This window comes from Canis lupus, chromosome 25 (assembly GCF_011100685.1).
Source record: "Canis lupus familiaris isolate Mischka breed German Shepherd chromosome 25, alternate assembly UU_Cfam_GSD_1.0, whole genome shotgun sequence".
NCBI classification, from domain to species: Eukaryota; Metazoa; Chordata; class Mammalia; order Carnivora; family Canidae; genus Canis; species Canis lupus.
The window spans coordinates 18,099,160-18,221,055 of record NC_049246.1 but is presented as its reverse complement, the minus strand read 5'-3'; the positions used below and the strand labels follow the sequence as shown (position 1 = coordinate 18,221,055).

The 121,896-nt window shown below is 35.2% G+C and overlaps 1 protein-coding gene across 4 annotated transcripts; it reads left to right on the top strand.

Annotated features, from left to right (window-relative positions):
- Window positions 1-21,199: 21,199 nt before the first annotated feature.
- ZMYM2 (zinc finger MYM-type containing 2) lies at window positions 21,200-110,459 on the top strand. 4 transcript variants are annotated; one of them, XM_038573524.1, is made up of 24 exons: window positions 21,200-21,701; window positions 21,963-22,056; window positions 27,473-27,758; window positions 29,725-29,890; window positions 30,678-30,890; window positions 41,688-41,759; window positions 45,600-45,750; window positions 46,231-46,346; window positions 49,196-49,312; window positions 51,465-51,615; window positions 53,977-54,149; window positions 61,148-61,313; window positions 61,870-61,904; window positions 69,085-69,214; window positions 69,950-70,065; window positions 70,997-71,168; window positions 72,857-72,982; window positions 73,791-73,885; window positions 75,124-75,292; window positions 75,536-75,687; window positions 93,027-93,141; window positions 94,025-94,276; window positions 94,549-94,669; window positions 96,004-96,196. In XM_038573524.1, exons 1-24 carry the CDS (start codon window positions 21,210-21,212, stop codon window positions 96,194-96,196), a joined length of 3,873 nt encoding a protein of 1,290 aa, XP_038429452.1. In that variant the 5' UTR covers window positions 21,200-21,209. The 4 variants fall into 4 exon arrangements, with proteins under 4 accessions (XP_038429452.1, XP_038429451.1, XP_038429449.1 ...); XM_038573523.1 differs by lacking the exon at window positions 96,004-96,196 and adding an exon at window positions 107,467-110,459 and having other exon boundaries at window positions 21,200-22,056; XM_038573521.1 differs by having other exon boundaries at window positions 21,200-22,056.
- The last annotated feature ends 11,437 nt before the right edge of the window (window positions 110,460-121,896 follow it).

The following is a 121,896-nucleotide window of genomic DNA, read 5'->3' as shown; positions in this document are numbered from 1 at the left end:
AAGCTGTATACAGGCAGCCTAATGTGGGACTCAATCCTGGAACTCCAGGATTACGCCCTGAACTGAAGGCAGACACTCAACCTCTGAGCCACCCAGGCGTCCCTAAAAGGTACTTTTCATCCTATTCCCTATTCCAGTCTACAGCTAGATTAATTTTTCATAAAGCCCAGTCTGATCACATCACTCATTTTGTAAAAAGTTGAGAGATTCTTGTTGGCATGTGAAACAAAATAGGAACTAAGCTTAGAAACCTTTAAAAAGAAATAAGTTAGGAAATGTGCCATATATATATGATTTTTGGTAGGTTCTCAGTGTTCATTTTGAAGAGATAATCACGGGGATCCCTGGGTGGCGCAGTGGTTTAGCGCCTGCCTTTGGCCCAGGGCGCGATCCTGGAGACCCGGGATCGAATCCCACGTCAGGCTCCCGGTGCATGGAGCCTGCTTCTCCCTCTGCCTGTGTCTCTGCCTCTCTCTCTCTCTCTCTCTGTGACTATCATAAATAAATAAAAATTAAAAAAATTAAAAAAAAAAAATGAAGAGATAATCACGTAAAAGAATGAGTATAAGCAATGAAGCATAACAGGTGATACACAGACATAAGTAGTTCTATGTCTGAAAGGACAGTTCTTAATATTTTGGTTATAAAAATAAAACACACCCTTAAGATCTTCAAGTACTAAGAAAAATGTAACATAGAAAATCCCATTTTATATGAGATGTTTATGTTTTTAAGTGTATTCTTATAATTTTTCTCTATCATAGTAATATTTTGTATGTATACTATTAATAATTGGCATTTTCTTTTTTTTTTTTTTTAATTGGCATTTTCTACACAGGACTGACAATCTTGTAATTCTTTCCCTATCCTGTTGGAAAAGTCTTCAGTTGATTAACTTTTGAATTCTAGTGGTTGATGATTAGAATAGTTCATAAGTCTCAGTTCTTTGTTGGAGGGGTAAAGTGGTATAATGAAAGGTATGGGGACTTAAGGCACAGATGGTGGTTTTGCACCTCACAGCTATAATGTAGAAAAGCTACCTGCTTACACAAAACCGTTTACTCATCTGCAAATTGGTATAATAATAATATATTTAAGAGGTCTGTTATAAGGTACATTTTAAAGTAGTTGTGATGGAGACTCCTGGGTGGCTCAGTGGTTGAGTGTCTGCCGTTGGCTCAGGGCATGATCCTGGGGTCTGGGATCGAGTTCCGCACTGGGCTCCTTGCAGGGAGCCTGCTTCTCCCTCTGCCTGTGTCTCTGCCTCTCTATGTTTCTCATGAATAAATAAATAAAATTAAAAAAAAAAATAAAGTAGTTGTGATGAGTAATGGTACTAAGGATATCTCTATTAAATGGTAGTTATCATTTTATTAGATATGTGATAAAATTCAGAGACAAAAAAGTAGAACTCAAGTCATGAAGGGGTTGAAAAAAAGGGATAAACTGAAATAAGGCTGCGTGCCTTAGCTTCAGAATTTTACATATTTACTAGATAGTTTTTAAAATTACGTTGAATTGTAAATGATGGGTAGGATTATCTATTTACTTCCTGTAATTTGTCTACCAAAGAAAACACAGGTTTTCTTTGGAATACTCCATGTTTTCTTTGCATTCCTTTCATTTTATGACCAATCAGTGAATGTAAGAATGTACCTCTGGGAGAGAATGCTGGTAAAAATTGTCATGCATTTCAGGGCGCCTGGGTGGCTCATTCAGTTAAACCTCTGCCTTTGGTTCAGGTTGTGGTCTCTTAGGTCCTGGGGACCAGGGATCAAGCCCCATGTCCCGCTCCCTGCTGAGTGGAGAGTCTGCTTCTTCCCTCTGCCTCTGCAACTCCTCTTGCTTGTGCTCTCATGCACTCTGTTTCAAACGAATAAATAAAAAATCTTAAAAAAAAAAAAAGAAATTGTCATTAGTTTTGAGTCTTAAAAAACAGAAAATAGATTTTTTTCTTTAGTAATAATCTGTATTGGAGAAATAGATTCTTAGTACCTGAAGCTTTTTTTTTTTTTTAAGATTTTATTTATTCACGAGAGACAGAGAGCGAGAGAGAGGAAGAGACACAGGCAGAGGGGAAACAGGCTCCATGCAGGGAGCCCAATCGGGACTCAGTCCTGGGGCTCCAGATCAGGCCCTGGACTGAAGGTGGCACTAAGCCACCCGGGCTGCCCGCTGAAGCCTTTTTGAATCTGTGATCTCATTTGCTTACTGATGCAAATATTTTTGTTTGATTAAGTTAGAAGGCTGTTAATTATGGAACTTTTGAACTCCTGTAAACAAAGTATATTCTTTTTAAAGCTTGTTACTTCATCATGTTAAAAACACTGGGAAAATTTGTTTTCAGAGACAGTCATATTACTGGATCCTAGATTTAGAATGCCAAGTGTTTTAAGAATAAATGTTTCCACATTAATATATGTCATTGAAGTTGTTGTATTGTAGATTTTAAACTATATATGGAGAAGGAAGTGTGGGTTTATTTAGCTTCTTTGGTTAAGGGTTAAAAAGAGATCATGCAGCGGTGCTTGGGACTCAATTGGTTAAGTATCTGCCTTTGGCTCAAGTCATGATCCTGGATCTGCTCAGCTGGGAGTCTGCTCCTTCTTCTTCTACTCATGCTTTCTCACTGTTTTTCAAATAAAAATCTTTTTAAAAAAGGGGTAGAGCATGATGACCTTTTATTGGGGTCTAAGATTAAGCCATGTTACTAATTACGTAGATTGAATATGGAAGTAATAAAAAGTCATGACCAAAGACACAGGGCAGAGATTTTTATTGTTCATCTTTTGAGGACATTATTTTAACTTTCTGTTTTATAATGGGTACACTGAAACTCAAGGGTGAGATGATTATTCTTTGGAACACAGGAAGGGAGGGAAAGATAGAGCTAGAATTCAGTTGTGGTGGGGTGCGCCTCAGTGGCTCAGCGTTTGGGTGTCTGCCTTTGGCTCAGGGTATGATCCTGGAGTCCCAGGATCAAGTCCCACATTGTGCTCCCTGCATGGAGCCTGCTTCTCCCACTGCCTATGTCTCTGCTTCTCTGTCTCTCCTCTTTTTGTGTCTCTCATGAATAAATAAAATCTTAAAAAAAAAAAAAAAGAATTCATTTGTGGGGAGATAATTGGGGAGAGTAGTAAAAACCAAAGAAGAACCCAGAGAAGTTGTTACCTCTTTTCATTAGAGAAAAATATTCATTCAATAAATTATTAGCCAGGAATTATGTTAACTATAGAGGATACAGTGATAGATAATAAAAACATAGGTCTTTGCCCTCATGGAACATACAGCCTAATGGGGGTATAAGATTACAAGTAAGCAGAATTTCAAACTGGGTAACTGCATCTGCGGAAACGTGATGATGAGAGTATAATAAGGGAGAACTTCAGACCAGAAATGGGTTAATGAAGTGTTTAATAGGGAAGGTCTTGAGAGAGTGACTTTTTCTTTTAAAGTTTATATGTAAATTCCAGTTAACATACAGTGTAATATTAGTTTCAGTTGTATAGTTCAGTTATTCAGCCTTCCATACATCACCCAGTGCTCATCACAGTAAGTGCACTCCTTAATCCCCATTACCTATCATTATTATTTTAAAAGATCATTTATTTATTTATTTATTATTATTTATTTATTTATTCATTCATTCATTCATTCATTTTTAAAGATTTTATTTTATTTTATTTATTTATTTTTTAAAGATTTTATTTATTCATGAGAGACACAGAGAGAGGCAGAGACACACAGTCAGAGGGAGAAGCAGGCTCCACACAAGGAGCCTGATGTGGGACTTGATCCCGAGACTCTAGGATCACACCCTGGGCCAAAGGCAGGCGTCAGACCGCTGAGCCACCCAGGGATCCCCTTATTTTTATTTATTTGATAGAGCAAGCACAAGTAGGGGCAGAGGGAGAGGGAGAAGCAGGCTCCTTATGGAGCAGGGAGCCTGATGCTGAACTGATCCCAGGACCCTTGCATCATGAGCTGAGCTGAAGGCAGATGCTTAACCAACTGAGCCACCCAGGCGCCCTGGTTTTGTTTCTTAAGTTCCACGTGGGTTGAAATCATATGGTATTTGTCTTTCTTTGACTTATTTCACTTAGCATGGTACTCTTTAGCTCCATCCATGTTGCATATGGCAAGATTTCATTCTCTTTTATGGCTGGGTAATACTCCATATATGTATACATATATATGTGTGTATATAAATGTATATACCACATCTTCTTTATCCATTTGTCAATCAGTGGTCACTTGGGCTTTTTTCATAATTTGGCTATTGTAGATAATGTTATTATAAACATTGGGATGCATGTATGCTTTTGAATTAGTGTTTTTATATTTTTTGGGTATTTACCTAGTAGTGTAATTGCTGGTTTTATTTGTTTTAGGGAGAGCGTGTTTGAGTACATGCAAGCAGAGGGAGGAGCAAAGGGAGAGAGGGGGAGATAATCTCTAGGAGACACAGAGCTTGACTTGATCCCACAACCCTGAGATCCTGACCGGAGCTGAAACCAAGACTCAGATGCTTAACCGATTCAGCCACCCAGGCACCCCAGGGTAGTTCCATTTTTAACTTTTTGAGGAACCTTCACACTTTTCCAGAGTGGCTACATCACTTTGCATTCCCACCAACACTGCAAGAGGGTTCCCCCTTCTCCACATCCTTACTAACTCCTGTTGTTTCTTGTGTTATTGATAGCCGTTCTGTCAGGTGTAAGGTGATAATCTCATTATAGTTTTGATTTGTATTTTCCTAATGATAAGTGGTGGGAGCATTTTTACATGTCTTTTGGCTATCTATGTGTCTTTAAATGTCTTTGATGTCTTCTGCCCATTTTTAATTGGATTGTTCATTTTTGGGGTGCTGAGTTTTATAAGTTTTTACTGTATTATGGATACTAACCTTTTATCAAATATGTCATTTGCAAATATCTTCTCCCATTCCAGAGGTTGCCTTTTAGTTTTGTTGGTTATTTCCTTTGCTGTGCAGATTTTTTAAAAAATATTTTATTTATTTATTCATGAGAGACACAGAGAGAGAGAGGCAGAGACACAGGCAGAGGGAGAAGCAGGCTCCATGCAGGGAGCCTGACATGGGACTCGATCCCGGATCTCCAGGATCAGGCCCTGGGCTGAAGGTGGCGCTAAACGGCTGAGCCACCAGGGCTGCTCTGTGCAGCAGGTTTTTATTTTGATATAGTCCCAGTAGTTAATTAATTTTATTTTTAAGTAAGCTGTAAGCCCAACGTGGGGCTTGAACTCATGACCCTGAGATCAAGAGTTCTGTTCTCTACCAACTGAGTCAGCCAGGTGCCCCTCAGTAGTTTATTTTTGATCTTACTTCCCTTGCCTCAGGAGACGAGGGAGTGACATTTATATTGAGACTGGAAAGAAGTTCAGAAGAGATTGTTTCAGAGGAAGATTGTGTACAAAGGACCTCTTGGGACAAGGAGGGTCTTGGACCCTTCCATGAACTAAAAGGCTTAGTTTAGCAGAAGCCTAAGAGCAAAGTGGGAATGAATAGTGCTGAAATTGAGCCTTGCATGTTGGTAGTGATCAAATCAGGCAGGAATCTTACAGGTTAGGGGGATAATCTTAGGTTTTCTCTTAAGTACACTGCAAAACCATTTAAAAAGTGATTGGTGTAGTCTCATTTAATTTTCGAAAGGATCTTTGGGTATTCTGGGGAATAGGGTAGGTAATGTCAGTAATCCAACAGAAAAATGATGGTGAATTTTTAGGGCTAGAGAAATATCAGAAGAGATGGATCAAAGTGGGCAGTTTCAATATTTTTTTTAAAGATTTTATTCATTTATTTATTTATTTATTTATTTATTTATTTATTATTTATTTATTTTATTTTATTTATTCATGAGAGAGAGAGAGAGAGAGGCAGAGACACAGGCAGAGGGAGAAGCAGGCTCCATGCAGGGAGCCCGATGCGGGACTTGAACCCGGGACTCCAGGATCATGCCCTGGGCCAGGATCATGCCCTGGGCCAAAGGAAGGCTCTAAAATGCTGAGCCACCCAGGGATCCCTCAATATTTATTTTAGAAGTAGGATAGGACTTGGGGATGACATGGCTGTTAGTAAGAAAGAAGAAATTAAGAATTACCTGCAGATTTCTGGTATGAGTAGCTAGATATATAACTTCCCTAAATGGCAGACTGGAGAATGTGTGGCTATAAGAGTGGAAGAGCAAGTTGAAAGTACTAGATGTATGAAGTTGGCAGTTTAGGGCTTTGAAACATCTTGATTGAGATAAATAAAGGAGACTAGAGTATTGGTAATTTTTAAAATCAGGGGAATGGATGAGATCCCCAATGAAAGTTAAAATCATCTGAAAGTACCTGGCAGTTAAAATGTGGTCCAATGGGAAAGAAATTATCCATATGCCTAGAAATTCTATGCCCTAGAGATAACCTGAATGAGTTAATTGATTTATTCTTTATTAGATCAAAGGGATTTTTGCCCTTGAGTGGATTTTTAGTATATTAATGAAATGATTTTTATCAGTTTCTAAAGCTTGAGTAGCATCATTTCAGTATCTGATAAAGATATGTTAAAAACTTTTGTGGTTAGATTGTAAGCATTGTGAGGACGTTGTCTGTTAAGCCATCAGCCATTGGTCTCCTGGCCCTGTCCTTCACTTCCCTGGAGATTCGTAGTAGTACTATCAATTTAGTGCTTATTACTTCAGATTCTTTTCTGTGCACAAACTAACAGAGAATTATATAGTAATTTCACATGTGCATTTTAAAATCATGTATACTATACATATCTTTCTGCAACTTGCTGCTTTTTTTTTTTACTTAGTGATATGCCTTAGATATCTTTGAGTTAGTACATAAAGATCTACCTCTTTTTTGACTGTTGTGTGATTATTTCATGTGATAGATTTAATATAGTTTAGACATTTTATTGATGGACATTTAGCCTTTTTGCAATGTTATAATGCTGCACAGAATATGTAGTAGTTTCTCTGGGTTTATACGTGTTTTTGCTAGGGGAAATTCTGAGAATAGGCATGAGAATAAGACTTGCTGAGTCAGAATATACACATATATGTTCTGATAGATAACTGTCAAATTGTCTTCTACTGAACCCGCTGTACTGAGTGAATTTCCACTAGTTTCTCCACATTCTTGGGTATTATCAAATAGTTAAGTTTTTGTCTCTTTATTTATATTTTTTAATAAAGACTTTATTTTAGAGAGAGAAAGAGTATGTTTATGGGGTGGGGGGGTGGCAGAAGGGGCCAGAGGAAGGGGAAAGAATCCCAAGCATATTCCCTGCTGAACACGGAGCCTGACTTGGGCTCCATCTCACAACCCCAAGATCATGACCTGAACCAAATCAAGATTCAGATGCCTAATCAATTGAGCCACCCAGGCGACCCTACATGATCTTACAGTAGGAAACATAAGCAAAGTTTCAGAATACAAAATCAATGTGAAAAATCAGTGGCATTTCTACATGCTAACAATGAATAATCCAAAAAGGAAATTGAGAAAACAGTCCCACTTACAATAACATCAAAAATAATAAAATAGATAGAAATAAATTTCACCAAGGAAGTTGAAAGACTTCTATTATGAAAAGTATGAAACGTTGCTGAAAGAAAATTAAAGACACAAATAAGTGGAAAGATATCCCATGTTCATGGATTGGAAGATTAACATTAAGATGAGAATACTACAACTGAAGCAGTCTACAGATTTAATGCAATCTCCATCAGAACCCAAATGGTTTTGCAGAGTATCATCCTAAAGTCCACATGGATCTCAAGGGACATTAATCTTGTGAAGGAAGAACAAAACTAGAGGGGTCTCATACTACATGATTTCAAAACTTACTATAAAGCTACAGTATATTAAAACAACTTGGTACAGACAATAAGGCAAATATATAGACCAATGACATAGAAGAGAGAGCTCAGAAAACAATCTCCAGATATTTGGTCTAATGACTAGACAAGGATGTCAAGACCATTTGATGATAAAGGACAGTTATTTAAAAAAAAACAAACAAACAAACCACAGAACCGTTACCTTACACTGTATATAAAAATTATCTCACAATGGATCAAATACCTATATTTAAAGAAGTAATACTATAGAACTCTTAAAACAGAGGAAGAGCTTCATGACTTTGGATTTGCCAATGATTGCCTAGATATAAGACATTAAAAACACAGGCAGTAAAAGAAAAACTAGATAAAGTGGGCTTCATCAAAATTAAAACTGTGCTGCAAGAAAAAGTACAACCAAGAATACTCTACCCAGCAAAATTTTCCATCAGGATTGAAGGAGATAAAGAATTTTCCAAACAAAAATTGGAGTTCATCATCACTAGTTTGACCTTAAGGAAATGATAAAGAGACTTTTCAAGCAAAAACAAAAGGATACTAATTATAACAGGAGAACATGAAAGTATAAAATTCACTGATAAAGCTGAAAAAAAAAAAAAAACTTTTGTGCAAAAAACACTAGAGAATAAAAGCACAACTCAGAATGGGAGAAAATATTTGCAAATCACATCTGAGAAGGGATTTATATCCAGGAAATATTAAGAATTCATACAAGTTGATTTTGGTTCAGGTCCTCATCTCATGGTTGTGAGACTGAGCCCCAGGTCAGGCTTCACACCCAGCACAGAGCTGGCTAATTTTTCTTCAGATGTTAGGTAGAACAATTCCTCAAATGTTAAGTAGAACATTTCTTCAAATGTTAGGTAAGATTCTCTTTCTCCTCCTATCTCTTGCCCCACCCCTCCCTTAAGAAAACAAAATTGTCAAAAAATTTTGTTTTTTCCATCTGCAGAAATGATTTTACTTTTTCCTTTTCCTATTAGGATGCTTTTTATTTCTTGCCTAATTGGTCTGGCCAGAACTTTCCATACTGTTTTGAATTAAAATAGTGAAAATAGGTATTTGTTCATTGTTCTAATCTTAGAGGAAAAGCATTCCATCTTTTACCATTGAGTGTGATACTAGCCATGTTTTTTTCCATCTATGGCCTTTATCATGCTGCAGAAGTTTCCTTCACTACCTAGTTTATTATTTTTGTCAAGGAAGCAGGTTGTATTTTATCCAAAAGCTTTTTTGCCTCAGTTGAGATGATCATGTGTTTCCCCCCCTTCTGACTATTAATATGGTATATTATTTTGATTATTTTTTTAAAAAGATTTTACTTATTCATAAGAGACAGAAAGAGAGGCAGAGACACAGGCAGAGGGAGGAGAAGCAGACTCAATGGAAGTAGCCCCTAGTGGGACCTGATCCTGGGAATCTGGGATCACGCTCTGAGCCAAAGGCAGACCTTCAACTGCTGAGCCACCCAGGCATCCCTTATTTTGATTTTCTTAAGTTAACCAACTGCATTTTGGGATAAATCCCACATAGTTTTGATATATAATCTTTTTAATATGCTCCTGGTTTTGATTTGCTACTGTTTTAGTTCAGGATTTTTATATCTATATTCATAAGTAGTGTTGGCCTGTAGTTTTCTTGTATTGTCTTTGTCTGGATTTGCATTAGAGTAATGTGGGCCTCATAGAATGAATTTGGAAGTGTTCTTCAGTGTTTTGGGGATCACTTTGAGAAAGATCAATGTTAATTTTTCTTCAAATGTTAGGTAGAAGTTATCAGTGAAGCCATCTGTTCCTGGGCATTTCTTTTTTGGGAGATTTTTGATGGCTGATTTAATCTTCTTGTTTGTTGTATTTCTATTTAGATTTTATTTTATTTATTTTATGCAATCTCTACATCTGATTTGGGGCTCGAACTGACAACCTCAAGACCAAGAGTTACATGCTGTACTGACTAAGCCTGCCAGCCACCCCTAGATTTTATATTTCTTCTTGAGTCAGTTTTGGTAGTTTGTGTATATCCAGGAATTTGTCCATTTAACTTGATTATTGGATTTGTTGGCATACAGTTGTTCATTGTGCTCTCATAATTCTCTTTCTATAAAATCAGTAGTGCTGCCCTGTTTTCATTTCTGATTTTAACAATTTGAGATTTTCTTTTGCTTCTTAGTTAATCTAGCTAAAGATTTGTTTTTTCAAAGAATTGCCTTTTCATTTTGTTGGTTCCTCTGTGCACTAATCTTTATTTCATTCTTTCTGGTAGGCTTGGGTTTAGATTACTTTTCTTTCTCTGATTTCTTAAGGTATAAAGTTTATTGATTTCAGATAGTCTTAAATGTAAGTATTAAATAGCTGTAAGTTTCCTGCTGAGCACGGCTGTTACTGCATCCCATGTCTTAATATGTTGTGTTTGTGTTTTCTTTGGTCTCAAATTGTTTTTTCATATCCCTTGTGATTTCTTCTTTGACCCATTGGTTGTTGAAATGTGTTGTTTAATTTCTAACTATTTCTGGTTTTACATTTTTGCTTCTATTATTTTTCTCTAATTGTGACAGTTTTACTTCATATATTTTGGGCACACTTTTGTTAGTTGTGTGTATGTATACATATTTATATCTTCTTGGTGGGTTGAATCTTTTATCAGTATACAGTGGCTTCCTTTGTCTTTTATAGCCTTTTTTGACTTAATGTTTATTATGTCTAATATTAGTATATCTACTCCATTCTCTTCTCATCACTATTTACATGGTGTGTCTTTTCATCTGCTTTCAGTCTCTTTGTGTCTTTGTATCCAAAGTGAATCTCTTTTACACAGCAGATACATAGATCATGAGTTTTTTTAATCTAACCTGCCTTTGTCCTTTAATATAAATTTACATTTAAGATAATTATGAATAAGAAAGGATTCACCTCATCTTGCTCTTTGTTTTTTGTATGTCTTGTATGTCCATCCACTCAACTGTCGTTTCTTTACTGCCTTCCTTTGTGTTTATTTTAGTGTACCATTTTGATATCCTTTGCAGTATAGTTTATTTTTATTTATTTATTTTAAAGATTTTATTTATTTATTCATAAGAGACACACAGAGAGAGGGGCAGAAATATAGGCAGAGGGAGAAGCAGCTTCCTCATAGGGAGTCTGATGTGGGACTTGATCCAAGGACCTCAGGATCACGCCCTGAGCTGAAGGCAGGTGCTTAACCACTGAGCCACCCTGGCTTCCCTACAGTATAGTTTAAAATGTTTTTTCCAGTGGTTACCTTGAGGATTAAAATGACCATCTTAAATTTACAACTTATTGCACATGATACCAACTTAGTTTCAGCGGCATGCATTCTCCTGTTATATATCTATGTCATCTTCCTTATTTTTCTCAGATTTTTATATGTGTATTTATTAACATATACTGATAATTGTTTTTATCTATTTGTCTTGTAAGTCATAGGAAAAAAGTAATTGTAAACTAAAAGAACAGTAATACTGGCTTTCTGTTGATTTATATAGGTAATTTCACTTATGTTCTTTTTTTCTTATGGCTTCAATTTACTTTGTAGTGTGTTTTTATTATTGCCTCAAAGCATTTCATGCAGGTATGAACTCCCTCTGCTTTTGTTGACCTAGAAATGTCTTAATTTCTCCTTATTTTTGGAGGCATTTTTTTGCTGGATATAGAATTGTTATTTGACATTTTTTGCTGTTGATCACTTTAAATGTCATCCCACTAACTTCTGGCTTCCATGGTTTCTAATTAGAAATAAGCTGATAATCTAAATATATTGTTGAGCATTCATTGTACATGATGAATTACTTTTCTTTCAAATTTCTCTATCTTTGGTGGCCATTATGTGTCTTGTGATATGGAGTTGGTTGAACTTGTTGGATGTGTATATTTGGGAAGCATTTTGGCCATTGCTTCTTCGAATGTTTATTCCTGTCCCTTTCTTCTCTTTATGATACATATATGTTGGTATACTTGATAATGTTTTGTAGATCCCCGAGGCTCTTCATTTTTCTTCCCTTTTTTCCCTGCTCATCAGATTGGATAATTTTAATTATTCTGTCTTTAGTTTACTGATTCTTCTGCTGGTCCAAATCTGTTGTTGATCTTCTGTAGTAAAGTTTTCATTTGGTACTGTATTTTTCATCTCCAGAATTTTGTTTACTTTTTAATAATTTGTATCTTGTATCTTGATATTTTAATTTTGATTATGTATTGTTTTCTGATTTCCTTTAGTTTTTTTTTTTTTTAAAGATTTTATCTATTTATTCATGAGAGACCTGGAAAGCCAGAGATGTAGGCAGAGGGAGAAGCAGGCTCCCTGTGGGGAGGCCTGATGTGGAACTCAATCCCAGGACCCCAGGATCATGCCCTGAGCCAAAAGCAGATGCTCAACCACTGAGCCACCCAGGCGTCCCTGATTTCCTTTAGTTCTGTCAGAGCTTCCCATTAGCTCACTGAGCATATATAAGATAGTCGATTTAATGTCTTGACTAGTTATTCCAATATATGGGATTTCTCAGGGATGGTTTCTGTCAAATTCTTTTATTTCTGTGAATAGGACCTACTTTTCTTTTTCTTTGTATGTTTTGAAGTTCTGTTTCATTATTCCTATGGTGAACTAGTGACCTGACAAAAATTTCCTTAAATGTCTGAGTTAAGAAAAAGAAAAGAAAAGAAAAAGAAAGGGTCATGTCTCATTGAATCTGATAGATGCTGCTGGGAAAGCTGTTGCTGTCCAGAGGGCTGAAACCAAGAGAAGCATCTGCTTAAAACCGTCTCAGACACAGTTCCAAAGTTTTTAGAAGTTCTTCACTGCCAATCCTCTGACCAGCCAGACTTTCCAGATATGCAGGAATGCTATCCCCATATCCTAGTTGGGGTGAGGAATGGGGGATGATTGCAAGGTCATGCATTCTGATCACTTATGAATGATCAGCAACTTCTTCCTGAAGCACTCCTCTGGTTATGAGTGGGGGCTCCAGGGGTCTAAAGTAGTTGGTTCCCATCACTCTGTCTAGCTCAGTGGTTACTTGCGTGTAGGGACCCATACCTAGAACTTCCAACTCGGCTATCTTGTCTTGATTTATTTTTCATGTTATTCTTAAAAGGACCAATTGCCTTGTTCTTCTGAAAATTTTGTGCTGGTCAGGATACTTTTTGCCTTATGAGAAGTGAATCTTAACTACAAGTTTAACTTCATTTGTAATCGAGTCCTTGAAAGACTTTATGAGGTATTCAGAGTTTTACCCTTTTGAGAACTTCTAAGCCAGTCATAGTGAATCCATGCTTTTCTGTTTTCCCTCTTCCTCTTTTTTTTTTTTTTTTTAAATTTTATTTATTTATCCATGAGAGACCGAAAGAGAGAGGTAGAGACACAGGCAGAGGGAGAAGCAGGCTCTATGCAGGGAGCCCAATGTGGGACTCGATCCTGGGTCTCTAGGATCAAGCCCTGGACTGAAGGTGGCGCCAAACCACTGAGCCACCTGGGCTTCCCTGTTTTCCCTCTTCTAACATATCTGATGCTGTTGAATTCTCCCGTGTTCTCCTTGCCTTTGTAGGTTTGTCTTTTTTTCTTAATCTCTATATTTACTCGGTTTTTGGATGGAAGCAAAGTTTTATATCTGTCTCCAGTTGGTCATCCAATTAATTTTTTTTTAGAGATTTATTTATTTATTTTGGAGGTGGGGGGAGAGAGTGAATGAGAGGGGGAAAGGGCAGAAGGAGAGCAGCGGACTTCCCACTGAGTGCAGAGCCCAACCCATAGCTTGATCTCCTGACTGACCCTGAGATCATAACCTGAGCCAAAATCAAGAGTTAGGAGCTCAACCAACTGAGCCACCCAGATACCTCTCCATCCAGTTAATGTAATCTACCTATAAATTTTTATCCAGTGCTTGATTAAATTTTCTCACTGTGGTAGTTTTTCAGGTAAAATTTTTGGGTCTTTGGGGTAAAGACCTAATTAGCATATAATGATAATTTTCCTTTCAAATTTTTTTTTAAAGATGTATTTTTTTTATTTGAGAGAGAGAGAATATGCACAAGTGGGAGGAGCAGAGGGAGATAGGGAGAGAGAATCTCAAGCAAACTCCCCGCTGAGCATGGAGATGAGTGTGGGGCTCAATCTCATGACCCTGAGATCATGACTTGAGAGTTGAACCAAAATCAAGAGTCGGACACTTAACCACTTAACTGACTGTGCCACCCAGGCTCCTCACCATTTAAATTTTTATACCTCCTTTTCTTTTTCATGGAATTGCATTGGTGGTACTTCCAGAACATTGCTATATGGTAATAATAAAGAATATCCTTATCTTATTCTTGACTTTAATAACATAATATTTTAATATTTCACATTAAGTTTGGTGCTATTTTTTGATGGGTATTTTATATATGTATTTGTAAATCCATTTATTCCTTTAAGATTTATTTATTTATTTATTTATTTATTTATTTATTTATTTATACACAGAGTGTGTGTATACATTCATCTGTGTAAGCAGGGGAAGGGGCAGGGGGAAAGAAAGAATCTCAAGCATATACTCTGTGTTGAGCGTGGATTTTGACACGTGTCTCAATCTCACGACCCTGAGATCATGACCTAAGTTGAAATTAAGAGTTGGGCGCTTAACCGACTAAGCCACCCAGGTGCCCTTACTCCTCTTTTTTTTTTTTTTTTTTTTTTAATTTTTTTATTTATTTATGATAGTCACACAGAGAGAGAGAGAGAGAGAGAGGCAGAGACACAGGCAGAGGGAGAAGCAGGCTCCATGCACCGGGAGCCTGACGTGGGATTCGATCCTGGGTCTCCAGGATCGCGCCCTGGGCCAAAGGCAGGCGCCAAACCGCTGCGCCACCCAGGGATCCCCCTTACTCCTCTTTGATTAGGAATTTTTATTCTTAAAATTTAAAATTTGTCACATTGACTCAGAACTATTAAAAGTATCCATGATCACATATTGAGTAGTAACCTGTGCTATAGAGAAGAATACAACTTAGCTTTCTTTTGAACATTTACGTTACCTAGAAAGCTCTTAGATAGGCTTATCAGTGAGAAAATGAAAACCGTTCTTCTTGAATCTCTTTGAAGTGTTTTCTTTGTGATTTTCTCTCAATGTTCTTCACCTTTTTTCAGCGAGTACTGATACTTTTATTGGTAGGGATGTCAACACATTTTAACTACCACATTTTCTTTGTTTTTTTTTTTTTTTTTCCATGAGAACATTAAGTATTGTATTAATTGAGTCTTGTTGAATCAAAATAAAGACCAAATAATACTGTAAAACATTCATAATTTATGATGACCATCTTAGTCATAATTTATGATGACCATCACAGAATTTCCAAAGACAGCAAACATTTATTTCTCATAGTTCTGGAGGCTGGGAAGTCTAAGATCAGGGCTCTGGCAGATTTGGTGTGGGATAGTTTACCGGTTCATAGATGGGAGTGCTGTCTTCTTATTGTGTCCTCATATGGTAGAAGGGGGAAGGGAGTTCTCTGCGGTGTTTTATAAAAAGGGCATTAATCATTCATGAGGGCTCCACCTTTGTGACTTAATCACCTCACAAAGGCCCTACCTCCTAATACTATCTTAACATACAAATTTGAGGGGACGCAAACATTCAATTCAGTTAGTGACATATCAATGGAATACCAATATTAGAAATTTACTGAAATCTTGGGGCTTAAGCAAAAATTGCCTGATAATCATTCAGAAGTTAACAGTTTGCTAATTGATTTTCACATCTGGTTATCTTCTTGAATTCTAAGAGAAACCCTGAGAACTATTTTTATACCATTTTCTTTAGGGAAAATTGAAGCTCAGAGAAGTAAAGGAATTTTCTCCATGTAAAATAGCTAATTAGAATGGACTTGATGCAGAAAAGTGGTTAAATGGAATAGATTTTATATATATAATGTAGAAGTGGTCAACTTTTAATCACTTGAAAGGAGTTAATTGAGTGTTTGGTGGTTGAAACATATTCTCAGTGAGATACAGAAGTGGCTAAATTTATTTGCAGTCTAGGATTTGAAAACAGTTCTAGCTCAGTAGTTATTCTGTTTGAGATATGGATTAATGCAGAGAACGAACTTTGGTAAAGAAAGTCCTATTCCTTGCTTCACTGTTTTCTTCTGAGAAGAATGAATTGGTGCCTAGCAGTCTGCTTTCTGAGGGTATTGTGAAGTCAGTTCTAGCTTTTCTGTCTTAGAAATTGTTGTCTTCTGTTTTAGGTATGCTAAAACTATAGAAAGGATCTAGAGAATTCATGCATTAAAAGCCTATGCAAATCATAACATTTGTATATTTCTGCTTCCCTTATTCCTCTGAAAATTTATTAACCTTGATGAGGATACTTTCTGCCTTGTGGACATGAATGCTAACTTCAAGTTCAACTTGATTTCTTCCTTTTAATACTTGTGTAGTTTGAATATTGATTTGGGTTATTCTATTGAATTTTTTATTAAGTAAGAGCTGTGCTATATTATTTTATTGTTCAGTATTTAATTACATATTACCTAGCAATATGAATATTCAAATTCTAATATCCAACTTAGTGGCTGTCATTGTGGACAGCTTAGCTTTGAAGATTATTAATATATATTTTTAACATAAGCTCTAGACCCCATCAGTGTGTGGGCCTTGAACTCAGGACCCTGAGATAAAGAGTTGCATGCTTTACTGATTGAGCCAGCCAGGCACTTCTTGTTTTTAAAACTGTGTAGAGAAGGCAATAGTGATTTCCTTCATGGATTTGCTTTAATGTTTAACTCACATGAATTTTCGACTCCTAAGAAGCATCAAATAAATGTTAAATATTACTGGTTATATGCATTTGTATTTTTTAAGACAAATTTAATTGATTTAGTTATGAAAATTTTGAACTAATAGTATTCAGCGTATTTCAACTTTTAATACTTTCTGTAGTGGTAATGTTAAAAAATTTTTTTATGTTTACTTAAAATTATGTGAAGGCCTTATAGGAGGGTTTTCTGTAGTATATGTTACTGATTTACCATGAAGAAATCTTACTTAGTGAGAAGCTCTTTCAGAGTAATAGTAGATGTGTATTTTTTATTTTACTTTTTTTAATGATTTACTTATTTGAAAAAGAGGGAGAGAGAGAGCACTCATGAGCAGGTGAAAGGGCAAAGGGAGAGAGATAGGGAGAGATGCAGACACCCTGCTGAGAACGGACCCTGATTGGAAGTTCCATCCCACAATCCTGAGATCATGGCCTGAGCAGAAATCAAAAAGCTGGGTGCTAACCAACTGAGCCACCCAGTGCCTCTGGTGTATATATTTTAAGTTTTGTTTTTTAAGATTTTATTTATTCATGAGAGACACAGAGAGAGAGGCAGAGACATAGGCAGAGGGAGCAGGAGGCTCCCTGCTTAAGGGAGCCTAATGTGTGGGACTTGATCCCAGGATCTTGGGATCACGATCCAAGCCAAAAGGCACACACTCAACCACTGAGCCACCCAGGTGCCCCTCTATATTTTAAGTTTTTAAAATATTTAAAATGTCTCAGAGTATGGAATGCTAATGTGTAGGTCTTTGAGTAAAGCAAATAGTCACCACTTAAAGTTTTAAATAGAATTATCTATCCATTTTCTTTATTTTTTTTTATTTTTTTTTAATTTATGATAGTCACACACAGAGAGAGAGAGAGGCAGAGACATAGGCAGAGGGAGAATCAGGCTCCATGCACCGGGAGCCTGACGTGGGACTCGATCCCGGGTCTCCAGGATCGCGCCCTGGGCCAAAGGCAGGCGCCAAACCACTGCGCCACCCAGGGATCCCTCCATTTCCTTTAAAGCAGATATAAATGTATATTCTGCCATTTTCCAGTATTAACATGTCTTCCATACTGACACAGACACAGCTCTTGCTCTGAGAGTAATGACTTGAGACTGGTTTTCAGTTATGGTCTAGCCAGTGTTTTCATAATATGGTCGGTATACTCCTATATAATGTCTGAAAAGTGCTTATTCTGTATCACTTTGGTTTCTGGAGATTGATAATCCCTTTAATGCTTTATCAACTTTATATTGTCTTCTGCTACTGACTCCTCATTTTCCCATTGTTCTTTCAGGTGCCTAGCTGCCTGAAAATTTTTTTAGATTAATGTTGAATTTAATGTGCAATTTGTTGATCACCTCTCCTACTCAGACTCTCTGCCCCTCCTCGTAAACAGTGTCTATCAGTATAATGGGAAACTTTCAGAGTTTTTTTTTTTTTAATTTTCCGTGATTTTACATAAAAATATATGTATTGAGGAAAAGCGTAGTGTGTGTATTGTGTATGTATGGGTTTTGGGAAAATGCATAACATTCTGGTAATAATGCCCTGTGTTCTGTGACTTTTCCAGTCAACGGTAATCTTAACTGATCTTTTCATGTTAGTAAGATCTACTTTTTAAAAATCTCTAATCTGTCCATTTTTTTCCATCTCCTGTCATCACCTTTGTTTCAAGTACCATCATCTCTCACTTGGATCAGTGGCCATCTAGTTGGTTTCTTTCCTTCTAGTCATGCCTTCTTTTATAATCCATTTCCCAAATAGCAGCCCAAGCGATGTATCAAAAATGTAAGTGACATGTAACCTTTTGGTGAAAACACTACAATTTTTCCTGTTACAGTAACATCCAGACTTGCATTTAGAATTTATGATTGTTGGGTAGCCCCCGTGACTTAGCGGTTTAGCACTGCCTTCAGCCCAGGGCGTGATCCTGGAGACCCGGGAGTGAGTCCCACGTCAGGCTCCCTGCTTGTGAAGCAGGAGCCTGCTTCTCCCTCTGCCTGTGTCTCTGCCTCTCTCTCTCTCTGTGTCTCTAATAAATAAGTAAAATCTTAGGAAAAAAAAAAGAATTTATGATTGCTAGTTTCAGGGAGGCTTACTTGTTTTTTTTTTCCTTTCTCTCTTCAGGTGTCCAAATCAGTGTCTTATACATACTAGGTTAGGTGATTCTTAAATCTTTGTTAAATGCAGTTAATCAATTAGCTTGTTGGCTTTGGTGGGTTGTTCTGTGCATGTTTTTATATCTCCTACAGTTCTTCCCTACCTACCTGGTTTAGCCACATCGGTCTTTATTCTTTTGTTTGGATTCACCAACTATTCCCTCTGGCTTTGCAGGATCTGAAATTCCCTTCCTACAATTTTCCCACAGTTGTATCTTTCTTGTCATTCCAGATTTCTGTGTAAATGTGACCTGCTCAAAGAGGTCTTCTCTGATCATTCTATTACCACTTTGTTTTTAAAACTTTAAATTTTGCTTTAAAAACAAGTAAATTATATTTAGAAATCAAAACACAACAAAATATACAATTTCTCCATCCCTGTCACCTGTCTGCCAAAGTGGTATTTATGTATCTTAGTATCTTCTTCATTGTCCCAGATGCTCCTTACAGCAAAATAAGCAAATGGCAATATATATGAAGTAGTAAATGTTCTTAAACAGCCTTTTTTTTTTTTTTTTAATTTTTAAATGGGGCTAAGTGGCTTTATTAGAGAAAAGGGATTATATGGGATTTAAGAGTTGGCCTTGGGGCTCTTAGACCAGTGTTTAAGACTTGTACAACCACTGTTTCCTCACCTTCTCAGATAACTTTGTGAAAATTAGGCTACCACGTATAAACCACTTCAAATTCCCATCCACTTTATCCACAAAGTAACCTACAATCTATAACGACCCTCCCACCTCCACCCCTCTATTTTTTTTTCCTTTCTTTCATATTTTCCCTACTTATTCTCTGAAATTCTCTGATTCATGTTCAGGATTAGTTCTACTACCACCTGTGTCCATGACCTCATCCTCTCCATCTGCTCAAGAACTTACTTTCTTTTCTGGCTCTTGACTATCAATCAAGTCTCTGCTGTCTCTTTGGCTTCAACATGGCCCTACATATATATTAGGTGCTCAGAAATTACTGGTTATAGCAAGTAATGAAGAGTTTGGAGTATTGGATTATAAAGACTCAGATATGCGTTCTAGCTATGTGACTTGGGCAGGTTAGTTAGCATCTCTAAGCCTTAATTTCTTATTCATTAAAATGAGACAAAAATGACAAAAATTATATCAATGGTTGTTTTGAAAATGTAACTAAGAGGCCCAGCGGTTGAGCGTCTGCCTTTGGCTCAATGTGATCCTGGATTCCCAAGATCGAGTCCCACATTGGGCTCCTTGCATGGAGCCTGCTTCTCCTTCCTCTGTCTTTGTCTCTGCCACTCTTTCTATATCTCTCATAAATAAATAAAATCTTAAAAAAAAATGTAACTAAGAAGTGGATTGTATAAATTTCTTGTGGTCATTGTAACAAATGACCATAATTTGGTGGCTTAAAACAACAAATTTTTTGTCTCATAATCCTGGAGGTCAAAAGTCAGAAATTAGTGTCATTGGGCTCAAATCAAGGTGTCAGCAGGGTGAGGCTTCCTCTGGAGGCCTTAGGAAAGAATCCATTCCTTTTTGTTTCTACATTCTGGTCCAATATTCCTTGGGTGCATCACTTCAGTCTCTAATCTGACCTGCCTCAAAGGTCACATTACTTTCTCTTATGCCTATAATCTCCTTCCACTTCCCATTGTAAACTTGTGCATTAGGGCTAATCTGTTTTTAAATTCTCAGTCTTAATCATATCTGCAAAGACCCTTTTCTCATATAAAATAACATTTACAGGTTCTAGGGATTAGGATCTGATATCTTTGGGAGCCATTCTTCAGCCTGATACATGTATATAAAGCACACAGCATAGTGCCTGGCAAATAAAGATTTAAGCTTTCAGGATAGGGTCAAGAAAGATTTCAGATTCTCAGAAGGATTTAATTATATGGTTACAGGGGAGCCAGGGAATATGAGAACAAAGGATGAAAAAGGATGAGGTAGGTGAAATTAGGGATTAAATTGTATCACTTTATTTAATACAGTGGATAAATGGGATAAAAGTATAGTGAAGGGATTTTTGTTGTCGTATTTTGGTTATTTTCTTGTTAAATACATATCAAAGGATTTATCTGTGTTTTCAGTGTTAAAGTTTATAGCTTAAGTAGTATGGTAGAAAGGAGGGGTTGGAGGTGGAAATAATGCACTGCATATCATTGCTGAAAATTGGTTAATTGCGTTTCTTTTTATAGTCAAGAGGTTCACATGTAAACTATATGAAATGATTAGTGAATGAGAGTATAGAATGGATACCAAATTTTCCCTTTATTAGATAAGAATTATTGTCATTTAGAATAAAAAATGTACTTAAGAAATTCAGTTAGAAGAGCAAAAGATTATACTGACATTTGTTTTATTTTTCTTTTTTCCATTTTCTTCACAGGTTTTTTGGCATGGACACAGGTTCAGTGGGAGGATTAGAACTGACTGAGCAAACTCCTGTTTTATTAGGGAGTACGGCCATGGCAACTAGTCTCACCAATGTAGGAAATTCATTTAGTGGTCCACCCAATTCTTTAGTTGCTAGATCTAATAAGTTTCAAAACTCATCAGTGGAAGATGATGATGATGTTGTTTTTATTGAACCTGTACAACCTCCCCCACCTTCTGCACCAGTGGTAGCTGATCAAAGAACCATAACATTTACATCATCCAAAAATGAAGAACTACAAGGAAATGATTCCAAAATTCTTCCTTCCTCAAAAGAGTTGGCTTCTCAGAAGGGAAGTGTAAGTGAGACAATTGTCATTGATGATGAAGAGGACATGGAAACAAATCAAGGTCAAGAGAAAAATTCCTCCAATTTTATTGAACGGAGACCACCTGAGACTAAAAACAGAACCAATGATGTGGATTTCTCCACTTCCAGTTTTTCAAGAAGTAAGGTAAATGCAGGAATGGGTAATAGTGGTATCACCACAGAACCAGACTCTGAAATTCAGATTGCTAATGTTACAACCTTAGAAACAGGTGTAAGCTCTGTGAATGATGGCCAATTAGAAAATACTGACGGGCGAGATATGAACTTAATGATTACACATGTAACATCACTGCAGAATACCAACTTGGGAGATGTCTCTAACGGACTGCAGTCAAGTAATTTTGGTGTTAATATACAAACATACACCCCATCTTTGACTTCACAGACCAAGACTGGAGTAGGACCTTTTAATCCTGGTAGAATCAATGTGGCAGGAGACGTTTTTCAGAATGGAGAATCTGCAACTCATCATAATCCTGGTAAGTAGTAAGTGATGTACCCCATGTAAACTTGCCTGATACTTTTTTCATTGTATTAATTGTTACTACCTTGGTCAGTTTATTCATGTAAGAGAAATTAATTCCATTGACTTTTAAGTTTGAAATTTTGGCGGGACGCCTGGGTGGCTCAGTGGTTTAGCACCCGCCTTCAGCCCAGGGCATGATCCTGGAGTCCTGGGATTGAGTCCCATGTCAGGCTCCCTGTATGGAGCTAGCTTCTCCCTCTGCCTATGTCTCTGCCTCTCTCTCTGTGTCTCTCATGAATAAATAAATAAAATCTTAAAAAAAAAAAAGTTTGAAATTTTGGCTAATGAGATGTAAAACCATGTATTATGTCTCTGCAGATTATTAGAAAACTAATCGCAGTAATTTTTGTTTAAAGAATTGGAATAAACTTTACATTCAGTACTACTGGTGTCTAACAGTTTGGCATCTTATTTGTCACAGGCTTAGTTTTTGCTGATATGTTTTTAGTATTTAGTAGTAATGTGTAAATTGTGAAAAAAGATAAATAGCACAGTTAAGGAGCAATACAGTATTGTATAATAGGTGCATTAGATATGTTTTTACTTTATTTGTGCTAATTTTGATGGCTTATCTGATTTTAATTTTTTTGTAATAACATTTTATTAGTTTTTAATATTTGAATGTTGGTAAATTTCTGGACTATTTAAAACTTTTTTCTTCAGGCAGCTTTGCTCTGTGAACACATTAAAAAAGAAAGTTATAACAACTCAAGGTTTTTGATGACCATGTCTGTGTATGTCCCTTTCACCTCTGCCCCTCAACCTTTGTCTTTCTCTCTCTCTATATATCCTTCTCTCTCTGTTTCTCTCTCATTTTTTCATTATTTTAGGCTCATTAGCAATTTTATCAGCCTAGAAGTTGTGGAAAATAATAAGGAATGACTAGATTTTAAGTAGTGTAGAATGCTGTAAAATGCTAGTCATTTTTCCTTTTTTCTTATTTTTTTGATTATGAGAGTAAGGTTTTTTGAAGAATGTTTGGAAAATCTGTAATTAAAAATGAGGGAAAGAAATTCCTGGATAGTATTATAAACAGAAGATTACAATTGTCAGTGCTTTTTGAGTGACTGTCAGTCAGTCTTTTTCCATTATATTTTAACTTGATTGAAATACAACTCTGAATAATTTTGCTGTTTGTTTCCCATTTAACATTACATTGTATTTTCTCATACCATTAACATTTTATACACAAAAATTTAATGGCTACACAGTGGATGAGGATATACCATTCTCATATTTGGTGTTCATACTGTTTCCCATATTTTGCTGTTATAGGTTTATGATGAACATCTTTGTTGAAACTCTTCATTATTTCTTTAGAGTATATTCCTAGTAGTGAAGTTACTAGGCCAAAGGATATCATTGTCCCTATCCTTCCAAAGATTTTTTTGTTGAAAAAATTTATCTGGTTTATAGTGATTTTGAAAGAAATAGGTTCCTGATTATTTAATTTGGGAAATTTCTCCTGCCTTCCTTCCAAGACCCTTTCCCTTATGTGTATAACTTATATGTGTAGATAGGTCTAGGTTGGGGAGGATGTATCTACTGAGTTTGTATGAGCATTTTAAAGGTTTAGAAATTATATTGTTGTACTGCCTTCCAGAAACGTCTTACCAGTTTATACTACCAGCTGTATATATGTTGTAACCTTCTGGTTCATGTAAAAGTTTAAGAAATATGATAATGAAAAAAAAAAAAGGAAATATGATAATGCTCAAATCAATTTCAAAATAGCCATTTTGTCTTTATTGTAATTATAAATATATTAAAAACATAAGAATATGAAGATGAAAATAGTCTCACTATTGAGAGTAGTACATTTAATTCTAACCTGAGGGACGCCTGGGTGGCTCAGCAGTTGAGCACCTGCCTTTGGCCCAGGGCGTGATCCTGGGGTCCCAGGATCGAGTCCCACGTCGGGCTCCTGCATGGAGCCTGCCTCTTTCTGCCTGTGTCTCTGTGCGCTCTCTCTGTCTCTCCTTGTCTCTCATAAAAAAAAGAAAAAAAAAAATCTAACCTGAGATCATGGTTTAGGTATAGTTTTGTAAACTTTTCTCCAACCACCCCTTTAAATACCTAAGAGTAAGTCTTGAATTTTTTGACCATATGAAGTCTGTACGTTTGATTTTATTCTCTTTTTACCCTGATTCCAGTTTTTACTATTTAAATAACTCTTAAGAATATTCTTATGTGTGTATCTTAGGATCTTATTTCTTTAGAAATATTGCTGAGTCAAAGGAGTATATCATTGTAAGAATTGTGTTGCTGGGGATACTTGGCTGACTCAGTTGGTGGAGCATGTGACTCTTGATCTTGGGGTTGTGGGTTCGAGCCCATGGGTATAGAGATTATTTTTTAAAAATTTAAAAATAAAAAAACGAATTGTGTTTATTCAAACTGTCATACAAGGGAATGTATATTATCAGAAAAACTCAATAGAAACACCATTTGCTCTTTTGTTTTTGAATTAACTCTTGTTTTTATTTGCTGTTTTTATTTGTAATAGGGAGTTATAAAATCTTGGCTGTTTATACTGGCTCTCAGACTAATTGTGACTTGGGCAAATTAAACTGTTATTCCTTGATATCCTTTGTATAAAATAGAGGATTTAGACAAAACTTCTCTTCCTAAAAGTATTTTGATGTTGGAGGGTGTGAAAATTTGAAAGTGGGAGAAATATAAGAGCTGAAAAATAGATAAAGGGAGACATCATATTATTTATAAAGGGTCTAAAACTAAATTGGAAATAAAGCATGCCATTTTTTCAAAATCAAGTTACTAGATGCCCTTAAGTTTAAGTAGTTTCTTTAAGTATGTATTCAGATGATAAACCTTTAAAATAGAAAATCCTAAGGACCCAGTATTTGTTTAACAAGAAACTATTTCTTCTAGCATATGTTCAAATATAATTTTTGATTGGAGGCCCTTCATAATGTGAAATTTTCAGTTAGTGACTATAGTTGACTTTTAAGCATTGCATGGCTTAGAGGTGCCAGCTACTTACCCCTGCTTACCATGCACTTGAAAATCCATGTATAACTTTTGACTCCCCCAAAACTTAACTACTAGTAGCCTGCTGTTTTTTTGTTTTGTTTTACTAGTAGCCTACTGTTGACTGGAAGCCTTAATAATAAAGTCAACATATATATAATATGTACACATATCATATATTTGTATATAGCCATACATGTGTATATACACACATATCTATCTATCTATACATATATATGTATATATATACATGTATAATTATCTATCTATCTATATACATAGATTTTACTTACTTATTCACGAGAGACACAGAGAGAGAGGCAGAGACACAGGCAGAGGGAGAAGCAGGCTCCATGCAGGGAGCCCGATGTGGGACTTGATCCTGGGATCCCGGGATCACGCCCTGAGCCAAAGACAGACACTGTACCGCTGAGCCACCCAGGCATCCCTCAACATATATTTTGTATGACATGTATTATATGCTGAATTCTTACTGTAAAGTAAGTTGGAGGAAAGAAATGTTATTATGAAAATCATAAGGAAAAGAAAATACCTTTATAATACTGTACTATGAAAAAAATCTGCATATAAGTAGACTCGTGTAGTTCAAACCCATGTTGTTCAAAGGTCAATTGTATTTTCTTTGTATTTATTAGTATTTTTACTTATTTATTAAAACTGGTCCATTACCTTGATGATAGCAGAATAACAAGATTCCAGAATGCACTCAATTTACTCTATTTATAAAGTACAGTTTTTGTGGGGAGGGATATGGTGGAGCAAGGTAAAATTTCAGTAGCAGTGTTAATGTAGCCCCTGGAAATCATTAGGTTGATAGACTGAGTTGGTGCCAGGAAATCACTCTCCTCAAGATTTTGATAGTATAGAAGTTTTCCTGAGCTTCAGATATATTTGTACTTCCCGTGGAAGGAAAAAAAAATGTTTTTCCTATAAAGGGCAACTTTTTATGTATGAAAGCTCAAAATTTGGAAGAACTTAGAAAGGAAATAAATTACTAGAGACAGTAGTAGATACTAGAAATGGTGGTCTGTAAAATTTCAGAAGGGAAAAAGGTTTTGGTATTGGTAGTGTAGTGAGATGTTTATGCAGTAGTAACTAGTGAAGAAGCTGAAGATTTCCTGCAGTATACCTAAAAAGCTTACTATTAAAGAGAGAAAAGATAAATTACTTTGCAATCTAATGTTACTGTTACACATATCTTTCAATTCTGTGCTATGATGAAACTGTTTGCAGTGAGAGAATAATATGTTAGATTGGTCACTATATGGTGGGTTATCATTTCTGTGCTACACTCATATTTGTTTGAAATTATGTGGTCTAGAGGCCATGGAATTAAACATGGAAAAGTTGTATTTAAAAAGATGTTTTGGGGCAGCCCTGGTGGCTCAGTGTTTTGGCGCTGCCTTCAGCCCAGGGAGTGATCCTGGAGACCCGGGATCGAGTCCCACGTCAGGCTCCCTGCATAGAGCCTGTTTCTCCCTCTGCCTGTGTCTCTGCCTCTTTCTCTCTCTTCTCTCTCTCTTGCTCTGTGCCTCTCATGAATAAATAAATAAAATCTTTAAAAAAAAAAAAAAAGATGTTTTGAAGGGTGCCTGGTTGGCTCAGACGGTTAAGTATGGAACTCTTGATCTCAGCTAAGGCCTGATCTCTGGGTTGTGAATTCAAGCACCATGTTGGGCTCCACACTTAAAATATTTTGAATATAACCTTATATAAACTTTATCAGACCTGTACTATATTTGTCAAAGGTTCTAACTGGTCAAGATTTTATTATGTTGATGTAAGTTTTCCTTACTTAATATTTCAGTTTAATAAATAATGCCTAATATCTTTTAGTGCTTCCTCTGTTCTAGTCACTCTGATTCATTGCATGTATTTATTGCATATATTCTCTTTAATGTTACCATTTGTATGAAGTTGTTACAATTTCCAGTTTAGAAAAGAGTTAGGCACAGTTTATTTATTTATTTAAAGATTTTATTTATTCATGAGAGACACAGAGAGAAAGGCAGAGACATAGAGAGAAAAGCAGGCTCCATGCAGGAAGCCTGATGTGGGACTCCATCCTGGGACTCCAGGATCATGCCCTAGGCCAAAGGCAGATGCTCAACCACCGAGCCACCCAGGCGTCCCAGGCACAGAGTTTAAATTACTTTTGATTCTAGTAGGTGGAGTCTAAATGTCAACCAGGCATTCTTAGGCCAAAACCTTGGTTTATACCTCTCTACTGTACTATTGCCTTATTAATGTCTAAAATGTGTACTAGTACTAGATGGGAGGTTAAAACTGTTTGATAGCATTTTCAGTGTGTATAAATACCTGTTTCATTACTTTTCCTTGTGCATTTTGTTTTTAAGATTCCTGGATTTCCCAGTCAGCTTCATTTCCTCGTAATCAGAAACAACCAGGGGTGGATTCTTTATCACCAGTGGCCTCACTTCCTAAACAAATTTTCCAGCCTTCTGCACAGCAACAACCCACTAAACCAGTTAAAGTCACTTGTGCAAACTGCAAAAAACCTTTACAGAAGGGACAGACAGCTTATCAACGAAAAGGATCAGCTCACCTCTTTTGTTCTACCACCTGCCTTTCCTCCTTCTCTCACAAGCCTGCTCCAAAGAAACTTTGTGTTATGTGTAAAAAGTAAGGTTTTCTTTTCTTTTCTTTTTTTTTAATTGAAGTATAGTTGACACATGGTATTACATTAGTTTCAGGTGTACAACAGAGTGGTCCAACAAGTCTGTAGGTTATGCTTTGCTCATCACAAATGTAGGTAAGGTTTACCTTTCAACATCATTCCATATGATTGAATATTGGTGGTATATAATTTTAGGGAAATCATGAGTCTAAGAGGTGAATTATGGTGTTTGAAAAATTAGTAAGCTAGTTGTTTAAATCTTAAAGCCAAACTCAAATGTGTAATGGCTTTGGAGGCTTTTCTACCACACCAGGTGGCTTATGGTAAAAGACTTCCTATTGGGCAGACTTTGGGGTTTGTTTATTTCTTTATTTATAAAAGATTTATTGATTTATTTGAGAGAGAGAAAGACAGCACGTGAGCATGCGGGGTAGAGGGGGTTGTGCAGAGGGAGAGGGAGAGAGAGAGCATCCTAAGCAGACTTCATGCTGAGTGTGGAGCTGGATTTGAGGCTCATGCCATGAGACCATGACCCTAGCCAAAGTCAAGAGTCAGATACCCAAATGACTGAGCCAGCCAGGTGCTCTGAGGTTGATTTAAGGCCCTTGTAATTTTGTCTGTAATCTCCATTGGACTCCTTGACATTTGTCAAAATGCATACAGCTTATTCACATTACTAATTATTAGAATTTAATTTTGGCAAGATAATATTGTTTTGCAGTTTATTATAACTAGTACTATATAAAAATAGGTCAGATTTTGCACTATCTTCATTTTAAGATCATTTTAAATTGGCATGTCTTTAGATTTTATTTATTTATTTTTAAAGATTTTATTTATTTATTTGACAGAGGGAGCAAGCAAGTACAAGCAGGGGGAGTGGCAGAGAGAGAGGGAGAAGCTGTCCCTCTGCTGAACAGGGAGCAGATTCTGGCTCTATCCCAGGATCCTGGGGTCATGACCTGAGTCTAAGGCAGATGCTTAACCAACTGAGCCATCTAGGTGCTCCTGCTCACGGTTTTAAGACTCAGGTACCAGTTTTTTGATAGCCTTGGAGAGAGACAGTTCTCTCTTCTGCCAATTTTTAGGTCTGGCTTCCACTAGTTAAAAATAAATGGAATATTGGAGCATCTGGGTAGCTTAGTCCGTTAAACATCCAACTCAGTTTCAGCTTTGGTCTTGGTCTCAGGGTTGTGAGTTCAAGCCCTGCACTTAGATCCGTGCTGAGCCTGGAGCCTACCATATTTTGGAGCAGCCTATGTTTGTGACGATATTTTTTAGATCTTAGAACTTTGAAAAAGCCTTAGTGTTCTGTATAAATTGAATTCAAATATTGGAACAATCATACAGTTTTTAGATTGCTTTATAGTAGTAGCCTTTTGCATACTGTAACATAGGACCTCAAAATTCAGAATTTTATTAAAGGGAATTGTCACATGTCATCAGTATTGTTTTTTTGATTGCTAATTGCATTTGGAGAGCTGTGTAGAATGGTAGGTAGGGTTGTTTTGGGTTATGGATATGGAGGTGTACTTAAGTTCAGTTATCTTCTCTAGAATATCTGTCATCTCTGTGACCTAGATCTTTCAGACTTTCTACTTATGCATGGGAAAGGAATTGACTAGGTATTACAAATTCATACCTCAGGGGATTAGACCTGGACATTAAACTCCTTGTAAGTAATAACTTTTTAAAAAAGTGTTTCCAATATCTTGAAGCCTTGTTAAGGAGTTTGAAGATAAATTGAGTACTGGCAAAGATTTAATAGTATAAAATACTTTTGTTTTTTAATCTTTTGTATTAAAATTTTATTGCCAAGAGGTTTTAAATAGTAAAAGTGATTTCATGGATCTAAATGGTATTTGATTCACATGGTTCAATTTATAGAAATTAGAAATGTTAGTTATTACTCTTATATTTGATTTTTTTAAAAATAGAATTTTGCTTTAAGTTGTCTTGCTTATTTTTCAGAGATATAACTACAATGAAAGGAACCATTGTTGCTCAAGTGGATTCAAGTGAATCCTTCCAGGAATTCTGTAGTACATCTTGTTTGTCTCTCTATGAGGACAAACAGAATCCTACTAAAGGAGCTCTAAATAAATCAAGATGTACAATTTGTGGTAAACTAACAGAGGTTTGTATTTTTGTGCCTTCTCTCTTTAGTTCTAAATAATGGAAATATTCTTAACATTATTTAATAGTTAGGATAAACTGATCAGTATGTATTTCCTTAAAACAGATGATATATAAAATTTATCTTATAATAATATCCCATTATGTAATCCCATTCTCACATGGGGAGCATGATTTAGGAAATACTAAAATTTAATATTAGTTGACTTTTTCTTGAGGTTTGGAACATGTAGAGAGAGCCAAAACCATAGTGTTTAAACACATAGGCTGATTACCAAAAGACAACAGACTAGAATGCTTAAGAAGGAGAATAAGTGGAGAGACTATTTTTTGATAACTTCACATTACTGATGTATTAACATTTCTGTATTTGTTTGAAGAAAAACCTGTGTACTCTACATATCATTTGAATTTTTTATAATATTGGTTCTCTCCTCCCTTTCTAGAGCAATGTACTTAATTTTAGTTCCTTTTGGATTGGTCTAAAGATTTTTCAATCTGTTTTAGAATTTTATATTAACAATATCCAACCTGAGTTGTTTCCTATCATTTTTAGATAACTCTAGAGAAGTTTGTAATAATTCACTAGTGGTTCCCCCTCTGCCATACATGTATTTCTTGTGTGTATAAAAATAGTTCAAAGAAAATGAAAGCTATTTTCTTTCTCTTTGCCTAAATAAGCCTTCCACAGAAAAATCATTGAGTTGTTTTCTTTCTGTTGGAGCACCTTGTTATTTAGCTACGTGTGATACTCATTGGTCTTTAAAATTTTGTTTGCTTGTTTTTAGATTCGCCATGAAGTTAGCTTTAAAAATATGACTCATAAGCTGTGCAGTGACCACTGCTTTAATAGATACAGAATGGCTAATGGTTTAATAATGAATTGCTGTGAGCAGTGTGGAGAGTACCTGCCGAGCAAAGGTGCTGGAAACAATGTCCTGGTGATCGATGGTCAGCAGAAAAGATTTTGCTGTCAAAGTTGTGTCAGTGAATACAAACAGGTAATTCATGATCTAATCAGAATTGGCCATTCTTTTGAATATTTTTAAGTTGCCGTAATAGTTTTACTTTAGCAGTATTTATTAACTAGGTTTATTCTGGAATCTCATTTAATTCCATTATTTTCTTCAACTCTTAGAGTTGACCTAACCCAAATGAATACTGATGTATGTAGATTTTCAGACATTGTGATTTTACATATAATGGTAAATGCTGGCAGAATGATTCCTCTTTTGAAATATTGTTTATGGGTAAAGGAGAAGAGTTCCAAGTACAATTTTAAAGTTTAGCTTAGGAATGATTATCTTACTTATATTTCAATGTTAAGGTCTTTTGATTTAGTTTGTTTTTGAATATATACATGTGGTTCAAAAGTGAAGTGTACATAAAAACATACATTCAGAGAAAAGTAGCTCCTATTTCTTCTTTTGATTTCTTCTCATCTTTTTTTTTTTTTTTTCTTCTCATCTTTTATAGGCATTAGCTTTTCAGTTCTTAATATTTTATGTGTTCTGTTCCTTATGAAAAATTAAGAAAATATGTAATTGCTTCTTAGTTTCTCTTTTGTCTGTAGAAAAGAGCATACTGTATGTACTATGCTGCATCTTCCGTTTTTCACTTCATAGTATATCTTGGAAATCATTGTCTATCAAGGACTTTTCTCTTTTTTTTAATGGCTGCTCAAGTTAAATTTTCAGGAAATTTGTGAGTTATTAAAAAACTATTAATATCTAGTAGAGTCTAATATCTGTTAATGTTTAAAAGAGTCTAATATCTTGGAAATCATTATCAGTGATATATGGACTTTCCTCCTTTTTTATGACTGCCCAAGTTAAATTTTTAGGAAATTTGTACGTTATTAAAAACACACTTTAAAAAATAATAGATAGATAAATTTTTATTAGTCTGCTGGGGCTGCCATAACAAAATACCAGACTAGAGGGCTCAAATAACAAATTTATATTCTCATAGTTCTGGAGGCTACAAGTCTAAGATCCCGGTACCTTTCTGGATTGGATTCTTGTGAGGCTGCTCTTTTAGCCTTGTAGATAGCCTTGCTTCTTGTAGTGTCCTCACATGGTCTTTCCTCTTTGCAAAAGGGTGGTTGGTGAGGGGAGGGGAGGAGAAGGGAATATCTGATCTCTTCCTTTTATAAGGATGGATATTAGTCCTGTCTGATTAGGACTTACTAACCTTAACTGCCTTCGTATAGGCTCAATTCCAAATATAATCTCATTAGGAGTAGGGCTTCAACATAGGAATTTTGGGGGAACAAACTTCAGACCTTAACATTATTGGAAACAAAATAAATACTCAAAACCTATTACTTCCGGGGATCCCTGGGTGGCTCAGTGGTTTAGTGCCTGCCTTTGGCCCAGGGCGCGATCCTGGAGTCCTGGGATCGAGTCCCACGTCGGACTCCTGGCAAGGAGCCTGCTTCTCCCTCCTCCTGTGTCTCTCCCTCTCTCTCTCTCTCTTTCTATGTCTCTCATAAATAATAATAAAAAAACAAACAAAAAAACCCCAAACCTATTACTTCCTAATCATTTTATTGTATTTTAATATTATCTGTTTGATGATTAGGTTGCATTTATTATCTTCTGATATATGGAAAGTTTGGTTAAGAATGCTGGCTTTAGTAAGTTGGTGTGGGTTAAAATCCTGGCCCCACCAATCATCCATCTGTGTCCTGAGCAAATTATTTAACCTCTTTCATGCCTTGCCTTGTTTACCCTGTGTAAAGTTGTAGAAATAGCAATCCTTGTCTCATAGTGTTATTTAAAAAAATGAAATATAAGCCTTTCTTCTTGATTTTTAAGATCTACTTCAAGAAACTTAACATTACCAGTTTAGCCCCTTTGTGTTCTCTCCCAATTACTAATCTCCTTCTACCTCCTCAGATACACTGTCAGGATGCCTGGGTGGCTCAGTCAATTAAGTGCCGACATCAGGGGCAGCCCGGTGGCTCGGCGGTTTGGCGCCTGCCTTCGGCCCAGGACCTGATCCTGGAGACCCAGGATCGAGTCCCGCAACGGGCTCCCTGCATGGGGCCTGCTTCTCCCTCTGCCTATGTCTCTCTCTCTTTCCCTGTGTCTTTCATGAGTAAATAAATGAAATCTTAAAAAAAAAAAAAAAAAAAGGGCCTACATTCAGCTCAGGTCATGAGTCCTGGGATCAAGACCGAGACAGGCTCCCTGCTGAACGTTCCCTTCCTTACTGCTCATGCTCTCTTACTATCTCTGTATCTTTCTCAAATAAATAAATAAAATCTTAAAAAAAAAGAGAAAACCATTGTCTTTGACTTCTAACATGGTTCGACTTTTTATAAAGTTTATGTGGCACTAATATGTAATGATACCCTGCCATGTTATATGTAACTGTGATTGGATGCTTATATAAATTTTTGTTATGTAAAGTTGTAAATTTTATTGTCAAAAAACATGTTTTTTGAAGATTTTATTTATTTATTCATGGGAGACATGCAGAGAGAGGCAGAGACATAGGCAGAAAGAGAAGTGGGCTCCATGAAGGGAGCCTGATGTGGGACTCCATCCTAGGACTCCAGGATCATGCCCTGGGCCGAAGGCAGGCACTCAACCACTGAGCCACCCAGGTGTCCCTTTTTGTCAAATTTAACAGTTTTATTACTTCTGGATTTTGTTTTATGCACTTTCCTTACTCTCAGAATATAAAGGAATATTTTTCATATTTTCCTTTTAATGTTTGCAAGGTTTCATTTTAATATTTAAATCTTTAATACATTTAATGGAATTTATTCTGGCATATTGCTGAATTATGGGCAAATATTATCAGCGTTCACGTGACTGTCCTTAAGAATCCGCATCCTTAACGATGTCAAAATATCATAGAACAAGGGATTTCATTTTATTTTTATATCAGTATTCTTAAGCTTATTCATAAATATTTTATCTTTTTGTTGCTATTTTATTTTTTAAAAGATTTTATTTATTTATTCATTAGAGACACACACACACACACACACACACACACACACAGGCAGAGACATAGGCAGAAGGAGAAGCAGGCTCCATGCAGGGGGTCCAATGTGGGACTCCAGGATCACACCCTGAGTCAAAGGCAGATGCTCAATCAACTGCTGAGCCACCCAGGCGTCCCTTTTTGTTGCTATTTTAAAGATATTTATTTGAGAGAGACTGTGGGTGTGCACTCATATGCATGTGCCCACCAGGAGGGGGAAGGGTAGAGGGGGAGGGAGAGGGAAAGGGAGAGAATCCTAAGCAAACTCCACTGGCTTGATCTCACAACTCTGAGAATCATGACCTGAGTAGAAACCAAGAGTCGGATGCTTAATTGACTGAGCCACCCAGGCCACCCCTGTTGCTATTTTAATTTAATTTAATTTATTTTATTTTATTTTATTTATTTTATTTTATTTTATTTTATTTATTTATTTTATTTTATTTTATTTTATTTTATTTTATTAATTTTATTTCAGTTCAGTTATTTTTAAAGATTTTATTTATTTGAGAGATTGTGAGCTAGTGCCCAAGCCGGGACTGGTTCAGAGGGAAAGGGAGAAGCCGACTTTTCCCTGAGCAGGGAGCCAGAATAGGGGCCAAGTCCCAGAACCCTAAGATTATAACCTGAACCAACAGCAGCTACTTTAACCAACTGAGCCAAGATGCCCCCTCCCGCCTTTAAAAAATGTTTCATTCATTTATTCATGAGAGACAGGGAGAGAGAGAGACAGGCAGAGGGAGAAGCAGGCTCCTCCCAGGGAGCCTGACGCAGGACTTGATCTTGGGACTTCAGGATCAGGCCCTGGACTGAAGGCAGGTGCCAGACTGCTGAGCCACCCAGGGATCCCCTCCCTCTGTTGCTATTTTATTTTATTTTATTATTTTATTTTTAATTTTTATTTATTTATGATAGTCACACACAGAGAGAGTGAGAGAGAGAGGCAGAGACGTAGGTAGAGGGAGAAGCAGGCTCCATGCACCGGGAGCCCGATGTGGGATTTGATCCCGGGTCTCCAGGATCGCGCCCTGGGCCAAAGGCAGGCGCTCAACCGCTGCGCCACCCAGGGATCCCCTCTGTTGCTATTTTAAATGAGTTTTTCTTTTCCATTATTTTATGTGTGTGTATACATATATGTGTGCATGTGTTTTTTTATTTTTTTATTTTTTTTATTTTTTTATTTTATTTATTTATTTATTTATTTTTTTTGCATGTGTTTTTTTAAATTGAATTCAAATACCTGCTATCTAACTAAATAATGATTGGTTAATTTTCTTGAATTTTTAACTAAACCATCATACCACCTGCAAATAAAGAATGTTTAGGTCTTTCTTTACATTTCTCATCCCTATTATTATTTTGTCTTGCCTAATTGTTTTTCCAAAAACTCAAATACGGTTTTAAATAATGGAAATAGTAAATATCTTTGTTTTTCCAGTGGGAATGCCTTTGATGTTTCCTTATTAAATTAGATGCTGGCTTTAGGGTTGAGCTGAATATATTACCATATTAAAGAATTACTGAGGGATCCCTGGGTGGCGCAGCGGTTTGGCGCCTGCCTTTGGCCCAGGGCACGATCCTGGAGACCCGGGATCGAATCCCACATCGGGCTCCCGGTGCCTGGAGCCTGCTTCTCCTTCTGCCTATGTCTCTGCCTCTCTCTCTCTCTCTGTGTGACTATCATAAATAAATAAAAATTAAAAAAAAAATAAAGAATTACTGATTGAATTTTGTTTTATTAAGTATTTTATCAAAAATGAGTGTGTTTTAAAGGTCTTCCATTTCTATGGAAGTGATTGATTTTTTTTTCCTCTGCTTTTATTCTGTTAATATGTGAATTATCTTAATGAATTTTGTAGTCCATCCAACCAGTCTTGCATTGCTAGAATTTTAAACCATACCAGGTCATTATTTTAAATATTTAGTTGTCATTGTTTACATTTAGTACTTTCCCAGTGGTATTTATTAAGTGACATTGGTCCTTAATTACCCTTTTTTTGGATACATTTAGGTACCCAAAAACATACCCCATTTAGTGTTATATTTGCTTTAAAAAATGCTCAAGAGCAAAATTAATACCTTTACATGATTAAAACAATAAAAAAAGTGAATTAAATATTTAACTCAAAAAGTTGTAAAAAGAAAACAAACTAAAAAGAGAAGAAAAGAAATAAAGATAAAAGTAGAAATTAAGGAGTTAGGAAATTAAAACTACCAAAATAATCCAGAATGCTTGTATAAGTCAGGCCCATGAAAAACTAGAGCAAGAGATTAGGGTAAGAGGTTTAGAAATTCCCAGATTACAAAAATAAGAAATGACAAGGTGTATTTACCATCAAAACAGAGGAAATTGAAGAAAATCTTTTAAAAGGGAGTACTTTGTATACAACTTTATATAAAAATGTTGAAAACCAACCCTGATTTTCCGTGAAAGCATAATTTTCTTAAATTGACTCCAAGCAGATATAAGGCAGAGAAATTTCCATAGACGAAATAGAGATGGTTAGCAATGAACTGCCCCACAAAGAGAAATAGAAACAGATTCAAATGTTTCTTTCTTTTTTTTTTTTTTTTTTAAAGATTTTATTTATTTGAGAGAGAAAACAAACTGGTGAGGGGCAGAAGGAAGGGGAGGAGAAGGAGACTTTGTACTGAGCAGGGAGCCTGAAGTGGGTCTTGATCCCAGGACCCTGGGATCATGACATGAGCTGAAGGCAGACGTTTAACCAACTGAACCACACAGGTGCCCCAGGAGGGTTTTTAAAAATATATATATATTCTGAATATTAATCCCTCATTTAAGTTTTTTTTTTTAAAGACTTATTTATTCATTTGAAAGAGAGCAAAAGAGAGAGAAAGAGAGTGCCCAAACCTGAATGTGGGGCACAGGGGCTCAGGGAGAGAGAGAGAATGTTCTGAGCAAACTCCACGTCCAGTACAGAGCACAAAGGCCCTCACAGGGCTGGATCTTAGAACCTGGAGTTCACCACCCAAGCCAAAACTAAGATTGTCAGCCACTTCACTGACTGCACCACCCAGGTGCCCTTGATCCCTTATTTGATACATGGCTGCAGATAATATCTCCCATATATTGGTTGCCTTTTTTACTTTCTTGATAATGTCATTTGATATAAAAAATATGAATGTTAATAAAGTCCAGTTACCCTCTTTTTTTCCTCTATTGATTATGTCTTTGGTACCCTATCTAAGAATTTGTTGCCAAATTAAGATGGCTTATCCCGGTGTTTTCTTTTAGCAGCTTTATGGTTTTATTATTATATTTAGGTGTATGGTCCATTTTGAATTAATTTGTGCTTATGATGAGACAGGCATCCAGCTTAATTCATTTGTATATGGAAATCTAAGTTGTCCCAGCATCATCTGTCTGTTGAAGAGAGTATTTTTTACCCATGGAATGGACTTGTATACTTGTCAAATATTAATTGGCTGTAGATGGGTAGTTTTATTTCTGAACTCATTGTGTATTCCATTGGTCTACATGTCTGTTCTAATGCAAGTACCAAACTGTTATGATAACTGTGTCTTTGTAGTAAGTTTTGAAATTAGGAAATGATTCTTCCAACTTTGTTTAAAGATTGAGTATTGTAGACCCATTCCAATGTTATATGAATTTGAAGATCTCAGCTTTTCCATTTCTCCAGAAAAGGCTATTAAAATTTTGATAGTGATTGCATTGAACTTGTAGATTGCTTTGAGTAGTATTGACACTTCAGCTATGTTAAATCTTCCTGTCTGTAAATATGGGATGTCTTCCCCATTCATTTAGACCTTTCTTTATTTCTCTCAGCAGTTTGTAGTTTTCAGCATACAAGTCTTCACCTCCTTGGGTATATTTATTTATATATAGATAATTTATTCTTTGGAACACTATTGTTGATGGAATTACTTTATTAATTTCCTTTTCAGATTGTACATTCCTAGTGTTTAGAAATACAGCTAGTATTTAAGTGTTGATCTTGTACCTGCAACTTTGTTTAATTTATTAGTTCTAGTAGCTTTATTGTGGATCCCTTGGGATTTTCTCCATATAGAGTTATGTCATCTGCAAATAGCCTTTTATTTCTTTTTCTTAAGTGTTCTGGCTAGAACTTTAAATATTTTGTAGACTAGAAGTGATGAAATTGTGCAGCCATTTTTTGTTTCTGATCTTGGAGGGAAAGCCTTGTGTCTTTGTTCATTCTGATGTTACCTGTGGGTTGTTCATATATGGCATTAACTATGTTGAGATAGTATTCTATTCTTGTTGAGTTTTATTTTTAATCTTAAAAGTGTTGGATCTTGTCAAACTTTCTTTACCATTTGACGTTATCATGTGGTTTTTACTTAGTTCATGTATTTTATTACATTCGTTATCTTCTATTGAACCACTCTTTGCATTACTGAGATAAATCCCACTTGGTTGTGGTATATAATACTTTCAATATGCTGCTGAATGTGGTTAACATTCTAGTTGATATCTAATTTGAGTTTATAACTTAATTAGCATTTAAGAACTCTGCTCCTATATATCCTGCCCCCATTTATGTTGTAATAAATGACATTGTAAACATTGTTAGCATAAATAACAGATATACAATTATGTTTTATGCATTTATCCTTAAAATCATGTAGGAAACATAAAGTGGACTTACAAACCAAAAATACAGCAACACTGCATTTTATATTTGTCCATGTAATTACTTTTACTAAAGATCCTTATTTCATTCTGTGTGAATTACTGTCTAGTTTCCACTTCAGCATAAATCTTTGACTCTCTTTAGCATTTCTTGTAGAATAGTTCTAGTAGTAAGAACTTCTGTCAGTTTTTTCTATATGTCTTTATTTCTTTTTCATGTTTGGATAATAGTTTTGCCAGACGGAGTATTTTTGTTTGAAAGATTTTTTTCTTTTATCATTTTATATATGTCATCTTACTACCTTTTGGCTTCGATGGCCTCTGATGGGAAATTGGTGGAAAATCTAATTGAGGATTCTTTGTACTTGATGTTATCAGTAGATAACATTTGTTGCAGTTAATGAACTGGCATTAATAGATTTGTTATGTGAAGTCCATACTTTATTCAGATTTCCTTATCTTTTATAATGTCCATTTTCTGTTCCAGGATCCCATCTAGGATACCACATTATATTCAGTAATCATGTCACCTTAGGCTAATCTTGGTTGTGATATTTCTCAGACTTTGTTTTTTTTTTTTTTGACTCTTTTGTTTTTGATGACCTTGACGGTTTTTAGGATTTAGGTATATTTAAGATGTCCCTCTATTGGAATTTTCCTGATTTTTTTAATGATCATTAGGTAGATTGGAGCTATGGGTGTTGAGGAATATTACAGAGATGTTTACTTTTTATGCTTTTGCCATTTTCATCATGTACAAGAGTATATCTATCAACATGATTTAAAATGACTGTTGAAGTTTATGTTGATCATTTTGCTGCAGTAGCATTTGTCAGGATTTTCCATTGTAAAGTCTCTACTCCATTTCCATGTTGTGCTCCTTTTTTTTTGGAAAGTGAGAGAGCATGTGCCCAGCAAGAGAGGGTGAGGGGCACAGGGAGAGGAAGAGAGAGAAATCTTAAGTAGGCTTCAAACCTTGCACCTGGAGCCTGAGGCAGGGCCCTGAGATCGCGACGTGAGCCAAAATCAAGGGTCAGCTCTTAAAATTGAGTGACCCAGGTGCCCTCCCCGCACTTGTATTCTTGAGAATTAAGTTACTGTCACCTTTAGAGTGGAGTATACAGATACTTGGACATTTTCTGCATAAGAAATTTGTCTTTCCTCCTACATTTATTAATTTATTTAGTCATTTAATTAACTATCCATTAGTAGGTACTCATGGATATTTTATAATCTGGGGCTATACGGGTGGTTCAGCGGTTTAGCTGCCTTCAGGGCCTGATCCTGGAGACCTGGGATCGAGTCCCATGTTGGTCTCTCTGTATGGAGCCTGCTTCTCCCTCTGCCTATATCTCTGCCTCTCTCTCTCTCTCTTTCTCTCAGGAATAAATGAATAAAATCTTAAATAAAATATTAATTTGGGGCTATAATAAAATACAGTTTTATTTTGTTGGTCAAAATTTTCTTGCTTTGGCCATTGCAAGCACTTTCACTTGGTTCCTCTGTCTTTTGACATACTCTATCCATTGATTTTTAAAAAATATTTGTTACTTTTTTTTTAAGATTTTGTTTATTTGATAGAGTGCACAAGCCAGGGGGAGCTGGAGAGGGGCTTGATCCTAGAATCCTTTTTTTCAGTCTTAGGACTTCCATTTAGTTCTTTATATATCTTTATTTTTTTGATGTGAATTTCTATTTTTTTCATTGTTAAGTGTATTTTTATTCTTTGTTGAAGCATTTTTATCATAGCTGCTTTAGAATCTTTGTCATGTAATTCTAAAATCTCTACTTTGTTGTTAGTATCTACTGATTGTCTTTTTCCATTTAAATTGTTTTTCTGGGTTTTGATTTAGGATACATGATTTTTTTTTTTTTTTTAAGTGAAGCCTGGAAATTTTGGGTATAATGTTATTATATTCTGAATTTCTTTAAACCTTCTTTAGCTAGCTTTATTTGACACTGCTCTGGCAGGGCTAGGAAGGCCTAACCTCAGTATTGCCAGGTGTAGTTTCCAAATCCAGGCTCTCCATTTGGCCACTGTTGACACCCATTGAGGTGGGAGGAGCTCCTTGTTATTGCTGGATGAGGGTAGGAGTTCTGGCTCCCCTCTGGGCTTTGGATGACTCACACTAACTGGGAGGAGTAGGAGTACCACCTTACTGCTCCCCACATAGCCTCCACTAACCCCAAATGATTCCAATCTAGTGGATATAGGAAATATTCTTTGTACTATCATTAAATAAAATAAAAATTATATTAAAAGTTTTTTATCTTTCATTCTGTGAAATTTTTTATGTCTAATTTCATATATTGCGTGTTCATAATTTTCGAGTAAATATATGGAAATCCATGAATACATTGTTACTTGATAAGGGGACACATTCAAATCACTACACAAATCACTACACAAGATACTGTAGTCTGGGAGAACTAAAACTGTATGGTGATCTTTTCTTATTCTTACCCACCCCTCCCCTTTTGACTTTTGTCTCTAACATTTAACTTGGCTGCCATTGTTCTTTATGTCTCCATTGCTGAATTAGTTTCTGGAGTATACTGATACGGGTACTTAATAATTTAGACCTTGGCAGTGGAGACTGTATAATACTTTACACTTCTTTTTTCAATATTTTATTTTCCATTTTGTTGCATAGTATTTTTAATGGAAAGCAAGAGGGTTTCTGCAGAGTAAAGATGTAAATTCATACTGTGCTGTAAGCTGTCATGTGCTGTAAAAAGAGTTTCAAAAACAGCCCTTTTGCCAATAATGAAAACTACCTGCACAATCTACAAATCACTTAATTTAGAATGTTTTGAGGTACCATAGGGTATAATGAGATCTTAGAATATACTGTCATCTAAGAGAAAGAAGTAAAAAAATTTTTTTTTATTTTTGGCTAGGTCTACATAGAGGCAAGTAAGTTTAAGGGTCTATTTATAATTTGTTTATAATTATTTTATCATGAAATGATTTTTTCCTATAAAATAATTAAAATTATTTAATTATGGCAATAGGGATAGGACAGATAGGTATTTTTAAAAGTTGGAATTGAGTTCGTAAGACACAGACCATTAAGAATCAACTTTTACAGATTACTTGTCTTTCAGTTAAGCAGTGTTTTCGTATGTATATATTTTAAAGTCTTTTAAAATATTTTTTTAGGTAGGTAGCCATCCAAGCTTTCTGAAAGAGGTTCGAGACCATATGCAGGACTCTTTCTTAATGCAGCCTGAGGTAAGCAGGAATGTAGCTGTGGTTAAGCCCTTGACAATTTCATGTCTTTATTATGTGAAAAATCATATGCATTTTGAAGTGTATTAAGATTTATGAACTTAAAATATGTCAGGTGATGAATGTGTTCTTATGTTATCATAGGCAATCTTTTTTTCACTAAATTTTACATGTATTGTGGTATGCTTGTTTGCTTTTAGGTATTTGTTAAAAATTATTTTCAGATAAATTTATGCTTAGTAACTTGTCTATAATAGACATTTAAATAGGATACAAAAGGCTCTCTCCTTTGTGCCTACCTCAAAGATAATAAAAACCCTTTATTTTATAAAAAATTTCAAAATTGCATTCCTTAATCCAGATGAATAGATTAGTACCTAAATATGTGAATAATAAATGTATACAATTAATTACCATAACTGTAGTACAGGGAATTTAATATTGACATAATACTGCTATATAATTCATCTATTGATCTTATTCAAATCTTAAAACATTAATGTTTCTTGCAGTAAATGGAAAAAAAAATTGTTTCTTGTTTAGGATCCAATCCCAGATCATAGGCCATTATTTCTTTAAAAATGTTTATCTCCTCCCCTTCCCCCTTCTTTTGAAACTCCAATTCTATATATATTAGATCCTGCTACTGTCCCATGGTCCTTGTGACTCTATTATTTGTTTTCTTTTTTTGGTCTTTTTTTTCTTCTTCATTTTGGAGACTGTCTATTGTTGTTATCTTTAATTTTATTAATCTTTTCTAATATTAGTCCCATGTGGTATATTTTGTGTCTCAGATCTTGCATTTCTCATCTCTAGAAGTTCATCTGGATCTTTTTTATACCTTTTATTCTTTGCCTCATTATGTTCATGTTTTCTTCTGCTTTCTTGAATATATCAGCATATTTATCATAGCTCTTTTAACATTTTTGCCTATTTTCATAGCTGTCATTTCTAGATCTGTTTCTACAGCTTGATTTTTTAAAAAAAATTTCTATATAATGAGTCATTATGTTTTGTGGAATGTTTAAAAGCCATTGTTTCCTATCTTTTGTATAGTTTTCTGGTTTTTAAAAGTGGGAGGTTGAGTCTAGTCTCTATACTCTATCATGGCAGAGATTGGAAGTCCTATCTGCTTTAATCGGAAATAGTTCCCTAATCTTTGTCTTTCATGACCTTAACATTTTTGAATACTATAGGACATTTAATAGAGTGCCCCTCAGTTTCAAGTACATCAAGCTTTTATCTCTTGAGTACCTTCCCCTGTGGTTTACTTACTTGGTCAAAATGTTATAGTATGTATTATCTACAATATAAAAAAAATTAGGGGAAAGTTTTAAAATCATGTGATGATTAATATGATATTCATATGGAATTGGGTGAAATTTAAATGCAAGGCACCATTACCTTACCAGTATCTTGTTATAATTAGTACTACCTTATTCTTTTTCACTAAATTTTAAGTAGGTTTATTTTCTCCCGTGCCTACATGGGAAATATAATAATTGTGAATTTGTTCCAGTTAATTTCATTTTTTTACCTTACTCAATGTATATGTATAGGATGAATGAGATTTAGATATTATTATTCTGATTGTTTACACATAAAACAGAAAACATGGCATGAACGGAATTTTTTTTTTTTTTTTTACTAATGTTCTTTTGTTAAATGGGTCCTTTTATTTTTGAAGTAGTGGTGGCTATGAAAGTGGCTGTGTTAAAATATTTTCAATATTAATGATTCTATCTTTCTGATAGTACTTTCTCATTCTCTTCAGATAAAAGTATTTGTCAGTGTGGACCAGTTGCTTAGCTCCTTGTTTACTTGACCCAATTCAACTGGTCTACTTTTTATTGGTACGTCTTAAAACTTACTAATTACTTAACATTCTGCCAATAAAATTATTGTCAACTTGAAAGATGTTTCTAATAAGTTAAAAAAAAATCTAATCTAAGATTAGATTACATGGTTGGACATTTATATTGATAAAAGAGTTCTTGATGGGTGCTGCTACATGCAGGTCTTATACAAACATCTACTAAGAGCTGCTTGCTTTTTCTCTCTCTAATCCTGTGATCTAATGGCAAGTGTCCTGATATTTTTAGCATTCCTAATTTATACTGTGGTGCCAGATTTTAAACATTCTTTTTTCTTTCATTGTTTTATTGATGTGTTTTCTTTGACCCTTTTCCTATTATAAAAGTTTGAGTTATCATATAGGCCTCAGGAAAATATTTTGTCATTTCAAAACAAAAAACCAGCATTTTCTTCTGTTGTCTTTGTAATTTTGGGAGAGTCGTAATTAGACTTAATAAGTTTGCGGCTACTCTTCTCTCTTCTTTGTTACCATTCTTTTACTGTTGATGAGTGTTTCTTTTTGCAGTCTATCAGAGATTGAAGAATGAGTTGATTTCCACTTTGAAAAGTAAAACTTAGGACTTCCTTGAAGTGATATTTAAGTAAATGAGGACTAGGTAGTATTGGTTATTTTTTATGATATCAGAATGAATATAACATACATGCCTGGCACATAAGTAGCTAGAGTTTTTGTTTTTGTTTTTGGTTTTGGTTTTGGTTTTGGTTTTGGTTTTTTATAAATTCTTCTATTTGTTGTATGCTGAGAAAGTTGTATTTTTTCTTTTTCATTTTTTGATGTTAATGTTAGTTACTTGTTTTTGATTATTTTACCTTCAATTTATTACCTTTATTTTCTAAAATCTTGTGGCGTTCATGAAATTTCTCCATGCAATTTACCCATTTTGTTATTTTTGGCCTGATTGTCATCTTCCCTGACATCTAATAGTTATCCATCCATGGAACACTTTGAGGCCTTTTCATATCATCATATTGTATCTAGACACTGTTTGGTATGACGATGAATAAAATCTCAATATCAGGTGGAAAGATGGATACAATTATTTTGTAATATATGTAGTATTTGATTTAACAGTTTATGATGGTTGTGTAGCCAGCCTCTCAGAAGAGAGATCAAACACAAGTTGTACCTTAAAGACTTGTTTTTCCTTATGCTTGATTTCTAATTGTGACTATCATGTTTTTAATACAAATACAACAGTTCATCTGCTGTATTTGTATTTTTGTTAAACTGTGTATATTTCAGTTATATTACTTTTATCTAATAAGTTTCAAATGTACCTTCTTTGGTCTTACCATTATATATTTTACCTTGTTTCTTTGAGTTACATGTTGGCAAATACTCTTGCCAGAAGTATCGGACTGTTCTTATCTCTTGACTTAAGAGCCCCAAATCCTGTTAAATGACATTTTTTTTTAGTTTAAAAACATTTAAAATAATGTTTTATTGTGGTTGAATGAGGTTTTAAATGTGATATACATAGATGATTAATTGGTTTTAAGAGAAGTTCAGAAGTTCTTGAGACAATAGCACAGCTCAATGGAAAAAGTATTTAACATCAAATTATCCTTCTGAAGGACCCTAGTCCTTTGATACAAGGCTTATATGTTGTAGGTCCATTTAATTTATTCCATCAAATGACAAAGAGGTGGTGTCATGGTAAACAGAAGAGACTCTGTGCCTTTGTTTTTCAGTTTTTACTTTACCTATATGTGGGGATTCTATTTAATTATAATAGAGAAAAGCCCTATTTTTTGAAGGAGACTTAGCTGAGATCATTACTTTTGTTTGAACCTAATTTAGTTGCATTGTAGTTAAGTTTGCATCCAGATGAAGATTTCTGACCCACCAAACCTGATTAGAGATTAACAGAATTGTTTTTCAGAAAGAAAAGGTGTACTAAAAAGATGATAATTTTTTCTAATTAAATTATAGTTCTCTTAATTATCTTTTTATGTTTCAAATTTTAGAAATATGGAAAACTGACCACTTGTACTGGTTGCCGAACACAGTGCAGGTTTTTTGATATGACTCAATGTATAGGTCCTAATGGATATATGGAGCCATATTGTTCAACTGCTTGCATGAACAGTCACAAGACAAAATATGCAAAATCACAAAGTAAGTTTCAGATATTTGGAAAGTTAAAAAAAACCTTAATAACATGACTGATTTCTTAACTACTCTTTCCCCATAACTTTGTTTTTATACTTGTTTTTAACTCCATACACTATTTTTTATTTTACCACATTAAACTTTATTACTGTAGACTTTTTCAATGGCTTTGACCATTCCATATTTCTTTTATTTTCTTTAATTATAAGTTATTGGTGGAATTCTGTCCATGTCTCCAGTAGCTAAAATTGTTTTTCCTTCCAAAGATCTAAGACAGATTGTTTCATATATCCATGTATATTTTAGAGACATGATGTCAGACTCTTTATGACAGTATTTTTTAAGGTGCAGATAATCTTGAAATTAATAAAAGAGTAGTTTACAGGAGCTTCCACTAAAAAAATTACTCTCAGAGGTCAATTAAGATTTTGTTGTAGACTTTTATCACTTTATAGAGAAATCAGATATGTACCTTTTCTCTCCTAGGTTTGGGAATTATTTGCCATTTTTGTAAGCGAAACTCTTTACCTCAGTATCAAGCCACAATGCCTGATGGGAAACTGTATAACTTTTGCAATTCCAGTTGTGTTGCTAAATTTCAGGTTTGTTATTTATTTTAGATAACTCTCACTCCCAGTAAAATACACATAAAAAACAAATAGTGTACTGTGCTTTATCTTTATTTAATGTGCTAAGTTTTGTATATAGTTTGTTGAGTGTCAAACTGCAGGGTGGAAATTATAGGTAGAGTCACAGTAGCAGACATAGCTGCAGCAGCTTACCACTTAGAATGAATAATCTAATTGCCTTTTTTTTATTTATGATGGAGACTTTAAGGAAAATAAATTTTAGTATAATTGAGCTCAGTGCCTGATGTCTACTATTTTCTTAGTTGATAATTTCAATAATATGTAACTTTACGGGAAATTGTTTTGTGATAAATGGTGAAGGACATAGGTGTATTTAACCTGGAAGTGAGCATAAATGTCTGCTTCATATATTAGAAATATGCCTTGTAGAAAGGGGATTGGACTTGTTATAGTGGACCCTAATTTGATTTTAGATGAGTTTAGGGAGACATTTTTCATTTTCGTAAATATAAAGAACTTTCTGACATAGTTCTTCAAAGTTGATTATGGATAATCTCAGAAGGTTACTGGAAGTAATCTCAGAAGTATTACTGCAAGTGTGAAAACTTAAAATTACTGACCACTGAGCAGGAAGAGTTGAAAAAGGGGATTCAGCATTAGTTAAGTAGAATGAGTAGGTAAGTTTACCTTGCTGTAGATACAGATTTCAAAGTATTTATTCAAAGGTTCAAATCAATATATAAAGTGATTCCAGTTAATCTTCCAGCAGTTCTACAGTGTTGCAGACAGTGTTCTGTGTAAGTTAAACTGAAAATGCAGTCTCTTAAGTATGTTATAGTATTTATAACCATTATTAGCATTTAAATTCAGGTGGTTATTAATTCAGCCAGGTGAATGTTGTTTTTATTAATAGTTCTAACCTTGACTGAGTTTAGGTAATAAACCATTCTCAAGACTAAACTTTTATTTTGGAAGTTGGGATCATGGCCATTGATACATACTTAGAGTGGTAAACATTGCTTCTGACTTGTTGGCTTTTCTTAAACCAGAAATTAAGGAGTGAGGATTAATTAGATGAGAGAACAACAGTATCTTTGGCATGCTGTTTCTCAGATTTTAATTTTCTTTATTACTTTTTGGTGTTGGTAAATGAAATGTTAATAGAAAATGTTTTAGCTACTTTTTTCATTTCAGTAAAACTTATATTGCCCATGATTTGATGAGACCATTGGTATATGCACATTGTATATTTTAAGGAAAACGCTTAATGTAGACTCTTATTTCTGGAGAGTGCATCCTGTTAAGTCTGTAGGCAGCCTCATTGCTGTAACTCTGCATAAAAGTGATATAAAGAATAGAAAACAACATTTTTTTCCTTTATCTTAAAGCAAACCATAGATTTTGAACTTTTATTTTCATTAGATGTTTTTCCATTTCAGAATAAGGTATATAGGTAACAGGATAGTATTCATTTATTTTGAAAGTATAGTTGACTTTAATGGACAATTTTTTTTTTTTGAAACATTAAGGGCCCTGTTGCTGGTTTTAATTTAAAAAACTTATTCACCTGCTATCTTAAAATCTGCATGTTTTAGTTTTTAACGGATTTTAATTGTGTTGTATGATGCATGGAGAAGTTTTAAAAAATGATAAGGTTTTCTTTTTTTATAAAGATGTTTTTTCCTCTCTTCACTGTCACCCTGAAAAAATTTTTAATTTTAATATATTCAGAAGATTATATGTAATATGTGATATATATTAGAGAATGATAATTAAATATCAGTGTACTCACCACTCAGTTTACATATTAGAACAAAACTTAATAGAATTTTTTTTTTAATTTTTTTTTTTAATTTATTTATGATAGTCACACAGAGAGAAAGAGAGAGAGGCAGAGACACAGGCAGAGGGAGAAGCAGGCTCCATGCACCAGGAGCCCGATGTGGGATTCGATCCCGGGTCTCCAGGATCACGCCCTGGGCCAAAGGCAGGCGCCAAACCGCTGCGCCACCCAGGGATCCCAAAACTTAATAGAATTATTTATTAGGGAGCATGGGAGAGTGGATGTGTGTGTGTGCATTCACCAGCGGTGGAGGGCAAAGGGAGATGGAAAGAGAATCTCAAGCAGACTCTCTGCTGAGTGGGGAGCCTTGTGCAGTACTCTATCTCACAACCCTGAGATCATGACCTGAGCTGAAACCAAGAGTCATTTGTTCAACTGAGTCACCCAGGTGCGCCTGGCACAAAACTTTTTAACTCATGTATGCTTATATCTTTTCCTATTCTATAAATTGTTTTAGCTTCTTAAGATGTAATAAAACTAAAATTATTGGTATCAATTCCAGTCTCTAAATCTTTTTGCCCCTAACTTTATAAAAGAAATGATCAGTTTAAAAAAAGTATTATAGGCTGTTTTCACTGATAGACTTGGAATTAAAATGATAGCAATATTGCATATGAGACAAATTATTACTTAAGATAGCTATTAGAAAGAACTAGGAGCCAGGCTTTTTAAAATGTTTAAATACTAGTTCAGAACTTGTTCACCTTTAACTATTATTTGCTTAAATTTTCTTACAGTTAAAAGATCATACCTGAGCTGTATGATTTTTTTCCTTTTTCATGTTATTTTAAAATTAGTAGTAGTAATCCTGTAGTAAAAAATGAGTCTCAATTTCATAAAATTTAGTGTACTAATTATAATTTTTAAAGACAAAGTTCAGAAATGTAATTTTATGTGTTGAGGAAATATTTAAGGAAGATACATACTATTTTTTGGACATAGTCAATATATAATAGTAGTGGCAAATAAAAATTCTAAAATCTGTATCAGACTCAGTATCTTTTGTTCTTTGTTTTAGGCTCTAAGTATGCAGTCATCTTCAAATGGCCAGTTTGTAGCTCCAAGTGATATTCAGTTGAAATGCAACTATTGTAAAAATTCCTTTTGTTCAAAGCCAGAAATCCTGGAATGGGAGGCAAGTCCTATTTTGTTATGAATATTGTCTTGCTTAAATGAGAGTCTAGTAAAATAATAATGGTGTTTCCATTTGATGACCTATTTCTTAATGGATAAGGATTAGTTCTTCAGATATTGTGATGATTGAATTATTTACTTTCTTTTGTGGGAATAAAATCAACAAAGGATCTGATTATTTGGTCAAAAAAAATTATTGAAGTCCTATTCACTATACAATATATTTGTAGTAGTGTATAGAAAGTTATTTTGTTTAGCTGCATACTTGGAGCATCTGTTTATACTGTATTTTTCCATTTCCCCCCATCCTTATAAATATTGTCTGTGAACTATAATATTTTATATTGCCTGCTACCTGTACAAATTAGAATTTGTCACCATGTTTTCATTTAATATTTTTAAAATTTATAATTTTATAAAAGAATCCTAATAGAAAGTTATTTAACCTTTCTCATCACTCTTGCCTTCACCAGTTTATTAATTTCCTTTGCCATATATTTTGCCATTAGCAAAACCTGATAATTATTTTTGTTTAAATAAGGGAACAGTAATGGATGGATGTGTGGATGGATGGGCAGTGGACAGACCTGTTGAACATTGCTTTCTTGATCAGTTTTCATCTTTGGCCATTCTTTTTTTTCACCTTTCTCGAGGGCATGAAATATGTAATAAAATAGTATACAAGATATAAGTACCAATAATAGATTGATTTTGAGCTACAACTTGCTAGTAGTTATTGGCAAGTCACTCAGTAGCTGAGTCTTAGGAGAAAGATTACCAGAACCTGACTACATGATTAGTAGAGTACTTTGGAAGTCTGAAATTTCATTATTTTAATACTTTAGTCTCTAGAAAATTGTTTAGCTTGCTATTTTGTTTGGTGCTTTCTCAAGAGCATTTAAACCAGTTATTTTTGGAGACTGTTGTTGGCACCCAGATGGTTTTTAGTGAATAACACCCTCTTTAAATCATATGGCAGGAAAAATGTTGAAGGCCTAGTAAGAATAAAGGAATGGTAGGGAATGAGGAAAAAAATCCATAAACAAGCACAATGAATAATGTTACATAGGGAATAAAGACCCTGCCTAAATTGAATTTTGATAATACTAGATGAAATTGAGGTCCTTTCTACCATCTCCATGTTAGTGCTACCTGGCTTTTGTAGTCTTGGTGTTGCTTTTATGAACATGGAGGTTAAGTGTTGGAAGGAATTAAGAAACACATTCAAACTGAATGAGAGTTGAGCCTGTCACTCAGGCGATTGAGAATTCAGGGGTCTCTTCTTCTCATTCCATGGTTGGCATTTGCAGTTTCCTTGTTGCTCTTTTTCCTCTTGTAAGTTGTATGTCCATGATGGGGCAACTTTCCACTGATGATTGCCTTACTATTTGAGTTGCTTCCTAGACTCTTGCACCTTCCTTGTCTTGGTCTTCAGCTGTCTTTGCCAACTGTTAGGTAGATGGATTAGACCTAGTCTGTATCCTCCATAATAACAGAGGGGAAAAATTGCTGCCCTGGGAATTGTAACTTGTTTATGTTTGGCTGGTTTTTGGAAAGTACCTTTGGCTATTGTAGTTTTGGGGCCAGGAGAAATAACTAGATAATACTATCCTTACTCCATTCAGGGGAACCAACTCAGGCTAAAGTTTAGCAGTACACTGTGTGATGGCCCCAAATTGAATATTTTATCCATGATAGGTCTGTTACTATTAAGCTGTGATAGGAATGTGATTGAGTCTACTTGACTATACTCAACAAAGAATATTTCTTTTTGAGTGAAACTGGTGTTAATGTCATATTTCTCATCTTTTTGTAGTTTACCCATGTTGTATCTTCTATTGTTTTTCCCCCATTTCTCCAGTTCCCTTAGCAACATCAGACTGCCATCTTGTTCTAGTGATACTTTTACTATTTCACTGAGTAATTTTTGGATAGTTAATGGTATTGAATTTTGTGGAGTTCTTTTTAAATAAAGCAGTGAATTAGTTAAATAGTTGTCTGTGGCCTATAGGAAATGTATCCCAAGGATTTATCAATCACGTTAACTAGGTAAATGATTTAACTTTGTTTCTGTAAAAGTGGCTTGTTTATTTCTTAAACTTGTTCTTGAGGTGGTTGTCAAATACTTACCAAGGTTCCCATTGTGCATTTAGAACAAAGTGCATCAATTCTGCAGCAAAACTTGTTCAGATGACTATAAGAAGTTGCATTGCATAGTTACATATTGCGAATACTGTCAAGAGGAGAAGACTCTTCATGAAACAGTAAATTTCTCTGGCGTTAAGAGACCTTTCTGTAGTGAAGGCAAGTGTATATACAGTGTTGTTCATAACTTTTATTGATATTTAATGTTAATTTTTTGCCAAAATATTTTCAAAATATATAACTACATATGTCCAGAGTAGCTGTACAATTTTAGTGTAGCTGAACCAAAAAAAAAAATTGAATTTGATTTTCTACTGACTTGTTTTGTTATTTTAATTTGTAGATTCTAGGCCTCAAGGTATTTTATCTCTAAAAAGTTGATAACCGTTTTTCCCATTAAAAGGAAGTTTTAAAAATAAAAATATTATATGTCATTTCTCAACATAGAAATTGTGATCTGAAGATTGATTTTCCAAGTGGATTAGAATTACTTTCCATTGGGTTCATTTCCCTGCCCAGCTTCCTGCCTAGTCTACAAAGGTTTTCAGTATATCAGAAAAAAAATCATATGTGGCATTACTACAATGGGAAAATACTTTTAGGTTTTTAATTTGGAATACCAGGCAACACTGCCTCTTGTTATTGTATACTCAAGAATTCCTTTTCTCGTCTCATTTATACTTTGCTGCTCTGGTACCAGGCAGCTGATTATAGAAATGAACTGTTCTCATTCTAATTCTCCAGAGATAGGAACCAGGATTGTAACTGGGTTTTGGGCTCTTGTTATTACCTTTCCCTAAATGTCACATTCTCTCTAAGCTGGCTTTCGGTTTCTATTCTTTCTTTGGCCCCAGGCACTAACTTTCCCAGCTTTTCTATCAGCTATCCTCATCTGTTTTTTCCAGTTGTTTTTTTTTTTTTTTTTTTTTTTTTTCTCCACTGGATCCACTTTTTATATGAATTTCTACTGCTAGTTAGGGGCAAGAAAAAGGTTGGAAAATCCTAAATGCCAGCAATATTGAATGACCAAAAATTCAAAAGATCTATTGGTCCCTTCAGTTAGTGCCTTTGTCTAATACATTATACATTTCACATATAAGGTTATATATGTAAGAGGGTACTGCTTATAAAACAAGGCATTCCTGTTTTTATAGGTTTGAGTACATTTCATCTGGAATGAGAAAGGTAACCATGTTTACTGTTAAGATCATAGCTGTGATGAAAAGTGACAGTGTTTCATTGAAAAGATTGATGCTGAATTAATTTAATTCTACACCTGAATTTTTCTGCAGTGAGAGTCTTAGTGATTCTTAAGTGAATATATTGGTGTTGATGGCTAACATACCTATCCATGATCTTGTACCATTTAGATAACATGGATTTTATTACTAAAATGAATAGACAAGTAGCAGCAAATAAAGAATTGGCATATAAGAGTCTAATATGCAATTGGAGGGACTTAATATCTCTAGGCAATACAAGGTAAAAAAGGACGTATGTCTTCTTCCTGTTTAGTAATGTATTTTGTGCTTTTTCTAATTGCACCTAGTTCTCTCCTGGAACTTGGCAGAAATAACAAAACATGTGTAATACCTGGTACTACCATCAAAATCTAATTAGAAACTAGATAAAGCTTTAATAAAGGTATAATATTAAGACTTTTAAATATACTTCATATTAACAGAAATCATAGGATAGTACATAATTGCCAAATAAAATGATAGAAAACAATTGCAGTTTGAGTTCACAGATAAGAAAGAGTGTTTAAAACTAGGTTTACTAAAGATTTTGCAGAGGAGGTGTAATTTGAGGTCCTTAGTAATGGGTGAGTAGGATTTCAGTAGATAGGAATGCAAGGTCATTTTTATGTGGTACAGTATTAGTAAAAAGTATGGAAATTATTTACTTTTTATAGAGATATTGTAGAGATTAAAGTTGATATGTAAAAAGACTTAAATTTAATGCATTCATGAAGCAGATAAAATAAATACTTTATTAAAAGAATACGAAATATTTTCCCTGGACAAGTCAATAAACCAGTTTTACTTTCCTTAAGGTCCATGTAGGGTGACAGAAAGGTAAGGCTAGAAAATTTGGCTTTAAATGTCTACTTAGCTGAGTGTATCTTTAAGTTTACTCAGTGCTTCTCAACAATCTACATTGTTTCTCTAATGCCTATTTGTGATGTTTACTATATAAACATATAATAGCTTAGCAGGAATGTATTTAAATAGAGCAAACAAAATAGTTACCAGATGTTACTAGATTTGAAAGTCTTAGAACATTAATTATTTGAATACACATGAGATCTAATATAATATTCCATATTCTGTTCCAGTATTTACAGGTTGTTGTTGATCATAGTAGATTTCGGTTTTGCTCAGAATAAAAGGACTTTATATGTGAACTTACAGACACTTCGTAAAGCCAATGATCTATTTGATTTATAAGCTTTTTCTCACCTCAAAGGATAGTTTTTGATTTTTTTTTGTTTTAATATTAAAACCTTGTATTTTTCAGGCTGCAAACTATTGTATAAACAGGATTTTGCACGACGTTTAGGATTGAGATGTGTTACTTGCAACTATTGCTCTCAACTGTGTAAGAAGGGAGCAACTAAAGAACTTGATGGTGTCGTGAGAGATTTCTGTAGTGAAGACTGCTGTAAGAAATTTCAGGATTGGTACTACAAGGCAAGTAACTAAAATTTTTTATTATAGCAGCTGCTTTATCCAATCTTTAATAAAATATTACAGTTACTATTACAAATATGGTAGCTTATTTACTTAAAAAACGTACACATACTAAGCCCAGCCCAGATAATAGAATTCATTAAAATTTTTGTCATTTCAGAAAGTTTTTCTGTGTAACTTGAGGTAGCATTTTTACTTGTCTTATAACTTACCTATTCCCAAAACTAGGATATATCTTTATTTTCAGCAATACAGTTTAACCAAATGGATTATTTCTCTAAAATTTATTGTCTTTATTTCACCAAATATAAACAGACTACTTTATCAGTGTTGAACATTGTTTTAGATGCTTAGGATGTATTTTAAAACACTTTGTTCCTTTTTACCTTTTTAGTTGTGGATCTTTGGAGAGTTTCAAAGCGAAAAGACACTATATGGATAGAGACCAAAAATATTTAATTTGAAACTATAAATGTGTGTGTGTGTGTGTGTGTGTGTGTGTGTAGTATTATAATCTACCTCTAGAAAAGATAATGGACTTTTTGTCCATTACATTGTTTTTTTTTTTTTTTTTTTCTAGGTGAGAAAAATTAGTGTAAATTTGGGCTTTGTTTGGTCAGATACTACCCAAGAAAAAGTAATTAGTTCATATGTCCATAATATGGAAAACCATCTCAGTATTAAAACTTCATTATGGTGGCACTTCTAAAGCATGTGAAGACAGACATCATAACTTTAAAGCTGTGAAATATTGCTAAAAGAAACAAAGGGTTAAAATGGTTGAAATATATAGAATATTATTTAGTTTATTTAATGAACGTGATTAGTGTTAATATTATATAGTAGAATTACAAACATTCTTGGTGTAGTTCTTGACTGTCTACAGCTCAACATATCAAGTAACATTTTTTAAATAGGATGCTTTCCAAGTTGAAAGAGGTTGTGGAGGCTAAGAGTTTTGGTGTAGTTTTAAAATTACTTCATAATTTTACTGTTGCTTCTAATTTTCTTACCACTAGGGGCACCTGGGTGGCTCAGTAGATTAAGTGTCCAAGTCTTGATTTCAGCTTTAGTCAAGATCTCAGGGTCATGAGATGGAGCCCCATGTCTGGCTCTATGCTCAACATGGTGTTTGAGATTCTCTCTTTCCTCTTCTTGTGTCCCTTCCCTGCTCAAGCTCTGTCTCTACAATAAATTTTTAAAAACTTAAAAAAAAAAAAAGTCTTTCAATTAAGGTTCAAATTTTAGAAACACAGGATAAACGTACTGACACTCTCTAACATTCATTTCTTTTAGTCTAAACAAACCTTTTGTTTTATTATAGACACTAGCAATTTTGAGAAATGATTCAAAATGTTACTTTAGTAGCTTTAAAAGCTCAATTTTGTATAATACCTACAAATACTGTCCACTGTTCAGGAGGTTTTATTAATGAAAATTTGTTTTGTACTCAAAATAGTAAAGTTATTTAGTGGCTACAGATGGGAAAATTCCATTTTATTCTTATTTCCTGTCATCCTTTGTTTATTTTATAATTTTAGAGACAAAAATTGTTACCATGTGATAATGATGATTTCTCTGTTGCTTTACAAATTTCTGCCTAATTGTGTAATTGTGAATCCAAACCTTTAATATTTTAAAATCCTTTTTGGAGGATTTTGTTTTTTGATCACAGAACACTGAATGTATATCTCTGTCTTCTTTCTTTGAATAAATTCTTCTTGCCTTCTTTTATATTATTTAAAATAGAGAAGTCTTGGTTATTTTGTTTTTCTTTTTTGGGGAAGCAAAGAAATGTTCTTTGGCAAAAGACCACATTATTCTAGATGTTGCCATTTTTCCATTTTTCTGTTTAAAGGATAATTGTGTCTAATGTTTTTATTTACATAATGTTTAGTGATGAAATTTTGGCGAGGCAGTGCATTCCAGAATATATAATAACATGTTAGTTAAATAACCAGTTGTAATTGTCTGTTGGCATAAAGTCAATATTCTGTACATTAAACACATTTTTATTATTATTCCTTATCTTATTTTAAACTTAACAAATGTATAATATGCACAGTGGCATTATTACATACTATACTAATCTGAGGAATTAAGGTAAGAGCATTTTTGTGATATGGTAGGGATTTGTAAAGCAAGTAATGATTTTTCTGTACAATCAATAGGAATACCAGCTTTCAGATGAAGAAGAGTTAACCCTCCTTATTCATCATTGGCTTCTTTGTGGCAGCAGCCAACACTATAATCAAGGAATAACTTTGTTCTGTATGCTTTCTACTTGAGTCAAAATGTATTTTCTTAGACCTTTCATGAGTCTCTTCTATTCACTGCTACATCCTGTCATCAACTTGAAAACGTAGTAAGTTGAGTCTCAAACCGAATTATGATTTCTTTGACCTTTCCTCTTCCACTTTTTAAATTTAAAACTCAAGTTTTAGATTTTAGTTCATTAAAACAAAATGTGACCCTTAACTGTCCAACTTTGATTAGAAAAATAATTTATAAAAAAAATGCCTCATCAAGGAAACTTTAAAACCAGAAGCTAGCCAGTCCAGTTGTTAACTTCACCTTTAGTCATGAGCATTTGCTTCCTCACCAGAGGAGTTCATAAATTGTATTTTCCACTTTCTTTGTGCCTCAATTTCAGAGACTATCTAGAGTATAAATAACTACATTTTTTATTTATTTAAATTAAATTTAAATATTTATAATTATACTTTAAATTTTTGGCTTTTGTTTCTTGACAAGACATTTTGAATGGTCTGTTTTTTGGTTTATGTAATGGTTTGCATTTGGATTTAAATAGAGGTTTATTAAATACTGTCTTCTAAATTGGAATACAAAATCTGTTGAAATCATGCAACCAAAAAATGTTGAGAATAAGGTTAATGTTTTTTTCTTCTCCCAGATCGTTTTTTAGAAGGAGGTAGATTTTACTATTCCTCAAAATAAATGTTTCCAGGCATAATGTGAAACCAGGTGGGATAATAGTTCTTTTGATCTCTATAAGTTTGAAATTTTAGGAGAAAAAGGGCTTATTATTGTAATGGAATAATAGTGAGGTGTTTGATAATGTGAAGTTAATTCAGAAGACCTAATGTTTCTCCAGACTCCTTCACTGTACTTAGTAGAACTAATAATCTTTTAAGTGTTAAGTGTTATTACTTCAAATTACAGTTCTTTAACGAGGATTTTGATTTGTTGTACAAACCAATAGTAAATGGCAGCCTTCTTTAATATGAGTGCCCTGCAATACTATAAAAGTATTATGTTTTATGGGCTTTAATCAAATTAATACTTATGTTTTAGTAAATCTTAGTTATAAAAGGATATCTGGGTAAAAAATATTGGGGTTTTAAATTCTGCCTTTTTTGATAAATTGCTGGAAATACTGATATAAAAAATACTTTGTTTTTGAAATAATTTTAGAAATGAAATATCTAATATTCTTGCTTTAAATGTGCTTTTTGGGTAAGTGGAGAATTCCTATCACTGGACTGCTTTGCCAACAATCACCTGTTTTATCACTGCATTTTTTTCTTTAAAGTATATAACTGTGGTGTACTTAGATATTAGGAAGTCATAAGTAATGATTTTTTTAAATGGCTGTAAAATCCCCTATTTCATTCATATTCATGGATTCCTCCCCCTCAAAATTAGGTCTGATTAGTGAAATGAGAAACAAGTAGATGAGCAAATTAAAGTTAAACGTAGTGTGTGTGTGTGTGTGTATATATATATATATTTCAACCAAAAATGAGTATTTGAAACTGCGAAATAATAAGGGACTGCATCAGTATAGACTCAGTGACCTATTGTTGATTATTGAAGGAGAGATTCAGCTATTAGCTGAGATATTAGATTAAGATTTTTGAATTAAGAATTTATTTTATTTAGGTTTTTGAACTGGTTACTGTTACCCACTCCTCCCTACCCCCAATAACAGACATTCCCCTGATCTACCACTAGTAGATGATGAAGTGATAATTTTTAAGCTAGCAACTTAAGTCATACTCCATTTCTTTTGTTTTGTTTTATAAAGATTTATTTATTTATGAGAGAGAGTATGCACATGCTCAGGGGGAGGGGCCAGAGGGATAGAATCTCCAGCTCGACTCCACCCCAACTGCAGAGTCCATCAGGAGATACCACAACTCATGAGATCACCCTGAGACAAGATCACCACCTGAGTTAAAACCAAGACACACTCAACTGACTGAGGCACCCAGGTGCCCCATTCTTCGGTTGTTATGCTGTAGAAATATTAAGGTTTTCTAAGAGTTCTCTCCTGTGGTTGGGGGGGAAGTGGTTTTGGTAAGGAATCTTGGTCATTTTTAATACAATTAGCTATTTTATTTTATTTATTTTATTTTATTTTATTTTATTTTATTTTATTATTTATTTTAAAGATTTTATTTATTCATGAGACACACACACACGCACACACACACACAGAGAGAGAGAGAGAGGCAGAGACACACGCAGAGGGAGAAGCAGGCTCCATGCAGGGAGCCTGATGTGGGACTCAATCCTGGGTCTCCAGGATCACGCCCTGGGCTGAAGGCAGCGCTAAACTGCTGAGCCACCTGGGCTGCTCTAGCCATTGTATTTTAAACTCAACTCTGAACACTTTACCCAGAATTTGAATGAGTGTCTTATAAAAGAAAAAACAAAATGAAAATGAAGTTCACACTTCTAAAATTTGATTGAACTTGGAATTAGTATTCAGTATTGTTGTTATCCTTCCATTCTGAAAAAACATACATATTTTATTTCCATTTGTGAATTGGCATTAATTTTGCTCCTCGGATATAGAGAAGTCATCTAAATTTGAATTGGCATTAATTTTGCCCCTCGGATATAGAGAAGTCATCTAAATTTGTTTTGAACCCTTTGGAAGAAAGGAGCTTCGAGTCTTGTTACTATAAAATCCAAATGTCTATAATTATAAAATAATGAAGTGATTTCATTGTTCAGATTCTTTGAGTCGAATATACTTGGCTTTATGTCCTTGACCTTCTAAATTAATGTGTAAATGGAAATATTTTAATCAGCATAGTACATATAGTAACTTGAGTTTTATACAAATTGTTTTAGGTTTTAGATGTTACATTGAGAACCTCCTTGCAGCATTTTACTTAAGATTTTTATTCTCTAGTTATTCATATTAACTCATTTTGTCTTTCCATTGTCTTTATAACTTGATTTACTAAATAAAGCCCAGTTTTTGATTTGGATTGTCTGCTTGGAATCCTGTCTCTGCATTTTTAATGTTTGGCCTTAAACAAGTCACCTCATTTCCAGTACTGTGATGAGGACTATAGACAGTAGATATAACAACATACTGGGCTTTTATTTTTCAGGTTCTCAATGAATGAGAGGTAGTTGGGCTACAACTTCACTTTTGCTATGTCCTTGTATTGTTTAGATTCAATAATTAAAATGTTAAATTTTATTTTTTAATTTTCTTTAGAATGTTAAACTTTAAATTTCTTCCTTTGTGCTTTGTCTTTGAAAAGTATAAAAAGGGAGCCAAACCTTGAAACTTTGAATACTTAAAGGTTATTTTAAAGAACAGTTTTTCAGTGGTGACCAGGGACCTTTTCCATTATTGAGTAAAATATGATCTGGTTGATAGTAAGTGCTAATGTTACTGAAGTTACCACATGATATTACCAGCAATATAAAATTTGAGCTCACAGTTTTTGGACAAGAGATGTGATATTGGCATCACTTAATAGTCATAATTTATACTACAAATCTTCATTCATTTAACATTTATTCAGCAGGAGAAATACCTGACCTGGAGAAAAAAAAGAGCCTGTGTTCTAACCTTGGGGTATGTTTGTTATATAAGACCTGTTTATCAACACAATCATTTATTAATATTCCTGACTAGGAATTTTGACATAGTATTTATTCATAGAACTCCTATTGAGAAATAAAGTGAGAGATTTCAGAACCCACAGTATAGAACTATAGATTATTTAGGTAGTAAGGAAAAGATACATGATTTTATTGAACTTAATATGCATTGTTTTATCAAAACTTCTAAAGTTGGTAGTTACACCAAAGGGTAATTAAAATATGGTAATTTATTTCTACTCTTAACTGGATCAAACAATTATGAAAAGAACTGTATTTAGAATTATTCATATCTTTTGGTCCATGCATTGATGAAGTTGTTAAAAAATAGTGAAAATGGCAAAATCTAGGGGAAAATGGGTTCACTAAAAAATGAAAATCTGTTCCTGGATTATGGATTCACCATCATAAGGTTTAATTTTTTTATGTATGAATTTTACTAGTTGGGGCTGATTGTCTTAAAATAGGATTCTTTTTTAATTAAGTATTTGAGTGTTTTAAAATATGAACTTGAAGTTTTTGTTAATAGTTAAATCAATATATTTAATAAAGCTCTTTTATTAAACTGTTGAAAATACTTCAAATTAACATCCATGATTTTCTCATAAGAGCTTGCTTAAAATTTTTTCTGGTCTTAAACATCTTCTTTAAATTGATTTCTCTTAAGCTGTCAAGAACACAGGAAATCTGTTTATTAATCAGAGATTTTCAGTGTAATCTGATTGTAGGAAACTTCTACCAGTATATCATTAAAGTCCTCAAAATTATTTTAAAATATTAAAATACGTTGTATCAGTTTGGTCTACCGCTGTTCACTTTTTTTGGTTATCCTATCCTATCTTTTTTTTTTTTTTTTTTTTGGTTATCCTATCTTTTAATGCTGGTCTTTAACTACTGGTAAGTATAGAAAGGAATTTTGACACTAGGTAAATTGCTACATTTTTTTTCACTTTTATTGTGGATTTTTCCTGTATGTTAATGATTCATATTATTTTTTATTTATCAAATTGTTTTATCACATTTGGCAAAAATCACTGATCAACTTTTAGAAATCTTTTAAAATGCATGTCTGAGTTTTTAAATTTTCTAATTTGAAATGTCTGATACCTTCCTTTTTTTTTATTAAGGCTGCAAGGTGTGATTGCTGTAAATCTCAAGGAACGCTTAAAGAGAGAGTGCAGTGGCGTGGAGAAATGAAACATTTCTGTGATCAACACTGCTTACTACGTTTCTACTGTCAGCAAAACGAGCCCAACATGACGACTCAGAAAGGACCTGAAAACTTACATTATGGTATGTAATAATTTAGATAGTAACTGAAAAATCTGTATAGTAGTTTTTAGTTTCTTAGCTCCCAGTTCAAACTAATGATAATGAATAGTTGATTTTGGACATAGTTTAAGACCAACTTCCATCGTTTGTCTGGATAGAGGTGCCCATATGAAATTTCTGTAGATACATTGTTTTTTTATTTTATTTTATTTTGAAAACTTAGTGCTAGTTAAAAAAAAAAAATAATGGCAATTTTAAGTGAAAACCAATTTTAGCAAATAGTATGTGCTGGGAGTTAGGTTGGGAGGAACAATGAAGACCCTTTAGAAGTTGTGACTTATTTACAAGTTAAGCATAAGAATGGTATTGATGCCAAAGTAATGAATACTTTCTAAGAGGACAAAATTCCACTTATTTAGCTTTGTATTTCAGCTCTCAAATTTGGTACTCTGTACTTAAAATATTTTCATAAAAAAAATAAATAAAATATTTTCTTAACAATTTAAAAAAATCAGTAACATTTAATGAGAAATAGAGATTTGTATATTTGTCTTATTTTAAATTTGTTTGTTTTTAGATCAGGGTTGTCAGACGTCCCGAACCAAAATGACAGTAAGTACTGCTTAAGTAAAGTGCTAAATATTGAATTTTATAATGTGGGAATAAATAAATAGTCCAATTTAATTTGATCATCATAATAAAAGGTCTTTACTTTCCTCTGTTGGGTCAGTTGAAGTATTCAGCTGAATTATTACCTAATACTAAGAAACAGATACTTTCATACATGCTTAGGAATATAAAGGTAAATTAATTATGGCCTCTACCCACATTGAGGGAGTAGACATATAAATGGTATTTGAGGTGAAGTACCCATAATTGTTTGAAAAATTTTTAATTTTTATTATTTATTTTTTAGTTTTTATTCATTTGAGAGAGAGATTGAGTGAGTGTGAGCAAGAGTGTGGGGAGGGGCAGAAGGACAGGGAGGCTTGCCCACTGAGCGGGGAACCCAGCATGAGGCTCTATTCCAGGACCCTGAGATCATGATGACATGAGCTGAAGTCAGATAGTTAACTGACTGAGCCACTCAGGTGCCTCAAAGTACCCTATTCTTAAAGGCAGAGCAATACTATGTTTCAAATGATTGACTGACTGATTGTATCTGTTCTTGGTAGCTGTCAAAAACTTCAGAGCAGTTGAGTAGAAGGTTGCCAGATAGTGATGTAATGTAGTAGGAATGTGTTAAGGGCATGCACTATTCATTAGGACAAAACTTCAGGGGGACTTGTGGTGGAATCATGGGAATGCGGTAGAAGGATAGATTGGGCCAGATTATTAATGGCTTTGAGCTTTTATTTCTCAAACAGATATCTGAAGGTCTGTGTTGGAGGCCAGGACTTACAAGTTTTTAAGTATGAGAACTATTTCCATAATGTGTCCTGTGGATTTTTTTCTTTTTTCTTTAGACTTTGGTTTAATACATCAAATTCTGTTTTTATGTTAGCATTTTAAGGCTATTGTGGGTTGAAAGTATCCATTTATATGTAATGAATAAAGAGAAGAATCAATGTTTTGCTATACTTTGAAGCACCGTAAGCCTGCCCTCTCATAGGCTGAGTAACAATAATTACCAGTGTCTGAATACTGGTATTTCTGGCATCCTTATCTAAAGGAAGCTCTACAGGAGTCATTTATTGGCGTTATATTGAGTCTCTGGGCTAGCTTTTGTCCTGATAAGAAAGTATAAATCAATGCTTCTTAGGTCTGACTACACATTAGAATCACCTGAAGAGTTTTTGGAACTTTCTAGTGCCTAGGCACCAACTCAGAAATTCTGTGTTTTAAAAAGTTCTTTGGGTGATTTTAGTACGTAACCACCACTTTAGATCACTGACCTGGATGAAATATTGGTAATTCTACCTTATTCTCTTCAGTTTTTGCTTTTGATGTTAATAATTAGAATCCTAGAAAAGTAAGAATGCTTTCTCCTTTGCTTCCTCCCCTATATGTCATTCCCCTGCCTTGTGGAAATGTATTTAAAATCAGAGAGTTCAGAAATACATTTAAGTATTCAGCTGAATCATGTCATTTTAGTAACAGGCAATTTTTATCCATGATGAGGATGTATTTTGTTAACTTTGTGTAGCCATAAGGCAACTTGCAACCCTGTTTCAAATATGTAAGTTGTAGACTAAGGCTTTAAGGCCCACTTTCTACCAGCACAATATTAAATACTTTTTTCCTCTCATAGTACTTGAACCACATTATATGACAGATGGAAGGGTCTAGGGAAGGATATCAGTGTGCGACAGCAACTATTGTCTTTTGTCTTATAAAAGCTGTCTCCCATCTTTTCCTTGTAAGCTCTTGAAATCTTTTAATTCCCCACCCCTAAACTAAAGGGTGAGAACTTAGCTGTATTTATTTATTTATTTATTTATTTATTTATTTCACGAGAGACACACAGAGAGAGAGGCAGAGACACAGGCAGAGGAAGAAGCGGGCTTACCACAAGGAGCCCAGTGTCGGACTTGATCCCAGATCCCGGGATCACGCCCTGAGCCAAAGGCAGATGCTCAACCGCTGAGCTACCCAGGCGTCCCTTAGCTGTGTAATTTTGAACAAGTCTCTTTACACAAGTTCTTTGTGTGAATTTCTTGTTTGTAAAATGAGGATGAAGATAGTAACTCTTCAGGATTATCACATAGTAAGTATTAAACACATGGTAGTTTTTATGTTCCAGACCTCATAAAGGCACTGTGTATAGTAAAGAACATAAGCTTTGGTGTTCAATGAATTTACTTGAATCCTGACTTGAGAACTTTAGCTCTGTCATCTTTCCCAGGTTGTGTAATTTCTGCACCTTAGTTTTTTCATCTTTACTGTAAAATGGGATTGATTAAAAGGCCTACCTCTTATAGTGTTAAGAGAACTAAATAACTCCTTCTATGAGTTACGTAGATTTGGTGTTTTATGTAATGTCTTAGTCCATTTGAGCTACTATAGCAATACCATATAGATGGGGTGGTTAACAGACAAGAATTATTTTTCACAGTTCTGGAGGCTGGGAAGTCTAAAATCAAGATGCTAGCAGATAACAATATCTGGAGCGAGTCTGCTTCTAGCTTTATAATCAGCCATCTTTTCACGGTGTCTTCATATTGTAAAAAGGGGCGAGGGATCTCTAGGATTTCTTTTATGATGGCATTACTCCCATTTATGAGGCCTCTGCTGTCATGATATAATCCCCATATTATGGCCACACCTTCAGATACCATCACATTGGGTATTAGATTTCAACATACATTGTCTATAGCACATAGTCTCTGGCACGAAGTAAATACTGAACAGATGGTAGCTTTTGTCATTATAATTTTAATTATTTTGGGTTCTCCTCCAATATTCAGTATAAATAGACGTATATCTTGCTTACTGACAGACAGAAAAGTAACAAGCATCAAGTGTAGGTCTTTACTAGGTGGCATACTTTGATATGATGTGATGTTTCTAAATGACAGGAGGGAAAACATTGCATGATCTAGGATATCTATGATTTTGGACCCCTGGTTCTTATGTGAGAGTTCTAGGGGATTTTCCTGCTTGAACCAGGTTACCTAATTTTGGTATGTTGTAGATACTCGGTGCCTATTTGTTAAATTATTCTTCCCATTTTACAGTTGAGGAAGTTGAAACACAAGAGATTGAGTCACTTTCCTGATGTTGCACAGCAATAGTATTAGGACTAGGTTCCCTAGCTCTTTGTTCATAGCTCTTTTTCTTAGCTGATTAATAATGTGGTTTGAAATCCTGATGAATCTAGAATAGTACCAGTCCCTTGGCCATATGCATTATTTGTAACTTGAGAGATATGTACCATATAAACAGCTTTTTAAAAAATTCTTGAAAAAATTTCTATCACTTTAAATATGCACAGATAAATTTATTACACAGTAAATGCTTTAAGTACAATTGATCATCATTTGCAAATTTGCCTTTTCCCTAAAATATATTTGTAACCCCTAAATCAATACCCATGGTATTTTCAAAGAAATTTGCAGACATGTGCAGAGTGGTAAAAAACGTGAATCTCCTGAGGCATATCTTCTGCTGAGTTAGAACAAAGCAAAGCTTTCCCTTCTTGTCAAGCCTCACCTTATAAGCAGGTGTCCTTTTCGTAGTCTAATTAGTATTGTCTTTTTCGTTTTTTGTCCTTTTTGTTGATGATTTTTGCTTTATAAAAGATCCCCCAAGCATAGTATTAACATGCTACCTATGTTCCTAAACACCAAAAGGCTGCTCTATGCCTTATGGAGGAAATAATGTGTATTAGGTGAGCTTCATTCAGTTGGCAGTGAGTTTAATGTTCGCAAGTCAGCAATATGGTACACTGAGAAAAAGGAGTAAGAAATTCACAAAAGATGAGGCAACTCCAAGTGTTGAAGTAAAATCTATAGTACATGGTGAAGCAATGGAAAAGAAGGAAGATTGATTATATTTATGGATTCATAGACTTAGGACTAATTAAAAAACAAACAAACCATAGTAAAACAGCATTGTTGTCAGGCTTTCAGCTTATAATATGTTACCCAGGATCAAGAAAAAGTTAAACTCTTCTTGCCTACTGCTGGCTGGCTCACACATTTCAAGCAAAATGGTATGAAAAATATTAGACTTGCATGTGAGATAGTTTCTGCAGGTTAGGACCAGGATGCTGTGGAAGAATATTAGCGAAATGTTAACACAGGAAACAGGGATATGCAGTCAGGAAGGTCTCAACACTAGTGGGACTGTGACTTGCTTTCACAAGGTCAGTGGCAAATGAACCTAAATAATACAAGTGGTCTTCAAAGCCCCTGACTGTAAATCATTTAGAGACCATGCAACCTTGCTATTGTGTGCCAAAGCCAAGGGTAACTTCAAACCCCTCTTGGTACATAGAGCCCAAAATCCATGAAAAACCCAGGGAAAAAGCACAGATAAATTTATTACACAGTAAATGCTTTAAGTACAATTGATCATCATTTGCAAATTTGCCTTTTCCCTAAAATATATTTGTAACCCCTAAATCAATACCCATGGTATTTTCAAAGAAATTTGCAGACATGTGCAGAGTGGTAAAAAACGTGAATCTCCTGAGGCATATCTTCTGCTGAGTTAGAACAAAGCAAAGCTTTCCCTTCTTGTCACGCCTCACCTTAAAAGCAGGGAAAAAACTGAACTGTACATTGGAGGTGGAACAAAAAAGCATGAGTGGTATCTAAAATATTCTGGGATTGGTTCTCTCAACTGTTTCATCCTAGAAGTCGAACACTGTCTCCAGAATGAAAACCTTGCTTTGAGGTTTTATTACCAGGTAATTCCATTGCCTTGAAGAAAAATGCCTATTTCGGTTATATTTCCTTTTATGCCCCCAAACACACTCTCTCTCATCCAGACCGTCAATCAGTGCATAGTTAAAGCTTTCAAGACCTACTTCATGAGAAAGCTTTCGAGCCTCCATACCAACAAGGAAACCACCTTGATAGGTTATTGGAAATTAGTCACCGTACGCAACATTATTTATTATGTTGGCACAGCTTAGGCCAGGATCAAGCAGGCTACTATGAGTAATTGTTGGGAAAATGTTTGACCAGACAGTGTGAAAAGTTTCAGAGTCTTTGAAGGTGTAACAGAAAATAAAAAGAACAGTGTTAAAAACATAATGTGTATTGGACCAAATAAGTGAAGAATGCTTTGGGGACGTGCATGTGTTTGAGAAAGTTTGGTAGAGAAGGCAGTAGAGCCCACCGATGAAGACCTTGACAAGATGACAAAACAAGGCATCAGTTCAGTGATGAAAGTCCGCCTAAGACTCCCAAGAATGGCCAAAATACTGGAATGGAATTCTGCCTTGGGAAAAATTGTCAGTGACCTGAAAAAATATGACCCTATGCTTGAACAAAGCCCCAAATTTAAGTACCACTGTGTTTATCATTTATATCAAGATGCCTAAAAGCCAAGCAGACAAGGCTGCTTTCATTTTTTGAAGCCAGTTTGGGAGGGAAAAGTGCTGACATTGTCAACAAGTTACAAGAGCCAACTCTTGAGATAGAACTGCCAGATGTCACCATGTCACCCTTTTTAACTTCTTCCTCTTCTGCAGAATAATTGCCATCAACCTTTCCCTTGGTTTTTATGGGCATACCAAAGGTTGAGAGGTTTAACCACACAGTGCACTGCCCCACTGTACATTCTGCAAGTCCACTAAGAGTAAGATGTTAATGTTTTTATAAAACTTTAAATATGTACTCTTTTTTCCCCCTGGATTTTATTTGCATTAGTGCACAATATACAGTATGTGTTAACAGGGCTGATTATGAGTACCATATAGTATGTATGTACTGTACCTGTATACTGTGCAAATGTGTACACATCTGAATGAGTCAATAATCCTAGTACAGTATAGCATGTGTAAATGCTATAATCATGTGTTATAAAAAAACATGGCATATAATGATTTGTAAGAAATGTATATGAAAACAAGTGTGTTTTAAGAGAAACACTATTATGTATTGATCTGTTGATGAAAATGATGTGACCAGAGACTTGTAGGAACCTAACTTTGTATTTACTATTGGAGTAATGATTCAGTATTTATTACTTAAGTATTCATGGTGACTGTATAGAAGTACCTCAGATATTCTGTATTCTGTACCTTTTTTCCTTTTTTAAAAAAATAAATTTATTTTTTTATTGGTGTTCAATTTACCAACATACAGAATAACACGCAGTGCTCATCCTGTCAAGTACCCCCCCCCCCCAGTGCCCGTCACTCATTCAACCCCTACCCTCCTCCCCTTCCACCACCCCTAGTTCGTTTCCCAGAGTTAGGAGTCTTTATGTTCTGTCTCCCTTTCTGATATTTCCCACACATTTCTTCTCCCTTCCCTTATATTCCTTTTCACTATTATTTATATTCCCCAAATGAATGAGAACATATAATGTTTGTCCTTCTCCGATTGACTTACTTCACTCAGCATAATACCCTCCAGTTCCATCCATGTTGAAGCAAATGGTGGGTATTTGTCGTTTCTAATGGCTGAGTAATATTCCATTGTATACATAAACCACATCTTCTTTATTCATCTTTCGATGGACACCGAGGCTCCTTCCACAGTTTGGCTATTGTTGTACCTTTTTTCCTATATTAATAGGTGGTATGGCGAGCACCTATGTTTAGTCCCTTATAGACAGATCTTTAGCTTATTTTAAAGTATGTGTGTGTGTGTGTGTGTGTGTGTGTGTGTGTGTGTGTGTTACAGGGGATGTTGTGGGCAGGGGGAGCTTCTCAATTGCAAATAATGCTACAGTGAACATGGTGAAAACAGCTGAGAGACTATTACCTAGGACAGGTTTCTGAAATTATAATTGCTGCAACATACAAGAACTTTTTTCTTTCTCAAATAAATTTAAAAGAGCCTAATTATTTTCAATATTCAGGTTAACAATGTTGTATTTTTTATTTAAAAGTGAAAATCGTCTTTTTAAGTTTTTAAAATAATATGCTGGTGGTAGCCATTCTCCGGTTCTGTGGAATGAATGATTTCTCCTGCTTTGTCAGTAGTTAGGACAGATTCACAGTGATCCTTTCACATTAAGACTATTGTAAACATAGTAATAGTAACATAATTTGGTTATACTCTTAAACTCTTGTCTGTTCCCTCACATCACCTAGAAACCAGATATTCATTAACACTGGGAAGTAATAAAAATTAGAGGCAAAAATAAAATGTTTCTCTTTGCTTCTCTGTAGGGTTCAGCACCACCCCCTTCTCCAACACCTAATAAGGAAATGAAGAACAAAGCTGTTCTTTGCAAACCTTTAACAATGACAAAAGCTACTTATTGTAAACCTCATATGCAGACCAAATCTTGTCAGACAGGTAACTTAGGAAAGATTGCCTTATATACTTTCCTATACTTAATACTTCTCTTCCTGAAATTCATGCTTTCCTCAAATAATAGGCTATGGAATGTATTTGTTTGGTCACTTTGTAATTTTCTGTTTATTTTGCTTATCTGAGTTTAGACATGACATTGAGAATACAGGTTTCAAGGTCTAATTATTTAAAATAATTAGTGAAAATCAATCCCTTAAAGGCCCAGAATATAAATTATGTCACAAGTGAAAAAATGCTGTATCAAAAATTTCCTTGGGGCTAAATTCACTAAAATTACAGTAATCCCACTGAGAAAGTCATCTCTGTGTGACCTGTAATGTTAACAATTCTATTTCCTTGTCAGAATGAGATGAAATAATTCAATTGTATATTTTTATAAGATTTAAATGTATTCTAATTGTTTAACTAGATAAATCTTTTTGCAGGGGATATGAGGGGGATCTGATAGTATATCTCAAACTATATAGTGTTTTTAAAGGATGTTTTCTTTGTATTAAAAAGGGGGCTAAATTCTGTTTTTGCTCTTTATTAAAAATTACTGTATTTAGTTTTATTGTTTTTACTGTACTTAAATTTGTGAAACTGTACCTAATTTCTTTTAAAAGGGAACTGAGGCTTAACTTAAATTTTTCTTTGTTACCAAATTATTTTAACATTGAGTAACTATGTATTAAGTGTTATTTAATATTGCTTCTTAAACACATTTTGTATTTTTAGATGATAATTGGAAAACAGAGTATGTTCCAGTGCCTATTCCTGTACCTGTGTATATCCCAGTACCTATGCACATGTACAGTCAGAATATTCCTGTTCCTACTACAGTTCCTGTTCCTGTAAGTCAGATTTTAAGTTTTTTTTTTCATTTCGAGGTTTATCAGGCATTAGATAGGAGAACAATGTTGTAATTCCTACATTAGTGAAGCCGGTAGAACAGAGGGTTGAGTCTTTGCCTTTACCATTTAAATAAGGTTTGGTTGAATCTCTGTCAATGTTTGCTTTGTGTTTAATCAAGTATATGTTCGTCTTTATTTTTTTATTTTTTATATGTTCATCTTTAAAGGTGAAGTTTAGCAAATGCCTTTGTGTGCTTTATGCATATATGTAGTGTTTTCTATTTGAGTTCATTTTAGAGAAAAATATTTGTGAAGTTGTAAGGTTTAAAATTGAAACATGGAATAAAATTTCATATAAATTATCATTACATTATTTTGTCCTAAGTCACTTGCAGTAAAGACATTATGCCAGGACTTGGATGCCATAGTCTCCTGGGAAACTGAAGAACCTCAAATACTATTTTTCTTTAATTTTTATTTAAAAAAAAAGGCTGCTTGTTTTCTGGGCTGTGTTATAGTTGACATCTTAGTTTTGGTATGTGTTTTTTCCAAAACTTTTATCCACTGTGGTATTATAAAGATCATGTGTTAGAATAATTTTTAATTTGGGAAATTATTTATTTGTTAGAGAATGAGAGAGAGAAAGCAGGAGCAAGAGCAGGGAGAAAAGGGAAAAGCGGAGAGGGAGAGGGAGAAGCAGGCTCCCTGCTAAGCAGCCTATGTGAGGGCTTAGTCTCAGGACCCAGAGATCATGACCTGAGCCAAAGGCAGACTCTTAACTGACTGAGCCATCCAGGTGCCCCTAAAGATTTTAATTTTAAGTAATCTCCACACCCTCCACTGACTGTACCAGACTGGCTTCCCCTGCCCTCCCAGGAAAATTACCTTCTAATGTTGAGTGAACCTAACAGTAAATACTTTGGTTAATTAGGTGCCGGTTCCTGTTTTTCTGCCTGCCTCATTGGATAGCAATGAGAAGATCCCTGCAGCCATTGAAGATCTAAAAAGCAAAGTTTCTTCAGATCCTCTTGATACAGAGCTGCTTACAATGACAGATATGATGACTGAAGATGAGGGGAAAACAGAAGCTGCCAACATTAACAGTGAGCTGCACTATATTTCACCTTGTGAATGTGTATCATTGGTTTTCAATAAATGTTGTAATTATTATAGTATGTTGCAGGACATATCATTATGTTTCAACTTGATATAGGAGTGGGGGAAGTATTGCAACAAAAACGTATTTTTGTATTAAGAGATCCATACTCTTTCTAGGCACATGCTGTCTCTTATGCCATGCCCAATTTCAAGCAGGAATTTTTAAGGTCCCTGTTTTAATTGGAACAGAATTTGACTTGTAAAATCAACTCAGAATTCCTGTTTTAATGTACTAGCTCAGACAAAAAAAACTTGTAGTAGACTTTAATAATGATCCAAACTCTTATTTTGTAATGGTTATCCCCAATTTTGTTTTGTTGGCTATACTTAATAAAATAATTTGCATTATCTAAACCAGGGTTTATCCTAATTTCTGTTAGGGCAGTGTTTGCCAAATGTAACATAAGTATGTTATAGATGATTCTCTTAGAATATTTATTCCTACCCTTACTTTTTTGGTATTACCCACAGTCTTCTTTCTTTTTTTTTTTTTTTTTAATTTTTTTTTATTTTATTTATTTATGATAGTCACATAGAGAGAGAGAGAGAGAGAGAGAGAGAGAGGCAGAGACACAGGCAGAGGGAGAAGCACGCTCCATACACCGGGAGCCTGACGTGGGATTCGATCCCGGGTCTCCAGGATCACGCCCTGGGCCAAAGGCAGGCGCCAAACTGCTGCGCCACCCAGGGATCCCCCACAGTCTTATTTCAACCACAAAACTGCCTAATCTCCTTTGCCCTAGAATACAATAGAAGCAGTATAAATTCTGTGTGTTTCATAATGTGACAGTGTTTGTTGAGGACTTTGTTACAGATTAATTTAGTGGGTTGCAACCAGTGGTTTTGTTTGTTTTTTAATGAAGTGAAATGGGAAAATGTTAGTGTGAATCTCATCGAAAGGATATTGTTTTGTGAAACTTTTGTTTCCTGTATGTGTATCTATATTTGTCTTTCTGTCTCCCATCACCACCTTCAAATGGATAAAATGCATATCTTTCTGTGGGTTGTAATATAAAACTGAAAACAGGGATCCCTGGGTGGCGCAGCGGTTCGGCGCCTGCCTTTGGCCCAGGGCGCGATCCTGGAGATCCGGGATCGAATCCCACGTCGGGCTCCCGGTGCATGGAGCCTGCTTCTCCCTCTGCCTGTGTCTCTGCCTCTCTCTCTCTCTCTGTGGTGTGACTATCATAAATAAATAAAAATAAAAAAAAATTTATAAAACTGAAAACAACTGATCAAAACGTTGGAAAGCAGTTGTAATGAAAAACTTAGGTCATAATTCAAAAACTGTTGAAAATGGCATTATCCACCCTTATTAGTTTATTTTTCATGAGAGATTGCTTCTAGAAATACTCTGCATACCAGGGTTGTTTATCAAAGCATACCTGTTAACCTTTGAAAAGAGGCAGTTAAAGGATTAAAAGTTTCCATGTGCTAATGCTTGCTTATCTAACAATAACAAAATTTATAGTAGTTACATTTCAAGATAGCTATATATACCTTTTCCTTTTGTGACATTAATGTGTTAATTCTTGTTTTATATTTAAAATTAAATGACTTCTTTTGCTAGGTTAAATAAAGGTACTTTTAAGTTCTTCTGTTTTGATTTTTTTATATTATGACTTGATTACAGGTGTAATTATTGAAACCGACATAATTGGTTCAGATCTCTTGAAGAACTCTGACCCGGAGACACAGTCGAATATGCCTGATGTACCATATGAACCAGATTTGGATATTGAAATAGATTTCCCCAGAGGTACTCAAAATGCTCTTTTATTCTTTAAGTGTAAACTATGGTTGTGGAATTTAGTTACGGAATCATAACTGTGGTTATGATTGTTAATCATTTAATGTTTGTGCTATTACCTTTACTGTTTATATTTGTCTTTTTTTACCCAAACAAAATTCAACAGTTAATTTCTGAAATGGGCTATAGGATTGAATTGAAGAAACTTGAAGAGAATTTCTTTAGAAATTCTCTAAATTTTTAGAGCCTAAAAAGATACTTTCCTAATGTAATTCATTATAGAAAACTTTGTAGATAGAGAAAAGGATAAAGAAGTGGTTGTTTCTTTTTAAAAAATTAAATAAACTGTTGATAGTATTTTTCATAAGCTTTTTTAAAAATTAAGTTTCACCTTCAAGGGGAAAAAAAGTATTTTCAAGTCTTTTTTTGTGAAAGAGATATGTTCTGTTTTTCATTATTTTCCTAAATTTATTGATGACTAATCACATCCAATAGAATGTAAAGCATTTTATTTTAAGAAAAGTTTGATATGTTGAATTGGATTTGTACTTAAGACCGTTTAAATCTTAGAATTGAATTTCAGGTTGTAATAGTTTTTCTGATCTTAGACATTTCCATGAAAATTTCATGTTGTTTTTTAAAAGTCTGAATAGGGTTTACCAGAACTCATAGATGATATCCACCCCCCCAGCATAAGTTATCCCCATATATAGGTGCTTGTTTATATTCTGTGATTAGTTCTTTGTTGGATATTTTATGTAACGTAAGCTTGTGCTGTTATATTTGGAAATAAAAGTTCTTCTGATCTGATTGCCAGCTGCTGAGGAGCTTGATATGGAAAATGAATTTTTATTGCCACCTGTTTTTGGAGAAGAATATGAGGAACAGCCTAGACCTCGATCTAAAAAAAAGGTATAAAGTAATAGTATTCTTGCATTTAACCACTATCTCTATGTAGTGATACCTCTTTAGGTATGGAGCAAGGGTATAGTGATCCACAGTTGTGTCTGAGACTATGGGAAGACTTGTTTCCCCTAGATTTAAAAGGCTCTAAAAGTTAGTCTTTATTAAGTCTTTATTACTTCATTTCTAAGTAATAAAAATGTCTCAGATTTACTTATAACTTTATAGAACAGTGAATATTATTGCCATTTAATTTTCCTTTTATCCTGACAAAAGATTGATGTTGCTAAAAAATAAACTCAATTCTTTGGCAAGAATTGAGACTGTTTTCTAGAGATCTGTTTTTTCCATTATTTTTTCTGATGAGACTAATCTGTGAGATTGATGTACACAGTTTATAATATCTGGTCTTTTTAAGCATGTCAGCATATGGAAAGACGTGCTGGATAGTTTAATTGTTCAGGTAGGTCAAATCTACATGTATTAACAGGTGTGATTTTTTAAAAATACTTTATCAACAACTTTATTTAACATAAAGCAAGATAAAAAAATAACATAAAGTGAGATCGAAAGAAAAAGAAAAGGATGACTTTCACAAATTTCCCCACAAAGAAAAAGAAAAAACCGAAAAAGTAGTGAGTACCTACAATAGAATGAAGTTGGATTCCTCTTTGATACCACACACACAAAAATGAACTCAAAATAGGTCATAGGCCTAAATGTAAGGACTAAAATTATAAAATAACATAGGTTTAAATCTTCATTACCTTGGGTTATGTAGGTGTACTTTGATATACCAAAAGTACTAGGAATAACAGGAAAAAATAGGTTAATTAGGTGTACTACATCAAAATTTAAAACTTTTAATACAGCAAATAATGCCATCATGACAGTGAAAGGAGCTGAGTGGTCATTCCCCATAAGTTGGGATCACAGAAAAATTCCATTTCTCTCTCCCATTAATATGTAGAATCCTTTTCAGATTATTTATTATATCTTATACTTAATTATTTTATCAGTGACTCTCACAGAAGTTAAAATGATTTTGATATATAAAGTGGTTTACGTACAAATATGGCACTCCTGGAGATATATTTCAAGTAACTATTCTCAGATTCTGGAATACCAATCAATTCTAAGTGTATATGTTTTTCTTAATTTGCATTTGTTGAGAGATTTCTTACATAAAGTCATGAATAATACAGGTTTTTTAAAAAAAACATCTTACAATGGTGTTTTACTAATAGGGAGCCAAGAGAAAAGCTGTATCAGGATACCAGTCTCATGATGATAGTTCTGACAATTCAGAATGTACCTTTCCTTTCAAATATACGTATGGTGTAAACGCATGGAAACACTGGGTCAAAACTAGGCAACTTGATGAAGATCTTCTGGTATTAGATGAGCTAAAATCTCGTAAGTGTTCTGATTTTGTTTCCTCTATGTCTTACTTCAAATCAAGATTTTGGTTATTAACTACATTTACTTTAAAAAAAAACATAAATATAGTTCACAGTATTTTAAGTATATTCAAATATAGATTTCATTTTACTCTTAAATTCTTAGAGTATAAATCAATTTCAGAAAGTTTCTTATTCTTAAAGTTTCTATATCTTTAGAGTAAATAATAACAGTTACTAATTTTTTCTTTCTTTTTAGCTAAATCAGTAAAGTTAAAAGAGGATCTGCTCTCTCATACCACAGCTGAGCTTAACTATGGGTTAGCCCATTTTGTCAATGAGATCCGACGTCCAAATGGAGAGAGTTATGCACCCGACAGCATCTATTATCTTTGCCTTGGAATACAGGAGGTTAGTAATATGATGGCTACTTTTGAATCTAATGTTAATAAGAAAGGTTGTTGTAGTTGTTTTGGAAAAGAAAAATGTTATGTTTCAAGAAAATTAAGGGTAGCTTTATGGAACATAATGATTTCTTAGTTTACCAAGACAAAAAAGAATTTATTTGAAAATACTAGGATATTAAAAAGGATTTTCTTAGCTACTTTGTATATAGGTCTTTCTGTTATAATGAGATATGTTCCTAAAAATCCTCAAGTTCTCCGAAACTGTTGTACCATAACCAAAAAGAATTTATGTGAAAAATGGAGGTTGGGTCAGGCCACTTGAAACTCCTGTATCTTTTCTAACAGACCTAACAAAGCTGTATATTCGTTAGGATATATGGTAATCAGGATGACTTCATTTCCTCCTTACAATTAGAAATAAATGAATTAACATTCTGAGGCGTGATCTATATATGTATGTATATATGTATTACCTATATATGTATACAGGTAAACAGAAAAATGAGTTCCTTTGCAAATAGTGGATCTGTTTCGGTTGTACACTTCTCATGTTTCTAAGTTGTGAAATAGGATATTCGGAATCGTCTTATAAAAGATTCTTTAGGGGTTTTAGATAAACAAACCACATGTCTGTGAGTCTGTTTTCCATAATAAACATAAAGATCAACTTGTAATTCTGAACAAATTGTTCAAGTTGGAGCCCAGATGTTAGAAAGGATCTTGTTGACATTTTGTGTATTTTTAGCTGTGGTAAATGATAGACTTTTTTTTTTTTTTTTAAGATTTTATTTATTTATTAGAGAGAGAGTAAATGAAAGAGAGAGAGGGAGTGCAAGTGAGTATGAGAAAGGGGGTAGGGGCAAAGGGAGAAGCAGACTCCCTGCTGAGCAGGGAGCCCAATGTAGAGCTTCATCCCAGAACCCTGGGATCATGACCTTAGAAGAATACAGATGCTTAACCAACTGAGCATGTGCACTCATGTGCCCCTAGGCCCAAAATTTAATGTTAATGCTGTTAACAGGTGGTAGATACTGAAATAAATTACTCAGAAAATTCGAATTGTCTTAATTTATATTTTAGTTATATATTCTTTAGGATAGAGATTTGCCTGAGATTATACAAGTGGCAGTGGGGAAATACCACAGGGCTATAAATTAAACTATTGAAAAAGGCCATCATAAACTTTACAATAACAATCTAAAATATATAGAAGGTTTTATGAACCTCATGTTTACTTGGTAAATAGGTCCACCATTCCAAATCCCAAAACCCTTAAAAACTAGAGATTTTACCCTTTATGTTTTCACAGACTCATTTGATAGTAAAACCTGACTTGAAGAGTTTTCAAGTTACTATTTATTATACTTTCTGTTTGATTATCCATAAAATATGAACTATATGTCACTAAACAATTGTTAATGTTTCAAAAAAAAACAATTGTTAATGTTTCTTTTTTTATAATTTTTAAAAAAATTTATTTATGATAGTCACAGAGAGAGAGAGAGAGAGAGAGAGAGGCAGAGACATAGGCAGAGGGAGAAGCAGGCTCCATGCACCAGGAGCCCGATGTGGGATTCGATCCCGGGTCTCCAGGATCGTGCCCTGAGCCAAAGGCAGGCGCCAAACCGCTGCGCCACCCAGGGATCCCAATTGTTAATGTTTCTAAACAAATATAGGGTACTTCCCTAGACCACTCTAGGAATATTATATAAGTATATACATACCATGTAAAATCCAAAACATTAAGAATCCCTAAACATATCTGTCCTCAGTGGTTCTGACTCATTGTGGACCCATGTATGTTTTTCCCGTTTTATTATACCGAATAGTAAAAAAGAGTAGAAATAGCAGGTCCCAGGTGTAGGTGAAAACATCTCAGTAAGCATCAGAATCAGTTATTTATTACGTATAAATCCTCTTCAGAGCAAATAGGAGCTGGCTTTTACTCTTTGTGTCTTGTTCCATGCTGTCCATATAGTAGGCACTCATTGACTTGTACACAATAAACCTATCTTCAGTTTTCCACTCCTTTTTATTGTGTGTATTTATTTAAGATGATGGAATAATCTTTTTTTTTTTTTTTAAAGATTTTATTCATGAGAGAGAGAAAAAGAGAGAGAGAGGCAGAGACACAGGCAGAGGGAGAAGCAGGCCCCATGCAGGAAGCCTGATGTGGGACTCGATCCCGGGACTCCAGGATCATGCCCTGGGCTGAAGGCAGGCACCAAACCACTGAGCCACCCAGGGAACACCCTTTTTTTTTGGAACAATCTTTTTAAAAAGATGTTTATATCATCATAGAAATAGTTTTGTTTTCTAGATCAATCATTTGTTTTTTTGTTTTTTGTTTTTTAAAGATTTTAATTTATTTATTCCTGAGAGACAGACAGAGAGGCAGAGACATAGGCAGAGGGAGAAGCAGACGACTCCACAGGGAGCTTGATGTGGGACTTGATCCGGAACCCCAGGATCACGCCCTGAGCCAAAGACAGATGCTCAACTGCTGAGCCACCCAGGCGCCCCTAGATCAATCATTTGTAAAAATGTTGAAGAGCACTCTAGGATTCTGCCAAGATAACTCATCCGGAAGGGAAGAAATTGAGTCCTAGACTCTTACTAATGGTTTCTTTTTTTTTTTTTTTTAAGACTTTTTAAAAATCAAGTTAGTTAACATATAGTGTATTACTAGTTTTAGGGGTAGAATTTAGTGATTCATCAGTTGCATGTAACATCCAGTGCTCGGTGCATCAAAAAAGATAGTCTCCTCCTATTTTTCCTTTTTTAAAGATTTTATTTATTTATTAATGAGAGACACACACAGAGAGAGAGAGCATGGCAGAGACACAGGCAGAGGGAGAAACAGGCTCCATGCAGGGAGCCCGACATGGGACTCGATCCCAGGTCTCCAGGATCAGACCCTGGGCTGAAGGTGGCACTAAAACGCTGAGCCATCCGGGCTGCCCAGATAGGCTCCTCCTCCTTAATGCACATCCCTATATTCCCATGCATCTCCCCTCTAGCAACCGTGTTTGTTTCTATATTTAATAGTCTCTTAATAGTTTGCACCCTATTTTTATTTTATTTTCCCTTCCCTTCCCTTCCCTTCTTGATTGGATTATTTGTTCTTTGGGTATTGAGTTTGATAAGTTCTTATAGATATTGGATGCTAGCCCTTTATCTGATATGTCATTTGCAAATATCTTCTCCCCCTCTGTGGGCTGCCTTTTAGTTTTGTTGATTGTTTCTTTTGCTGTGCAGAACATTTTATCTTGATGAAGTCCCAATAGTTCATTTTTACTTTTGTTTCCCTTCCCTTTGGAGACATGTCTAGCAAGAAGTTGCTGTGGCCAAGGTCACAGAGGTTGCCACCTGTGTTCTCCTTTAGGATTTTGATGGATTCCTATCTCACATGTAGGTCTTTTATCCATTTTGAGTCTATTTTTTGTGTATGGTATAAGAAAATGGTCCAGTTTCATCTTCTACATATGGTTGTCCAATTTTCCTACAACATTTGTTGAAGAAACTTTTTTCCATTGGATATTATTTTCTGCTTCTGAAGATTAGTTGACCAAACTGTTGAAGGTCCATTTCTGGGTTCGCTATTCTGTTCCACTGATCTATGAATTGATTTTTGTGCTAGTACCATACTGTCTTGATGATTACAGCTTTATTTATTTTATTTTATTTTTTTAAAAAAGATATTTATTTATTTGAGAGAGAATGAGTAGAGGGAGGGGGCATAAGGAGAGGGAGAATCAGACTTCCCACTGAGCAGAGAGCTCCTTGCGGGGGTCTATCCTATGACCCTAGGATCATGACCTGACTTGAAGGCAGAAACTTAACTGACTGAGCCATGGAGGCGCCCAGATTACAACTTTAATAATACAGCTTAAACTCCGAATTTTGATGCCTGCAGCTTTAGTTTTCTTTTTCAACATTACTTTGGTTATTTGGGGTCTTCTCTGGTTCCATAAATTTTAGAATTGTTTGTTCCAGCTCTGTGAAAAATGCTGTTATTTTGATAGAGATTGTATTGAATTTGTAGATTGCTATGGGTAGCATAAGACATTTTAACAATATTTGTTATTCTAGTCTGTGAGCATGGAATGTTTCTTTGTCTTCCTTAATTTCTTTGATAAGTGTTCTATAGTTTTCAGAGTACAGATCCTTTACCTATTTGGTTAGGTTTATTCCTAGGTATTTTATGTTTTTTTGGTGCAATTGTAAATGGGATCGGATTCTGATTTCCCTTTCTTCTGCTTCATTATTGGTACCTAGAAATGTTACAGGCTTCTGTGTGTTGATGTTACATCTTGCCACTTTGCTGAATTCCTGTATCACTTCTAGGAATTTTGGGGTGGAGTCTTTTTTTTTTTTTTAAAGATTTTATTTATTATTTATTCATGATAGCCAGAGAGAGAGAGAGAGAGAGAGAGGCAGAGACACAGGCAGAAGGGAGAAGCAGGCTCCATGCTGGGAGCCTGATGCGGGACTTGATCCCGGGACTCCAGGATTACGCCCTGAGCCAAAGTTAGGCGCTGAACCGCTGAGCCACCCAGGGTTCCCCTAGGGTAGAGTCTTTCAGGTTTTTTACGGAGTATCATGTCATATGTGAAGAGTGAAAGTTTGACTTCTTCCTTGCTGATTGGGTGAATTTTATTTCATTTTGTTGTCCAATTGCTGAGGCTAGGACTTCTAGTATTATGTTGAACAACAGTGGTGAGAGTAGATATCCCTCTTGTGTTCCTGAACTTAGGGTAAAAGCTCTCCATTTTTCCTCATTGACGATGATATTAGCTGTGAATCTTTCTCGTGTGTGGTCTTTATGATGTAGAGGTATTTTCCTTCTATCCCTACTTTCTTGAGGGTTTTTATGAAGAAAAGATGCAGTATTTTGTCAAATGCTTTTTCTGTGTCAGTTGAGAGGATCATATGGTTCTTATCCTTTCTTTTATTAGTGTGGTGTATCATGTTGATTGATTTGCAGATGTTGAATCACCCCTGTAACCCAGGAATAAATACCACTTAGTTGTGGTGAATAATCCTTTTAATGTACTGTTGGATCCGATTAGCTAGTATCTTAGAATTTTCCATCCTTGTTCATCAGAGGATATTGGTCTGTAGTTATCCTTTTTAGTGGGGTCTTTATCTGGTTTTGGGAATAAGGTAATGCTGGCTTCATAGAATGAGTTGGAAGTTTTCCTTCCATTTCCATTTTTTTTTTAAGATTTTATCTATTCATGAGAGAGAGAGAGGAAAGGCAGAAATGAAGGCAGAGGGAGAATAGGCCCCTCACAGGGAGCCCGATGTGGGACTCAATCCCCAAACTGGGATCACGCTCTGAGCCAAAGGTAGATGCTCAACCGCTGAGCCACCCAGGCGTCCCCCATTTCTATTTTTTGAAACAGTTTCAGAGAAATAGGTATTAGTGCTTCTTTAAATGTTTGGTAGAATTCCCCTGGGAAGCCATCCACCCCTGAGATGGCTAATATCCAGAATCCCTAAAGAACTTATCTTTTTGATTGGTAGACTTGATTATTGATCTCATTCTTTTCTGGTTATGGGTCTGATCAGGTTTTCTATTTCTTCCTGTTTCAGTTTTGGTAGTTTATATGTTTATAGGAATTTGTCCACTTTTAATTGCCTAATTTGTTGGCAAATGATTTCTCACAGTATTCACAAACAAGTTTTTGTATTTTAGTGGTATTGGTTGTGAGCTCTTCTTTTTCATTCGTTATTTATTTGGGTCTTTTTTCTTTTTGCTAAGTCTGGCTAGGGATTTATCAGTTTTGTTAATTCAAAGAACTAATTCCTAGTTTCATTAATCTGTTCTTTTGATTATCGTTCATTTCTGCTCTAATCTTTATTATCTCCCTTCTGCTGGATTTAGGTGTTATTTACTGTTCTTTTTCTAGCTCTTTTTGGTATAAGGTTGGGTTATGTATTTGAGACTTTTCTTGCTTCTTTAGCAAGGCCTGTATTGCAATATACTTCAGCAAAGGCTGCATCCCAAAGGTTTGGATTGTGGTGTTTCCATTTTCTTTTTCTTCCATTTTGTTTTTTTTTTAGTTCGTCTTTAATTTCCTTTTTTTTTTTTTTTAAAGATTTTATTTATTCACGAGAGACACACATACACACACAGAGAGAGAGAGAGAGAGGCAGAGGCAAAGACATAGGGCAGAGGGAGATGCAGGCTCCACGCTGGGAGCCTGACGAGGGACTCCATCCCAGCACTACAGGATCATGCCCTGGGCTTAGGGCAGGCGCTAAACCGCTGAGCCACCCAGGTGTCTCCGTCTTTTTTTTTTTTTTTTTAAAGATTTTATTTATTTATTTATTTATTTATTTATTTATTTATTTATTTATTTATTTATTTATGAGGGGATGGGGCGGGCACAGACACAGGCAGAGGGAGAAGCAGGCTCCATGCAGGGAGCCTGATGTGGGACTTGATCCCAGGTCTCCAGGATCACACCCTGGGCTGAAGGCGGCACTAAACCGCTGAGCCACCCGGGCTGCCCTGGCATTTCCTGAGCAAATTTCCTGATTGACCCATTCATTTCTTAGGAGGAAGTTCTTTAAGTTAAACTCCATGTATTTTTGGTCTTTCCAATTTTTTTCTTATGATTGATTTCAAGTTTCATAGCATTGTGATCTGAAAATATGCGTGGTATGATCTCAGTCTTTTTGTACCAGTTGAGACCTGATTTGTGACCCACTATGTCATCGATTCTGGAGAATGTTCCATGTGCATTCAAAAAGAATGTTTTTCTGCTGCTTTAGGTTTGAAATGTTTTGAATTTACCTGTTAAGTCCATCTGGTCCAGTTAGTCATTTAAAGTCCTTGTTTCCCTGTTGATCCTTTGCTTAGATGATCTGTCTTTTGCTGTGAGTGGGGTGTTACAGTCTCGTACTGTTATTATTATCAATGAATTTCTTTGTTATTAATTGGTTTATATATTCTAGTTTGGAGCATGAATATTTACAATTGTTAGAGCTTCTTGTTGGATGAATTCCTTTATAATGCTATAATATCCTTTTCACCTCTTATTACAGTCTTTGATTTAAAGCCTTCAGCCCAGGGTATGATCCTGGAGGCCCGGGATTGAGTCCCATGCTGGGCTCCCTGCATGGAGCCTGCTTCTCCCTCTGCCTGTGTCTATGCCTCTTTCTGTCTCTCTTTCTGTGTGTGTGTGTGTCTCATGAATAAATAAATAAAATCTTAAAGAAATAAAATGAAATCTAATTTGTCTGGGGATGCCTGCCTTTGGCTCAGGGCGTGATCCTGGAGTCCTGGGATTGAGTCCCATATCGGGCTCCCTGCATGGAACCTGCTTCTCCTGTCTCTGCCTCTCTCTGTGTGTCTCTCATGAATAAATAAGTTAAATCTTAAAAAAAAAATCTAGTTTGTCTGATGTAAGGATGGCTACTCCATCTCTCTTTTGACATCCATTAGCATGATAAATGGTTCTCTCACTTTCTATGTAGAGGTGTCTTTGTCTAAAATGAGTCTCTTGTAAACAGCATATTGATGTCTTTATTTTTTTTTATTTTTTTTTATTTTTTATTTATTTATGATAGTCACAGAGAGAGAGAGGCAGAGACATAGGCAGAGGGAGAAGCAGGCTCCATGCACCGGGAGCCCGACGTGGGATTCGATCCCGGGTCTCCAGGATCGCACCCTGGGCCAAAGGCAGGCACCAAACCGCTGCGCCACCCAGGGATCCCGATGTCTTTATTTTTAATCCATTCTGATACCCTATGTCTTTTGATTGAAGCATTTAGTCCATTTACATTCAGAGTAATTATTGATAGATATTAATTTAGTGCCATTGTATTACCTGTAAAGTCACTGTGTTTGTAGATTGTCTCTGTTCCTTTCTATTCTTTGTTACTTTTGGTGTCTCTTTCTGCTCAAAAGTTCCCCTTTAATATTTCTTGCAGAGATGGTTTAGTGGTCACAAACTCCTTTAGTTTTTGTCTCGGAAACTCTCTCTCCTATTCTAAATGATAGCCGTGCTGGATAAAATATTTTTGGCTGCATCTTTTTCCCATTTTACACATTGAATATATCCTGCCACTACTTTCTGGCCTACCGGGTCTCTGTGGACAGGCCTGCTGCCAGCCTTATGTGTCTACCTTTATAGGTTAGGATCTTTTTTCCCTAGCTGCTTTCAGACTTCTGTCATTATCTTTGTATTTTGTGAGTTTCACTATGGTTTGACCTACTTTTATTGATTTTGAGGAACATTCTCTGTGCCTCTTGAAGTTGAATGCCTGTTTTCTTCCCCAGACTAGGGAAGTTCTCAGTTATAATTTGTTCAAATAAACCTTCTGCCCCTTTATCCCACTGTTCTCCTGGGACTTCTGTGATGATGGGCATTATTTTGCTTTATGGAGTTGCTGAGTTCCCTAAACCTGCCTTTCTGATCTAATAGCTTTCTTTCCCTCTTCTTTTCAGCTTCATTATTTTCCATAATTTTATCTTCTATAGTGTTTCTCTGTCCTGTTCTCTCTTCTCGTTCTCTAGTCCTTGTTGTGATTATATCCAGTAGGTCTGCATCTCAGTTACAGCATTTTTTATTTTGGCCTGACTAGTTTTTAGGTCTTTTATCTCTGCAGGCAGGGTTTCTCTGGTGTCTTCTATGCTTTTTTCAAATCCAGCTAGTAGTCTTATGACTATTGATCTAAATTCTTGTTCAGATATATTGCTTATGTCTATTTTGAGTAGGTCCCTGGCTGTAATATCTTCCCGATCTTTCTTTTGTGGAGCGTTCCTCCATCTTGTCATTTTGGCTAAGTTTCTGTCTTCTTTTGCGTGTTACAAAGGTTTGTTATATTTTCTCCACCTGAGAGTAATGCTGTATTAAAAAGAGGTCATACACTGACCAGGGCCTGGTACTTAAGGAAGTGTTTCTGGTGTATGTTATGATCACTCTCCTGTTGGATTTTGCCTGTTCTTTCTCACTGGTCAGTCCTGTGCAGGATTCCTCTTTTCTTGCAGTGGGGAGTGTTTGGACATTTATCTAGGTACGCTTTGATTTGTTTGTTGAAAAAAAGCATGGGAAAAAGGAAAGAAAGAAAAAAAAGGGAAAAAAACAGGAAAGCCTGTTCCACAAGGAAGAGAAAAGGAAAAGGAATGAAAAAAACCCAGACAATTTAAAAAATTATTATAAGCCTGATTTCAAAGAAGAAAAAAGATGCCTGATCCTAACAGAAAAGGAAATGAAAAAAAAAAAAAAAAAAAAACAAAGTAACAAGCAAAAAACTATAAGCCTGATTCCAGTGGAAAGAAGTAATACAGCCTGGTCCTATTTCCACCAGAACTGAAGAGGATACTTTGAAGCGCCTATATGATCAGTAGACTTGGTGCAGGTAGAATGCTGCCTGTGTTGCTCTTTTGGGGGAGTTCCCTGCTGTGCTAGCTTGGTGTCTGCCCTGCCCCATTAAAGTATTTGCCAGGCACTTGGGGGCTGGGTTTGGTGTAAGCGACTCCCACCTCCCCTGGGGGCTGCTGTGTTGCTCTCTCAAGTCTGAACATGTTGGTAAGGAGGCTAAAATGGCACCACCCCATTCATTTCAACCGCTCTCTTCCTCTCTCCTTTCTCTCTGCCCGAGGAAAGCGTTCTTTTCCCTCCGGAGTATGGATACTTTTCTCTCCCTCAGTTTACTTCCATGTACCTTGTACCTTCCATGAGGTCTCACTCCAATCATGGAGGTCCTTCTTCCAGTCCTCAGATTGATTTCCTCCAAGTGATCTGACCTCAGCACAGCTCTTTTTGAGGAATGAGGAAAACCCAGGGTCCCCCTACTTCTCTGCCATCTAAACTCCAACTCTTTGTGTTTTAATCCAGCTGTACTTTTTTTTGTATGTTTTGGGTTCTGTATAAAATTTCAGTTAAAAATGGCTTCTGCTAGAAATTCAGCTTACAAACTAGTATCCAGATAACATTAAATTACAGTGTAATAAACGATAAAATAAAATAAAAAATTAAAAAAATGGGGATCTCTGTCCTACCCATCTCTATTCCACCTAGTCCACTTCCTGTAAAGTCAAATATTCTTTGTTCTCTTAGTTGTTTCCTCTGACAATTACTTGTATGTAGAAATATAATTGATTTTTGTAAAATTCATTTTATATTCTGTATATACCAATTCATGGTTAGTTCAAGTACATGTTTTTTTTCTTAGATATTTCTACATATATAATCATGTCTGAATAAAGACAGTTTTACTTCTTTCTCGTGTACCTGCATGTCTTCTTTTTCCTGTCTTATTACATCAGTTAGAGATCTCAGGCCTCCTCCCACCTCCTAACATTTAATGCAAGTGATGAGAGTAAAACCCTTAGATTGTTTCTAATTCTTGGGGGAGATCCTGCACCATTATTTATGATGTTGCCCGTAGGTTTTTTGTAATTTCCTATTACCAGGAAATTTTCTTCTATTTCCTAACTGGCTGAAAATTTTTCATAGGCTTTTATTTTGTTGCTGAGAGGATTTTTTTTCTCCTTTTTATCCTTCCAAATTTTTATTTAAGTTCCAGTTAGTTAATATTGCTATTTTATCGTTAAAGGTTATTGAATTTTGTCAGTTGCCTTTTCTGCATCTATTGAAACAATCATATGGTTTTTCTCCCTTTTTCTGTGAATAATGGCATACCAATTTTCAGATGTTAAATCAACCTTGAATTTCTGAGAAAGACTCTGTTTGGTAATGATATATCATCCTTTTTATATATTGCTGATTAAACTTGCTAATTTACCATTAGTGACTTGGCAAATGTCCATAGTCTTTCCCTGGCTTTGATATTGGGATAATACCACTGGCTTCATTAAATGAATTGGGAGGTGTCCCTTCCTCCAATTTCCTGAAAGAATTTGTGGGAATTGGTATTATTCCTTCCTTAAATCCTTATGGGTCTGGTTTTTTTTTTTTTTTTTTGTATTTTTGTATTTTTGTATTTTTGTTTGAGGTGGTTTTATTTTTTATTTTTTTTATTTTTTTTATTTTTTTTTTTTTAAGATTTTATTTATTTATTCATGATAGTCACACAGAGAGAGACAGAGAGGCAGAGACATAGGCAGAGGGAGAAGCAGGCTCCATGCACTGGGAGCCCTACGTGGGATTCGATCCCGGGTCTCCAGGATCGCGCCCCGGGCCAAAGGCAGGCGCCAAACCGCTGCGCCACCCAGGGATCCCTGTTTGAGGTGGTTTTAAATTACTAAGTCAATTCATGTAATTGCTATAGAGTTATTTAGTTTCTCTTTCTTTTGAGTACATTTTGGCAGTTTTATCTTTAAAGAAATTTACGCATTTCATCAAAGCTGTCAAATTTTTGTTAGTATAGGTTGGTAATATTCCCTTATCCTTTTAATGTCTGTAGGATGTGCTTATCCTTCTTTCATCCCCAATACTGATAATTTGTGTCTTCTTTTTGTTTTGGGCAATCTAACTGAGAAAACAGACTTTTTTTTTTTTTTTTTTTAGAATCAGACTTTCTTAAAGGGTAAGATAATAAATAATATAGGCTTTGCTGGCCAAAGGGCAAAAATCTATAATGTTCTGTAGCTACTTAGAGAACACATTAAAAATGTAACTGTTTATAGATGTAAAACAAAACAGAACAGTCCTTATTAGTTTATAGGTTGTGAAAAACAGATGGCTAGTGGGATTGGGCCTAATTGGGCTAGGGTTCTTTCTAGTCTGCCTATATTGCTGATGAAGCTAAGGTTTTTCAGTTTTCTTTTGTTGATCTTTTCAGAGCTTTTGGTTTCATTGATTTTTCTGTTTTTCTGTTTTTTCTTTTTTTGAATCTCTGGTCTCTAGTTCTTTTCTTAATTTGTTCTTTCTTTCTAGCTTAAGATCATTGACTATAGACCTTTTTTTCTTTTCTGGTAAAACGTTTAAAGCTATAAATTTTCTTCTATGAACTAGTTTACCTCCATTCCACAAATTTTTGTTATATTTTCATTTTCTTTAAGTAAAAAGAATTGGCTGGCTTCCTTATAACCCTGTTACAGGAGGTTGAATCTCTGGGTTGCTTTTTTCTGAATGGATTATGTAAATATTAGAATTCCAATTACTTTAGAGGTTTTAGAGCTAAATGGATTATATAATGAATGATTATAAATGATGTCTTTAAGTTCTTCTTTCGAAATTTTTTTATTGTGGTAAAATAAATATAAAACTTAACCATATTAATTTAATTTAAAGTGTAGAAGTCAGTGGTATTAAGTACCTTGGTAATCCTGTGCACATTCACACCATCCATACTGATAATTCTTCTTCTTGCACAACTGAAATGCTTTACCCAGTAGGCAGTAACTCCTCATTCTCTCCTCCCTCTCCCCCTGGCAATCCCATTCTGTTTTTTGTCTTCATATTTTTGATTACTCTAGGTATCTTGTATAAGTGAAATCATACAGTATCACTCTTTTTTGTGACTGGTTTATTGCACTTAGCATAATGTCCTCAAATTTTATCTATTCTATAGCATATGTCAGAATTACCTCTTCTATTTTTACAGGTTCTTTATGTACTAAAGAATGTCTCCTCAAAAAAGTTTTTAACTGCTGAACTCTGTACTTTAAAATAGTAAAGATGATAAATTTTGTGGGTTTTTTTTTTTAACACACTTGAAAATTTTCTTTTACTTTTCTCATCATTGGACATATTTTCACAGACTTGATTTAATTTTGTAAAAGACTGTTTGGTATTTCTAAGCAGCTTTAAAAATAATCCTAAAATTCAGTGTAAAAATAAGGTATCTAAAATATACTTTCTGGAAATCATTGCTGTTTAATGTTACTTCAAAGATGTGTACAGAAATAGCAGCTATTTTTGTAAGGGTGTGCATATTTATCCGTTGGATTTACTGGTTTTGTTCATATATGACAATAAAAATAAGATAATGTTGAAGTATGATTTTCTTAGATTTGTGCTTAGAAGAAATAACATCTTTAGTTGTGAGGACTAAGTCTTGTGAATATAGGTAGGTAAACAGGTAGCTGCTTCTGTATTGTATATTGAGATGTTAAATGTAATTAAATGGATGTTTAACTGGGTGTTATATGAAAGGGGAGTGCAGCATTTTTTTTTTTCTCCCTCACAAACGAAATAGTTGATTTTCCCCTTGGCTTAATAAGGAATAATGATTATTGTTAAAAAAAGAAAATTACATGAAATCCCACTATCTTACACAGGTGAACACATGCATGCCCCCAAACCAAGTGCCATTGTCAGTGGAACTGTGGATACCCTTTTCCTGAATCCTCCCACCTCATCATGGTTAGCTAGATATGTATGCTTCTCTGTGTTTTTGTTATGAACATGTAAAAGGTATAGTAGTTTGTCAACTAAGAACATGGAACCATATTAATCACTTTTGTACTATAGCTTCCTTCCCTCTGTTTCCCAATACATTGTGGCAGTCGCTAAGTCAGGTGAACAGGCTTAATTGTATATCTTGTTTGAGTTCTGTATAATTTTTTTTTTGATAGTTAAATTCTATTAAAAGACATCCAGCATTTTAAAACATTTAATATTTTTTTGATTCAGAAAGGCCTTTATAATTTGCCTTATTTTTCATAGCAGTGGTGTAATACAGTCAGAGTTTTACTATACTAATCCTTATTTCATTGTTTTTTTTTTCAGGAAATATTAGTTAAATGCTTATTGTATGCTGAACACTGAACATTGGAGTAGATATCAGAGATTACTTTTTTAAAAAAAATTGTTTATTGCTTTCTGTGCTAACTGCTTGACATATCATTTAATCCTCTCAACAACCTTACTATTCTTACCATTTTTTGGTGATGAAGGGAAGTTAAGTAGCTCACTCTGCTCAGGGATTTGAAATACATATACAAATGATATTTAAACAGCATCGTTCTCATGAATGATATGGTGGTGGCACAGAAATAGGACTAATTGATTCTAAGGATGTAATCTGAAGAAATAGAACAGTGGTGAATACCTTTAAATTGAGCTTTGAGGTATATATAGAAATTCTAGGCAAGAAGAATCAAGGAAGAACAATGACATTCCAAGAAGAGAGAAAAATACTTATCAAGGTCACAGTTTTCCAGGAACTACTTGGCATGGCTAGAATGTAGAATGTGAAGTATAGAGAGTTTGGGGGTGGGGTATGAAGTAGGTAAGAATCATATAGCAAAGGGCCTGCATTCATTGATAAAATGTTTAGACTTCATCTTTTATCCATGGTGAAACATGAAAGATATTAAGCATTTTTAACGATCACATTCAACATTTTTTTCTTGGAGGTATTTTTTCTGGTAGCTGATGGTTGGAATAATATTATTGAAATGCCAGAGCTGCTGATTTGTAGCTAAATTAATGGTGGGTTGTGTTTACGTTGCTTTTTTGTTTTTAAATATTTATTTATCTTTAAATAAATGTGTGTGAGTGTAGGGGGACAGGCAAAGGGAGAGGTAGAGAGAGAATCTGAAGCAGACTCACCACTGAGGGTGGAGTCCACGCTGGGCCTATCCCAGGACTCTGAGATCTGACCTGAGCTGAAATCCAGAGTCAAATGCTTAACCCACAGCCACCCAGGCATCCTCTATGAATATAATTTTTGATTGAGATTGTTGCTCTTCAGACAGGCCTGGCCCATCAGGGCATTTTCTCCAGGATTACTTTCTAGCTGCTGCTGTCTTTGGCTTCTCATTTGCTTCTGAAAAGCAGAAGTTACTGGGCTTTGGTGATAGGGAAGATTAGGTGTTTGTAAATTTTGTAGATTAGTTATTTGTAAATTGAGACTACTTTTAATGGAAAATAACAATACCATAATATAGTATTACTTCACATACTACAGCAGTGACTCATAACATAAATTGTCATTCCTTCTGTAACAGTAAAAGCAGCAGATATTTTAATTTATCAAGGATTGCCAGAGAAGCCTCTTCAGAAGGACTGAGAGTTGACATATCATTTAGGAGCTACTTGTAGTAGAGCCAAGAGCCTAATAGTTTTTGGCTAGTTATTGTTAAAGTTCTGAATGTACATAAAAAGTACTTTCCCTTTGTTGCTTGACTTAATATAGTTGAAGATTATTTCAGAATCACTTCCCTCTTTTTTTAATTTTATTATTATGTATGCTGCTCTATGTTAGGAACAAAAAATATAAATTGCTATTCCAAACATGAGGATTTCACTTTTGTGATTGTTTTCTATAATGTGCCCTAAATTTGCATTTTAAAAATGTCTAGGGACCCTACTTAAAAAAATATTTATAGGGGTGCCTCATTGGTTAAGTGTACAACTCGTGATTTTAGCTCAGGTCTTGATCTCAGGCTGGTGGGTTTAGGCCCCAACTTGGGCTCCCTGCTAGTTGTGGAGCCTACTTAAAAAACAACAATAAAACTTAAAAAAAATATTTGTAGTCTCATTAAACAGATCAAATTGTGATACTGCATTTTAACCAATTAATGCTACAATAATAACGTTGAGAATTTCCAGATAGCTTAGAAAATAGTTTAATTCCAGTCCTCTGACTAACCTAAAAGCAGAGGAAGCTCTGACGTTGTTACTTCATTGATTGCCAGGCACTTGGTTTGCATCCTATTTGAAAGGCATTAGTTAGGAATTTTTGTTCTGCTATTTTGAAATTATGATGGCCAATCTTCCTTCTGATTAGTAGTACTAATATTAGATCAGATGATGATATGCTAGTCTGATTTTTTTTTAAAGATTTTATTTATGTATTCATGAGAGACACACAGAGAGAGTCCGAGACATAGGCAGAAGGAGGAGCAAGCTCCCCACAGGGAGCTTGATGTGAGACTCTATCCCAGGACCCTGGGATCATACCTGGAGCCAAAGGCAGACGCTCAACCACTGAGCCACCCAGGTGCCCTGCTGGTCTGATTTTTGATTAGTATATGTATATATCTTTTCATCCTTTAATTTTTCATTTATCTGTGTCCTCATGTTTAAAATAGATGTCTTGAGGCATCTCCCTGCCTCAGTTGAAAGAGTATGCAACTCTTGATCTTGGGGTTATGCGTTTGAGTACCATGTTGGGTGTAGAGATTACTTTAAAAAAAAAAAAAAAAGGTGTCTTGTAAGTAGCATATTGTTAGGCTTCGCCTTTTTTTTTTTTTTTAAATCCAGTTGACCAATCTTGTTTTGCTGTGTTTAGACCAACAAGTTTTTTCCCTTTTTAAATAAAGGACCAGAGAGTAAACATTTTATTTGGTCTTTGTGGTCCCACTGGTCTGTGTCATGTACCCATTCAATTTTGCCATTGTAGTATGAAAGCAGACTTGGGCAGTATGCAAATATCAATCTTGTCTGTATTTCAAGAAACCTTTATTGACAGAAATAGGCAGTGGGCCAGATTTGGCTCAAGGACTCTAGTTTGCCACCTGGTTTACCTTTTATACTCAGTGTAATCACATTTTCATTGGATGAAAATCTGTCCTCCTGGTTGTTTTGTATTTGTTCTATCTGTTCTTTGTGGGGTATTTTGTTTTGTTTTTCTTTCTCTGCTCTCCTTTGAATTAGTTATTTTTCTATGATTGTATTTTATCTCCACTACTGGTTTATTTATGCCTTTTTGTAGTGATTGCCCTAGAATTTAATATGCATCTCCAGTTATTTACCCTCCAAATTATTTTATCTCTTTATGTATAATGTATGAACCTTAAAATAGTGTAAGTTTTCCAACTCTTGCCTCCTGTTCTCTGTGCTATTGTCATACATTTTACTTTTACATTATTTTATTTTTAGATTACATTGGAGAGAGACTTTGCAAACTTTAGTGTTTAAATTACTCTTTAACAACCCTCGCTGTTAAGGTTTGTCATAGTAAGTTGTTAGAGTCATTAATTTGTGTGACTCACAGGAGTTAAACAAAGAGAGGCAGTAAGTAAAAAAGCCTTAGCCTGACAAAGATTGCTAGAAGAGATCCTCAGACAGCTACAGAGTAACATTTTATCCCATCTGTACCATTCACAATTTTTCTTTTAATTACTCTTACTGGAAAGTCTAATTTTGTTTTTTCTCCATGTGCTATATAATGAGCATTAGAGCCAGATATTCTGCTTTTATCTGACAGACTGAAGATTTCTCCAGTTCTTACATTCTGGATTCTTAGATGTGTATTTCAGCTTTGAGTTTTTTAGGCAACAGAGTAATTGGTAACTTTATAATTTTTACATATATAGATAAAGCCAGTAGTCTCTCATGTTGCATTACTGTGCCTCTTTTTCATAGACATAAGATTTCTTTCTTTCTTAAGACATAGAGAATATAAGTAATGTATTCACTACTTAAAATTAGTTGGTTTTTCCTTCAAGAAACTTTTTTTTTTTTGTAGTACTTGTGTGGTAGTAATCGAAAAGACAACATATTTATTGATCCAGGATACCAAACATTTGAGCAAGAATTGAATAAAATACTCCGAAGTTGGCAACCCAGCATACTTCCAGATGGTAATACTCTTTTTATTTTTTTAAAAAGATTTGGTAATTTATTTTAGAGAGCACACATGCATGCGAGTTGGAGGAGGGGTCAAAGGGAGAGGGTAAGGGAAAGAGAATCTCCAGTAGATTCTCTGCTGAGTGTGGAGCCCCATGCAGTACTCCGTTTTATGACCCTGAGATCATGACATGAGCTGAAGTCAAGAGTCGAATGCTTAACCAACTGAGCCACCCAGGTGTCCCTGTAATGCCTTTTAAATAAGGAATTCCATTGCTAACTTGCTGCTGGGATTTTTATTTTTACAGGAAGCATATTAGAAATAATTAGGGAATAATTTAAATTAGATGGCATATTTTTCAGTATACCTATTGATGAACTTACTGTTCATCTTTTGTTGAGTTAGAAATGAATGTAGTTGATAACTACTGTTTATGAAGAATTTTGTAATAAATGTGACCCTCTTTCTCTGGAGTAAGACACTGGATGTTTATTTCATAAGGCCTCTAGGGGATAATATTGTAATGTAAATTTCTCTAAGAAATCTGTTTTAGGTGTGTGAAGAAAATATGTTTGTGAATGGAAATCAGCGATCTTTTTTCAGGAATTCTACAGGTTTAAATTCCTTTCTGACCTTCTGTGCTTGTCCTACAGAAGAACAGAAGCAAACATCTAGCCCCTTACTCCAGAGATGCTAGTTCCATAGTCTAGTGTGTCTCTCCTAGCCTCTTTTTTTAAAGAGCTGCATAGGGAATTCTGAAATTCATTCCAGTTTTGACCTGGTGTGAATGGAGGATTGGAATAAGTTTGTTCTTGAATTAACTTTATTTTTTAGATGATTAAATTAAAATTGTTTTATTTATTGTAATTCTTTAAAAATGTTTCTCTTTATTTAAGGGTCAATTTTTTCTCGAGTTGAAGAAGATTATCTCTGGAGGATAAAACAGCTAGGGTCACACTCTCCTGTAGCTCTTCTGAATACCCTGTTCTACTTTAACACTAAGTATTTTGGCCTGAAAACAGTGGAACAACACTTAAGACTTTCCTTTGGCACTGTATTTAGGCACTGGAAAAAAAATCCTTTAACAATGGAAAACAAAGCATGTCTTCGATACCAAGTGTCTTCCTTATGTGGAACAGATAATGAAGGTAGTGTAACATTTTTATTTTCAGGTCGTCTGTGGCAAGGATAGCCAAACTTAGCCTTACTTAATAAAGACTACCTTAGGTCACTTGTCAGGAATCTAAGGACTGCTATTTTCATGAAGTAAGACAACTTCTTAAAACATCTTAGTTCATTCTGTTAGAAAAATTGTGAGTTACCAGAAGCCACATATTTGGTATAGTAGATACTAGGAGTGAATAGTATATCCTTTCTTCAAGATTGGTCTTAGGAGTTTATGTTATTTTTATTTTTTAAGATAAAATTACTACTGGAAAAAGAAAACATGAAGATGATGAGCCAGTATTTGAACAAATTGAAAATACAGCCAATCCGTCTAGATGTCCTGTGAAAATGTTTGAATGCTACTTGTCTAAAAGGTAAGTGTTAATGATATTTAATTTTTCAAATGGTAGTATGGGTTAGTTGCCTTGAATTTAACATTACAAAGTGACCTTTTTTTCACTGATCTTTTTTTAGGTTTTTCTCTCTCTCCTCATGCCTAATGTTTGTAGTCTCATTATTATAAAATACCCAGCTTATACTTTATACTTTAGGATTAGAGCTTATGTTAAGAAATTGTCATCTTTTAAACTACAGTAATACCAATGATTACATTATATATAAATGCATAGGGAACAAACTGTTTTTGTAAAGGATTAGATAGTAAATGTTTTCAGCTTTTTTGGGTTATAGAGTCTCTGCTGCAGCTCTTCTGTTATTATAGCCAGAAAGCAGCCATATACTATATGTCAATAATACTATTATATATATTAAATTTATTTATAGTATATAGTTTTATTGTGTTATAAAATTTAACACAAACAAGTGATAGGCTATAATTTGCCCACTCCCCTGATAGAAAGGTATGTTCAAAGGTAGAATGGAGATGAAAATGAAGTACTTTACATTTAAGAGAAAACAATCCCTTAAGGTTGGAAAGATATAGTGTTGAAAAATATAGTAGTTTTACTACTACCACTGCCCGCCCCCCAATCTAATAAGAACAGACATTTTCGAAAATTTTAAACCAGTGAATTTATGGTTTACAGATCATAAATTATTTTATGCTTGTCCGTTGCTTTATATATGTACTCTTTAATTTTCAAAGAGTTGAAAGTATATTTCAATATACTTATGAATTAAGTATATTTTCTTATGTAAAGTTTTATAAGTTATGATGAGGTCCCCAGGTTAGTTCTTAAGAACTCATAAAAGTAATGGTGTCATCTATAGATTAGAAACTCCTATCTTACTATTATCTTGTTGGTATTTTAAAAGTTAAAATTTCTTTTGTAAAATGCTATTGGGTAATTTTATTTTATGAGCGACTGTATTTCATCAATTTTAAGACACATTTTTCAGATTTTACTATTTCTGAAACTGGGATGCATGTTATGTTTACATTTTAAAATTGTAATTGGCAACATTTTACTGGTTGAGTGGCAGTTTTAAAGTAATGATTAAAAATATTGTTTCTATTGTTTTGGATTCAGTGAAATACAGAATTTAAGTTATGGTGGGAAAATAATCTTTCATCAAGAAATTAACTTCCAATATATCTTAATGATAGAATATTTAATGTAAGTAATGAGACGTGGTCTGACCACATGATACGGTTAATAGTAATGGAATTATTCTTGGAAGGAAAAAAGAAAGTTTGGGGGAGTTTTGTGTATATACTGTGAAATTGACTTTTTCCTTTCTCCCAAAGTCCACAGAATCTTAATCAGAGAATGGATGTTTTTTATTTGCAACCAGAATGCTCTAGTTCTACAGATAGTCCTGTCTGGTACACATCTACTTCACTGGACCGAAACACCTTGGAAAATATGCTTGTACGGGTTCTTTTAGTAAAAGATATTTATGATAAAGACAATTATGAACTGGATGAAGACACAGACTAAAAAGGAACATTTCAGAAGCAATCGGGATAAAACAGCATTAGATAGTCATGCTGCTAGATCTTTATTATGGAAAACATTTCAAGTTTACTCCTTCTGTTTTGAGTTTTGTAGCAGTGTACCCACACTGGGTATTACCATGTAAATAATCTGTGAGTGAAAGTTGCCATTATTCTATGTAGTGGTTTTAGGATACTTAACAAATACATTCAAATTCTTTTTTTATTATTTATTTGATTAGGTATGTTTGTAACTTTTTACATTACAAAATACGAATGAGAATGTGCCATGTATAATTTTTTTCTTGTAGTAAGAAACATCCATATTGCACAACTCTACTGTTGCAAAGCTTCCCTGAAAGGAGGCTCTTTTACTGGGTTCTTGACCAGATGGTTGTGTATGGGTAGCACTACTAAAAGTTTAGAACTTGCAGTGTCTTTCAGAATTTTTAAAATAAACTGTAAACTAATAGGCTGGGTTTTTTGTTTTGTTTTTTGGGGGTTTTGTTTGTTTTGTTTTATGTTTCAGTTACTGAAGCCTTACAAGGTTGTGTAGAGAGATACCATCTTCTGTACCAAAAATAGACAAGAGAATGCTGTCAATATTGGTGTACTGTAATGTGAATCTATACTGGTGAAAACAACTTTTTGTTCCCCTTATTAAAACCTTAGTGTCCTTTTCTCATTTGTGGCTTTCTGCATCACCCCAGTCAACAATAAAAAAAAATATATATATATATATATATATATATGTATATATATGTATGTATATATGTGTGTGTATATATATATATATGAAGAATGATGTTGAAAACATGATCATTGAGACATTTTCTTTGTAAAAATGTCCAATGAAACTACAGAATTCTGTTTTCTATGCCAACCATAAGTATCCAAAATCCCATTCATTTATAGAAGTTTGATTTTTTCTTTTCCCCCTCCCCTTAAAAATAGAGATCATGTTGCAGTATCTGAGTAGTACTCTAAAAACTTTACCAATTTTATTAGAAATTTTGTATTGCCTTCAAATATGACTGATGCATATGTTGGATAAAATTATTTTTAGAAATGCCACTCCCAAAATAGTTGTTATAGAAAGTCAAGCTAGTTTAAATAAGATAGTATCACATTTTACTATGAAGATTACCAGTGTAGTAATTCTGATATTTCAGATGATTGAAGAAGAAAAAGAAACTGATGGATAAGATAAAGTCTATCTCGAAGGAAGTCACATTTGATGTTAGATTGTTTGGCTTTTAAAATTTAATTACTTCTTATAGAAGATTGCATTAAAAAACTTTGTGCTTCTGCAGAGCAATTTATCCGTTGCAGACCTTTTCTTTTAGAACAAGGAAGTTTACTTAAAATCCTACTTTATAAAGACTAAGCAAAATGCTAGCTGCAAATTATTATAAAGAAATCATTTGGCTGAAATCCTAGAGCATGTGTGTAATCATATTGTCTTGTTTCTGATTCTTGACTCATCATGGTGACATTAGTTTTTTAAAATTGTTGGGGGGAATTTGGGCTATTTTCCACAGTGGTTAGGCAATGTCTACATGTCCCTTAGATATTTCTCTCTTGCTTAGGATAAATATTAGCATTCAGAAGAAATTTTCTCAATCATGATATGGAAAATTTCACAAGTGTAATCACTGTATATTTAAGCAATAATTATCAGAAATGTTTTTGGCATAAAATTACTTTATAATGTTCTAACTTGTTTTATAAGTTTGAATAACATTTCTGTCCCTTAATTTTATATTTGTTGATTTGATAATCAGACTGACAGTAGCAAATCTGATATTAGTTTACTAAAATAGATTGCTCATTGTTTAATGAAGAAAGGTGGGTAACGTATTTAAAATATATACTACAAAAATTTTCCTCATACTTACCTTTTTCCGGAAGTACTTCAAGCACTTTTCCTATAAATGCATATTGTTGATTAAAAGGCGGTTAATCCTAACCATCTTTTATTCTTCAAAGTGGTGCTATATTCCATCAAGCAATAATGTTTGCCCCAAATGTCACTTAATGTTTATTCTACCAAATACCATACATTCTGCCATGGTACTACTATTAAGCACCTTGTCTTGCTATTTACATTTCCTTTATTGTACAGTTTAGCTTTTCTAAACAAATGTCTACATAATTTTGATCTTAACATGATTGAGGATTTAGAGCTCTTGTTTTTGTCTTGAATGCAATCCAAGGATTGATTAACTTGACTCTCAGGGGGAAAAGAAAAAAAAACTTTATAAGAATTGTCTGTTCTGTGAAACTTATTTCACCTAGAATACATTTATTTCATTGGTTCCTGAATGTCCTTAATTTGTGTGGTCGTAGCTGACTGCTGACAAAGAGGACAGTTAAATGATAGCAGTTTCTTTTTGCTTCCAAGTGATTTCTGATGATAGCATCCTGTAAATATAACTTTATTGTCTTTAGATGTCTATTGGAGATGCTATATTTTTTGTTCTGAAGATTTTGCCATTTAAAATGAATCAGAGTTTTTATTCATACTGAGAAGGGTGATTTTCCCATGCAAATTGAATCTTCATTAACACAATTTTTGGGTTTTAAACTGTATTAGGTAATATAAGACATTAAAGGATTTTTCTAGGCAAGAAGTTCAACTTTTTTTTTTCTTTTTTGGCCATAAAAAGACTTCTATTAAAAAAAAAAACAAAAAAATACTTCTATTACACAAGTTGTTACCAGTGTGTTAAACATAACTGAGATAGGGAGAAGATGCATATTGTACTGCGCATTCAAACTTTTGTCACTGTTTTTCTCATGGACTTTCCCTATGTCCTGGCCAATTTGGAGTGGGGTAACTCATTTTTGGGACAATTTGAAAATGGGATAACGTGCTTATGCATAGTATTAAGGATTACAGTAATGGAGAAGTCCTAAAACTGCGAATTTTTGGTTTGTACTACTCTTATTGTGGGTTCATTGAATCCGAGATCTTAAATATTTTGCAGTCTTAAATCACTATAAAAATTTACACTTATTTTGCCAGTTATTTCCAAAATGTACTGTTATACATATGTCACTTAATGTTCTAAGTTAACACTGACTGTAGGATAATGTCCTTGTTCCCCTCATACAAAATAGTCATGAAAGTGTACATGAAAATATTTTTAAAGAATAAATTTCTTTAACTAAATTATAATACTTTTGGATTTCCCCCCTTAATAAGCCCCTTGCTCATTTTTAGAGAAATTCTTTGATTCAGTTAGTCCATTTTACTGTGTTCTTAGGAGTGGACCCTTTGTAATGCTGTTTTCCAGTGTTAAGTTTTTTTTGTTGTTTTTGGGTTTATCATACTTGAAAATAATACTAACAAAAATCTGATATATTTAGAAGTTGATGTCCAGAACAGGTTAACTGCATCAGTCTGGGTCTGAGAATAGAAACATCTAAAGTGTGGTGTCTCAATTTGTATTATTTTTTTTTTTCTTAGAAGCTAGATGATAGAGGGACTCCCAAAATAAGTTACTGTGATTCCTTGCCTTATAAGGAACCGGACAAAAGAAAGTTGTTTCTTAAAATCTGGGCAGATAGTGTCTTAAGTAATTATTGAATTAAGCTCATGAATTTAGGCCTTTTGAGAAAAAAGAACCAAAGAGAAACTAAGATTTAATCTGTAAATACAGAATTAGACATAGAACCAAAGAGAGGGTCACAGACCATTTGTGTCTACCGTTGGAGATCTTTCTATCATTGAAGGAAGGCAGGTGTAAATCCTAATTGAGTATATTTTATTTTCTGTTGTAGTACAGTGGAAAGAAAAATTACAGCTCTTTCTGGGACTTCCAACCACGTACTTTATTCTGTTTGGGCCTTGATTTCTAGATCTGTAAAATGAATTGATTTCTGATTCTGGAATTTCAAATTAAGCACAGTTGATACTAGGCTTAAGAGGCTTAGTAGTAAATCCTACAGATTTATGTGTGAAGCCTTATGATTTATTTTAGACACATTTTCTTGGAAAGGGGAAAGATCTTTCCTAAAATAGCCTTAACACAGAAAGTATTAGTCCTGGTTTTTTATAAGTCCTATTCAGATAACTCCTCAGAAGTAAATTCAGCACATGAAAATTTATTATTATAAAACTTAACAGCCTGTCTTTGTTACATATTTCCTCTGTGCCAAAGAACTGTTGCTAACCATGGTAGTTAAGGAGGAAGAGAAAAAGATTAAGAAGACAAAAGTGTTGCAGTTACGGGCTGTAAACAAGATATACTGTTCTATGTACATTTAACTACTAGAGAACATCGGATATATTCATGATAGTTTACAACAGAGAAGATGGTGTATACTCATAAATGCCCTAAAAGGCTTTTTGGTCTAGAGTAGGTTTCACAGAATTGCCACCACCTGTTGATTATATAAAATATTAGATTCCTATAACCTGGCTTATAATGCTTTTAGCTCCATTAAAAATGGTCAGTGGCACAATTTCTGACTCTTGATGGCTCCCTTTTGATGGCATCAGATTCATCTCTGGCTTTCAGACTGACCCATTACAAGAGTAATTAAAAATAGCACCCAAAGGGGGGCACCTAGGTGGCTCAGTCAGTTATGTGTCTGCCTTTGGCTCAGGTCCTGGGGTAGAGCCCCATGTTAGCGGGGAGCAGGGAGCCTGCTTCTCTCTCTCTCTCTCAAATAAGTAAAAAAAAAAAAAAAAAAAAAAATCAGCCAAAGAGGTAGGTAGCTTAGAGTACCCTCATCATGCATCCCAGAGGATTCTAAAAGGCATTAAACTAACATTGAATCAAGGTGAGTAATTCAACTTCTGGGTTATATAGTATGGATGGAACATACAAGGTGCAATATATTAAAGATATTTTTAAAGACTTTATACACTAAGAATTTTTTTCGTAGTAAATGCTTTTGAAGATAGAACCTCTCAAATATTTTCTAAATCATGGGTGTACTATTCTTAACACTATAAGAAAGATTAAACCTTTCCATTTGGATTATGTATTTGTAGTTCTAAATTGATGTCAGCAGATGGCAATAGTCTACAGCACAGCGTGCTACTATGAGTAAATAATGATCTTGATCAGAAACCCTTGGGAGATTTAGAATTCAGAATTTTCAAAAAATATATATGCTTGAGGGATGACTGGGTGGCTTAGTGGTTGAGCATCTGCCTTTGGCTCAGGTTGTGATCTGGGGGTCCTGGGATCGAGTCCTGTGTCGAGCTCCCCGTGGGGAGCCTGCTTCTCCCTCTACCTGTCTCTGCTTTTCTCTATGTCTCTCATGAATAAATAAATAAAATCTATCTATACATACATACATACATACATACATACATACATACATACATATGTGCCTGTAGTTTACATAATACCTTCGCATTGGGGCTTGGGGCAGTCCTTACGCAGCAGTAAGTCAGATATCCATAGTAACTGGAATAAACTGTACAGCTATATAGAAAGCTTTACATAGTTAAGGTCAGTTTTTGTCACAAACAGGAAAAACTAGATTTTCAGACTTGGATCTTAGAATTTCTAACAAGGAACTGCAGACCTGTAAATAAAAGTAATGTCCTATCTAGTATTTTCCTTCTAATAAAATATCTATTATTTTTTCTCTTTTTGCTTAGTTGTGATAGAGGTAACTGAAGATTTTTTAATAAAATGTATATTAGATTTAAAGAAAAAATGCAAGGAGTGCTTAGGCATAAATATAAATGGCACTTCTTAAAATCATTTTTGAATTGTGAAACTTAAAAATAACTACTTTTACTTTCCATTTGCATCTGTATTTGTAGCATAATTCTGTAGAGGTATGATACACATATGAATAGCTGCAGTCATATCATGAAGCCAGTCATTTATTCATTCAACAGATATTTGGGTGATTATTCTTTCAGGCACATTAAGCCAGGTACTGAGAACACAACAGAATGTAAGACCCAGCCCCTCCTCCCAAAGACTTGGTCTAGTTGGGGAGAAATATGATCATGTGATGGAATGTCAGAGTAAGTTCGGGTCTCAGGCCTTATTGAGAGCAATCACTTGTATTAGAAAGCAAACTAATATTGTCAAGTTTTTTTTTTTATCAATATCCTACTCTTAGCTCATCTCTTTAATTCCTGACTGCGGTTCCAGATTTCTGCATTACTCTATTTTCCACTCTGGAAAGGGAGAGGTGCCAATTACTTTTAGGGTGCAGAAATAGATTCAAATTGAAAAATAGCAGTGAACATCTACCACATTGAAAGCTCTCAAAGGTTATTAGTGTTTTTTAATTGTTTTTATTTATTTTTAACAATTTTATTTATTCATGAGAGACACAGAGGCAGAGAGTAGCAGGCTCCATGCAGGGAGCCTGACGTAGGACTCGATTCCCAAACTCTGGGCCATGTCCTAAGCCAAAGCTGAAGGCAGACGCTCAACAACTGAGCCACCCAGGTTTCCCATCAATTCAGTTTTTAATCACTATGCTACAACAATATATTTCATTAGAATGTAAGCTCATAAAAAAAATAGATTAGAATGTAAGCTTATGAAGTAGGGAGGTTCCCTCCCCCGCCCCCCGCTATATCCCTAGCTCCCAGCAAAGTTTGTGGCATTTGCTAGTTAATGTTGAATGAATTTATGACTGTAAGTGCTTAGAAATTCAGTAACTTTTAAAATAAAGGAGCCGTTCAAATAGGACCTATGATTCGTGAAGTCACAATTTTTGGTGTCCCTTTGAACACTTGTGTTTCTATGGGTGTGTCTTCAGTTTACTCAGCATATACAATGAATTTCTATAACCTTCCCAGTTAAGAGGGCCACGGGGATTGGTATATAGGGCTAGATTTGTAGTAGTGTTCAAAATATAGACACTTAAAAATCACGAAATTTATTGTTAAAATGCAGATTTCTGACCTGTCCCCTGGAGATTGATTTAGTAAGATTGACAGTGGGTTACAGAGCTGCATTTTTTAATGCCTGGGTTAAAAACCCAAAGATCTACAATAAAAAAGTTGGCCCCTCCAAATTTTAAAAAATGGAATTGAGTAGGATAGAACACAATAAAGGTGTTTTCCTCATGAAAGTTGTTTTATATTTGGGTATTGGATGACAAATATAAAATACATTTCTTACGGTTTTTAGTCAAATGTTTGAAAGCCCTCCTCTAGGAAACTGCATCTATGGAAGGATTTACTGATAACTGGAGCCTTCCATTTTGTTTTCGAATGTCACTTAATTTTATCCACACAGTTTCAGAGTCGTGAGCTATGGAGGCACATGCTTTTTATTTTGCCATAAATAAGTAGCTAGGTAAATTTAATGTGGATTATCTGAGATAGACTTATTTCTCTGTTTTCTATAAATTTGAGGCTTTTTGTGTGTGTGTAAAGGGGAATAAGATCAATAGTTATTGGAGTACTTTTTGTTTGATAACCCATAAGGTTTGTTGGTATTATCTACAAAGATCAATAAAGCCTAGGGCCACACAGACAATGCTGGAACTGTGATCCAAATTAAGGTCTATATGGGAAAGTTCATGTGTGCTGCTTAACCTTTTTGCTGTCCATTTACTGTTAACAGACATGAAAGTAGGTAATCCTTTCAGTCAATCCCCGTCATCCATGAACTGCTTTTCAATGATATAACATGTTTATTAGTAAGCATACACCAAGACAAACATTAATAGGTGAGTATGCAGCAAAATTTTGGAAGACAGAAGGCAGATAGCTAAATGGAGATGGGCTTAGCAGAGCCAATAATAGCCACAACTAGAGCACTTAACTCTGCCAGCCCTCATCTGCATATCTGCAGCAGGATGTACCAAAGAGAGAGAGACCGAGACCGACACAACCATGACCAATGCTGCTCTAGTCCATTCATTGTCTCACTCTCCTCGATTACTATTTCCTACCTTTTCCTCTCGTCTCAAAACTCTAACACTTCCCCATCCTTAAGCTTAGGAGTCAACAAACTTTCTGGAAAGTACCAGAGAGTCCATATTTTGGGCAACATGGAAGTTATGTAGATACTTAAATTTTCACAAATTTATTGACAATTCAAAATGTAATAATTGAGTGCAACTTCTAACGTCTATTGAGAAGGATGCCTTTTGGGGGAGTATCCTTTTGCTTAATTGGTATTTCAAGTTAACATCAAGATCAATTGCAAATGTTCATCTGTTAGATTTTGCACATTTCATCTTTGAAAGTATATTTTTAAATATGTGTTGCCAAATACTGGTATCAATCCATGACTGATTTTGATCAAGCATATTCATCACATAGAAGGCATTTATACAGTTAGGTTCTTTTGATACTTGCCTTTTAGCATGTTATTATGTTGTAGGTTAATTACTTCTGACAATTTGATGGGATCTCTTCAGTTGCACAGTTATAAATGAATTTTGAAATAAGGAAATTTCCATTACACTTGCATTGATCTTTGAAACATACTGGTAGAACTATAGTTTGAACATGGAAGATATATCTATCTGCTGTAAATAGGTGTGGGAATGGAGATGCTTCTTTATTTTTTTATGTTTTATTTTTTTGGAGATGCTTCTTTTAACTACCAACAGCATGAGAATTGTAAGCAGCTTGATGTTACTAGTGATTCAAGCAACATTAGTTGTTGGGAATGACTGCAATATGTTTTTTTTTACTAAGCACTGTTTTGCCTTGTAATTTTAGGTTGAATTTATTAAGAACCCATTATGAAGCCTGCAACAAAAACCAATTTCTAAAGTTACTCTGTTCAATAATAGTGGTTGAATACGGTTCTTTTCATTCAATGTCAATGGCCCTGAACTCAGAACCTCACAATGCTACCTTAGTACTGCTAAGCCACTGGGACTGCTGTGTGATATGGCATGTCAGGATATTCAGCTTCTTAACCTGACCTACTCATGTCCACAAGAATGAATGAAATTAACCCTTGATACTACGGCTTAATTAACACATGATAGATTCAACTAAAAAGTACCTGCTGAGGAACAATACCATGAACAACGATGGGCTTTAAATATTTACATTTCAACTAAGACTTTTTATACGACATATATATTTTTGCCACCATTTCTTGCACACATCTTAGATTACTTTTTCATTTTTACTGAATTAGTGTTTTCTCAACTTTGAAAATATTCTTGCCTGTAGTTGTTAACAAACTGTTGAGACTAATTCTTCAGTCCCTTCTAATGACATTGACTCTTTGAAGACAGCTAAGCAGTACTGGTTAAAAATCTTTTGACTCATCAAGAGCTAAGATAAACCACTTAAAATCCTTTACCTTCTTTTTAAAGTTTTAAATGACTTAAAAGGCTAAGCTTATTTTATCTGGATACATTTCTTTGGTTGCTGCAATCAGATAAGATTTAGTTAGCTGTTGGTAAATGACTTGCTTGGCTAGCAAACGAGCCACTTGGAACTTACTTGGTTGCAGCCTCATGTGAATGTTTTCATTTTTGTGAGGAAATTCTGCTGGACTGAGCTATTCCATTTCAACTTTTCTTATTTTTCTGACCATTGCTTTCCTCTGAATTGGAAATATTGTGATAAATTCTCAGTCTGGTAATGCTGTTCTTTTAGCATATCTATAATGTCGTTGAATAAAAAGACAATGCTACCTAGTTTGATAAGAATAATGTACATGCCACTGTGCTTTGGGAGTGTGACATTCAAGAGACATTTTATTTTGACATGGATTTGCAATGGTAAAAAGAAAAAAAACAATTAAATGATGGTGTATGGCAATATACATGGCACTTGAGACACTGTCATGACTAAGTCACTGAGTAGCAGCCCGAATCTAGTAGAGCACCACATACTACTCTGTTGCAACTAAACTGTGCCCTGATAATGCAGAAGCAGCCATAAAAATATGTAGATGAAAAGGCATGACTGCATTCCAATAAAACTTTATTTGTGGACACTGAAATTTTAATTTCATATAGTTTTCATGTGTCACTGAATATTTTAAAATTAATGTTCCAACCATTTAAAAATACAAAACCCATTCTTAGTATGTCATGCAAAAACAGACTGTGGGTAAGGCTTTGCCTGCATGTCTGGATAGGAAGAAAAGTCTGCAAATTTGTCAACCCTTGCTTAAATTGCTTACCTTGATTCCTAATTCAATGAAAATAATTAATGCAATGTTAAAGTAATCAAGAGACTTCCATCCCTCCCACCATCACCTTTACCCACCTAATGTATATGGATTGTTTCCATTAGAATGCAATTTCTTGTTGCTCCCATCTTGAAAAAAAAAAAAAAAAAAAAGAAAGAAAGAAAGAAACGTCCTAATTTTACTTCCCTCCACCTCATTTCTCCGCTTCTCTTTGTAGCAGAATTCCTCATAATTTCTGTCCTCATGGTCTTTAATTTCTCGTCTCTTGTTTCCTCTTATTTAAGGTTTTTGTCCCCATCATTTCACTAATTGTGCTCACTAATGTCACCCGTGACCCTCTGTGTTGTTAAATCCAATGGCTAATTCTTAGCCATCATACTACTTAGTCTATCAGAAGCATTTAAAACTATAGATCACATCCTTTTTGAAATGCTTTTACAATTTAGTTTCCAGTATTCTACATTGTCCTGATTTTTCTCTGACTTCATATAGTCCTTGGTGTTTTTTGCTACTATCCTCCTTATTCTCTGGTCTCCTAAAGTTGGGTACCAGAGGTCAGTTCTTGGGCCTCTTTAACTTAATCCTTTGGGGTTCTTCTGTGGTCTCAATGGCTTTAAATGCCATTGATAAGCTAAAAATTCCAGTACATATATAAAATATATACCTCCAATCTGGAGAATAAGCGAATGACTTTATTTCGTTCTAGTGCTTTAACTGCTTTAGTTCAGTTAATACAACTACCCTGTAAGTCAGGACAGAAAACTTTTAAATAGTTAACTAATGGCTTTGTTCTCCTCTTAAGGTTTGTCATATGTTCTGTGAGTTGGGATTTTTGTAACCCTTTAAAAATGTAAAACCAATCTTAGTTCACAGGCCATACAAATACAGGCTGTGGGCCAGATTTCATTTGTGGATTATAGTGTGTTAACCCTTGCTGTAAGCTATTATACGGTACTTGTATCATTCCCATTTTACAGTTGGAGAAACTGAGGTACAAAGAGGCTAAATAACTTGTCCTAGCTCACCAGCTGGTAAGTGATGAAACTAGGGTACCAATAAGCAATCATGGCTCCAGACACTGTGTGCTTATTCACTACACTATAGTGAGTGAGTGAATATGTCTTCAGTAAGATAAGTTAACAAAAAGCTGGTGATTTATTTCCAGAACCTCCAAAAGTCTCAGGAATTGGGGGCACCAGATGCTCTGAAGATAGGATATAGAAGATTGTTTTAAAGTCTGCAAAAGAGGGGTGCTTGGCTGGGTCCATCAGAAGAGCATGCAACTCTTGATCTCGGGGTTGTGGGTTTGAGCCCATGTTGGGTGTAGAAATTACTAAAAACATAAATAAAAGTCTAAAAAGAAGCCATTTAGCCCTCTCCCCATTCTATGCAGCCTTTTCCTCTACCTGTAGAAGTCTGGAGGTTTAGAGGAGAGGGGACAGAAAGACCTGGGACTCAGGAACCAGACACAACTGAGGCAGGAGTGAAAGGCTTTTCTGGAAACAGGAGGATTAAAAGAACAAGTCCTGGCCCTTGGTGCCCGGGATGCTTGAGGCCAGGCTTCTAGCCCATTTGGCAGAAGATCTGAGGATTCCTCTTGGGAAACAACTAGCCCAAGACAAAAGACAGAGATACCTACAGCTGCTGACATCACAATCTGCACAGCGAACTTAGGGTGAACTCCAACAGGCAGGAAACTTACCCACACCCACAGAGGTCCCTTTTAGGTGTTTTGTACTTTTAAGAAAAATCGACTAGACATTTGAGGTAAGCTTCAGTGGAAGATGGAGATAAAAATAAAATAAAAAAGGAGGTGGAAGAAAAAGCCACAGTGTAAGAGGCAAAAAAAAAACAACAACAACAAAAAAAAAACCCTCAAAACCAAACCAACCAAAAAACAAAAAAGCCAAAAAGCTTAAGAAGTAATACACAAACACAGGAAGCAATCAGGCTATGAAAAGGGAATATTAAAGACTGGAAAATTTTTAAAAAATGCAATAGCAGAAAATTAAAAAAAAATGCAATAGCAGAAACAAAAAATTCAGTAGAAAAACTGGATAACAAGGTTGAGAAAAATTGCATAAAGCCGAGAAAAAAGATGAAAAGGGGCAAAGTATGAGAGAGGAAAATGTATTGCCTCTCAGTTCTATATCCACCCCTCTTTGTCCTGCTATGTGATCCCGGAGCCCCACTCCATAAACACTTCTTTTGCCAATGTCACAACGTCAAATCTTGTCAGTAGAGGGCGCTGGAGGACATTGCAAGAGGGCTGCCCTTGGATTTCAGGCTTTGGTTTTCTTGTTTTCAGGGCAAGACTGTCAGCACATCTTCAGTGGGCAGCTTCCCAAAGATTCAGCCTAGGGGATTTAACATCAAACAACTATAAGTTCCAGAAAGAGAACAGAGAAAGTACAGGGGTGGTAAATGGCAGAGATGTAATATGGGAAAATTTCCCAGATCCAGAGAACAGGATTACCCAGATTGAAAGGGCACAGCGTGCCCAGAATAATTCAGGCTCGGACCAAGACTCATCATTGTGAAATTTCAAAAATCTGGATAGGAAGAAAAGATCCCAAAGGCTTCCACGGAGGAAGAAAAAAAATTCAAGAAACAGATTACATGCAAAAGATAAGGAATCAGAATGTCATCAGGATTTTTAACAGCAGTGCTAGAAGTTAAAAAATAATGGTGCAATGCCTTTAAAATTCTGAGGAAAAATGAGTTTAGAATTCTATAGCTGGCTAAACTATCAGGTAGACTAAGGACATTTTCAGGATGCATATTCTCAGGAAGTTTACCTCTCTTAGGTAAAACTTTGTCAAGAAGTGACACTTCCACCAAAATGAGATTGTAAATGGAGAGGAAGATATGGATCCAGGAAATAGGAGATCCAACCCAGATGTGAGGCAATGAAGGGTAGTGAAGAGGGTTGCAGGGTCACTGTTTCATAAACATGGTATTACCTGTCTGCTCCACATTCACCCCTCTTTGCCCTACTTTGTGATATTGGAGCTGGACTCTATATAAATATTTCCTTTGGCGATGTTGCAACATCAAACCTTGTCTAATAAAGGGCACTGGTGGACCTTGCAAGAGGAAGGGGCATTTCTTGGATTTTGGAATTTGGTTTCCTCATTTTCACGCTAAGGCTGCCAACAGATTCTCAGTGGGCAGCTTCCCAGTGAGATTCCCTGGCACCTTAGTGGTGAGTACCTGGGTATCAGCCCAGCCTCGGCACATGATCGCACTTTTGTGCACAGCCACACCCTCTCCACCTTAGGGAGAGGGCTCTTCTGAACTGGCCCTTCTGTGGGCACTCTCGTCCATCCTAGAGATACTAGTTTCTCTGTGCACCTGATATATCTTTATTCTTTAGGGTTCTCTTTCAATCATTTTCCTAATTGCTAAGTTAATAATTCTTCCTGTTCAATTTTCTCTGTTCATATTACTGGTATGGCTTCTGTCTCCTGGCTGGACCCTGACTGACACGCATAATACAATAAACACTGAAATGTATTTTATCAAAATGTGTGATGTAGTTGTATTGGGGCTATGGTAGAGGGGAGATAGCTCTGTGGATACATGAAGGGTATGTGTAGTAGGAGAGCTAGCTCTTATGGTGGGGAATCAGCAGATTACATTAAAGCATTAAAAACTCAAGAAAAAAAAACTCAAGAAAATACACTACATTTAGAAAGATGGCTGGGCAGCCCGGTTGGCTCAGCGATTTAGTGCCGCCTTCAGCCCAGGACATAGTCCTGGATACCTGAGATCGAGTCCCATGTCGGGCTCCCTGCATGGAGCCTGCTTCTCTCTCTGCCTGTGTCTCTGCCTCTCTCTCTCTCTCTCTCTCTCTCTCATGAATGAATAAACTCTTAAAAAAAAAAAAAAAGAAAGATGGTTGAAATGACCAGAATAGCTAAATGACATGAAAGTTATTTCCTTTGGGGAGCAATAGGACAGGAAGCAGGAGACTGCTAGTTTTCATTATGTGCCTTTTAGTACTGCTTTATTTTTAAATTATTTAAATATATTACTTAAACATTTTAAATTTATTCACAGTAGTTAAAAGGTGGAAACTCCCCAAATGTCTATCAACAGATGAATAGATAAACAAAATGTGGAATCTGAAAAGAAAAAAAACTGACACTATAACATGGATGCACCCTGAAAACATTACAGTGAAATAAGCCAGACACAGAAGGATGACAATTATATGATTCCACTTGTATGGAGTCCCTAGAATAGGCAAATTCATAGAGACAGTAGAATGGTGGTTGCGGGAGCTGGGAGGAGAGGGGAATAGGAGATTATTGTCTAATGAGTACAGAGATTCAGTTTGGGAAGATGAAAAAGTTCTAGAAGTGGATAGTGGTGATGGTTCCGCATCTATGTGAATGTACTTAATGTCATTGAACTGTACATATAAAAATGATTAAAACAGTAAACTTTATGTAATGTCTATTTTATCACATTAAGAAAATTTAAATTTAATAAAGTTGATGCATTCAAGATATGAGTCTCTGATAGAAAGAACATTAATTCATGCCTGTTGACTTGAAATATAAACATCTCCGTGTAGATAATTACACATCCGCTTGGGAAGGAGATATTTTGGGAATTTTGTTATTTACCATGCCAAAGTTATCTATCTTGTCTTTGTCTTATGCATTAAGTGGCCATTACCTTGCTGCTTTTATCTCAGTCATTATTTCATTCCAAAGGAAAACATGCATATATATAAAAAAGCAGTTTTCAACTTGGCATTCCATGACTTGTTGAAGGGATGTTCCTACCTCATTCGAGGAGTATTCATGGACCTACTATGGTATCAGGCCTGAGAGGCACTGGGTAAACAAAGATGAATAGTATTTCCTCAAGATATTCCTCACAATGTAGAAGAACAGATAAAGAGAAAAAAGAGCCTGTGACATGATGTGAGAGGAGGCCAGGCAAAGCATTTCAGAGAGCTAAAAATGGGTCTTCCAGGGCAAATGAGATTTTGTCCTGGGGTCACGGCAACAAGGGTGACGTAGCCTAGTGGGCACGTCATGCCTGACACTGCCCAGCAGCTTTTGAGGAGCTCTCCTTTACTCCTTCTTCCATATCTGTCATGACCATGGATTAGCTGATCTCTAAATTGCATTTCTGTGTGAAATGCTTATTCTGAAGCTCATCCTTGCTAGAGGCTTGTTGGAGGTACCTGACAAATATGTCTTGGGAAGTTTTTAAAACAGTCACAGTGTCACTGAGGAGACTGAACCTATCAGCAGAGACTCCGCCAGGAGGAGTGAAGTGTCACATGGGTGCTGGAGGGCATGTGTGTCAGGGGGTGAAGGAAAGGGAGTCATGGCCGTGGGCAGTTTCAGGCTCGAGCTCCCATGGATGACAGCAGTTGTAGCTGAGGAAGAGATGGAGGCAGCCCAGCCAGGCCTCTGCCCGCAACATACCAGCACAGCAGGCTATGGCCCTGGCGAGTAGGGCTCCCTGGCCCTGGGAAACGGGAAGTGGAGCCCTTGAAGATATAGAGGGAGCAGGGCTGGCTCCAGTCTTGCTGGTGGCTGGTTGGCTTCATTATTTGGCTCCCCTTTAAAATAGTATTCTTTAAACATGTTCAACTTTAAATTAAGAGATGCTGACCTGGGAGTGGTGGTGGGTGAAAAGGAGGCCAGGAGGGAGGACTCAGCCTCTCCCTAAAGGTCCTCCCAGAAGTCTGCTCTGGCCTGTAATGTGCACACCTCACTTGAGGAAATATGGTCACCTGGGTGTGCCCTCCAGGGGAGGCAACTGAGAGGCCAACCCATATAGCTTGGATATGCCCCCTGGGCATCTCACTTTCTCCCCAGGCCGCTGGCCAAAGCACATCTTCCCATCACACATGCTGTTCTTGCTGAGACTTCTGCAAAGTCCACTTTTCTCTGTGTGGTCACATAAGCAAAGAGAGTTAGGAGTCCCCCCAAAAGAAAGAGAGACGTAGCTTTTTCTTTGACATAAGAAATGTCATTTTCGAGCTCCCTAGCACCTTGTGAGAGAATCTGAGAACAAATAGCCACTGTCGAGCCAGGAGAGAACCTGATGATATCAGGGGCAATCAATCAGTGGTAAAACTGCCAGTCCTGATTCAAGTGTGAAGACTGGTTCCACCCACATTCTTGGGTTATCTTTGGAGGATCTAAACCCCTTTGAGCATGCAGATACTGGACCAACTGGAGCCAAAGACTAGTTGATGTTGACCTCGTTGGCCCTCTTGACTTTGACCTGGACTTTCTCACCTGAAGATGACTTGTGCCCCACTTCCTTGCTGAATTCCCCCTGCACAAGTCCCTTCATGAATATTGATGCACCCTTAGCTTAAAACTCCCTGTTTTATTGATTGAGGAGACACTGATTTGGGAACATCCCTGGTGCTCTCCTTTACCTGTTGCAAGTAAAACCCTTCCTTTTCCTATTCTTTGGCTTGGTTGTGTCTTTTGGCCTGACACCCACCAAGAAGCAAACACAGTTTCAGGTAATAGTTACGTTTCTGGTCACGTTTGAATGCTCTTTGTTAGACTGACATCCTGACAACTGGTTGCCTGGCCTTCCTCTTGCCTCCAGGACACTGGTGACACTGGCTGTGCAGCAGGCCACATGTCTTCCACATAGTGAGTACTTAGAGCAATTATTATTACTGTTAATTATTATTATTGGGAGGTTGACTAGAGTTACAAAATTCTTTGGTTGAAAAGCAAGATTAAAACTATGTCTTTTTTTTCTGGACCTGAAGATAAAAGATCTATATTTAAGTATTATCTGTTGTCACACAAGCCCTGCTGGGTATACTTGAATTTGTTCCTTTGGTTAAGGAAATAGTATGTGTGGACTTAAGTTGGTGGGTAATTCAAGCAGCCTCATATCCTCACATTTTGAATGGCTGGTATGTACTTATCAGACATCATTTATAACTATTTTTTCCCTTAATGTGTACAGGAAGGAAAGAGTTTTTCTTTTTGGCAGTTTGTGTTGGATTGCTTTATTTGAGGCATATTCCAGCTAGTGACATGGAGGAGCATCACCAAAAAAAGAGATGGGTTTGTTTTATAGCTGAAATCTCAGCTTTATGGTAGCTTTGCAGAAACCCTCAAGATACTGGTGGGTTTAGCTCAAAGCCTTTTCTACAAAAGAACAAGCCTTCTGAAATAAGAGGTTATTGTTTAAATTCTCATTCTTCTTGTTTTCACTCCCTAGTCTGATGATGTTGACCAGAAACTTCTCCATCCTATTGAATTAAATGTCTGAGACAGTCATGTGGTCAAGCTTTCAGTTAATACACAACAGAGAACTGCAGCCATGTATTGACACTGTACAATGAAAGGCTGATGGAAACACGTTTAGTGAGCTGCAGGCAATCAAGGACATGAAGCAAAAAAAAATATTGAAGAATTTTTGTATCAGAGATAGTAGAAAATGACTACTTTTTGGAGTTAGGATTTTCAAATGACAACTTTCTGGACATTCTCATTCAAAAGAATTCTCATTCTTTTTTTTTTTTTTTTTTTTAAAGATTTTATTTATTTATTCATGAGAGACACAGAGAGAGAGAGAGGCAGAGGCACAGGCAGAGGGAGAAGCAGGCTCCATGCAGGGAGCCTGATGTGGGACTCGATCCCAGGACTCCAGGATCATGCCCTGGGCCAAAGGCAGATGCTCAACCACTGAGCCACCCAGGGATCCCAACAATTTTCATTCTTTTTGGTGAAATATTCTGCCTTAGATTTTTTAATTTGAGGACTCAGATAATTTTGTAAGATCAGTAAAGACTATTAAATTGTAAGCATAAGGGGAAAACATTTTAGCATAACAAATCTGAAATTTCATCTTCCTAGTATATTAATACTTCCCCCATCTTGTCCTTATCCATATACTCATATTATTTGTATATAAATATAATTATGTTTATATTCCATCTTTTCATTAAAATGCCATGTGTTTTTATATAGTTCCTTTGAGGATTTTTAATTATACAGTATTTTTCTATAGTTTACTATGACAACCTTAAAAATGTTTTTAGGCATAAGGTCATTGGGAAGGGGCTGCCATTCTTGTTTTACTCTTTATTGTTAAGATTAATTTTATATTTATAAGTCCCATCAATGAAATTCATGGTTGTGCTATTCTTTGAAAGGGCTTAAAAGATACAAAAAAATTCAACCCCTAAACAAAAAAAGCTTTGTGGACCTTTTCTCCAGGAATGGTAAAAACAATATCCCTCCTTCATTTATGCGTATTTATTTGATCAGTATTAATTGGATACAGACAATGGGCAAGGCCTTGTGTGAGAAACATCATTATAGGACAGTCAGTTTCTGCCCTCAGCAAGTTCATCATCTACAGGAGAGGTATCCCACTGTCCTATAATGATGTTTCTCAAATATCATGATTTCACTCATGTGTGGAATCTAAGAAACAAAACAAATGAACAGAGGAAAAAGAGAGAGAGAGAGAGAGAAACCAAGAAACAGACTCTTAACTATAAAGAACAAACCGATGTTTACCAGAGGAAAGAGATGGAGGTAGAAGATGGGTGAAATAGGGGATGGGGATTAAAGAGTACACTTATCATGATGAAAAAAAAATAATGCTCATACAATAAAATGATTAAAATTATAAAATTAATATGTGCTCATAAAATATTACTTGCTTAAAATATTTTTAAAAGACTTTTTGATTCATATTGTCAAACTGCTTCCCAAAAAGAATGTGCTGAATTATTTCCTTGTCAGCAGCCTAGGAGCACACATGTCTTACCACATGTGAGGACTTTTCCCCTCACTTTCCTCAAGTAAATTCAAAATAGTTCTGTGAACTTACTCCCCAAATGTTAACTGGCTTTCATTTATGTATCCAAAAACAGAAGCCCCTGATGCCTATGATTTAGTAAAAAAGCATCATTTCACATGCCACTTAGGATACATGGGATGAAGGGTGCCTGGGTGGTGCAGTTGGTTAAGTGTCCGACTCTTGATCTTGGCCCAGGTTGTGAGATGGAGCCTGTGTGGAGCTCTGCACACGGTGTAGAGCCTGCTTGGCATTCTCTCTCTCCTTTTTACTTCAAACTCCTCTCCTCCCCTTCCCCCCTCGCTCTCTCACTCAGAAAAAAAAAAAGATACAAATTAAGTATCATGGGGTATAGAGAGAGGATAAAGGAGCTGTTTTGGGCTACAGTGATTGGGGAACTAACATGGAGGGATTGGATTTTAAATTGAAGCTGAGGAGTAGATAGGGAAGGACAGAAGACATTTCATTATCAGACATAAACAAAAGCAGTCACTAAAGAAAGGATCCGCTAGGCTGCTAGGCTCGTTAGAAGAATGAGTTCGTTGAAATGTGAAGTTCATGTGGGGCAATGGTGCTGGAAAAGCCAACAATAGTGTGGAGTTGGATTATGGAGGGTCTCAAGGCTTTATTTAAATGGGAAGCTACAGATTGTTTTTAAATAGGTGAGTGAATTCAAACTGGAGCTTTAAAATGTTAATCTAAGTGGTTTTGCTCAAGATGGGCTGAACAGGGGCCAGTCTGCAGGCAGAGACTACAATTAAAAGGCCAGGAAATAGAAAGTAAGGGTTGCCAGGCAGAGGAACCAGGACAGAAGAATTGGTACAATTTGGATTGAAGAAGAGGGAGAAGTGAATGATTATTCTGAGGTTTTGAGTTTGGGATGGTGAGAGATGCCATAAACTGAAAGAGGACCCAGGGCAGGAGTACTCAGTTTGAGGAGTTCCTAAATCCAGCTTGGATATGTTGAGTTTGGGATCCAGCTGGAATACTGAACCTTAAGGGAAAGGTGGGAAGAAATTGAGATTGATCACAAAGAAATACAGACCTAGAAATGAATGAGATCTCAAAAGGGAGACTTTACAGGGAAAAGAACAAAGGACAGAAATGTGGGGAATGACTACATTTTAGGATAATAGAAAGAAGAGACTAGAAGGCACAACCAGCAACTTGATGGTCAGTGAATACATTACTATGGGGCAGGCGTGGGGGTTAAAAAAAGACCGGGATGCCTGGATGTCAGAAGCACTGGGGCAAATACAGATGTTGAGTTAAATACACAGACTAGGAACTTGAGAAAGTAACATTGCTGCCTTCAGAGAATTTTGCTGTGAAAAGCAGGAGGAGAAAAAGAGCTCCGTTTCCCTTTTGAGGCTTTCCTGGAAGTAGGCACTGCGGATATCAGAGGATCATTCATCTGAACTCATATTTCCTGTAAAAGAATCCAAGGAGGGGTGCGGACTTCAGTCCACCATTTCTCAGCTGTCTACGCAGTTTTGTCTTGTGTCTGTTCTCTAAAGAGTTGAAGTTTCCTGTGGCTCCCTCTCATCACAATACAGGCTAGGAATGGATTCCGTACAACTGTAGAACTGGAAGATTCACCCGTGATTGGAGAAATCTCACAGGAATTGAGTTAAAAAAGATTCAATGTTAACATCTGAGTCAAAAATTTAGCCTCCTCCAACTGGTAGTTTTACTGGCCAATATGCTGAATCTATTTGTGTCTGGAGATTAGCAGAACTTCCTTTCTCTCCACCCTCATCCTAAACACCAGCCAATATTGGACATCCTAAATCCAAAACACCACATGCCCCAGAAGTCCAAGCCTTGTGACAGATTTGAAGAATTTCAAAGTTGGAAGGGACCTTAGAGACAACTATTAGGTTGTAAACTACGCTGGAGATCAAATATTGCTGTGGCCCTGTTGGGTAAAGTTTTATTGGTGCACAGCCATATCCATTAGGCCACATATTATCTAGGGGTACTTTCTTGCAACAGTAGCAGAATTGAGTTAGTTGCATCACAGACTGTCTGGCTCACAAAATCTAAAATATTTACTATTTAGCTCTTTACAGAAAGTTTGACGAAATCTGGATTATATGGCCAGCTACCTAGCTAGCTGTGCTCTTATTGTGAGCACACAAACCTTTCTCTTTCATCCTGGGCAAATTGTGATGCTTTAAAAAAGAACCAGGAATACTTTTTGGAAGTCAGAGTTTTCCATCAAGTAGCTTTGGCTAAATTCCAGATAGTTTCTATTCATTTAGCAGTAGAGCTGGACTGGGCACATGGCATAAAAACAATTCTCAGACCTCACTTTTGTTTCTGCTCAATCCCTTGTTCTTTTAACCAGCACAATAAAAGTGCTTCAATAAGCAGGGTCAAGTAGGATATACCAGAGAGAAATGTGAAAACGAGATTATAGGCTGTGATTAGAGGCTCCAACGTGTGCTGAATGCCCTTCAATCACATGGTACGAACTAAGGCCACCATTTATTATAAAACAAACTGCCCAGCTCTTGGAGGCATAGAATAGATGACAACTGCATTTTAAAATGTTTTGTTCAAGTAAATGAATAGTCACTTTGGAAAACAGGGAAACAAAGTTTTAAAATAGCTGAAAATGTTTTCAAATGTTCATATTTTTGTGTTCTTGGGGATTTCGGTTACTTTAGTTCTTACCAGTCATGTGAAATGATACTTTCACTAATTCATAAGTATCAGGGGCTTCTGTTTTTGGATATGTAAATGAAAGCCAGTTAACATTTGGGGAGTAAGTTCACAGAACTATTTTGAATTTACTTGAGGAAAGTGAGGGGAAAGTCCTCACATGTGGTGAGACATGTGTGCTCCTAGGCTGCTGACAAGGAAATAATTCAGCACATTCTTTTTGGGAAGCAGTTTGACAATATGAATCAAAAAGTCTTTTAAAAATATTTTAAGCAAGTAATATTTTATGAGCACATATTAATTTTATAATTTTAATCATTTTATTGTATGAGCATTATTTTTTTTCATCATGATAAGTGTACTCTTTAATCCCCATCCCCTATTTCACCCATCTTCTCCCTCCACCTCTCCTCTGGTAAGCATTGGTTTGTTCTCTATAGTTAAGAGTCTGTTTCTTGGATTATTTCTCTTTTTTCCCTTTGCTTATTTGTTTCTTAAATTCCACATGACTGAAATCATATGGTAGTTGTTTTTCTCTGACTTATTTCTCTTAGCATTATACTCTCTAGATTCGTCCATGTTATTGCAAATGGCAAGATTTCATTCTTTTTATGGCTGATAATATCCCATTATATACACATACCACCTCTTCTTTATTCATCTATTGATGGACATTCAGTTGATTCCCATAATTTGGCTCTTGTAAATAATGCTACAATAAACATCAGGGTGCATGTATCCCTTTGAATTAGTGTTTTTGTATTTCTTGGGTAAATACCCAGTAATGTGATTACTGGATCATAGGGTAGTCTTTTTTGGTGCCGAAACCCGGGAATGAACGGTAGTCTTTTTGAGGAGACTCTATACTGTTTTCCAGAGTGGCTGCCCAATTTACATTCCCACCAAAAGTGCATGAGGGCTTCTTTTTCTCCATGTCTTGCCAACACCTGTTGTTTCTTGTGTTTTTTATTTCAACCATTCTAACATGTATGATGTGATATTTCATTGTAGTTTTGATTTGCATTTTCCTGATGATGAGTGATGTTGAGCATTTTTTCATGTATCTGTTGGCCATCTGGATGTGTTCTTTGAATCAAAAAGTCATAATGAATTTATATTTATCAACTCAGCAATTCCACTTCTAGGAATTTGTCCTAAAGAAATAGGAATGTAGAAGATATTTACATATACTATACATTATTTAAAATAATCAAAAATTGGAAATAACTTAAATGTCCAACAATAAGATTCTGCTTAAGCAAATTGTCATACATTTATATGACAGAATAACATGGAGCCTTTAAAATTAGGATTCTGAAGAAAATATACTAACATAGGGAAATATTCATAATATGTTAAGAAAACAGCATCAATGAATATATAGTATGATACTAATTTTGTACAAGTATACATTTAGAAAATACTTCAAAGAAAAAACTGTTAGCAAAGTTTTTCTCTAGGTAATGAGATTTTAAATGTCTTTTATATTTTTCTAAATGCCTTGGTGTATGTACTTTCAGTATAATGCAGAGATTTTTTTTTCTTTTGGACTTGAGATTTATTGGGATTTTGAATCTATGGATTGGATCTTCCAATCTATGGATTGGATTAATCCTGGAAAATTCTTAGATGTAATCTTTTGAAATATTGTCTTTGCTTCTTCTTGATTTCCTTTCCTTCTAGTATATTGGTTAGATATATATGAACTCTTCCCTATTCTTCCTATCTCTGAACTTTCTTTTTCATATTTCCCATTTCTTTGACTCACCAGGTAGCATCCTGGGTAATTTCTTCACCTATATCCATATTGTTCAAATCGCAAGTCTTTCTTCAGCTCTGTGTTAAATCTATGTACTGAGTTTTAAATTTCAATTATTATTATTATTATATTTTTAATTTCTAAAATTTCTGTTCTGTCCTTATTTATGAGTTCTTACTCTCTGCACATATATTTATCTTGCCTTTTAGTTCTTTAAAATAGTGAATATAGTTATTTTATATCCTGCATTTGCTAATTCTAAAATCTGAAATCTTTGTAGGTCTATTTCTGCCATCTACTGTGTCTGTTTGTTGTCACTAATCAAGCCACATTTCTTTGGGCATATAATGAGTTTTATCTGTGTGCTGTGTGAGGATAAATTTAAAAATGGATTATTTTGCTGATGAAAGGGAAAGAAATTACTTCTCTAGTAGCTACTCACTGGAAAATCATTTGTGGGTTTCTTTGAGATGTAGGATGGACCTAGATTCCTCTAGAAAGGATTTGGAGGCATTTTTGCCAGTTTGTAGACACCTTAAACCCAACTCTGTGTGAAGATGTTTTGTCAAACTGGTAGTGTGGAGTCAGGCTACAAATCTGCCTGAGAACCAGCTATGGCTGTCAGCCATCTGAGGCACAGTGGCCCTTGTCCAGTTAGCACCGAGGATTAAATCAGGCAAAGTTTCTTGTGGTCTTGGGAAACAGAAGGGATTTCTAATTCTTTTTTTTTCCCCTAATTTTTAGGCTGAGTGTGTAGTCCTTCGGGGTGCCAACTTTTGCGTACCTACTAGGCTCCTTGAATGGACTTTAGCCTTAACCTTAGAGCTCCTCACTAGCCATGGCAACAGGCTCAAATTAGTCCTCAACCCCTTTCTTTCTTTTTTTTTTTTTTTTCCTCAACCCCTTTCTTTATCACCACTTTGCACAGTGAATCTGACAGGATATGATAATGGTTTGATCTTAATTTTTAAAAGGATTAAAAAAAATAAAAGGATTTTATTTATTTGAGACAAAGCATGAGAGAGAGAGGGCAAAGCAGGGGTAGTGGCAGAGGCAGAGGGGAAGCTGACTCCCCAGAGCAGGGAGCCCAACACGAGGTTCAATCCCAGGACCCTGAGATTATGACCTGAACTGAAGACAGAAGCTTAACCAACTGAAGCATTCATGTGCCCCATTGGTTTTATCTTTAATTATAATTAGAATCTTACCACTTCACACCACCTCAACTGTTGCCTCTGGTCTGAACCACTGTCATGTCTAGCCTAGGTCACCCAATCTTCCTGCTTCTGCCTTGTATTCCAGAAGTCTGTTCTCAACGCAGCAGAAAGAGTGACACTTTAATAGGTCAGATCACTTGACTTCTCTGCCCCAAACCCTGAAATGGTTCCTCATTTCACTGAGAGCAAAATAAAGATTTTATAATGCTGTTATTAGACATCTTACCTCTCCAACCTCATTAACTACCACTGTCCCCTCACTCATGTTTTTCAAGCCACATGACCCCTCCAGTGTTTCCTTGATCATGCAAACTCACTCTTCACTCAGATACTCCTCAGCTCAGTTAAGGCTTTGCTCAAATGCCACTTTTCCAATGAGGCCTACCCTGTTGAATCTATTAAGTATCAGAAGCTTTCCCACCCCACTGGGCTTCCAGTTCCTTTACTCTGCTCTACTTTTTCTTTTTCTTTGCATGCACTTATTAGATTCTAAGTATTGTCATTTCCTCATTTTTCATGTTTATTTTTTATTATCTATCTCACCTCACTAGAATGAAGTTGCTTCATGAGGGCAAGAAAAATTCTTTTCTAAGAAATACAAACCACAAATCCTCATTCACATGTTGTGTGGTCAAAATTTACATTATTTGTGTGGTTTGAGAAAACCTAAGCCAAAAAAAGAAAAAAGTGTTTCTGAGTTAATAATAACCCCAGAACTCAAAACTAGATCTCAAGGAATTCCAACAGAAAAAGTTCTAAAGAACAAAACCTCACAAATACATATGATTAAATGTTCAAGCCATGATGAGTGAGAGTCAGCAGAATTAAATTGCAGAAGCAGACCCATGAAAACAGAAGATACTGGAAATATCAGATGAAAGCATAAAATGAATTTTAAAGAATTAAAGAGAACATTAATATATGACAATCAAGACGGACTTGTGAGACTAAAGAATAAATCAAAAAACAACTTTTAGGACTGAAAATCATAATGATTGAAGCTAAAACTCAGTGAATAGGTTAAGTAGCAGATTAGGCACAGCTAAAAATGAACTAGAGGAAACTATGTAGAAAGCCATTGATAGAAACAAAGAGATGAGAGTAAGACAAGGAGTTACAAAGAAAACGTCTGATG

Excerpts from the sequence above, each read along its gene's own strand:
- ZMYM2 (XM_038573521.1), top strand. The coding sequence starts at position 21,210 with ATGGACACAGGTTCAGTGGGAGGATTAGAACTGACTGAGCAAACTCCT. Across the intron at positions 29,891-30,677 it reads TTTGTGGTAAACTAACAGAG|ATTCGCCATGAAGTTAGCTT; the intron begins GTTTGTATTTTT and ends GCTTGTTTTTAG. Across the intron at positions 54,150-61,147 it reads TTCAGGATTGGTACTACAAG|GCTGCAAGGTGTGATTGCTG; the intron begins GCAAGTAACTAA and ends TTTTTTATTAAG.